At 44.0% G+C, this 144,179-nt stretch overlaps 1 pseudogene; it reads left to right on the top strand.

Moving 5' to 3' along the window:
• Positions 1-30,778: 30,778 nt before the first annotated feature.
• On the top strand, positions 30,779-33,111 carry LOC142785724 (uncharacterized; annotated as a pseudogene).
• The last annotated feature ends 111,068 nt before the right edge of the window (positions 33,112-144,179 follow it).

Raw genomic sequence — 144,179 nt, 5'->3', positions numbered from 1 at the left:
ACTAGCCCAAGCACTTCGGACATGCCTTGGCGTCCCAAGATGCTCATCGACAGTGTCAACTATTGTTATTGCACAAGAACAACCGGTCACAGCGCATATCATTTTCGAGACGCTGAGAGCGCACATTGGGCATTTATCACGGCTACCATCACATCATTTAGCGTGTTTGACAGCTCGGAGGCCCCATTCTTCGTACTGCGGTATTGTGACAAAACATCAAGACACACTACCGCCTGGCTTCAAACTTGCGATGCATCCAGCAGCTGGGCTATGGAGTCTTCGTCAACCTGACGTGAGCTTATCAGTTCCTAGAATCTTTAATAAGGCACGCATGTCAACGCTAGCCCTGAAGCAATTGACTTTCCGTCTGTTGGACGAAAGGTACTTCGACCGCATACATATTTACACCGATGGCTCCACTATTTCCAACAGCTCTACAGGAGCAGTGGTTGTTCCATCTGAAAATGTGTTGCTTCAGTATAAGTATCCTCACATCACGACGTCAACAGCAGCAGTGCTCGCAGCACTTCAAGGTGCAGTAAAGTACATTCTTTGGCAGCAACCTAACCAATGGGCCATCTTTTGTGACTCCAGGTCAGCCTTACAGTCACTACGGTTTGTTATGCAGCACGGGTTACACGAACAATCAGTATATCAGATAAGGACCGACTACCACGAAGAACTCAAGGAAGGTCACAATATTGTATTTCAGTGGTTGGAGAGTCATTGCGGACTCGTCGGCAATGACCGCGCGGATGATGCTGCTCGATCGGCTAATGATCAAGACCAGCGCACGCCCATACCACTCTTGAGAACGGACGCTGAAAGGCTACTACAATCACTTGCTTGCCGTATATATCTCCTACAATGGAATACGCAAGGTTTCTCTAACACGCACTTGTATTCGATCGACCCAAACTTGCAACTTCGTTTGCCATCTGGGCTCTCACGATGCGCTGAAACTTTACTGTGTCGCATGAGGTTGGGCATGGCATTTACGAATTCGTACTCTCGTTTCCTTGGAATGGCGAGCACTTCGGCATGCAACATCTGCGCCTGCGAGGAAACGCTGGAGCACATTCTATGTCATTGCCCAGCATACCAGACCGAACGACGTATTATGGAAGCCAAGCTCTGTCAGCTGGATTCACGGCCGCTTACAGAAGAGTAGATCCTGGGACCTTGGCTGACGGCTTCCCATACGCGCAAAGCCACGAAAGCCCTCTTGTACTTTTTAAGGACCACCAGACTTCACGACCGCTTGTGAAAGAACTGTGCGAGACCGTGCTGTGTAGTCTCGAGCTAACTATTCACCTTGTCTTTCTTACTCCTCTTCTTTTCTCTCTCTTTCCGTTCTACTATTCTTCTTTTCCCCCACCCCAAGTGTAGGGTAGCCAACTGAGCCAAGCTTGGTTAACCTCCCTGCCTTTCCTCCCTCTCTCTCTCTCTCTCTCTCTCACTTTATATATATGTATATATATATTTAATATATATAAATGATTTACCAAATAAAATTTCTTCAAGCATGCGAATCTTCGTGGATCATTGTATTATATACCGCTCTACTGACCACTCGTCTACTGACCATCGTCTACTGACCACTCGGTACTCCAGTGTAACCTGAATCTTATTAACGAGTGGCGCAACATATGGCTAATGACCCTTAACCCATCAAAATTTTAAAGTAGTCTGATTCAGCCATAAACGTTACAATTCTAAATATACATACAGCACTGAAGACGACTTACTGTGACAAGTGTCACATTACAAGTATCTTGGTGTCAACCTTTCTTCAGATCTGTTATGGTGCTTCGATATTTCATCGATGTGCTTTAATGCTTCAAAGTTGATCGTCAACTTATTTACAGCGCAACACCAGAAAACACAGACACGTTCTCTTTTTCTCTTTGTCTTTTCATTTTCTCTCTTTTGCTCCTTCCCTGTATGTGTTTTCTGGTGTTGCGCTGTAAATAGGTTCCCGTTGAATCCTAACCAACTGGCCCAACTTACCGTCCAACTACTTCAAAGTCATTGGGGGACGAGCAGCGCAACCTCAAAAGTTCACCCGTTAATCATAAACAAGCCTACCTCACATTTGTTCACCCACAACTTGAGTTCGCATCTTTCATTTCATCTCCATTATATAATAAAATATTCAACACACTAGCACCCATTTGAAATAGGGCAGCACGGTTGATATCACGAATACATAGTTACGACAGCAGTGTCAGCCGAATTAAAACCAATCTTGACCTCACGTCCTAAGCAATGCGCCGTGGCATAGCCGTACTAACATTATTTCACAAATATGCCCACTCTGACAGGTCATGTTCACTTCATCTCGATGTCTCATCCCGAACATCCAGAAGGCTACATAATAACTCGAGTTTTACACGCATATATGATCATACAACAACATTAAACTCATCAGCACTTCCACGAGCCATTACATTATGAAATAACTTGCCAAACATCATAGCTTCATTGTCCAACCCTGATACAATCCACCACCAACTATTTCCTCATTTTCACTGAAGCATTTCATTGTTTATTATTAAAAGCAAAAGTTTTTGTACAGATGTGTATGTATACGTAAATATGTACGTATGTGTATTTTGCCAATAATATGTATACATCATACATTTATCCGCTATCAAATATGCTTGTGTACATCTTATTATGAAGTGTTAAATGTTTTTGTGTTGTTTCCTAGTGATGTTTGATTTCTTTACATTTTTCGTCGCCTATTTAGGTTATTTTTGAGCCACCTTACACAATGCACCGAATTGAGCATAAATGCAGCAAAATTGAACGAGGTGATTCCGCGTTCCGCATCTGAAGCAGCCGTGAGCATTGCGCAACCTGGATCTTTTCTCCTCTATGGAAATGTCAGTGGTACCTTCAGCGAAGCTGTGGGTTCTGATGCTACACAGCACGCCAGAAGAAGTGCGCTGATGTGGAGATTCTGTCATCGCTAGTGCAGCTGCCGACGGAAAGTCTCGTGCAGATCTGGGCCCGAATTCACAAAGCTTTCTCTTTGGCTACGCATTTTCTTAGCCAAAAATTCTCTTATCTGGAGGGATTACTATAGCGCGGGTATGAATTTAACTTATTCGGCACTTAAGAGGGCAAGGAGGACCGACGATAGCCGATGAAACGACAAGGAAAAAAAGAAGTGTGTGCCGATGATATCAAGGTAGCAGGCAAAGCATATAGCATCGAGAGTATACGATGATAGCCAATGATTTGCTGCATCTAAGTTTCAGTTCCGCGAGCGTCTGCTACAGCGCTTACGGGATGCCGCGTACGTTGCAATAGACGTTTTGGTGGGTGGTGCAAAGCCAAGCACTCGCCTTTAATCAACGACTGTAGCTAAAAAAAATAATTGCTTGATGGCCTTAAGCCACCGAGCAATCCATGCACTATCTCGCCTAGTACAAGCAAACAACACTCGAGGTGCACCACATAATGAAACCACACATAAATCGATGCATGCAATGTTTGAAAATGTGCCTTGAATGTCTTCCCTTATTTAAAGCGACCACTTACCTTACATTTCATTGAAGCTGCGCTGCTACTTAACTAATTCCGTGCAATCTAGCACGGTATAGTGGTGAACGTAAGGGTGTTTTGTACCTATAGTCAAAGGTAGCCTTTGTTACAATATTCTTATTACAAGACACATGAGCGACTTTGGTGCCTGCAGACGAATTGTGCGGAAATAGATAACAGCAGTAATCAAATGAAATTGTGAGCGGAATTTTGCTGGTTCCATGCACCGTGGCATTTTTATAAAGCCGGAATGCGAGAACGTGCATACGCTTACGCTTAGGTATATGTCTACGTAAAATGAGGGAGACTCGTCGGGAGGTGTCTCAGTGCTAATGCTTTTCACAAAACACGGTGAAAATATTTCGTCCAGCGTTGTTTGAGTGCGCAAACAAAGCAAGGGACGTGTATACGAGTCTTGAGGTCGAGAGACGTTGTCACACGTGCGAAAAGGATGAAGAGAGAGAGAGAGAGACTCTCGTTTTGGCTTCGCGAAAGCTTGAAATTGATAGATAATAAAGACAACTTTCTGGCCCAGCAGACGACAGGGAAAGTCTCCGCAAAGCAGGGTCAGATGCTCGGAGAGCATAAAAAGGTGGAGTACGCGTTATATGGGAGTGACAGCCACTCAGAAAGCGAGATGAAGTGTGACTGTCCTTAGATGTGAGAATCATTGCTAATTAGGAGACTTGAGTTAATGAGCCAAAACTTTCCTAAATAACGATAATCGAAGCAAACTGAGCATTCATCTAGTGAAAGTGACACTAGTGACAGTGAACTCATAATAGTTGATTAGCGTTGTCACAGGTTGTTATATATTTTTTTTTCCTATTTATATTTGGCAAACTATGAGAAGGTAGCCTACGTTAGAGCCGGCTATCCCAACGTCATGACAGTAATGTACAAGAATAAATAGCGCACGGTTATACAGTCACACGTGGCGGTTTCTATCTTCTAGTAACCTTGGGCAAACGCATTCTAACTATGTTTTATATTTTCGACAAAGTTTCACCGGACATTTTTGCATTTGGCTTCATTCGAAGGAATGACGATATATCAGCAATAGGGCGAATGCAAGCACTGCTGCAGTGGACGAGCGGTTACAGCGCTCAACTACAATCTACGAGGTACTTGGTTCGATTCGCAGAATCACTAAGAACTTTTTTTTTTTCAAGAGGTTGCCCGGCCTGACATTATGCGTGGTGGCGGGTACTAATTTTTTGAGAAGTAGGCTTTCGCACCTGCTTCTTTCCCTCCCCTTTTGACCCAAAAGCGCTGTATTGTTGTCCTTCAAAAATTAAACAATTCAGGGTTCATAATTTTTTCCTTCATTCTCTGTTATCGCAAAAGTGTCCAGTGCTGAAATACCGAATTATACCTGGTATATTACTTTTCACGTGTTTGGATATTCGACCAGCAATCAGTCTTCACGGTATTTTGAAGAAAATCTACACATGCATTGAGCTAACTGCTTGCAGCCAAGTTGACTGCCTTTGTAGGGACACGCTTTCGTGCTAATTTGGTGGGCATCATCACATGCAGCAAGACCAAAGAGCACGGACAGTTAGCGCTGACGCGAGCAGAGTGATTAGTTTCTGTCTTCTCTCCCGCTATTTGTCATGCTGCACGCTTCAGTGTAATGTCGCTGTCAATGGTTAAAATGAACTATAGCAGTTAATCGAGTTCTGCTGAGAGGGTCCCCTATTGTCCCGAATGGAACAGAACAATAGCAATTTGATATGTGTGATAAAGAGATACCCTGCTTTTGGTTACTAGAATAAATTTCTAAACTGAAGTTTATTTTTATTAACAACAGTTCCAGTGCAGATGAAAGGTGCATGGACAAAATTCGTGTATTCAGCTTGACTAGGTTTGTGACCTTAATTGTAATTGCGAACCGGTATCACAGTATGCATAAATATCACACACATATACAACCACGGGTGATAGCTTGCTTATTCTGATTAAAATTGAAAGGTTGAAATCGAGATATTCAACCAACGCAATGTGTACGAGATATGCCATGTAGAGTAGCTATGCTGTAAACTAATCTTCGCAGGTCCGATCCATTTTGCCCAATTTTTTGCCCATGACTGTAGGTTGGTAAATAAAACAACTTCTTCGAACACACATATTCTGTGTAAGGTTACATTTATTTTTATGCAGTACAAAATAAATTGAAATATGTAATGGCTCAAAAGAGAAATAACAAGAAACAAATTCAGCCATATCATTACCAAACTTACTCACCAATGATAAACGGATTCTCATTTAAAAGATACATACATACATACATACATACATACATACATATACGCACACACACATATACATATGTACACCCGTACATACATACATACACACACTCAGGTGTAAATAATAAAATGAATGGCTATAAAACAACAATTCTAATAAACTCATTTTGAATATACTACAGAAAGTAACTTACGAGAGAAATCCACCGGCACTGTTATGTCTGAACACGGTGTTTCTCGAACCATCTCGCAAAAGCTTGATGCATAGTTTTCCGCTGATGCCCAGTGACAAGCACTCTTTATAAAACACAAGAATAAAGCCTTTGACAATGTCATGCTAAAGAAAAGGGCTGTGCATCAATATTTTGTACATGTCTGCAATATCACTCTATTTATATAGCTTGGCTCATTCACAAGCCACTAACAAAGCATGTTAGGACACTTGGGCTGAAAGTTGGCACAGTAATAATACAAATATAAGCTACTAAGCTCCTTGGTGGAAACAGTGTTTATATTGACAGCTATATGTGCCATTTCGTTTCCCCAAAACACTTCTCAAAAGTAGAATCAACTTTATTTAGCTAAAAGTTTCTATTCTGGCGCGTCGTGGTGGCTCAACGGTGGAAGTGACTCTTTCGGTCAAGAAAACAAAGACCAATTATTTTTCCAGTTTGTGAATTCACCCCATGCTAACATTGAGGAAGCTGGTAGGAGTGCTTTAGGAGAGAGGAAACCACCACATTCCCACCAGTTGTGGCCTTGGGTAGCTACTTCACTTGGACAAAAATGATGAAAAACACTCCTCAAGAAGACTTCAAAGCTTGCACACCAACACAGTTCCCATACAGCTGTCTATTAGTCTGCTTGAAAAATATTGAGTTTACTGGTGGGCAAAGACTATACACCATGTGAGGTGATGCTCCAGTGCACTGCATGTATGACTTGCTGCTGGCCTCAACTGCGATGTTGCTCAGTACATATGTGTAAAATAACAACTAATACTGTGCCACTGCCAAGTAATTATGAGTCATTTGCATGAAACAGGGACCACAATAAAAGAACATAAGATTTGCCTTCACAACGTTCAAAAACTGTAAACAAATTTCCACAGAGTTTTCACAGTTCATCTGAGGATAGTAATATTGCTTGTAAACACATTCTTACTTCCACTAACAAACTATTTTAAGATGCCAGATTCAATATTAGAGTATACCAGCACTTTTGTAGGGCTAAACAATTGATATGTGGGGTTTTAACGTCCCAAAACCACCATATGATTATGAGAGACGCCGTAGTGGAGGGCTCCGGAAATTTCGACCACCTGGGGTTCTTTATCGTGCACCCAAATCTGAGTACACGGGCCTACAACATTTCCGCCTCCATCGGAAATGCAGCCGCCGCAGCCAGGATTTGAACCCGCGACCTGCGGGTCAGCAACCGAGTAGGGCTAAACAATTGTACAGGCACCAAGAAAAAAAAACACAAGTGAATGCATGCTATAGCTACATATAAAAAAATAAATACTTTTATTTCTAGTCTGAGTAGAGCTGCATAGATGATAAGTCACTTGCATTACATTATGAACAAACCTATCCGAGCAAAGTATACATTTAAAAAGTTACACTTACACAGTAGATAAGTAGACTGTTGAAGGACAGACAGGCAGTGGGATAATACCCAAGCACTAAAATCTACTGTTAAGATATACTAGGAGTAGTGATGATCCTCTTCCTTCCAAATAAAATAATCCACATAGATTCACTTCCCAGAGCTTATACACTCATGGCATCATTGGTGCTATACAAATGAGTGTACAATGAAGGATTACATCGACTAAGTACATCATTACTGCATCCATGGCTTTACTTCTTGTACTACAAAGAATGCAAACACAGTTACCATTGGCGACCATGGATGCTGAGATTTCTGGCATGTAACTGTAGAGGCACGCAGACACTTAACACACATGTTAAAAACTTCAGCTCAAAAATATTTGCCCACTAACACTACAGCAGCCTTTAAATTAGTGTCACAGTTTGGTATCTTCCATGCAAAATTTAAATACTTTTGAATTCAAGCAACTGAACTGCTGAATAATGCACTCCTAAGAAGTTAAGCAGCAGCTGCTCCTGACATCACAATGTGCTCTTTCTGCTGTTTAAACTTAGAGCAGGAGAACAGTCACTGGCAGTCCCTTTATACTTGTTGATCTTCTGTGCTCTGTTCTTGATACACTGTACACGACCGTGAAGCACCGAACCCCTTGTTACTCCTGGAACTTGGAAAAATACAGATCATTGTTACAACCATGCTACATGCAAGAGTGTATAGTTGTCAATTATGTGCTCATATTTACAGATATTGTATTTTCAGAAGCCAATGACAAGCCTCAACACGCACACACACACAAACAGTGAAGGCTGAAAATATATTTATTATAATACAAGAGCAAAACCACAATGGTATAGATGAAGGCATGAAACTTCTGACAGGCATAAAAAGCCAATAGAGTTTATTTTATTTCGACTTTACACTAGGTGCGAGAAGTGCACCACAAATAAGTTTACTAAGAAACACAAGTTAGACTGCATTACAACACAACAGCCAATGTTGATAACTTTAAGGCTATCTAACATAGCGAGCTCACCATACCGCATATAGGAGCAAATGGGCAGTCTAGAAGACACAAAGAACTTGTGGATTATGAGTGGGCTTGTTTCTGACATCTATTATTCTAAATGAAGAAAACCTTTCAAAAATGCACTTTATCAGGGGAAATAATCATACACAACAAACACAACAGGCTCCTACAGGTGCCACCAACACTCACCATTATTGTTCAAACCAGTGTCTTGCCGGATGGATATGCTGTGTCCTGCACAGAACACCAAAGGAGCGCTCCATGACTTGGATTGCATGTGTGCTAGCTGCATCGCTCTGCTGCTGAAATAGGCTAGCCACAGTCAGAGAAATGAGAAGCCATGGCTTTGAAACACACTGAAGATCACCTTTAGAGATCAACAACGCATGCTTAGGTCAGGTACAATTTGTAGAAAAATATATATCACTATGCAATCGTGGTGAACATGTTCGGCTGAAACACAAGCAACAGCACTGAGAGAGAAAAAGCTACATTAGGTAAAAGATGCAGTTACTGGCCTTATGTCATCTGAGGCTTCTTCAATAGGTCTTTCTCCTTGCAAGTTGTGAATAGCCAGGCAATTTTCACCCACTTGCTATTTCTTTCCAGAGCACTTGATCCACAGAGGGAGTCACAAGCTGGAGAGCTCAATAAGGAATCAAAGTATTTGTGCTCGTTGCAAAGCACAAGCTTTTGAGTCTCAGATTATTGGAGTTTCATTCATAAGCTGCAGGCTTTCAGCTTTCAACATTCTCAATTATCTTGCAATTTAGTTCTATAAATGTTGAATAAGAATTATGTGTAAGAATATTACAGGTATCCACTGAAAGCAACCATGCTTGGGTTTTCAATTTGTGCACAGTAAGTGGTGTTCACGTAATCGTTTGGATTAAAGAAAAACTATCCTTGCAGCCAGCCGTAGGCAGTTTTGTGCCCTCGAAGCTCCCAAGCAGATTGCAGTCCTTCAAGATGAGGCTGCCATGCATGCTTCCACGTCACATCCACTGAATGATAACAGTCCGAGCAGTGACATAGGCTTGCACAGTTAGGGAGAACGTGTCCTTCCTATTTTTGTACAGGTGCTCCAAGTAATGATGAGGATTGATGTGCCAGAATGTGCAACCGATGCATCACAGGACCTTAACAAACCAATCTCTGCAATCTGTGAAGAGCCAAAAACGAGATATTTAAAAACAATCATTAAAAGCACTCACTTCTAATACTTATTTGAGGAAGCTATCACTTCGTTAAAGTGACCAAAGTCTGCTATAATCACTTTGAACTAAACTGAAGCCTCATGTAAAATTTACGTACCGCAATATATATGTCCTACTGAAGTATAGTACTACCGCAGTGGTAATCGTCTATAGAACTAATTTTCCAAAATAACATAATTTTTTAAGTGCAACCTGGCTCCTGAAAAATAAATTCACATTAACTTTCCAACTATCAAACGTGGTCAATCGACAGGCCCAACCTCATAATCAAACAAGAGCTCACTTGTATCAAATCACAAAAAACTTTTTATGTATTTGCTCAATAATATATGTATGTATATAACAGTAGTAGTAAATTTTTCATGCTTCAACTTACCATAGAGAAACATTACATCTGATGGGCTTAAAAACTTGCACACGTTATAGAACTGCGTGAATTATAGTACCGGTGAAATTTAGTTCTACAAGGTGAACTCACCGATGGCAGCATTTAGTGGCCGTCGGTGTCATAAGGAACCAAGTGCGGCGAACAGGCAAAGGGCATCTGCAGACTGGAAGCTGCCAATGACAGCAATAAAGGGCTGGCCAGGCGTGCACGTCCATTGATAAAGTGTAAGAACTGGCCATGACCGGCTGTTGTCAAGGCTCTAGTGCCGTGCAAAACGATGGCCAGACGAACTCGGAAACCTGTAGTTAGGCGATATTGGCCTACAACTTCATCCAAAGCAAGGCACCGGTGAAATCTTTGCTTTTTTGGGGGGCTGGAGGGAAGCTTGACGTTCACGGGCTCTCGCTGCCACATAGAACTCTCAATTTGTTACCGAAGAACAGTCTAGGCGCGCTTCCAAAGTAACACGATCCACAACAGAATGTAGCATCTCGCAGTTTTGGTTGATCACATCACAGCGCTAGGACTATGGTTATCACAAAAAGGGGAAGTGACGACTTAACAAACAAAAGCGCCAAGCTGCCCACCACGACTTCGCAGGGCAAAACAGTTATCAACGCTGTCTTTCAAGTTTCGGTCACACGAGCACAGCTTGTTCACAAGTCTTGGAACGTCAACACAGCACCACTGTTCACAACGAACATCGTTTCACTCCCGAACAGTACATTGCTCTCAAGTAAATAGAAGCGTGCGGGCTATCTAGTGGCGACGCAAGAACCGAGCGCGTAGTTCATACGTTTCCGTACGTACTTGGGGTCACTCACGTAACGTGTAAAAACGCTGTCAATCCGAAATGTCGCACAGCACCAAACTGAGAGACTGGAAAGTCAAGCGAACGAACGGTTACCGGCACAGAAACACACATTGCAGGCTTCTCGAGTGCCATTTGTCGTCGATACATCGACGCCGATCCCCGCTTGATAACCACACCGACGCACAGGCTTCGCTGCGCTTCACCGTACACTATTGCACTGCCACAGCTTTCCGCACTGCTTACACGCACCGAAAGAGCTGGTGTAATCACAACACATGCGGTCAAACGCTGAAGTAACTCGTGCGAGAAGCGTTTGCTGAAAGTCGCACCGACCGATATGCTGTTTACGACGCCATGTTGTTTTCGACAACTGCGCAGCACATAAGACGATAAGAGAGCTCTTAGAAAGTACTTGCACTATTTTCACGGCGTGAAAAAATTTCTCTTATGTGCGAGGGGGGTGATATGACGAACAGGACAGGCGTGCCAGATGAAAGAAGTGTTTTGGCAACGTCACGGAGTTAGCTGATGTGGAGGGTATTGCTTCACAACCAATCACAAGCTGTGCCTGTCGGCCAAGCCGTCGTCTGCTCGCGTTTGTCGTCTGCTTCGATCAGAGCATGCGACAGGGGATTCGCCTTCGCAACGCTATTATTCTCAGCTCAAGTGGTCGCTACGTCGCACAAAATACTTGTCAGTGGCTCGCTCTACCTTTGAATGATGTTCGTGCGCCAAGTTAAATGACTGGCAATTGACGCAGGGATGAATTCAGCCAAGGTTTGCTCTAGAATCGTGAGGGTTTGCATATTTTTGGTGTCATACAAAGTTACTAGGGTCATTTCATTCCGATTGCTTGCCATAGTATCACGGTCCATATCGGTGTCTGAACAGTGAAGGTGAAGATGCATGATTTGTTTGTAGTTCCATGCGTAATCATGCGCACCCCTAATACGCTTTGGTTTACAAAGTACGCTTTGTTCCAGATCGTCCCAAAGTGTATCGACAGCTGTATTTCAGAGATCGCAACCATTGGACTGTTAGAGCCAATGAAAGTACACTAGAGCACAAACTTTAGGAACCACTCACTGAAAACTTCCTCTTATTTTTATTTCCAATAGCGTGCAAAGAATGTGCTCCCATTAACCTCTTTGGTGGTAATTTCCACCAATGAGGCAAGGATCTTGAGTCGCACTTTTAATTGGATGAGATGTGGTGCAACACAACAACATAACAAATAAGGTTGATCATATGCCATGTCGCGTTCGAATGCACCGACCATTCACGTATCACATTGGTTTTCATCCAACCACAAATCTTTACATGCGTAGTTTTATGCCATTGACGCCCAATAGAATTCTTCAATTACTGCGACTTCGAACCTATTGGACGATGGTGGTTGTCAACACCATCCACTGCATACAAGGGAAACAACACGCGAAGCTCAAAGCGCCGAAAGAAATAAAAACGCACCAGCAGTCATCAGGCAGCCCTTGATGGGCGTGAATTAACTCAAAACCAGCCAGGGCACCAAAGTATACCGCTGCGGCAGCAGGTTCTAAGTAGCCACATTGTTCCTAAGAGTGGTCCGGACCACTCTTGGGATTTTCTCTCAGCCATGCTGTTTTTACGCACAATTTCGCTTCGTGAATCCACTTACGAGCACTTTTCGGTGACGTAAGCAAATATAGCAACTGCATCACCATCGCTGACATGTTCCCGGGCAGTCACAGCGCGCTTTATTTGCAGCGGCCGATGTGACAACTATGGCCTCTTACGACGTTTTTTCGTTTCGTGAATCGACTTACGCAAGAAAATTTCTCTTGCGCAAAAATGTTTTCGTAAGTTAGTTTTGTGAATCCGGGCCCTGATCGATAGAATGTCCTGTGCAGACCTTGTGAATAAGTACATGTGATGAGCTACATTGGCCAAGTGGCAGAGATGTAACAACGATGATTTTTGCTATCCTTCCACACGCACCTCGACCTGGATTTTCAGAAAGGACAAGATGTCAATTGCCTTAGCCACTCTTACGTTCGGTAATGCGCGCTCACCTGATGCGTTACCATCTTGTGTGCCTTCTTCTATTTTGTTCTGTCTGTATATTACAGATAAATCTTCTCGCAAGTACTTCACCAGGACGCGATTAAGCACTTCACTGTACTCCTTATATGGTACACCTACACTTTCTAGCACCCTGACGCGGAAACAGTGTGGCGGAGAATTCGAAGCTTCTCCACTTCATTGGAATTCCATACCGGTGACCGTACCAGAAGGTGGTCGATGTGTTCGTTCAACAGAAGTTCGTGTCGACCGAAGCGTTTTTGCGATGTCTCGACGGTGACATCGAAGGTGTGGTCAACCATTCTGATTGCTCGCTGATTGCTCGCAGCCATCCCGATTTTGAGTGATCGCTTGGATGCTCCCGTGAGTTATGTGAACAAATATTTGATTTACTCGATCGGTGACAACTTGCAGTTGTTGCGGATTGTGCGCTATAGTGGTACCAGAATTTCGGCCGCTCACGTAGATTACCGTAATACGTCGTGACTTAAAGAGTAGGAAGTACGACATACCAGAAACATGGTGTACTAAGTTGTTCTTGCGCTGCGTGAGCAGATCGAATGATGCTCAGGGTGGCAGTTACCCGGTTGCCGTGCTGTCTACTCGTTGATGGGTCACTAAGACGGGTCGACTGTTCTCGTTCCGACAGGAAGAATTGTGCATCAGTGATCATGTACAGAATCTTATCATGGTAGTCTTCTCTTGTCTTGTCGCCTAGGACATCTTGGCTCACACCCACAAGGGGGATTGGCCACAATGTACCTTATAGTATATATATTTTTTGTACAACGCTTGCTAAAAAGGATAGAAATGAGTTAAGAACAATAATAATGTTCCTTTGAAAAAAACCATGAAAAGTGCAGAAGAATTCAATAAACCAAATAATATAAAACAAATTAACAAGAATGAGGAAGGGGGACAAAGAATTGGATATATCTGGCAGTACCGCTAGCAGCGTATCCTTCCGGTTGCCTGAACAAATTTATGTAGCGGTGACAGAATAGCATGGCGGTCCGCGCCCAACTGACTGGCTCCGAACAATAATAGGGTGGATGTTTCACCTGGCAATCCTAGCATAACAATCGGTCTCTCAAGAATTATCGCACAATGAGGCGAAGCAGCGGCATGTGAGAAGAATGTGATCTATTGTTTCTTGTTCATTGCAAACTGCACATAGGTTAGTTATTTGAAAATCCTGATTTGCGGAGATAAAAATTTAACCGAGGAACTCTACAGCGAAAGCTTGTGAGGGTCACCTCACATTGATGGGAAAGGCCTTTTGCGGTGTTCCGTGTGAATTGCAAGTGCCGGAATTCCTAAGGTTGTAGGAGCGATGTTTCGTTGATCTTTAAGATGAACAGGCGTATGAATCGTTCGGCAGTAATAAAAGGAAACTTTGGAGCTACTAGCACCACCAGGAAAGTTAAAGATGCCGTAGCGAGCGAATCAGCAATTTCATTTAGTACAATTCCGGCATGCCCGAAGACTCAAATAAACCAAAATTCTGATAGGCTATGCGGTACGAGAGACCAGAATATCCTGAAAAGAGTTGACTGCTTTGCGGACCTTAGATGTGTACATATATACAAAGCATCCGAAATAATAATAGCTTTTGATTGCTGATAATTTAGTTTTCGAAGAGACAATGTAATAGCTAGGAATTCGGCGAGATAAATTAGTGTGAAATCAGGCAATCGGAGCGCGAAAGACGAACTAAGCTGATGAGAAAAACTATCTACTCCAGCCTTCTGAAGATTTCGCGCTGCATCTGTCGAAATTACTACGTAATTGTGAAAATGAACTTGATGGTCTTGAAAGAGGCAATCCAGAATATGCTTTGGAAGTTACTTGGCTTATTTTGGAAAAATGTCATTGAAAATTAAGTCAACTGGCACTGAGCATAGGGTTTGGAGAGTTAAATGCTGGAGGGAAACATGAAGATTTCCTAGCACAGACTCGACGAAAATGACTTGGGGTCTTAAATAACGACACCACGGACGCCAAAAAAAATAAACTGGATATTTGATGAAAAATGTCTGTGAACAGAAGAGGGGCGCATCGTAGAATTTTAAAAATGTTTGCACAGTAAGCTGTCGAAATCTAGCATCAAGTGGAATGATTCGAGCTTCCAAGTAAAGCACGCTATTCGCGACACACCTAGGTAGCCCGAGACATAGCCGCACAGCTTGCCTTTCTAGTATATAAGAGGTCTTAATTTGTACGCGGCAATTTCGGAAAACAGAACGCTACCAAATTCAAGAATCGGGTGTACGTAAAGCTTGTATATTATAAGTAACGTATCCCTGCGCATCTCTGAATTTTTATTGCAAAACCAGCATAGCAATCCTAGGGTGCTTTTTGCTTTACGGGTGTTTGATTCTATTTGTTGCTGCCAATTTAAATTGTCTATGTAAACAATGCCAGGATATTTTAGTGCTGTTACTCGTGGAATCGGATCATTTCGATAATGCAGTAAAAGAAATACGGGAACGGATGAGGGACTACAAGCCGAGCACATTTGCTAACAATAAGGGAAAAGGACATGGTAGTCGATTACATCCTCGGCTTCTTCTTCGGCATCCTCGTCTTCGGTGATGTCGAGGATGTCCTTATCGAGTTGGTGGAGATGAGCTTCTTTTGCTTTCAAAACGGCAACTTGTCTGTTTACCTCGAACGCCTAAGTGGTAGGATCCTGCAGTAGTTCTGTCACTAGCGTAATATATAATAACCTTCCCATGGTGCTTGGCTGACGACATCATAGTCACGGAACTACCACTTCCCGGCTTTTACGGCACCAAATTATAAGAACAAATACCCGTGTTCGTAGGTCGAGAACATGACGTTTACGCAAGTCAAGTTCCTTGAAGATGTGGCATGTACCCAAACAGGGGGATTGGTCGAAACTTAGATACGTTTTTATGAAAGACTTCCTTAATAACAGGTTACGATTGATCTACTGGCGAGCAAGAAAAAAGAAAGATGAAACAAGATGAATTCGATAGTGCATTAGTAAATAATCTGTAGTGTAATGCTATGAAGAGGTGCAATGGAATTTAAAAATAAATTTGGAAAAGTAATAAGATACATCAGACAATCATTTCAAAATTTTAATCTCTTTGAACATGTGACGAACTCCTGCAGTGTATCCGCAATCTTCCCGTCGCAGTGGCCAAAAGACAAAGTCCCGAAAGAACGCAAATATTGTGCAATAATTCTATTCCGAGGAGGCGGCAAACGGCACCTAAAGTGGTTTTGCTTAAGACAAGGTTTCTATTACAGAAAATGAGGTAATGTTCGGTTGGCTCATTCACTCCGCATAAAAGAAATGAAGGGAGGGTGCCAGGCCAGCTCCGTGTAAATATAAATTTAGCAGCAGAACTTCAGTTCATATCTTCCATTTCATCTCCAAATCAGAACAAAATGGTCAACGCACTAGAATCCACCCAAAATAGGCCAGCACGGCTCATATCACAATTATGTAATTACCACAGCAGTGTCACACAAATTAAAAGTGATCTGAGCCTACAGTCCTTAGCAATGCGCCGTGGCTTGGCCCTATTAACATTATTCCACAAACGTGTCCGCTCTGACAGGTCATGTTCACTTCATCTCGATGTCCCATCCCGAAATCCCGAAGGTTACTTAATAACTTGAGTTTCACGCATACATGGTCATACAATAACATCAAACTCATCAGCACTACCACGAACCATTACATTATGGAATAACCTGCCAGACAACATAGCTTCATTGTCCTACCCTGACACATTCCTCCACCAACTAATTGTTCATTTGCCCTGAAGTAGTCCATTGTCCATTAATAAACAGCAATATTTTGTATACATGTGTGTGTATACGTAAATATGTACGTATGTGTATAGTACCCCTATTATGTACACATCATGCATTCATTCGCTATGTATTATGCTTATGTACATCTCAATATGAAGCGTCAAGTTTTTTGTGTTGTTTTCCTAGTGCTGTCTGATTCCTTTTTATCTTTTGCTCATGAAGTTTATTTTTGAGCCCCCCCTTACACGATGCTCCGAATGGACCATAAATGCAGCAAAATTGACCTAGGTCATTCTGAGTTCCGCATCTGAAGAAGCAGCGAGCATTGCGCAACCTAGATTTGTTCTGCTCGACAGAAATGTCGGCGGTACATTCCGCGAGGCTGTGAGTTCTATGCTGCACAGCACGCAAGAAGAAGTGCGGTGCTGTGGAGATTCTTTCACCGCTAGTGCAGCTGCCAACAAAATTTTATGTGCAGATCTCGTTGATAGAATGTCCTGTGCATATTTGTCAGTGAGTAGATGTGATGAGCTATATTGGTCGAGTGGCAGAGATACGACAACAATGTTTTCATTTTCGTTCCTCACGCACATCGACAAGACGTCAATCGCCTTAGCCACTCTTGAGTTCGAAAATGCGGGCTCAACTGATGCGTCACAATCCTGGGTGCTCTCTTTTTTTTCTTCTGTCTGTATATTACAGAAAGGTCTTCTGGCAAGTACTTTACGAGGAGGTGATTGAGCACTACAGTGTACTCCTCAGGTGGTACGCTCTCGCCTTCGAGCGCCCTGACGCGCGAACAGACAGTGTCGTGCAGCATCCGAAGCTTCTCCACTTCTTTGGAACTCCATCCCAGTGACCGTGCCATAAGGTGGTCGATGTGTTCGTTCAACAGAAGGTTGTGTCGACCGAAGCGTTTTTGCGATGTCTTACGGCGACATCGTTGGTGTGGTCAGCCATCCTAGTGGCTTCAATTGCTCGCTTGGCTGCTCCCGTGAGGTACGTGAAAAAATAGTTCAATTACATCGATCGTTGGAAACTCGCAGTTGTTGGTGATTGTGAGCTGTAGTGATTCAAGAGTTTTGCCACTCACGTAGGTCGCCGTAATATAACGTGACTCGAAGAGTGGTAAGTGCGACAGACTGAAAACGTGGTACTAACTTGTTCTTGCGCCGCATGAGCAGATCTAAAGTTGCTCAGGGTGCCGGTTACCCCGGTACCGTGCTGTCTATTTGCTGATGGGTCACTGACACAGGTCGACTGTTCTCGTTCCGACAGGAAGAATTGCGCGTGAGGGATCGCGTACAGAATCTTATCATGGTTGTCAGTTGCAACCTCGGCTTCTTCTTCGACACCCTTCATTTTCAGTAATGTCGAGGATGTACCTATCTAGCTGGTGGAGATGAGCTTGTTTCGCTTTCAAAATGGTGTCTTGTCTGTTTACGTCGAACGCCTAGGTGGTAGAATATTGCAGCAGTCCTTTCAGTAGCGTAAAATTTCGTGAGACGCTGGCTCTGAGAATGCCATGAACATTCCGATGGTGCTCGGCTGACGACATCGTAGATCTGAAACGACCACTTCCCGGGTTTTAAGGCACCAAATGATAAAAACAATGACCCATGGTCATACGTCAAGAACACGACGTTTACGCAATCAATACAAGTCAAGTTCCTTCAACATGTGGCGTGTACCCACACTGGGGGATGGCCGAAAACTAGATAGTTTTCATGAAAGACTTCGTTAATATCCAGTTACGATTGATCTGCTTGCGAGCAAGAAAAAAAGATGAAACTGAACAAATATTTAGTGCATTAGTTAATAAACTGTAGTGTAATGCATTGAAGCGGTGCGATCGAATTAAAAAATAAATTTGCAAAAGTATAAGATGTACCGAAAAATTATTTCAGCACTTGAATCTCTTTGAACTTTGGCAAACTTCTACAATGTGTCAGCAATATTCCCGTCGCTGTGACCAAAAGACAAAGTCCCGAAAGAAAGCAAGTTTTGCAGAACAATTCTGACCTGAGGTGGCGGCAAACGGCAGCTAAAGCGTTTTTGCATAAGGCAGAGTATCTATTACACATGTTCGGTTGACTCATTTACTCTGCAAAAAGAAAAATAAAGGAAAGCTCCAGACCAGCTCCGTGTAATGATAAAATTAGCTGCGGAATTTAACAACGCAGTCTAGTGATTGCGACTTTTATTTATCTTGTTTGACATATTTTACTTATCCAATGATACGCGAAGTGCTTGAATTCTGATGTGGCTGTCAGTGAACGTACAGAAAGTTTCTCTAACAGCAGTTTTCTTCTTTATCTAGCGCCCATTAAAAATTTGGATTCCGGTTATAGCTCAAAATCAGGCTGAAATAAAAATGAATTAGCCAGCGCATTTGCCATTTCATTCATAAATAAGCCCTGGAACGCAGACATAGTTGATCAAATTCAGATGCGGGGCTAGTAATGCTTTCAAAGCACTCTGAGCATTCGAGTTTTTATTTGCAGTAATGGCGGCATATGCTGATAGTTAATCCGTCAAAATTAGTGGTAGCTGCTTATCCTCACTTCCTTGTTCTCTTTCTCTACCTTTCTCTCGCCTCCCCCAAAGCCCATGCCCCACTTTCATTATTTTCTACACTGCCTTTCATTTGCACTTTCAGTGTTTCTTTTTATTCCACGAGGTAAATTTTTCTCTGATACACCGGATATTTCTTGAGTGCATCACGAAAGATGGCCGTGAGTACGCCTTTTGATTTCTAGCTCATCGCACTCTAGCTGACGTTCAAAAATAGTGTCATTGGGCTAATGCTTAAATGTACCCCTTTGCATGCGGCCTTTCAATCAAGACTATGTTACAAGTTTCTCCGAGCATAGAGGGAACCTGAATTTCAAACTGATTTTCTTGAGTTACTATTGCTATCTTCTATTGATCATCATATCCGGCGAATTTACCATTCACTCCTATATACCTTGATTAGTACAGGGTGGATATTGTGAAAACAGTAAACCACCGGGTTTACCATCAATCCTGCAGATCAATTCGTTGTATTGATTTCCGTTACAGTTTATGCTAGCGATGGAGCAAACTTTTTTACATGTGCAACGCAGAATCTTGAGCCGAGTCATCCACTAAAGATACCCATCATACCTTACTTTCGAAAGTTCCATGCAAAACTATGCGGGGATTTGGCGAAGTGGTACATCTCCTATATTATGTTTTATGCTTTTCTCTATTTAGGCATAGCATGTATGACTGTGTGCAATGATCCTCCCCCTTTTAACAGAGCAGCGAACTGTGTGCCACCAGGCATAAAATCAACATCATCATCATCCTCACTAGATCTACTGAAGGACAAAGGCCTGTCTCATGCTCCGCCAGTCAACTCGGCCCTGTGCTTCCTGCTGCCGTTTTAAAACTGAGAATTTCTTAGTCTAATCTACCCGCCTAAATTTCTTTCTCCCCGTCACCTGCTTACCTTCTCTGGGAATTCAGTTATTCACCCTTATACAAGCGGTTATCCTGTCAGCGCACTACATGCCCGGCCCATTTCCCTTTCCTCTTCTTGATTACAACTATGATATCCTTGGCCCCATTTGTTCCCTGATCCACTCTGCTCTCTTCTTGTCTCTACCATTTTCTTTGCCACTGCTTGCTGCGTTGTCCACAATTTAAGCTGAACCCTTTTTGTAAGTCTCCAGGTCTCTGCTCCATAGGTAAGTACCGAAGAGATGCAGCTAATATATGGCTTCCTAATGATCGATATTGGCAATCTACCTGTCTTGCCTTAAGAGTGCTTGCCAAATGTGCTACTCCCCATTCTAATTTTTCTAGTTACTTCAATCTCGTGATCTGGATCCGCGGTTATTACCTGTCCTAAGTATACATAGCATTCCCAAATTTCTGGTGCACATAATGGAGCTTTATTACAATAATATTCTTATTAGTAATAATTTTCAATCAACCGACTTCAATCAACCACTTGTCCAGCTTTTTTGAATATAATATACCATAGTGAAGTAATACATTCGGAGGTCCCATAGTTTCTTACACTGACGAGGGAACGTATATTATTACCTAGATTATTATTATTATTATTATTATTATTATTATTATTATTATTATTAATATTATTATTATTATTATTATTATTATTATTATATTATTATTATTATTATTATTATCATTTTATTCTGCTTCACTGAACACAGCAGCTTGATATCATTTGGAATCAACACCGAGTGTCTAAGCTCACATACTTTTGCTTTTATCGAAAATGCATAAGAATTCCCCATTTTTATAGGCATTTGTGTGTCTTCAACAGCTTTCTGAATAATATTTCATATCAAGAATTATGCAAGAAACGAAGATCACCTTCAATAAATTCGATAGATAGATATGTGGGGTTTAACGTCACAAAACCACCATATGATTATGAGAGACGCCATAGTGGAGGACTCCGGAAATTTCGACCACCTAGGGTTATTTAACGTGCACCCAAATCTGAGCACACGGGCCTACAACATTTCCGCCTCCATCAGAAATGCAGCCGCCACAGCCGGAATTCGAACCCGCGACCTGCGAGTCGGCAGCCGAGTACCCTCAATAAATTCGGCTGATGAGAATGCGTGTACTGACAAATTATGAGGTGCATAAGGCTGGCAATACAAATGTCAACACTTGAAACTTAGCGTAGACGCAAATTTAGTGCTGTGTTTTGTATTTGATATCCTCATTTTTTTACGCTCATTGGCATTTTTTCAAAAAAAGGGGTATTAGTGCAAAATTTCACCCACAAAACAAACAAGAATAACATGCAACAAATACCTGCCGCGTGAGCTCTTAACTCCGCCTGCTTTTTGCCCTTTCTCAAGAGGGTAAATCAATGCTACGCTAATTCTCATGCATTGTACATTCGTCCACAACACGTGCTGCGCACTTGAGTTACATACTGAACGGTACGGATAGAACAGCTTTATAGGAACGAGTTAGGGAGACTCAGAAGAAGCTGGCTGACCTAGTGGCTAACATAACCTTTGTAAGTAAGTGTAGAAAAAAGAGGGAAAACGGACAGCAGTAAGACAGGACCAGGGACATAAACAAAATTCTCGCTGAAAGGGGGTGTGTTAAAAGGGGACTTTCTTTTGAGACGGCCAATCGTTGTTCTGTTTGTTATGCAAAAATATAAAGAAGGGATGTGGCACGGGCCCGGTGCGCTACTCTCTCACTACGTCACTCGACAGGACAACGCTGTGATAAACACAGACAGCTCTATCAAGCGCGCAGACTGAGTAAGCTACTTGTGATAGATAGTGCTCTTGCTGTGCTATACACGTGCGCCTTCCATTCTATTCTCTTCTGAGAGCCCCATTAGAACTGAATGGCTGGGAACTGCCTGAATAATTTTTCTACTGCCTAGATAATTATTCTTAAAACCTTTCATTGAGATTGCGTGCACGGCGCGTAAGCTAGGTTTGGTTTTGCAACTTATGCGGTTGCTACTGAAAACGCTCGAATCTTGAGTGATGCTTGTATCAAAAGCGAAGTGCTTAACCGCCTTTGAGTTGCATCGACTGCCGACGCTGTGTTCTTGGATATCAGTGTACTGAACGCATTTCTTGCTGTTTTTTGAGTTTTCATTTTCTTGGTCGCAAGTTCGATCAAATAACGACCATGACACATCTTACGAAGGTGCTATTTCTTTTGTGTGTGCGTCACGGCCCGGTCAATCTCTGAGCCCAGGCCAAGCCAGACAGAACACATCAACGCCCGCCCCGAGCAGCGAGAAAGCCATCATCAACAGGGTCTACTGTCAGAGTACAGGCCTCTATTTCAAAAGACTCGCAAACCAAGACACTTACCACTTACCTTGACCGTAACAACAATTGACGTCGTTGTGCCGCCTTCACCTGATATTCTCCAGCCACACAGAGAGCTGTTGGCAATTTATTGATCCATAGATGAAGACCTTGAAACCTGGTTTGAGATATTCGAAAACATTTCAACATTCAACATTTGCAACCCCGATGGCAAGCTGTAACATATTTACATTTACGTGCTAGCCATTGCAACAACCTGGTGCGAGAATTGGGAATGCTCCTTTCAAATTTAGAACACTTTTCGCAGCACTTTCGCAAACTTTCAGACTTGTCATTCGAAAGAAAAAGGGTGCTCACGTAGCAGGGGACACGGGAGCAACTTGCGAACAAAAGCGTCTCCATTTTCATGGTGTAACTAAGCCCACTGTTACGTCTCACCATTCTGCCATGCCTGAAAGTAAGAAAGTATGTTTTTTTTTCTGCTAGGAGCAACGCATGAGCTCTTTACTGGGCTGATAGGGAACACGCTCTTCATATTTCAGGAATTAGTATGTGAACCAACCATTTCGATTAACGAGCGCTCCAAAACATATCTGAAATTCATGCTCTCGCCACCGACTACCTGCGAGAAACAATCCGAGTTATCGTCAGGGAAAATCCGCGCAAGTTACTACCCTCACTGCAGTCAGAGGTGGCTTAAGTCAGCGATGTTGGTCGCTACGAAACTCAACGATTTCAGAGAGAACCTTAACCAACAAAGCCTGAGCCTTCAGCTAGCTATGAGCTACACAGCAGCGGCTCGCCATCCCATTGTCGCTAATATATAACCACAGTAGCGTCATTCGTATCAGTGCGTAGGCTCTTCCTCTCCTACGTGCTTGGTGTGTAAGCACCATCTTGTCCGTCATTTGTCGCATGTGTTCTTTTAGTAGTCGCATGACCACATGTTTGTGTACCGCTGCATGTTAAGCATTAAAGCTATAAAAAAGAATAAATAATGATATCTGCGTAGCCGTCCCGACGGCTATGTGCCACTCGGCGTCAACGGATGTGCATCCATGTGAAGTGGTGCTATAGCTTCCGAACACGGTAAACATTGCGCAACCTTTCAAGCATAAATGTGCAACAAAGAATCAACAATGTTCTTATCAAGGCACGGTGCAATGTTGACGTACACTGATTCCTCTGACCTAAAGATTGGCCCTGTTTCTTGTCTGTCATAGTGAAACAGTCATTACAGTGCTCGGCTGTTGACCCGAAGGTAACGGGTTCGACTCCTGCAATAGCCATCACATTTTGATGGAGGCAAAAAAAGCAGAGCCCCGTGTACTTTGCGTTGCTGGTGCACGTGAAAGAACATCAGATGGTCGAAACTTTAGAAGCCCGCCACCACGCCGTCCCTCAGATTATATTCCTGGCTTTAGGACATGAAACCATAGGTACTATATTAAACATTGTTTGTTTATACTTTCAATAATAACAACGTGACGCAACATTTTGCTTTCTGATGCACACAGGCTGCCACTTGCATCCGTTATTTTAGTCTCCACGAACAGATTCAACTCGAAAGATTTGAGGTTGTAAAACTATTGCATTCGTGAAAAGCCGCTTTGTTTTAAGATGCCAACTTTATGTGTTTAGAAAAACTGGATAACAATTTAAAGTACCGAATGCTTTATCATGGGACAGCTGAAAGCAGTTCCATGGGCCTTAGACTTCCTGAGGCCATATTGAGAAAAATTAGGTCTAAAAAACTATTGACTGTATTAAGCCACTGACTTTCGATGTAAAAAATTCAGCGGATGATTTATTTTATAAAATCTGGAAATAAAGTGCTCCAAGGTCATTACAGGAAGTATTCAAGGTAGGCCGCTATTAGGTCATTTAGATATTCAAGCAAAACCTGGCCCATAATCAGGATATGTTCGCGACGTTTGGAAGAGCATAAAGTTGATAAACAACGTAAAAACTGTATCTAAGACATGGCAATACAAAAGCTGCAACAAAGCTTTCAACAAATATTCAAATTTCAACAAACAACAATTTCGAAGAGCAATGGAATGCACGAGATATAACAGCTTGGACGGAAGTGGAGCTCTCGGAAGTGTGGGTCGTTTAGCAGGCCAAAGCTCGCGAAATAAACAATTCAGGAGCGCACAAAATAAGAACAACATGTTCGTGGACGAGTCCATCGTAAACATTGGTGCTTTTGCGTCGTTTGCTTCATTCATTTTTACTTCTTTCTGTGCTCTCGTTGTTTTACGACCGCCATGATCGATCCGGTGTTGTCGCGGCAGTGCTTCCGTAAAGCTTCATTACATAGACGCAGGGAGACGCGTAAAATTGCGGAATCGAAACAGGGAAGCGTAAAGCGCCAATTGCAACGGTGTCTCCTTTTCACTCGCTAGTATTTTTTTCGCTTAAGTGCTACACATATGGCGGCTGTAAGTACTGCTTTCTTATATACCTTTTGGGTGAAATATTGCTTTCTGAAAGTGCGAGTAGTGTTCAGCGTCATGCAACTTTTACCTTCTTGCTGCAATAGGGACAGGATGAAGCGCAAAATAAAAGGTTGGAGAAAAACAACAGGTATGTGACAAGCAGAGAGGTTTCCCAAAAACTTTTTGGTTCGCTATCCAGCGCAGGAGGAACTGTCTTGGGGGCCAGCAAGTTAAGAATGCAAAGCAGAGGAGAAAAAATGAAACAAAAACCTACGACCGTGATGGGTACACGACGCTTCATGTACTGGAACCTAATTAGCGATTTGCTCTTTTGGACACTACAGACAATGTCTTACTAACAGTACGCTACGTTACTCAACTTCATCAGGCCATGTACACCAACAATGATCATGCAAGTTGCAGGAATGTAGGGTATATACCATCATGCGTTACCAGGTAATTTAAGATAAGGACCCTGTTGTAACACGGCAAGAAATTTCATGTCTTACCTTGTATCGGCCTCACCCACGCAATTTTCATCTTTCCGCTATTTCGTTTGCGCGCTGTGACGTTGCTGTGACTGAGCCAACTCGCAGAATATGAGACTCTGGAGGCCAACGGGAATGGTTTACGTGATTAGACTAATGTGCTGAGAAAGCGATGAACTGAATTTGTGCCAATGAAAATGCTACTACATACATACGCACTTTTGGTCGTGTACAGGCGTTGATGCATGCTGAGACACAGAGTTACTATTGAGGCACTTCATTTCAACTAAGTCAAGCTAAGCAAATTAATAACGTGGTGTTTCAACGTGCACCCACAATAAAATTTGTTTCATCATACTTGAAGCATTAATGAGTGCAGGTTGGCACTACAGAGTGGTAAAAATGGCTGAATGTATGATGCAGTCCATATGAAACAATCCGACGAATATTTCTAGACAAAGATTTAATGTTATCGTAACTAACCGACAGTGCAAGCTCACGTGAAACAAAATAAAGACAGAACACGCACAGACTAAAGCTCGAATTAATTCCCATTTTAATAAAAAACTGAGACAGTCAGAATTGTTATTGGAGATATGGCAGGAGCGTAGGCCTAGCCAGCGAAAACAGTGACAACGTCAGGGCCGAGCGTCTCGTGCTTAGCACTGACTATGTGTTTACCGAGCTATGCATGACCCACTACATTCATCATTACATATTTGCCCCTCACTTAAGACGGAGCCAAGTACTTGGTGTTCTAAGTTGTCGTGAGGACAAGTGGTTCATGATAGGGTTTGAGACGATCCACGTGTAAGATTTTGCGGCCTCGGCGACGCAGGCCCGGAGTGGGCGTGAGGGGATCGATGAGGTAGTTGGCAGCGGAAGTTTGCTCTATGACGCGATAAGGTCCATGGTACCTGCTGACGAACTTTGTAGAGGTACCAGGAGCAGCATTTGGAGACACCCACAGCCAAACGAGAGAGTTGGGCGCACATACCACTGCATATTCTTTGATGATACTAGTAAGATCATTGCTCGTTGCGTCAACGCCGACGTCGGTTACCTTATTTAAAGCCTTCAATTTACTCCAAGTTTAACTCTAAATTCCTGTACTTTACTTTTCACCACTAGCTTTATAACTGACTTCTTGCATATCGGTTTATGCCTTTGCTTTTTATGTCTAGGCAAAGTGGCCTTTCGCAATATTATGAATACTCTACTGGATCTTGGTAAATTCTTTTACATCCTGTAAAATACCTGAGTGTGCACCCAGAATGAAGTCCATTTCATTTTTAGTTTCGCCTTCAGGACATTGTTTCGTCATCTTACGCTTAGCCTGTTTTTATTGAAAATATTGAAGATTCCTAAATAATTGCGTTCTGCAAACTCTAATAACTCTCCTATGGCATTTATGGAACTAATCTAATGTTACCCACTGCATGGCTTCCGGCCTGTTTATTTGCCTACTTTGGCATTGAAGTCGCCCATAAGAATAAAATACCGTGTATTTACCTTATTATTGGCTGACCCGACGTCTTCATAGAAATGTTCAATCAAATGATCATCATGGCTTGATGTAGGCGCGTAGGTCTGTACCATTTTCATCTTCTATCTTTCGTCTAACCTAATTATGATACTTGTCACCTTCTCACCAATACTATAGTATTCTTCTATGTTGCCAGCGATGCTGTTGTGCTTAAGAAATCACACGCCTAGCTCGTATTCGTCAGGAGGAGGAGGAGGAGGAAGGGAAAAAATAAAAGGCAGGGAGGTCAACCAGACGCACGTCCGGTTTGCTACCCTACAGGGAAAGAGGTGAGGTGATTAAAGAAGAAGAGAGAGAGAAGTGAAGGGCATCGTGTGTGTAGATGTGACTTTGTCTATTGCACGCTTATAAGCGGCCGTGTAGTCCAGTCGTCTTTAGAAAACTTAGCAATGCCCACGTGGTTTTGCTGGCCAGCGACACCTAGAGCCATGAACCAAGGATCTTCTCTACGGAAAAAGGTCTACTGTCTTGTGTCTCTAACGTTTCGCGTAGCAAGTTGCGTTCGCTCGCAAAGCGTGCACATGAACACAGTATATGTTCTATTGTCTCGTCAGTGTCACACGATTCACATAGGGAGCTATCCGCCATTCCCTTGCGAAAGGAGTACGCCTTTTAAAAGCTACTCCTAACCACAGGCGGCACAGTAAAGTTGCATCCTGGCAAGAGAGGTCCAATAGTACTTGAAGCTTTCTCGATGGGTCCAATTTGTGCAGGCGGCGGTTCCTGAGAACGGGGTCACTCAGCCAAGTTTTCGACATGGTGTCAGCGAACAAGTGAAGGCCCCTTGCAGTGTCGGTTCTCTGCAATGGAATTGGGGTTGTCTGGGCGTCCGCGTTGGCGGATTGGGCAGCATTATCAGCAAGGTGGTTACCGACAATACCACATTGTCCCGGTAACTACTGGAACACCACGTCATGTCCTTTTGATAAAACTTCGCGAATCACTTCTCTTATTTCATTCACTAGTTGTTGATGCTCCCTTTCTCGTAAAGCTGATTGCAAGCTCTGAAGAGATGCCTTTGAGTCGCAGAACACAGCCCAATTTTGAGGTCGGGATTCCGCGATATAAAGTATAGCAGCACGTAAGGCGGCAAGTTCCGCTGCTGTGGATGTTGTTCCATGCGACAGTTTGAGCTTCATAGTGACCTGGTACGTCGGGATGACAACAGCACCTGTGAAGCTGTCAGCCGAGACCGATCCATCGGTGTAAATGTGGGTCCTCTGGCCGTATTTTTCGTTCAGTAGCGACAATGTCACCTGTCGTAGGAACACTGTTGAATGACGGCTCTTGTTCGATAATCCCGGAATAGGGAGGTACACATGTGGTTGTTGTAGGCACCATGGATGTGACGCTGGTCTTGTTGCTGAAGTGAAGCCAAAAGAAGGCATTCTCTATGGGCATAAATATTCTTTGAAAGCATCCCTTATGGTCCTTGAAGTGGCAACACTGCAACATGGTGACCAGAAACTTGGCAGAGGTGTCTTATGTGGGCTCTCAAATTGTCAGTGGTGATGTATGTTTGAATTGGATGCTCTCTTGCAATCATAATTGCCCCGTAGGTTGAGGTGCATCCCGGCAATCCTAAGCCCAGGCGTGGTACTTGTCCTTACAGACTTTCGAGGATACGGATGTTTGTCTTGCACGTACTTGCCAGTAACGGGAAGCTGTAGCGCGAAAATCCCAGAAACAGTGCCCTGTATAGCTGCATTATTGACTTTATCGTTGTGCTCCAAGGTTTTCCGCAGAGGAACCACATTATATGGGCGATGGAAGTAAGCCTTCTCTTCAGGTAATTGCAGTGGGCACTCCACGAAACGTCCCTGTCAATAATCAAACCCAGGAAGCGATGGTTCTTCTGGTATGGAATATTTTGTCCATTGATGGTAACATGGTATTGTGTCATGACTCTGCGAGTAAACGCAACCAATGCACAATTCTCCGTTGAGACGGAAAGACCTTCCTGTAGCAAGGCTCAATAAGCGCCACGTCACTGTTTGTATCTTTAGTGCGCATGCCTGGCGGCGGCACTAGTTGTGTATATATACTCGTTTTTGTTTCGGCAATAAAGTTGTTCATTGCCTGAAGCCGACTCGCACACATGGTGGCAGCGGTGTCCCGTCACTATGTCGGGTCCATCAACCCTGCTTCCCCCACCCAAGCCACTGTACCCGTCGACAGACGCATGGCTTGCATGGAAGACATGGAAAAGTGAGTTCACTTTGTTCTCCACCGCTACCCAGTTGAGAAAGCAGCCTAAAGGAGTACAAGCAGCAACGTTACTCGTAACAATCGGCGAAGAAGGTAGGAAGGCTTACAACACCTTCAAATTCAAAGATGATGCAGACAAAAACAACGTCGAGACGTTGCTCGAAAAGTTTGAGGAATTCTACAAGCCAGTGACTAACCTGACGTTTAATGAATTCCGCTTCGGATCAAGGAACCAAAGGCCAGGGGAGTGTTTCAATGACTGGCTAACCGATCTCCGGCTTTTAGCGAAGAACTGCGAGTTCGGGGACCTAGAAGACAGTTTGCTTCGCAGCCGGATTATTCTGGGATTGAGAGATAAACGCTTGCAAGAAAAGCTTATCGCCGAGAATCCGTCGTACAGCAGGACCGTCGAAATGTGTCGCGCCCAAGAAATTGGGAAGGAGCAGTTTAAAGAAATTAATGAAGGCACAGAAGCAGCAAGCGCCGCAGTTATTCAGGTCGTCAGCACCCAAAAGCATCACTGTAGTCGGTGCGGTTATAGCGCGCACGGTAACGCAAGGTGCCCGGCTACAGGAAAAACCTGCAAAAATTGCGGGGGGCGTAATCATTTCGCTCAAGCATGTAGATCGTCGGTGCGGCGACAAAACAGAGGCGTGAAAAAAGAGCTGCACGAACTACAAATGGATGAAGAAAATTTTTTCTTGGAAGCTTTGACCGTATGCGCAGTCGCAGCGGGAGACAACTGGACTGCAGCAGTTGACATCGAAGGCTGTCAATTCACGTGCAAGCTAGACACGGGTGCTAACTGCTGCGTATTTCAAGCAAAGACTCAAAAAGCTTAGCAAGGGGCCCCTGCAAACCTGCCACGCAACCCTGACCGCCTTCTTCAGCCATAAGACCCCAGGGACAGGAAAAATTCGGCTGCGCCTACGTGCTAACAGCAAAGAGCACGAAGAAACTTTTTTTGTGGTCGAACGAAATGTGCCTGTGACTCTAAGTGGATTAGTGGCGGAACGCCTAGGATTTATTTGCCGCGTGCAAAATGTTCACGTCCAACAGTTGTACCCAGCGGCTCAACCTTTCGCAGAAGTCTTCAGTGGACTGGGACAGGCGAAGAGTACGCAATGAAGTTAAAGCCCGGAGCCATTGGAATCGTCGTGCCAGCCAGGCGAGTTCCCGTGGCCCTTCAGGAAAGAGTCAAGGAAGAGCTCAAGCGTATGGAAGAACAAGGCGTGATAACTAAGGTAAGGGGTCCAACGGAATGGTCAAGTCACATGGTCACCGTCGTTAAGAAAGATAAAGTACGCATCTGCCTAGATCCCATCGAGCTCAACAAAGCACTTTTGCGGGAGAACTATCCTATGCCTACACTGGAAGACGTTGTGCCAAAGCTTGCTGGAGCCAAATTTTTTTCGACATTAGACGCAGCTTCAGGGTTTTGGCCGATAAAGCTGAATGACTATAGCTCTAAATTTTGCACAATGAGTACACCGTACGGACGCTACCACTTTCTCCGCATGTCCTTCGGTATTGCCTCAGCACCAGAAATATTCCAAGCAGCGATGCATGGTGTCCTAGAAGGTCTCGCAAATGTAGCGGTAGTAATGGATGACATTCTAGTCTGGGGCAAAACAAAGCAAGAACATGACTACAATTTGCAGCTCCTTCTAGCACGCTGCCGCGAACAGAATCTTCAACTAAACCTAAAGAAGTGTTTCTTTTTGCAGACGGAGGTTCGCTACCTTGGGCACGTGCTCACTGCCGAAGGCTTGCGTGTGGACCCACAACATGTACAGGACATTTTGGAAATGCCGACACCAAAGAACTGTAAGGAGCTACAAGTCTTTTTGGGCACAATGAACTTTGTACAGCGTTTTATTCCAAACATGTCTGAGGTCACAGCACCACTTCGTACTTTGCTGCGGAAAGACACTGCATGGGTCTGGACGGAGGTGCATAAAGAAAGTTTTCTTAGACTACGTGAGGCTCTGATACAAGCGCCAGTACTCCGGTATTTTGATTCCAGTAAACCGGTGACCTTATCAGTGGATGCGAGCCAGCTGGGGGTGGGCGCTGTCCTAATGCAGGATGCGCAGCCCGTCGCATTTTCGTCACGGACACTTACGGAAGCGCAGACAAGATACGCACAGATAGAGAAGGAAACACTTGCTATTGTACATGGGTGCACTAAATTTCATGACTACATATTCGGACAGCATGCAGTGACTGTGGAAAGTGACCACCGTCCCTTAGTAGCGATATTCAGTAAGCCGTTGTATCAGTGCCCACTACGGTTACAACGCATGCGCCTTACTCTACAACGTTACCCCATCCATGTGACTTACAAACCGGGCAAAGAACTATTCCTAGCTGATGCTTTGTCAAGGTTTCCGAGCAAAGCATGCATGCCAGAAGACGAGCAGTTTCAGGTCAATGTTCTTCAATGTATTTCAGCCTCTGCACGCGCGCTGCAAGACTTGCTTCAAGCCACCAACGAGGACTCAACCCTGGGCAAGCTCCGCGAATACGCAAGTACAGCATGGCCGCTTCACAAGCAGGACGTCCCCGAGCCACTTCGGACGTACTGGGAGTACCGGGACGAGATACACGAACAGGACGGCCTCGTATTCCGGAGTAACAAGGTAATTGTGCCACAATCGAAGACATCGGAAATGATGAGTACTCTTCACTCAGCGCATGTGGGAGTCGAAAAATTGAAGGCTAGGGCAAGGAACGTGATGTTTTGGCCGAATATGGCGGGCAACATCGAGCAGTTCTGCAAAGCTTGCAAAGTATGTCAAAAGCATAAACCTCGGAACCCTAAGATGCCACTTTTGAGTCACGAGGTACCCTCGCTACCATGGCAAGTTGTCGGCATAGATTTGTTCTGTTTCGAAGGCCGAGAGTTCGCCGTCATTGTCGACTTCTACTCGTTCTTCTTTGAACTACGAGAGTTTCGGACGACAACGGCGAGCTCACCTAAAATATGGTGTTCAGAAATTTTTTCCGTCCATGGCTTGCCACTAGAGTTGTGCAGTGATAATGGCCCGCCTTTTAGCAGTCATGAGTTCAAGGAGTTTCTGGACACTTTGGGCATTGCTCACGTAACCTCAGGCCCCTACCACCCGCGGTCAAACGGCATGACGGAAAGAGCGGTCCAGGAGCCAAAAAAGCTTTTAAAAAGTGCTCATTGAAAATACCCGTGTTTCAAATGGCTTTTAATGAGTGGCGCAATACTCCACGTGATGATTTGCTCCAGTCTCCTGTGCAGAGGCTGATGGGACGCCAGACTAGAACTCTGCTACCGGTGCCTACCGGCCATTTGGAACCGAGGACCATCCCACCGAAAGTGGTACAGGGCCGCCTTCAAGAAATACGGCAACGACAGAGGACCTACTACAACCGCGGTAGCAGAACACTACCGCCTGTGAAGCCAGGCCAGCAGGTCAGCGTATATGATACAAACCAGCGGACCTGGGCGCCTGCAGTCTTCATCAGACCGTTCGGGGAAACCCGCTCGGCCATCGTTAAAACAGAAGACGGCCGGGAACTTCGGCGCACAAGAGAGCATCTCCGCTTGCTAGAACCGCAACCAGAATCAAACCAGCCAGAAGCGGGCCTTGTCCCTCCAAACGGGGCGTCCTCAACGGCCCTTACAGAACTACGGCAAAGCACAAGACAACGATGCGAGCCCTGTCGGTACCCTCTACCTGAGAGGCGCTAACCAGGTGTTAACTGCCCCGTAAAAAGGGAAGATGTAGCAAGGCTCAATAAGCGCCACGTCACTGTTTGTACCTTTAGTGCGCATGCCTGGCGGCGGCACTAGTTGTGTATATATACTCGTTCTTGTTCCGGCAATAAAGTTGTTCATTGCCTGAAGCCGACTCGCACACACTTCCTTGCGGAGATATGAGCATATCGGGTGGCAGCCTGCTGGACTCTTCCACGTACTTGTAGACGAGTGACAGCCGAAGTCCATAGACAAATATTGTCAGCATATATGAATATGAGGATAGTACTTGGCAAAATTTCACGATGTCCTACCATCACGAGGTTAAATAAAGTGGGACTTAATACAGCGCCCTGAGGGACGCCACGGGAGGCATAGTAATCGGTGGTAGGTTCATCTTAGGTTTGTACAAAAAAGGACCTTCTCGTCAAATAATCCTAGATTCATTGGAACATCCGACCAACTCACTGATGTCAATCGAAAAGTGCTAACAATTTTCAGCACTCGGAGGCATAACCTATTGCCGAAGCACCAAGAATAAACAACTATTGTCCGGGTAACTTTGCTGAAGCGGAAGGTCTTTATTCATGCCATTCTTCGCTCTTCCATCTAACCATAGAAACTTGTAGAAATATACTAATTATCCTGTTATTGGCAGCACGGGTCTAGTGAAAGAGAGAAAAATTGTGTTGGAATGCGTTCTTTTTTGTCTTCTTTTTTATTGCTTTTCTAACATATAATCGATTCGCCAGGACTCCTGCCAAACGTTCGAAAGCGAATGTCGTGTGATAAAGAAACCTCGACAGCCTGCTTCGCTCTCTCAACTAGATGGCGCATAGGCTCAAATCGTTTGCCAGTAGGCTGTATAACTTTCACTTCCATCTGCACTAATTCAAAAAAGGTATAAGAACCAATTTTGTGGATCAAAACTTTCCTGTTAACAATGATTCACCTATAGTGTTCGCAAACTGAGGTAGTATAATGAAATAAAAAAACATAATTATCTTTCTTTTGGTTAGGTAGATAGCACTACACTGAATGCCACAATATTATGATATTCACTCGATGCACTTCTCGGTTGTAGAACATTCAGGTGTTATTGGCTGGTTTATTTTCTTATGACAGGCAAACAATAATTCACTGGTGTCCTGAGAAGTAGCGATAATTGAGCAGCACTCTAAGTTGTTTACACGCAGGGAGAGAGAAACAACAAGCAGACTGCAAGAAAATGAAGTATGAGCATGTGTTAATTTACATTTGCTAATGTTCAAAGCCTTCTTGGCAATACTCAGCCAGGTGCAGAAGAAAAAAAAAGATTGAGTGAAAGTATAGAAGCCGTTAAAGAGCGCGGGAGGCCTCGTTGTGTTCTAAATTACCTGCCAAAATGCGTTCTGCTCAAGGCGCGTGAAAGGATTATTGGCAGCGCATGGAAAACTACTGATATGTTGTCCCTCTTCGTTCATACCACTTTTCATTTTCATTCGCCAAAGATGGAACATGCATGCTAAAAGAATCTCTCATGCTCGGTGCATAGTTAATACCATACACGCCCACCGCTTACTAAGCCTAGCCCTTCTTTTGTCCCTTCTCCGGCGTCTAGACGAGGGAACTTCCTTTTGAAGTGACGTGTTTATTGTCTCGTTCCGAACACTTCTTCCACCGCACGTCCGCCATACTCGCAACCCTGTCGGCGCAGTAAAAAGTCTAGACTCATGGCCTTTCAAGTTTCATGGCCGGGAGAGGATAAAGTCAAATAAAAGAAAGACCATCGTAACTTAAATTAAGATATCGTCACGCTTGTCGCACCCGGTTGCTCTTAAAGCATGTGTTAGGAGGAGCGAACTACTCACGGGCAATAAAACGGGCTCTCGCTCTGTGTGTCTGCACGCGTATGCGTGCGTGAGTGAGCCGTCTGTGTGTAGTTCGTGTGTTTCACGAGATATTCATGAAAATATTCTGCTGAATTTCATCTCCAAACAGAAAGTATTTGCTCGGTGAAGTTGCAAAACTTTTGATTCAAATATCACTGCAGTATTTCTCTTCCAGCGAAGAATGGACGTTGTTTCAGCGTAGATGTCTTTTCTTTACTCATGAAAAAAAATATCCGCAAATGACATTTTGTATTTGTAAGCTTCGTTTGAAACACCCTAAAAGTCAGTTATACTAAATATTTGTCCAGAATCTTTGCGAAAATGAAGTGGTTGCGTACATACTGGTGTAAAAAACAAGCATATGTGATTTACGAAGTGAAGCTGGCACAACCAGCACACCGGGTGGTACGACTTTGTCGTATTCATCGTCTGTTAACGCCTCTTCCTTTAGCCTAGTTTCGATCACCCAGATTTTTCTCCCGCGGTACTATCTATCTATCTATCTATCTATCTATCTATCTATCTATCTATCTATCTATCTATCTATCTATCTATCTATCTATCTATCTATCTGTCTGTCTGTCTGTCTGTCTGTCTGTCTGTCTGTCTGTCTGTCTGTCTGTCTGTCTGTCTGTCTGTCTATCTATCTATCTATCCATCTATCTATCTATCTATCTATCTATCTATCTAACAATCTATCTATCTATCTATCTATCTATCTATCTATCTATCTATCTATCTATCTATCTATCTATCTATCTATCTATCTGTCTGTCTGTCTGTCTGTCTGTCTGTCTGTCTGTCTGTCTGTCTGTCTGTATACGTATGCCACAATTTTACTGAAGCACTGTTCTTTGATGAGAACTGTGAGCTTGATACAATTTCCAAGATACGGCAAGACTCTGCAATCCCGCGGGAAAATCTCGGACCATTCGCAAACACTGTATAAGATATAAATGTTTATTCTGAACTAGCCCTATCATAATACAAGTACATTGCGATAGATGTGTTTATGTGAAGTTAATCTAGCAATGTGATGTTTCTGTATGTGATTTTATGACGCACTTGTTCCAATATCAGCGGTTTCTCTGCCATGCAGCTAGATGCCGCCACTAAAGATGATGAAGAATTGGAATAATTCTTTGAAAAAATGTTCTTGATCACTGATGGAGTAAGCCGGACCATGATCTCGGCAGCGGCAGCCTTCATTTCAAACAGTGCTGGATGTTCATTGAATGCTTTTGTACAAGTCGCCAGAATAAGAAAGTCTGAAGTCCCATGGGACAGTCTCACATTTTAGCGTAGCAAGTTGCAATGGTCACTCTGTCTATCGCAACCCGAAACACCAGGAGCCAGCTTCCCGATTTAGGAGCAAGCTAGCCTCACAAATCGTACTGATTCACACAAGTACAATTTGCCTTCCAGAAAGCGGATTCTGGTGTGGGTTCTTCTGGTCGAGTGCCTCCCCTCTCTATAAGGGCATACACCCGGAAACGAGTCAGCTTACGACTTCGAAAGCAGGGCTTATAATCCCTCTATCCCGTACATGCCCAGTGTCATATCTTTCCATCCGGGAGAACCATTTTTACAGAGAGCAGTTCTGCAGCTGCGCTCGAAAGTAGGATCATCGCTGGTAGTTTATAGCACCGTATGTCCAGCTTTAGCTGTGCTCTCGAAACTTCCTTCGCCTTGTATGTACGAAGTGCATTTGAATGGTAAGAGGAGGAGAAAACCTCGTTCAAAAGTTTTAGCAAATTACGCATGTTATGGGGGATTATGACATCATTAGCGCATTTAGGTAGTGTAAATTGTGACCTGCACGAAAGCTGTTGCATTCGTCTATTCTTTTGATCGTTTGTTACGGCTTTCAGTGTTGGGCGTCGCACAATTTTGTGGATCTGCAACTCTAGCTAATTTTTTATTATGTTTCTTCAATGCATAAATGTTTTGAGCAAATTCAGCAGAGCTCGCGATAATGCATTTTGTATGGGGCTATAAAATTTTTTGTGTGCGTGCATGGCTGTGCTTGCGGCGAATATACGTGCGTCTGTGAAATACGTTCATCAACTAAACAATATGCTTTTCTTGCTTCGCCGATTTGTTTTATTTGGTGTAACGCAGTTGGAATGACCTTCGTACAAGATTATGACCACATCCATTTAACATAGCTTCACTCTTGAAACACGAAGTATTTGATATTCACACAGTTTCCCCATTTACTATGTATGCAAGCTCTTGAAAGCAGCTAGTTTCAAGAGATCAAACATCTGGGAGTGTTAGCAGCTACGCTTCCCGTGTTGTAGAAACCTGAAACTTCCTATCTGGTGTCTTCATTGAAGTTGCGACCCATAAATGAAGCCATTCTCTGGAACGTGTATATATTATTGAAGTACAAATCTTTGTATAAATACTTCACAGCTAATATTTTGCTAGGCACTGTGATGTGTGTGACATAACCTGTGTGTGCATACGCACAGACAGGTGATGTGTGTGCGTGTGCGAGTACCAGAAAATTGGATACACTTATTCTCTATTCTCTATTGACAGTAGTGCAGCTAATTTAAGCTAAACACGCGACTATGTAGTCGTGGTAACATAGTTTGATCAAGTTGGAAAAAACTGACGTACTTCAGAGCACGCATTATGCATAGCTAATTGAAGAACAAATACAGTTAAAAAATAGGATATGAGTTAAACACATTTAAAAGGAATCTCTCCCCAAGAAAATCTAGTGGTTCAGTTTTGAATTTGTTCAAGTGCACCTATTCTTACGACAATTCAAAAAGCCCTCCGTGAATGTAGGCGTGCGGGAAGCTGCAGCCGCACCATGCCTCAACAGCTTGTACCACATGGTGGTTGAATTGTGGCGGGCCCGCGACATTTACTTCAACTGCTGATGCGATAGTTACAGGGCGACCACTGGCCAAGGCTTCTTAGGTTTTCACTTTTTCATTTCCGCCCTTTTCAGATTGTGCGTCTTTGTGCATCTCTTAACAGCAGTGCAGTAGTGTGCCGGCAGCAGTTAGTTTGCCGGTAATTATTGTGTTATGTGCCCGTTTTTAGTAACCACGAGACCTGTGTAAGGGTCCTTGCTAGGCAGTCGTTAAATCCTTAAGAAACAAGAGCGACAAGGGCCCATGCTGTACTACTAGTGTCTCAAAACGTATTGCGACCAAGAAAGTTAAAAAATTTTTCAACTTTCTTGATTGCGACAAGCAGCAGACACGAAGTACAGCGCGAAGTTGGAGGTGAAATTTGGAATGACGGAGCTTAATTGTTGAAGATTTACGAATTTCCAAACCTTCAAGGCAAATATTTGGTACACACGTACTGGTATCTTGTTCATGACGACATCGCCATATTGTAGTGAGGTCGCTCTATAGCCCAGTTATTAGTTTTAGTCAAGTTAAAACTTATGTACTTTATCACTCGTATGGCGAAGCGCCATCTTGTTTCAAGAATGAAGCGCACACGTTTTTAAAAGCCAAACTGCCGCCCAAGCCTCACCACGACCATACTAGAGGGCAGAAGCGGTGCGTGTTCATGAGAGCACACATTCGTTCGGCAGTGTAAACTATCTAATGCCAAGCACATGAACTTCACTGTGCTACAACAATTGTAGGGAGAACGCAGCACACTATAGAGTCGTATCTCACTACTATTTATACTATTTACTGTGAATGTTTCTTCCTGATGCTTAATGTGAAAATACAGGGTCGCTAGTGATGCGTACGGATGTTGCAAAAGTGTCGCGATACATTCATTATAGAATCGACCGTAGTATGAACGCGGCTGAAGAGCTGGGGTATATCCTAAAGGTCATATAGCAGTCTCTTGTAATTAACATGTCTTTTTAGGTTACAAAGATATTTTTTCACGATAGTTAAGTCATACATTCACGCCTAAATGAGCATCTTGTCATGTGACGACGTCAGATATTTTGATTAGGAGAGATGCTCGCGTTTAGCTTTTCGCACACATCAAATAACTATGTTAACAGGTAGACAGGTGAATGCCGTTCTTCATGATTTTTTTAATTTTTTTTTCTAGCTGACAACAATGAATGTTTGGCAATTTCACGGTAATTTTCTGGAAGGATGCTCATACATAGCTTTTGTTAGAGAGAAGGAGGGTGCTGGCAGACTGCGCAGAAGGTGCAGCGTGAGCTGACATCTTCTTACCACAGAGCTATTCATTCTATCATAATTAATTTTGTATCAATAAATAATAATTCGTTATAATATATATGTAATGCAATGACATTGAATGAAAAGTCTTGCCGAAGTAGGTAAGCGTGAAAAACACAAAGTTGGTAAGCGTGAAACGAGTATACAGAAGCTGTGATATATTTTAAGATAGCAATGTTAAATGTTTGCTGCATCAGCCACCATCTTTGTCTCTGAGGTTACTCGTCCATCCAATGTACAGAAAACACAATACCGAGTTTGTTACAATAGCGCATACGCCAGTACGTCAAACGCTTCAGCACACGGTGTTTTCAGGTATGTCATGACATTTCGGTTACCTTAGAGTCATCATCACCCACTGCAGTGCCAACGCCTTTCCGATGCTACGCCAATTAGCCCCGTCTTGTGCTTGCTGCGGCTGGGTTAGTGGGCCAGAGGTCCACTGCTGGAGGAGCTGGCACTGCAATCGCGATGACGTGTAAAGTTGTATCATGTGATCTCACCTTGCTCTGGCGAAGGAAAGCATGCGGTGGGTTGCGTTATTTTTAACAGCGCATTCGCGGTGTTTTCACTTTTTAACAGCGTCGCTCTTTACCCACTTCTTTTGCGCAGGCTTCTACAGACGATACCAATCATAAAGTTGCAGTGAAAGTCATCGGCGGCAAGCCACAGCTCGCTGCGTTTACGATTCCACTGTCACGGCCGCTGACAGTGTCACTATGATTGATTGATTTGTGGGGTTTAACGTCCCAAAACCAGCATATGATTATGAGAGACGCCGTAGTGGAGGGCTCCGGTAATTTTGACAGTGTCACTATCACCTCTCTCTTCTTATGTTGTAGTGCATGGTGGTTAATTCAAGCCCATGGGGCACCGATCATAACGTCGGTAAGGCTCACCATAAACATGTTTTGAAGTGTCAAAAATAGCTACTCTTGTTCAAGTTTTTCTTCTCAAAAATAGCCTTTAAATCGACACAGCGTTGCCTTACCCACATCTGAAGATGTGACGGGACGAGAAATGTGTAAATTCACACTGCTTTGGTTCATCGTTAGCATAATTCAATTGGGTTCAGTATTTTTTTTTCTGTTTATTTAAAGAGCCGGTATCCTAGTTGATACCAAGTCGAGTTCAAAATGTTATGCGATAACTCTGCATGAAAATGGCTTTGTTAGCGTTGTATTCACACGCACAAACATTGCACTCGAATACCACATCTTCCGCACAACGTGAACTGAACAGGAAGACACATTTTGATTGGCTTGAACATTTTAAATCACACTGTTTGAGAATCAATGAACACGAACATGAACAACACCACCGCCTTTCAGATTAATCGTGTAACTTTTACGAACCCCAAATAACGTGCGTTCACTGTACTTTTTATGCATGTGATTTGTTTTGATCAGCGGCTGCAAAATCACTCGGAAGATGCGTAATGGTACATTGTCGAGATAAATGTACGACTACAAACGCTATGGGTGCGCGCCTTAATGAAGCCACGAGTGAAACGTGGCGAAAACTGGATGCCAAGTGAGTGCATTGAATTCACCTGTCAGGCAGCCTGGAAGCAGAAAATTTACTAGTGAACCGAGGTGCGCTCGATCTATGTGTTTACTGCAGCAAGCATATCATTTTAAACGCCTGGTGGCACTGACATCAATTCAAATGAGCCGAAGCAACGCGTCGGAGCATTCTAGGTAAAAGTGCTGAGGGCTGTACATAAAAAAATTGTTTACGCTAGCAGATAAGAAGAACAAGAAAAGTAAAAGCAGCCCCTTGCGTTCTATTTGGGACTGCTCATATACGCAATGCTTCACAAAAACGTCGCTACCGGCTTCTTTGCTGCGGTACACAAGTGATTATTTATTCTAAAACAGCCTTTTATGGAAAAACTGATCCACGGGTTCTGCCCTGCTGTGGTGGCCTGGTGGCTAAGGTACTCGGCTGCTGACGCGCAGGTCGCGGGTTGCGGCAGCTGCATTTGCGATGGAGGCGGAAATGTTGTAGGCCCGTGTGCCCAGATTTGGGTGCACGTTAAAGAACCCCAGGTATTCGAAATTTCCGGAGCCCTCCACTGCGGCGTCTCTCATAATCATAAGGTTGTTTTGTAAATTTAAACCCCATATATCAATCAATCAATGATCCGGGAGTTCTGCGCGTGATGGACTCACCTTCTCGGTAAACGAGTTTGCTCCGATCTCGCACTATGTTGGCCACGGCATGAAGACAGTGCGCAGCGGCTGATAGCAGCTCTGATAAAAATGGCTACACGAATGTGCGTGGCTTCAGAAGCGCTTATAGCCATTTAAAGCGGTTTTCAAAGAAACGCCCCTTGCGTAAACCATTGTGCAGGCCCTCAATCAAAACTCGAACAGTGCAGCGACGTCAGCGTGACTGTCCCGTTGTCTTTTAGGGGCGAAGCTTCTTAAAGCAGCACCCGTTCATCCCTCGTGGTCGTAGTCGTAGTGTGTAACAAGTGTTAAATTTTGACCTGCAAGGTGGTCCTGGTGGGATATTTCTGCTGTGCTTTGCTTAACAATAAAATGTTCGCGGCGTGTGCGTTCACTAAAAGCCGAATCCTCCTGTCTCTCATTCCCCATTAGCAGCCCTTGGCATGCACATTGAGCACTATCTGACAAGAAAGGATTGCTATGTTATACTCGCTGGGTGTAACCTCTTTAGTTTTAGAAAGGTTTAGCGAGTGTTGAGCCGCAGTGCCATGAATACAATGAGCTAGTATATACCATAAAGTCGAAGTGCTTAAAGGTGGGAGGTAGATACGATGCGCAAGCCGTAAGAAAGTAAAAGCTAAATTTTCCTGTCTCTTATTTCCCATTCGCAGCCATTAGCATGTACATTGAACACTATCTGACAGGAAAAAGTTGCTACGGTATACTCGCTGGGCGTAACCTCCTTGGTTTTAGAAATGTTTAGCAAGGTTGGGCTACAGTGCAATGTATAAAATGAACTAGTATATACCATGAACTCGAGGTGGTTAAAGGTGGGAAGTAGACCCGAAGCACAAGCCGTAAGAAAGTGTGCTGCGTGTGCCACCTCTCGTTTAGTCCTTGGAATGTCCGCTGGATGGCGTGCCTTCTATATGGGTAATATATGATGAAAAGATGCGAGATGATGGTACGTGGAATGTTGAATAGATGGACAAACAGACACGCAGACAGACACATGGATGGACGCATGAACGGACGAAGAAGCGGATGCATGGACGAATGCTGGGACGGACGCTCGTACAGACGCACGCACGGACTGGCCGATGGACGGATGGATGGTTACACAGACGGACGCATGAACGCACGGAAGCAAGAACGATTGGACGGACGAATACTTCGCCCCACTCCTCATGATTAACTCCGTTAAAATTCTCCCAATTTTTTTTTGCCAACCAGAGATGAGCCTCCCACGGGCGTGTTCGTGTAGGTTTGTCCTAGTTCGGGCAGATTATTTCATTCCGCCAGCAGAATGGAAACTTTAATTCTCGAAGGCAGCAAGATGCCAACGCCTAACTCTAGAGCTGCTCGTTTCAATTCTACATAACACAGATAATTAGAAAGAAAGACTGTCAACAAGGAAGGCTTGACCCAGAAATTCACTTATTCTTTGTGTTTTTCGGCAGAACGCTGCCAACTCACGCCTTAAAATTACCCAAGTCTTTTCCCACCGTTCCTGGGTAGATATGAACTGTCAATCACCCGTGGCACATAACCGCTCAGAGGTATGTTTGGCGGAACAAGTCGAGACCACTCAGATATATTTATTGGACGATCTTACCCACCATACTATTTTTGATTTCTTCCATGTTAAGGAGGTTATCATGAGAGCACCCACATGTAGGCGGCTAGATAGGTGGATAGATGTTCGAAGTGCCTGCAGTACGCAAAGAAATGTTTCACATTTAAATATATCGAATAACAATGCGAAGCTGCTGCGCTGTCCACTTCATAAAGTGAAGGCGTTAAAGAGATCGTTTCGCAGAAAGTTCGGTGTGGGCGTCAGCGTCCATGGTTGTGAGCGAAAAATCATCATCTAGTGCGTCACAACAAAACCAATAAATATGCAAATTATATAACCCATAAAAGATTCTAATTCTTATTGGGATTCGAACCCGAGACAACATTTGTGGGACAAGCGGGTTTTCTACAAGACAGCCACGCGTATGCTTGTGGATCTGAAGCCAAAGTAACTTCCTTTGCTTGAGAACACACTAAAAGTAAGTTTTATTGTATACAAACACTTGAGTGCTGTGTACATATTTCACAACTTACTGCATGAAACATTGCAGTAAAATTGCCTGGTACAACTCACATTGAGTTGGGGCGTCAGAACATGCCATTTTGATAATGATTTTATGATTTGAATACAGTCACTCTCTACAAAAAGCACATACCCTACAGTGCCTATTTCATTAAAGACACGTAGTGGGTGCGTAGCATGTTCGAAAAAAGATTTTATGGTCTAAGAAATCGAAATACGCACTAGGGACGGAATACTGCTATCGCAGAAACGTTTAAAAGCGAAGCTTTAGGATTCGGGAATGGTTATTTCAATGAAAAGCACTTCATTGCGTACTGCAAGGTCTTCTCGCATCTACGTATGTATTTATCTGTATTTCTTGCCGCCTACGTCTGCGTTCTCTCGTAATCACGCTGTAACTTTGAATCGATGGGTGAAAAAATTTGATTGGGGTCCTGTACGATTCCACCCCCGTTTATAGGGGTAGGATTGCGGGCCGCTTCCACGTTGGGACGGGGAGGCCCAACCTCACCGCCGCATTGTGGGCCTTCTGGACAGCCTTGAGTTGTTGTATGAGAACCAGACTCGTGAGCATTAAATGAATGGAGTTTCAAAAAATTCTTCATTTTTTCTTTATAAAGAGGAGCACTTCCAGAGCATGTGGTTAAAATCACTGTGATTCTGGCAGACCGGACAAAGTTCTGAAATAGCTAAGTATTGGCATTAGGCTACGAGGCTAGGGTATGTTCCCAGCTGAAGTATGCGAAGAGAGATTGTCTGTGGTCTAGACAACTTTTCGTGTGGCAATGGAAAGAGCCTACGGCCTAATCGATAACATTCGTGATCTCGTTGAAGGTAGTCAAAATGTCCCTGAAATGAAGGCTTGGGGCTGACTCCTCTGTCTGAGAAGCACAAGTCCCGGCGCGGTAAGTGAAGCCTCATGCCTTGGAGTGTGCTAGCTCGTTGACATTGGGAAGGCCTCCGACCCTCAAGCCAGGGTGAGCAGGGAACTAAATAATAGTGCGATGGGTGAGTTCCTTGTGAGCGAGAGTTCTCAAAACTTCCTTGCACACAGAACTAGAAGCGAAAGCCCTAGCAGCGGATTTTAGACTCCGTGTAAATATAAGTCCTTTGTGGATCAAGGAGTGATAGTGCAATGGCCATCTGTTCTGCTTTGTAAAAAGAAGTGGTTCGAACCGACGCCGAGGATAAATACTGACCATTAGTATATACGGATACTACTGCAAAGCGAGCGGAAACACCATACTGGGCGGCACCAACAAACCGTGAAACAGACAAGTGTTTGTGAGCTTGAGCTAAAACAGAGGAGAGTCGAGCGACACGCCTGCCCGCGTTGTACTGTGGATGCATATTTTGACGAAGGGGGCATACTTTGATGCGAGAGCGTATATAATCATCGAGTGGCGTATTTTGCGCTTCGAGCGTCAGAGGGTTAACTCCAGTGTCAACCAGAATCTTTCTCCCCGCTGGTGTGATCAAAAGCTTGGCAACCTGCGCCGTTTGTTGATCCTCAATAACTTCTTCAAGCGTGTCGTGGACTCCAAGTTTCATAAGGTTCTCGGTGCTCGTTCACATAGGAATGCCAAGAACTTTCTTGATGCTTTTCCTTATGAGGATGTTCAATTTATTTTTTTCATAGAGTTTCAACCTGTGCATAGATGCGACATAGCTTATGTGGCTCATCAAGAATGCATGGAGCAGTGTGAGGAGGTTGTGCTCTAGAAGACCACCCCAAGAGGGGCACCTTCAAAGAAGGTCTGTACAAAGCCTAAACTTCTTTACTAATGTTCAGCATGTTGTATCCTGGTTCAATGCCTTGTTCTATTATTTTTGCTACATGTGCTATTGTTGCCTTGTGCTATCGTTTGGATACTGTGCCATCTTGTATCGCATCATTGGACCCTATTCTAGCCTTTGGCTATGGGTCCAAACAGTTTTTTGATCTATCATGTTGGAATTGAAATTAAACTGAAATGAAATGAAATGACTGTTGGAAATGCATGAGATTAGTCGGATGACCCCTTCCGCCTTGTATGTCAGACGGTAGGTCGTGCGGCCGTTCTGTCCATTAGCCTCAATAATCATGCCCAGAACGCGTATGAAGTCCACCCCCATAGAATATGCTGCCTCGATGCCGTGTGCCGCCTAATAAGGATGTCGGCCAGGGGTGCCAGTTTTTGGGTTTGGGTCCCCGTCTCGTGGGCCGATATAAGAGAAGTTCGAACTTTGCTGGTGAGAGCTTGAGGCCCATTTCATTTATGTATACTTCAACACAGTCTACGGCCTCTTGAAGAGAGCTCTCCACAGAGCCTTCCGAGCCACCGACACTCCATATGGTGATGTCGTCCACGTAGATGGCGAACTTGATGCCTTGTTGGTTTGAGAGCTTGGCAGCAAGGCCGCACATTGTAATGTTAAACAGCAGTGGGGAGACGACTGAGCCTTGCGGGGTGCCGAAGGAACCGAGATCGTAGGGCTCAGACTTGAGATCCCCAAGCTGTATAGTGGCTTTTCTATTCCTGAGGAATGAGCTGGTGAACTTGTGAAAGTTGGCTCCTAAGTTGAGAGAAGACATGGAGGCAAGTATGTGGGAGTGCGAGACATCGTCAAATGCCATTTCACGATCCATACCAAGAATAGCTCTATCGTCTTTCGTCTCCTGATCTATGATGTGATGCTTCAGCATTTTCATGACGTCCTGAGTAGATAGGTGTGGTTTAAAACCTACCATTTTGTATGGGAACAGGCTAGTCTTCTCTATGTACTTTGATATTCGATCGCTGATGACATGCTCGGCGACCTTGCCAATACAGGACGTCGTAAGTTGCTAAAAGAGGGACTCCGGCCAGGTTTTGGTATCAGAACAACCGACGCACTTTTCCAATGCTCAGGGAAAGTCTCCGTCTCCCAAATACGATAGATTTCTTTGGTGAAGTAGGTGACAGTCATTGTCTAAATTGCGTAGTGTCTTGTTTGCAATGCCATCCGGGCCCGGGCTGGAGTTTCCATTAAGTATAATTAGAATGGTCCACACCTTTGATTCCTGAAAGGGCTTGTCCAATTTGATGGCTGGTAATCCCGTGTATTGCGCGTAGCCAGAAGGAGGCCGGGTTGTGTCCAAAGGGAGACATCTCTCTGCCAGACACCCCGTTATTTCCGTATCCGATTTCACCTTCCTTTCTGAGTGCAGTATTTGGTCTACCAAGCGCGTCTGGTTGGATTTAGATTTGGTCTCCTGCAGCAGGTGTTTGAGGAGGTTACATTTTCCCGTAACTTTCATCTGACCATCCATCGTGTTGCAAATCTCCTTCCAATGCTGTTTTTCCAGCGTCTGACAGTAAGTCGTTATTTCCTGGTTAAGACTTGCGATGCGTTTTCGCACTCTTCGATTCATATGCTGCGCTTTCCACCTGGCTATGAAGATGCCTTTAGCCTCAAGAAGATGAGCAAGCCTCCTATCTATTTTATTGACCGGAAGTTCAGTCTCTGTCGTTTTGGTTGCCAACTTGACGTCTTCGACTAGCTGAGACAGCCACTTGTCGATATTCGGTAAGTCATTAATCTACTCTGCGCTCTCTGCTCTGATCTTACGGGAGAGGTCCCAATCTGTGAATTTGAAAGCTTTAGGAGGTTTTGCTTGAGTTCGAAATGTCGTACTCAGAATACAAGGTCGCTCCCAAAGTTTTCTCTCAAGTTTAATCATGATACCTCCGATACCGCTGATCCGATACCGCTTGCCAGAGCTCGGCTCCCTGGGCAGTGGTGCGAGAGTAGCCCCAAGCTTGATTAGGTGCGTTGAAATATCTCGCTATAACTATGAGTGTGTCCACTTTCTTAGCGATCGTAACGGCTTTTGATAACATTGAGGTGAAGCGATGGTGCCTGCTTTTTGGAGAGATATATATGTGGAGTATGAAAATGCTATTTTTAAGGTTGCCGCCAGGTACATTTTTCTAAAAGAGAGTGTTCAATCTTGCTATTTGCCATGTGCAGATTGTGCTCAATGTGAGTGTACTTCTTGGAGACAAATGTGCAGATACCGCGGCCATCTGGAAGTTTCGTGATGGGATGAGTGTAGCCTGGCAGGCTTATTGTTTCCGTAAGCGTCTCCTGTAGCATAATAACATGCTGTCGACTTGGCTGAGATTTATTATACTGCTTGAGAGCTGCCTTCTTTGATTGAAAGCCCAAGCAGTTCCACTGCAAAACTACGAAATTGTTAAGGTGTCCCGCCATTGTTGGGACCCTAAAAAGCTCTCTCCCGAGAGACGCTACGGGTTGCCACTTTCTGCAGGATCCTGACCTTAGGTTTTATTTGGGGTGAAGTAGTCTCGGAAGATTGTAAAGCTTTAAGGTTGGCAGCATTGATCTTTGTGACTCTGCTGTCCAATACCACAATTGACTCGACCACCGCCATGAGAGCATTTTTGATATCATTCAAGGTATCCTTGACCTGTTTTTTGAAATCACTGTCTTCGTTATTGGCCGGTTGTTCTAGCACTGTCCTTTTTGTTGATTTCGCCCCTGGCTGGATGTCCATGGGTACCTCATCGTGACTCGCATCCAATGTGGCCTCTGTACAGGGAACTGTGTTTGGAGGAGACGGAGACGAAACCTGCTGTGATTTCCTTAATTCGGCTGTTTCAGCCATGAGTTGCTCGACAATGGCCCTGAGATTGGAATTTTCCCTTTGCGTCGGCGCGTATACATCTGAGTGTTGCTCTGGATTGGTACCCCCCTTCACCTGTGGTTGGGAGCCCTTGATCTCGGATGCCCAGGTCTGGTGCAGATTTCCTGGCTGCACACTATTGCGGACGGTAGGCACCCGTGAGTTAGAACGGCCCTTAGATCTAGAATGTCCTCTGGATCTCGAACGGCCCCTTGCTCTGCCTCTGGAATGGGATCGCCCTCGCGGTGGTTGTAGCTGTTGGCTTACGTCAGAGGGGTGCCAGCTGCTGCTCGGGCGTTCAGTCGTAGCGCTGCCGCCTGCAGCGGCTGGTAGCGAAGGGAAGTCTCCTCCACCATATGCGAAGTTCATGTCGTCGGCGTCTTGTTCTGCTAATTCCAATGTATATTGCATCCGTGGCTCTCGTCTTCGTCGACGGACTATGTAGGGCACTTGAAAACGATGCTTACACGTCTTGTCTGCCGTGAGATGTGAACCCCCACGCAACTTGCATTCTGGGCTGCAGACGTGATCCTCCGAAGGAGATGACATACCACACCCTCTACAGACCGCCTCTTCTGAATAGGGACAAACATCGGCTCGATGACTTAGCTTTCCACAGGCATAACAGACATCCGTCTGTCGACGATACAGGGTGCAGCAAACCAAACTATTTCCACATATTACGTAATTTGGGACTTTTAGTGCGTCAAAGAGGATGATCACCGTGGTGGAATTCTTGATTCTTTTCACTTGGAGTGCAGTCGGGTTCCTTGGGTGTACAATAAGTGAATAAAGTTGTTCTTGACCGATGTCCACGTGAACACCCCTGATGAGACCTTTGGAGATGTCACCGGGGGCAGCTCGGTAAGCACTAACATCAAAACTGGTGGTACTGAGAGTAATGGCGATGATCTTGGAATACGCTCGGGCGTTCCTCTCCACTGTAGTGCTTATAACTGCAGTGTTCTGCATCATATTCTGGCATACCACGTCTTCCGTGACTTCTTCCTCACTGAGTGCTGCAGCCACTGCGAGGGCCTTCGCGAACTTAATTTGACTCACAGTTCTCATGTCCAGGCCAATTCTAGGTCTCACGATGACTCGATAGTGATCTCTTAAAAGATGAGTAAGTCTAGAAGCAGCGATAAGACGCTTCTTCACCGCAGCCCGGGAGCGCTAAGGCGACTACGTGTCGCCGTGCATGGAGACGCTTCCTTATGTCTCGGTCCTGGGGGTATGCGTCCCACGACGTTTACGTTTAGTAGTAGCCACAGAACATCCAGAATCTTGAAGATAATCGGGAGTAATATCCTTCCCATTGACATAGACTTGCACAGACATTCCGTGCGTAGAGCGCTGAAACAACCTTCCGAAAAGAGCCGGCGGCCGCTCCACCGTAGCCTCAGCCTAGCCCGCTCAGCTGAGCAGATGGGCAACCAGAAGAGTCTCAAAAAAGGGTCAAAAAGCTCACCCACAGTGAAATACTTGGTATCGATTTAGTCCAGGCGCTTTTATGCGTCGACTGGCACCAAAAGACGCTTTCAAATGCACAAAAAACTGTCCAAAATCATTCTCGAACGCGGAGCCGCTGTTTTCACATCCACACCTGTAACTTTGGGTAAACAAAAATTACTGTGGAGGACTAAGATAGTTTGAAAAATACGGCTGACTGCTCATGACACGATTATTGTCAGTGGCACATACCTGCGGGTAGGTATGTGCTACTGTTTTGCGTGTACTTGCCTCTAGTGATCGATACTTCGTGTCACCTCGGGAGCTGCGAGAACACTCATGGGAAGTTTTGATGCAGGAGCGTTCAAAAATGCTGACATCGGCTGCATCAACCGACATATAAAAAGAAAAAAAATGTCAGGGTCTGAGCAGGAATCGAACTCCAGACTTCAGCATTCTGCGTGGCAACCAAGTATTCTACCCCAGAGCTACGCCAAGTCTGAAAGCTGTCCTAGGGACCAAGCTCCTTAAGGCGTGGGTCTGTTCATCCTCCGTTGTCGTATGTGCCACCAGTGGCGCATACCAGCTTTAGAGCGGGTATGAGCCACAGAAGATACGAGATGGGGGATGGCGGTACTTGGAGTGTTCACTAGATGAACGTACGGACGCATACATGGACGGAGGGAGAGACAGACTAGCAAACGGACGAACAGATGAACGGATGCTAGGAGCGGGTATGTGCCGCTGGGGATGCGAGATGTGAGATGGTGGTACTTGGAGTGCTCACTGGATGGACGCATGGACGGACGGACAGACTGACTAGAAGACGGGCGGACAGATGGACGGGCGCGTGGATGTACGGACGGGTGGAAGTACGAACGGATGGAGAGACAGATGGAGGGGCTCACGGACGGACGCATGGACAGACGGCCGGGCGCGTGGATGGACGCACGAGTGGTCGCGCGGACGGACAGAAGCAAGAACGAACGAACAAAAGCACGGACGGGCTGACGGATGCTTCGCCGCACTCATCATCATTCACTCCGTGGATATGCTGTGATTTTTTTTCAAATAGACCGTTTTGTACGTTAGGCGTACAAAAAGGCATATTTGAAACGCAATGGTGGCTGTACAATTTCGTAAACACTACATATATACTCCTACGACACAGCCATCACGTCGTATTATGATCAACTGCAGTTAGGTACAATGTACTAACCATGGTTAACATTTTATATGAACGAAGGAGTAGCGAGAACAGATATTGGTAATTTCCTTTCGAGAGAGTCAAGAAAAATCACTGCGTCCCCACGAAGTGAATGACAAGTGGGCAAATCTATAGATCCCAAAGTTCATAACGCCTACGTTGAAGTCACTGAATGATATAAAGGACAAACACATGGACGAACAGACGCATCAACGGATCAACAGGTGGACGCATGCACGTATTCGCGGACAGACGGATGGACAGATGAACCAAATGGGCGATCTTCTATTGTGCTCTTATATAGTTCACAAAATATAAAGCTGGTTGCTTACATATACGTTTCCGTTGTTCTGAATGAAGCTTCTAAACGCGTGGGTTGTGTGTCTTCTGTATGTAGTAGTCACCTCTCGTTTTAGTCTTTGGAATCTACGCTGGATTGCAGTACTTGTATATGCTTAAGAGATGCGAGACAGCGGTACTTGTAGTGTTCACTAGATAGGTGGACAGATAGACAAGCATACAGACATGTTGACGAACGGATGCATGTACCGAAGGACAGGCGGACGCACGGCCGGACGGACGGACAGACAGACAGACAGACAGACAGACAGACAAATGGATGCTCGGATGAACGGACGCGGCCAGTGGACGATTCATAGTTTGCGGATAAAACTATTCGAAGCTTCACCCCACTTATCATGATTGACTCTGTGGTCTGCTGTGATTTTTTTTTGTTGTGCGGATGTTCAGTTTCAGTTTGTGTTTTGTGGAACGCGATGAACGCCAGCAACATCTGCCCTGAAGAACGACAACTTAAGCACTGGCATCAGCAGTATTGACCATGTGAGTGCATAGAATAAATATTTCCAGCAGGAATCTCACCCCAGCATTCTTCGTTGCAATTAGGTACTCTACCACAGAGGTATGTCAAAAGTTTTTTTTTTGACATTTCGGAAGCTTTATTCAGTACAATACAGTGCAAGTAAAAAGTTGATAAAATACAGAAGGAGGTCCCAAAGTAAAAACTGTCAGGGGGACTGCCTGTGAATTCATGTATAAGAATATAGAACAAAGACTGGCAACTAAGGAAAAAACTGCAAGCGAATAAAACAAAATGAACGTAATGAAAATTATTATTGAAACCAATGGTAGTTCAAGATATTTACATGTAAGTGATAAAACACGAGATGACTAATTTGAATAAATGACTATAACATGACACATACATATCACTAAATATTACAGAACCTATTCACGTACACATAAATGCATATAACAGTATTTAAACACATATGTATATACACATAGATATATATCCAGGTGTCGCATGTTGTTAGTAAGAACTGTTTTAGATGCCGCCGGAAACAATGTAATGATGGGCTTGATTTAATGATTGATGGTAGAGAGTTCCAGAAAGAAATAGCCGAAAACAAGGCTGTCATTTTGCCGTAGTTAGTGGTTACCTTTGGAAGCAGAAAATTACTATTTTCAGAAAACCGTGTGTTATTAGTATTGTGGAGATGTGTAAGGGGAAGTATGTCAGTGGGAATGTCACCGACTCTACTTCTGAATAATAAAGTTCCAAGTTTGAGTTGACAGGTGGAAATGAACGGTAGAATTTCGAGAGTGCCAAAGAGGGGTGCTGCTGATGCTGTATAGGAACTATGTGAGATAATTCGGACTGCTCTTTTCTGAAGGTGAATGAGAGATGTTAGGTGTGTGGCGTAGGTATTGGCCCAAGATGAAATGCAGTAGGTTAGGTGACTGTTAATTAAAGCATGGTAAAGTGATTTTAAATTGTGTTGCTGAAAACAATGCCTTGTGCGAATGAGTATGCGGATGCCAAAAGCAGTCTTTTGATAACAGAATTCACGTGAATGTTATATTTGAGTGGAGGGTCTAATGTGACACCTAAAAAAGTAGTGAACTTTGATGGGGTGATGACGCAGTTATCAATGTATATTCCGGGTGAAATCGTAACGCTTTTTTGGGACGAGTGAAATAACATAAAAGTTGTTTTAACAAGGTTGATTTTTAATAAGGTTTTTTGCACCATGAAACAAGTTTCGTGACATCAGTGTTTAATTTTGCTAGTAGAATGTTAAGATCTGTGTCACTAGAAAATATCGTAGTATTGTCAGCATAAAGTATGCAGTCAGATGAGTTGGGTGATGATGGTAAGTCGTTAATGTAGATAAAAAACATGAGAGGTGTCAGAATTGAGCCTTGTGGAACTCCCTGGTTAGTTATTATTGGTGAGTATAAAACACCGCCATAATTGACAACATGGGTTCTGTTAGCGAGGTAGCTTTGTAAAAGGGCTAAAATAGGCCCACAAATTCCCAAGGAATTAAGTTTAGCATACAAAATAGAGTGGTTTAGATTGTCGAAGGCTTTAGTTAAATCTATAAATAATGGCCCTGCCCAGAGCCCCTTATCGATGGACTGTTTTGTGCTATCTGTTAGTTAAATCAGTGCTAATTCGGTAGAAAACTTAGCACGAAAACCAAACTGCTTATGTGACAAAAGGTTAAATGTTGTTAGGTAGCCGATTAGGTGATTCACAATGAGCTTCTCAATTACCTTACTAAAGAATGGGAGGATTGTTATTGGGCGATAATTAGAAAAAACTTTTCGGTCTCTGTTTTTGAATACAGGTATTACTTTTCCTTGTTTGAGGATTGTAGGAAAAATGCCTGAGATAAATGCGGTGTTAATAGCTCTGAGAGCACAGAAGATAACTCACGAGCAACAAGTTAGATTTTAGCTGGCTAAATTGAATGGAGGCCACATCCTGTCGTCTTCAAACTTGTTATAGTGCAAAAAACATCAGCAGGTGACGTCGGTTTTAAGAAAAAAAAAAGTGAGGCAAGCGAGATAACGAAGGCAAGTTAGTGACAGTCGATACAGAGTAGCTGAAAAATGATTCATTAAAAAAATTGGCGATAAAGACAGGGCAAGTTAGAACGCTGGTGCCATCCGAAAATTCGGTCTCAGGTGCATCTGGCTGATCAAGATCTAAGAATTCCTTAATTACGTTCCAATTTTTTTAACTGTCATTCCCATTTTCGAGAACTTCATTTTGATAGTAGGTTCATTTGGCTTTTTTGAGTCGGACAGTAAGAGTTTGTGAATAGAGTTTAAAGCGGGTCCTGAGGGACAGGTTGAACGGCTGATTTTTTTTTGTAAAGGTTATCTTTTTTATTTATGCTACGCAGCAGTCCTCTGGTAATCCACGTGTTTCTAGGGGACGAGTACCACCTCGATATGGTGGCTACAGATGTACACGAATTTATGATACCTGTTAGTTTCTCAGTCAAGGTACTAAACGCTTTATTAACACAACGTTCTTGCGATGGTTTACCCCAGTCAAAGCCGGATACGCAATCAATGAATTTCGCAGAATCGAAACGACACCCCTTGACCATTTTATTTTTACAATTAGTTTGGGTTTTTATTAACAGAAAAGTTGGGTAATAATCTGTTAGATCAAAATTGACCACACCGGCCTCCTGAACTGACATAACGTTACTGAGTATATGGTCAATAAGCTCGTTCCGGCCAGAAGGAGCACATCGTGTCGGAGAATCCAGCATAGATGTCAACCCATGACCCATGAAGCAGTTAGAGTATTGAGCATAAGAACCGTCGTTAATATTTGTAATGTAAAAGTTAATGTCGCGTAAAATGATCAGTGTTGGAACTGCTTTTCAAATAGAGCGTAAAATTGTTCCGTAAACGTCAATTGTAGTTGCCGGGTTGGCTACGCAATGTTATAAATAGCACATACATATCTCTATCATACAGCCCTCTCTAACTGCGTGTTAACAACAACTGTAGTGAAACGTCATTTGCTGAAGCCTATATATATAGCGGTTTGTGCTAGACCAGCATCCTCGCTGGCAAAAGCGCCACACATCAGCTAACCACTTTTCGTGTTGCTTTTGCACATGTTGTTGTTGCCATCGTTAAGCAACCGTGAACAAGTGACTGCCTAACATATATCTGTCCTTAAAACATTTGAGCAAATCTTTAGCGTTGTTTCGTAATGTTTCGCTCATTAAAAAATTACAACACATTAACCTTCCCTCCGCATGCTTTGCATAACATCGATTCTCAAGGTACGTGGTATTTGCCAAATTTTTCTTTTCGGTCTGTCATGATAAAGTAACCCGCTTACAGCCATGCAATGTTTGTATGACGTAATATTTTGTATAACTATGAATTATTGCTGTGAGGTGTCTCTGCCGAAAGGTAATAAAATGCACAATTCTTGAAAAGAATAAAAACGAGAAATCGCACATCCAACCTTGCCTACAACCATCACGTGCACCATCATTACTTTGGATTCATGGTAAGGTTAATCGCAGAGCAATAACGCTGACATTTTAAACGAGCTTCGGTGTGATAGTGGCGATGTCTTTTGTTACATGGAATGTGAGTACGAATTTCCAACTTCCAAGAAATGAGACTACAGACGTTGTCAACATTGGCTTAATGAAGGTTGCGTCGGTCCCACTGACAGCAAAGCACCCGAAAAATTGGTAACTTTGTTGCCCTTCTCACTGATCGTGTGGCAATAACCAATCCGATATTGTAGCTTTGCCAGAAGAGGCTACCGTGCTCCTATTTTGCTTTATTTTTCTTGTTAAAATCCGCCTATAGCAATTATCGGTAATAACAAGTACATATTTGTGGTACTTGAGAAATTTTATTGGCCAGTTTGACAGCACTTTGCAAAATGTTCTAGTTCATTATGAACAATCTTGTGTTTATTCAAAGGAAATGCAAATGATAGCCTCCACCACCCCTTGCAATTTGTAAGTGCCGTATACGAGTGGTCTTTTGGAAACTATTTGCAGGTAAATTTTCAAGTCGTTTACAACACAGTGTTAAGGTTGGACCAATTAACAGCCTATAGGAGCTTTGCCAACCTCACTACAAAGGAAGTTATCTTGTTGACTACGTTTTTAAAAAAGATGCCTGAGATAGTAGAATACTTACATTATCAGTCTTAAGAATAGCTCCTACCGTCCACACTGGAGCAATGGGTGCGCACTGTGTGCATATTTTAGAGAGTAATCATGTAGTCTCTTGTGGGAAGTACCTCAAAGGCTTTGTTACCATGTACTTGCTTTTCCATTCTCCCCCACGATGCTATAGTCTAAACGTGAATATATTCATTTTAGAGGCAAGGTGTCAGAAGTTGTAAATATACGTTGGTAGTTGTATATACTGCTTGGTTATTTGAATTATTGTGGGAGTGCCATAGTTTTTCAGTCTTTGTGGCACCCTATGTTAGAATGAAAAATTTTTCAATGCACTACAGTCTCAGCCATTGCGTCGATAAGATTTTGGAACAGCCTTTACTAATATCAGAAGCAATAAACAGACGCGTAAACTTGCCAAATTCCTGAAGCGACCGCATGAATGGTAATCGTTACTCAAACAGTTGCTTCTCGAAAGGTTTAACTATATATCTCATTTCGCACGGTTATTTTGGGAGGGAGCACATGCGCTAAAATAAAAAGCAGCAAGATACTTGTCGAAATCTTTGTTTGGTGCTATCCAGCCGTAAACTTTTGTTTATGAAGGTGACAAGAACACCACATATTAGAAAATCACTCTAAGACTTTTTGATCACCAATGAAGATATATATATATATATATATATATATATATACATATATATATATATATATATATATTCTAAATATCGAGCCTTCTGAACATTTTATATTCATACATACTCTTAAAATCCCCTATGATTAGTTTGAGAGAGGAGGTTTAGACAGCTGACAATTTCATCACAATTTTATTTATTCAAAAATTGCAAGTGGTAGATACTAAGCTGTAAGGGCTTTACCCAATAGTTGCACAACGTTAAACACATACTGCTTATATGATCTTTAATTTCATATGAATTTCTGTGATGAATTTTGTATTGCCATATGTACCGCTGATGCTGAGTGCCAACAGGAGTGGGAGCCCTTTGTCAGGCCTTTGTAGCCTTTTGCTCCTGCTCCTTGTTTCTGTAATGGAAGCAAAATAAACTTCAAACTTCCAACTTCAAACTTCAAACTTTGAACAGGACCCATTTCTGACTTAAAGTAGCCTGATTTCATTACGAATGTTCTTTTTTGAAGTCAGTGCAAATCACTTAATCACTTATTCACTTAATCAGGCCTGGTATTGAAATACTTTTTGGTAGTTGAACATTGTTGCCAGATTGCACTGGGCGAAGAAAGTTTCCTATATATAGAAGCCACAAAATAAATTTCTACTAGAAAGTGAGCCAGTAACACCAAATGACAGAGCTGGAAACGAAGGATGTATCATGTGCAAACACACTTTAAGGGTACCCTTGAATATCTGACTTCGTGAACACTGAAACAAATCACAAATTTCAATTTTTGTTTCTGTTTTTATAGTAAATTTGTGCTTGGAATGAAAAGATATTTTGGGACACTGTGTGTGCTGCTAGCATACCGGGAGGCTTTAAGCAAAGCTTAGAAACAAACACGACTTGCATGAACGTAACAAAGTTAGCAAGTGTTGGGGGTCTCGGCAGGAAATGACACTTTCACCGAAGTCATCGTCTACAGGAAGTTCCTTCTCAAGGAAGTACCCGTCACCCAACTTTGGCGGAACTTGCTGCGGAAAGCAAGCAAACGCTATTGATGTAGCCCTAATCCGCCTTTTGGGCGATTTTGTTTTTCTTACGGGAGAGCTCCTGTTTATGTTTTAGTATATTCTTATAGTAGCCTCTTTTCACCATTTCATTCATTTTGGCTTGGCTTCAGGAATGATGTGGCAGTGGTCCCCATCTTCAGCTTGGGCTTAGCATGAGGTGTGATGCTTGCTTTGGAAAAAAGAAAGAATGAAGGGCAAACAAAGTCGTTTCCACGGACACCATCGAGATTTCTGCCACGCATGCTTCCGTTTGTGTACATCTGCTTGTTTTTCATCTGGAAGCATTGGGTGGCATTCGCAGCTCTTAAGAATGGCGTGCTTTTTAAAATTTAACTTAGTCTGCCTGTCTTCGCTAAACTTTGTCGATTGATGGCGTCGATTGATTATAGCATACCCTCGAACAGAAGGCGAGGGTCGTAACTCTACGGCTTTCAAAACGAGCGTTTATGGGTAGCATGATTTCATTGCTATGGACAAAATAATGAAAAGAAAGAAAGAATGAAAGAAAAAAAGCAAAAGAGGAACACAGACAGACAGAAAGCAAGTTTCGTACGAATTACCAGACCAGTTTTATTAACAAAAACACGTTTTTGAGCTGGTTAATGCATGGTCTAGTATATATATATATATATATATATATATATATATATATATATATATATATATATATATATATATATATATATATATATACAGAGAGAGAGAGTAGACATGAAGGCACGAGGATAAGAACCAGTGCTGTTGACAGCAATCTTGTTGTTTCCTGCCCGCCTTCCTTCATGCCTTCTATCTAAATTAGACACTTTCGCTGTTCAGAATAAATATAGTGACTCTAATTCATACGGCTTCACTGTGTACGAAATATTATGCAAATGAGGCAAGACCTCCCGCAGCATATAGGTAGTCTTCACTCACCCTACAATGCTAACTTCATTAGGTAGCTGCTGTATATATAAGATTCAATGAGAAACGCCAGCCAGAATAAATATATTTTCTCCTATATCAATGGCCATGTTTTTTTTACAAACCAATTTGTCCTACGACGTTCTACCGACGAGGTCCGTGTTCCAACGAGCAGAGGAGGGACCGTGCATTGTGGCCTGAAATATGCAAGAACACGCGCCTGCATTGAAGCTTGCCGGCTATCAGTGTGTGAGCCGCAGCAAGAAGATGAAGCAACGTTATACGCTTGAGAGAAGGCGGGGAAGAAAAAAACATCAGTTTATTATAGTTTGGAAACTCACGATGGAGAAATAGTACCACCCAGTGGCCTACTACATAGGCTAAATGGGAGATTTCTGTCTATTTTAACAACGGGCATCATTTATCTGACATGTGCGTTAAAAAAATAAAGCTGTTAGTTTTATTTTCAGTATCGAAGGATGAGAAATCAGTAGGGTCTTCTGGGGCTGCAGAAATTATGTTGGTGCGTCCCTCACTCCCAACCACCACCAATAGAACGTAAAGAGGTGGCGTTATGGAAATCATGCGAAGGGAAGATGAGAGTGTTGTATTTTTTTTCTATTTGGAGACAGGTCATGATATTGCGCAAAATATTGTAACGGTAGGATGAGAACGACGAAGAAGACAAAGAGGAGGACGATGTTGTCAGATCTGTGAGCCAACTGGGCGCCATCTTGTCCACCACCGAGTTTATTCCTCGTTTTATAAAGTAAAGTTATTCTCCCGTAACATCATTGGTGGAGGTGCGGGGTACTCACTTCACGCAAAACGGAGCTTCGTAGCGGGCGCCTAGTGGTCTCCCCCATGGCGACTGCAGTCAACAATGCCGACCCTTCCCCGTCTACCGTGCCTTCTCCAACTACGTCCGTGCTTTCTCCAACTGGACCGTCAACCCTCATCTTGGAGCCCCCGAGAGATCCAGGTACCTTTTCTGGCACTGATGGCATTGACGTAGAAGTCTGGCTGAAGTCATACGAACGAGTGGGTGTACGTATGCGATGGGATCCAACGCTCATGCTGGCCAACGTGATTTTTTATCTCAGAGGTACCGCAAAGGTCTGGTACGAGACGCACGAGGAAGAACTGACTAGCTGGGAGTTATGCAAGCAAAAGCTCCGGGAGCTATTTGGCAGGCCTGTGGGAAGTCAACGCGCCGCCCAAAACGAGCTCGCACGTCGAGTTCAGACGTGCACCGAATCATACCTCACGTACATTCAGGACGTGCTCGCTTTGTGCCGCAAGGTAGACTCGCAGATGTCCGAAGCCGATAAGGTTGGCCATATTATTAAGGGCATAGCAGATGACGCCTTTCACCTTCTTGTGTTCAAGAATTCATCTACGGTCCACGACATTATTTCTGAATGCCGGCGCTTTGAAGAAGCGAAGAGCCGCCGTGTTCTCCACCAGTTTGCCCGGCTTCCAAACACGGCTGCAACGTCCACATGCGAAGACCCTCGCCTGCCTTCTACGGAAAGTCCCGGTGACGTTGTCCGTATTGTCCGTCGGGAAATAGAAGCCGCAGCTCCACTCGTGTCAGCCTCCCCCAACTCCGAAAGCTATCACGCCACCGTCTCTCTCATACAGACCGTCGTGAGGCAAGAACTGGCCAACGCCGGCTTAAACGTCTGCTCCATTCATCGTCCAGACTACGCCACACCAAATCCACCCGTGACTGTCCCGCCCAACCGACGTTTTTCTGCCAGCCCACATTATCGCGACCCGGCGGTATGGCGCACCCCAGACGACCGGCCGATATGCTTCAATTGCGGTCGTATAGGCCACATTTCGCGTCACTGCCGTGCTTGGTCCAGCTCTGCTCCGTGGCCTCACCCTCCGCCCCATCGCCCACCTGTCTGGAATTCACGCTCATCACCGAAAACAGAGCCGCTAACGCCTGAGAATTCCTCGCGCCCCCGATCCAGCCGCTCCCCTTCGCCACAACGCCGTTTCTCCCGCTCGCCCCCATCTCGCCGATCGCCGTCCCCAAGCTCGTTCCGGCGTTCACCTCCGGAAAACTGACGGGAGCAGCTCTTGGAGGTGATGCTGCAATACCGACCCGATCCCAAAATCCTCTACTGACCTTGCCCGCACATCAGAACCTTATCAATGTTGACGTCGACGGTGTACCTACTACAGCCCTCATTGACACTGGCGCACACGTGTCTATCATGAACGCTGACCTTAGAGCACGGCTGAAGAAAGTCCTTACTCCTGGCCCAACTCCTGTGGTCCGAACGGCCGATGGTGGAAAAGTCGCCGTAATTGGTGTGTGCTCAGCTCGCGTCAGCGTCGCCGGACACCACACATCAGTTCTGTTTTATGTTTTAGAACACTGCCCTAATGACATAATTTTGGGCCAAGACTTTTTGTCTGAACATTCGGCCTTGATAGACTGCTCTGCCGGTATAGTGCAACTCGCTCTACCTAATGTTGTTGATCCTCCAAGTTGCCCTCCAAGTCGGCTTTGTTCTACAGAACACCTGCGTCTCCCTCAACGAACAGTAGCTTACATAGGCGTCTCCCCTGTTCCACCTGTCCCAGACGGTGTTTATATTGTGTCCCCCAATGTTGACGTCCTGCTTTCGCACAACGTTGCGTTTCCTCACACCGTCATCACTATTACGGCCAATGCATCCTGCCTACCCTTAGTGAATTTTTCACTATGTACACAAGTCCTCCCTCGTGGTATATCTCTAGCCGAGATCGTGCCGGCGGCAGAGTGCCATATTTGCACTCTAAGTTATGACAGCATCCCGAGTGCCGAAAAAACTTCGTCTACTCCTCCATCAGACCAAAGTGTGTTAACCAAGATGATTGCCCCCGACTTGCCGAAAGAACAAGCTAACGACCTGCGTTCCCTGCTTGCATCTTTTTGGGACATCTTCGACCTTGGCGACCGCCCACTCGGCCAGACGTCCGTTGTTAAGCACCGGATTGATACAGGCGATACGAGTCCAATCCATCGGAGACCCTACCGTGTTTCCCATGCAGAGCGGCGCATCATCCAACAGGAGGTCGACAAAATGCTTTCTCGGAATATCATCGAGCCTTCATGCAGTCCCTGGGCGTCCCCTGTTGTACTTGTAAAGAAGAAGGACAACAGCTGGAGATTTTGCGTCGATTATCGCCATTTAAACAAAATAACGAAGAAGGACGTCTACCCTTTACCACGCATAGACGATGCCCTGGATTGCCTTCACGGCGCAAAATATTTTTCCTCCATTGACCTCCGCTCTGGGTACTGGCAGATTGCCGTTGATGACATGGACCGTGAGAAGACGGCGTTTATCACTCCCGACGGCCTTTACGAGTTTAAAGTGATGCCATTCGGTTTATGTAATGCGCCCGCCACATTCGAACGTATGATGGACGCTCTGTTGCACGGCTTCAAGTGGTCCATCTGCCTGTGCTACCTGGACGACGTTATCGTTTTTTCGCCTTCTTTTGCGACGCACCTTGAAAGGCTATCGAAAATCTTATCTGTCTTTCGTAAGGCGGGCCTGCAACTCAATTCGGCAAAGTGCCACTTCGGCCGTCGTGAAATTTCTGTCCTCGGACACCTCGTTGATTCCGTGGGGGTTCGCCCTGATCAAGATAAAATACGCGCAGTAAGAGATTTCCCTGTACCAACCTGTACCAAAGACGTTCGCAGTTTCGTTGGCCTCTGTTCTTACTTCCGCCGCTTTGTTAAAAACTTCGCCGACGTAGCACGCCCTCTCACTCAACTTCTCAAAAAAGACGCTGGCTTCATCTGGGGCCCTGAGCAAGCAGATGCGTTTCAAAATCTAGTGTGTCTGCTTACGTCTCCGCCTATCCTCGCCCACTTTGATATTTCATCTCCAACAGAAGTTCGTACAGACGCAAGTGGCTATGGCATCGGTGCAGTCCTCGCCCAGAAACAACAAGGACGAGACCGTGTTGTTGCTTATGCCAGCCGCCTTCTTTCGCCTGCTGAAAGAAAATATTCAATAACCGAACGGGAATGTTTGGCACTTGTTTGGGCAGTCGGTAAATTTCGTCCCTATTTGTACGGCCGGCCATTCACAGTAATCACAGATCACCACGCCTTGTGCTGGCTTTCGTCCCTTAAAGACCCTTCAGGCCGTCTTGGCCGTTGGGCGCTGCGCCTTCAAGAATTTGATTACTCAGTCCTGTATAAAACCGGCCGCCTGCATCAAGATGCGGACTGCTTGTCCCGGTATCCTGTCGACCCTCCAGACGGCGACTCCTCTAAAACAACCCTTCCTATCGACGTTTTCTCTCTATCCGCGTTTCATGACATTGGAATCGAGCAGCGACGAGATACTTTCTTGGACGGTATTATCCGAAGGCTCACATCGGCGAGGCCCGACCCTTCCCTTCGAATGTTTGAAATACATGATGGTGTATTGTACCGTTGCAATATGCGTCCTGACGGCCCCGAAAGACTACTCGTCGTTCCCATTCAATTGCGTCACACTGTTCTCGCCCAGCTTCATGATGCACCTACAGCGGGTCACCTCGGCGTGTCACGGACCTACGACAGAGTTCGCCGGCGCTTCTTCTGGCCTGGCATGTACCGCGACGTCTGCCGTTATATTGCAGCCTGCGACCCTTGTCAACGACGGAAAAAACCAAATGCCCCTCCGGCCGGACGTCTTCAGCCACTGCACATCCCACAAGACCCATTCTACCGTGTTGGCGTGGACCTGCTTGGCCCTTTTCCTACGTCAGCTGCGGGTAATCGGTGGATTGCAGTAGCAACCGATTATGCTACCCGATACGCGATCACACGGGCCCTTCCAACCAGCTGTGCAACTGACGTGGCCGATTTCCTTCTGGAGGACGTCATCTTACATCATGGCGCCCCTCGACAACTCCTTACCGACCGAGGCAGCTACTTCCTTTCCAAAGTGGTTGATGACCTCCTCCGCTCCTGCGCCACTAAACACAAGCTCTCGACTGCTTACCATCCACAAACAAATGGTCTAACGGAGCGCCTCAATCGCACTCTCACGGACATGCTCTCCATGTATGTCTCCGCCGATCACCGCGACTGGGACACTACGTTACCGTTTGTAACATTCGCGTACAATTCTTCCAGACACGACACCGCTGGGTTCTCTCCTTTTTTTTCTGTTGTTCGGCCGTGACCCTGCGCTACCTTTCGACACCCTCCTGCCGGCCGGACTAAATGACAAGTCTCAGTACGCTCGTGATGCAATAATGAAGGCCCAAGCGGCACGCCAAGTTGCTCGACGACGCTTACTGGACTCCCAGGACAATCAGAAGAGCGTATACGACGCCCGCCATCGTGACGTCCACTTCACACCCGGAGATCTCGTTCTGTTATGGTTCCCCTCGCGCCGCGTTGGACTTTCGGAGAAGTTACTCCCACGCTATTCAGGTCCCTACCGTATCTTACGCCAAGTAACTGACGTCACATACGAAATCACCCCTACGGACCCCGCCATCCTTCACCCTCACACTGACGTAGTGCATGTTACGCGACTCAAACCGTATTACTCCAGTGCCTCCTGATTAGCACCGGGTCGGTGCTCCAGCCGCCGGGGAAATCATGTAACGGTAGGATGAGAACGACGAAGAAGACAAAGAGGAGGACGATGTTGTCAGATCTGTGAGCCAACTGGGCGCCATCTTGTCCACCACCGAGTTTATTCCTCGTTTTATAAAGTAAAGTTATTCTCCCGTAACAATATATGTACAAAGGCCGAAAGCACATACATATATTGAACTTCTGAGGCGTATATAACCAGTTTTCACTTGCGTAACAATACCATCAGGAACATGAGTACCCACAACGCGATAAGCGATAAGCTGATATGAAGTGCTGGTGCTCGCCAATGTGGTATACCTGGTTCACTGCTCCATAAAACAACTGCAGCGCATGGCAACCAAGTTGACTCGACGTTAACCAGACCTGACGGTGATAATAAACGCGTATATAATAAAGCTTTATGAAATCAGATATTGATTTGATAAGTGGGGTTTAACGTCCCAAAACCACCATATGATTATGAGAGACGCCGTAGTGGAGGGCTCCGGAAATTTCGACCACCTGGGGTTCTTTAACGTGCACCGAAATCTGAGCACACGGGCCTACAACATTTCTGCCTCCATCGGAAATGCAGCCGCCGCAGCCAGGATTCGAACCCGCGACCTGCGGGTCAGCAGCCGAGTACCTTAGCCACTAGACCACCGCGGCGGGGCGTGAAATCAGATAGCCACTACTGCAACCACAACTGACGTTTCACGAACAATACAGTGAATTTGAAAAGCAGTTCCGAAGATTGGAGAGGGTTTGCGGTAGCATTTTTTATTGCCACGCAGAATTGTTGGGTTCAATTCTGCTGGGACCCTGATATTAATACTTCGCATGTATGTCCACGTTGTTTTCTGGCAGATGCGAAGTTTCAATCACCTGCGGCATACACCCGAATACCTCTGGCACATACCTGCCCGTGGGTATGTGCCACAGGTATTCGGCCACAGGGTATGTGCCATATAAAGATGGCACATACCCGCCCGCGGGTATGTGCCATCCCTATATAGAAAGCGTTTGACAATATACGCGACAGGATTGTGACATTATTCTTGTATTGACCAGCACATCAAAATTGTCATACCATGTTTACAGGCTTCACTCTTAGCGTGTTTTTCGCCTTCCGATCCAACTGAGGAGAGACCAAGGAACGCTACTATATAGACTGCTTCTGGGTGTTGCATACACGCGACGATACTTATGCGTGATTTGAGAAAAATAAAATCCTAACTGAAGCTTGTGCAACACGTCAGAAACTATTAATCACATCCCGTGTTTGTGCCCTTTATACGCAGGTCAAGGACAATCTCGTAAGTGCGTCAGAGATGACCTAGACTGGCGACCTGTTTCCGGAAGAGAAACTTTTGGGTGCTTGGGAATGTGTAGATCATACCCAACGCAGTTTAAAGGGCCTGCTCAAATTTTTCAGCAAGACAGGTTTAGATTCCCTTCTTTAGAAAATCTGGTAATGTAGAGATTTTTGTGCGCGCACTACACCAAACGAGACATTGCGTGCAGCGACTCATTGTGCTATACCGCATTCAGCCCTAATCATATCCTCCTCTTTGTTTCCCTTTTCCTCTTTCTGACGTAAGGAGTATCAGGCCAAAATCCCGCTCTCAAGGCCGACCTCTCCTCTTTCTTTTCATTAAACACGTTCTTCTTCTTCCTTGTCATACCATATTATTTCCAATACTAATTTGGGTTCACGCCAAGTTAACGGGACGACCACGAGAGCACCCAGACGTAACTTCTAGCCGTGCGAGTGAAGAGAAATGACGTTCACACAATGAGCGAAGCTTCAAGTGTGCACCTAATCCCTATTTCAAGAAAGCGTCCCTCGATAAGTTGCAAGTGTTAGGTATGTACTCTTTGAATTCAATTCATGATCACTCCCTATTCCTGCAGTAAAGGAACATTGATTAGTCAACAAACGCTCAGTTTGCTAATATTCTGATTTCTCTTTTTTATATTTTCATATTTCCCAGTGGTGACACTATACAGCTTTATACTTTTTTCGCAACGTGCACTGTATTGCTTTATATACTTTACTGTGCGACACTGTTCCTCTTGTGGTGTGGGATACCAACACCATGCTTGTAGAGCTCCAGGGGCATTCTTGTCAGGCAAAAAAGATCCAGGAAACCAATGACATGCTTTAAACAATCGGTTTCTGTGCTGCGTAGCGGCCTGCAAGATAGACCACTGTCTGAAAAAGCGACCTCATAACTACTAGGGTGATTACCTGTCGACTAAACAAGTGAAAAAATGTGAATGTACTAGTTTGGAGGGTATGTGTCGTCGATCTTTGTGAAGAATGTGACCTTGAAATAATGACTCAAGCTGTAAATATTACGCGTGAGCACTATTTATTCGTGAGTAGCTCAGGTTCCTGAAAGGCCCCACATTCTGCAGTCTTTACAAAGAACCTCGTTATACTGCGTGAGACGGGCTTAGGCAGGTTATTAGCATTTTTATCTTGATTTCATTTTGCGAATTGTAGTGCACACACACACACACACACACACATATATATATATATATATATATATATATATATATATATATATGTATATATATATTATAAAGGAGATTTATCGAGCAGAAAGGTTAATGCTTGGGAGGCGATGCACCAGCCGCAATTGACGAGCTCGAGCCGCTGCTGCACGCTTGATGCTACTTCCTCTGCGCCGGAGTACTTCCTCTTCTTTACAATGGCCCCACGGGAAAAAAAATTCAGCCACCCTGGCGCGACTCAGTCTTGAGCAGCGGCGTAAAACCATGGTACTTCTTGTGCCTCTGGACGTGTAAAACTTCGCGGTTGCGACGTCACAAGTCTGACGGTGACGTAAGAGGCTCAATGAGGTAATTTACTGTAGAAGTTTGTTCGAGAATACGTTATGGTCCATCGTACTTTGGCAGGAGTTTGAAAGAGTGCCCAGGTGTGCAATGCGGCACTTACAGCCACACAAGAGCACCCTGAAGAAAAACGGGAGTTGAGGTCTAGGCATCATGAATTGCTTTTTGCTGTTTTTGGTCATCGGAGGTAAAGCGACGAGCTAACTGGCGACATTCTTCTGCGTGTCTGGCGGCGTCCAAGATCGGTAGGCACTAGGACGCGTCCGGTTGATAGGGCATAATGGTGTCAATGGTGTGGGAGGGGTGACGGCCGTCGAGGAGGTAAAAAGGGCAGAAACCTGTTGTCGCTTGCATTGCCGTATTATAGGCGTATGTAATGAACTGGAGAACTAAGTTGCAATTAGAGTGATGAGGCGTCACATACATAGATAGCACGTCGCCGGGAGTACGATTAAAGCGCTCGGTAGCCCCATTGATTTGAGGGTGGTAAGTGGTACATGCGCGATGTACAATAGCACACTCAGCGAGCAATTGTTCAATCACCTCGGACAAGATGGCGTGGCCACGATCACTTAGGAGTTCTTGAGGGCCTTCATGACGAAACACAAAATGACGCAGTAGGAAAGTGGCAGCCTCCTGTGCTGTAGCCGTTTGAAAAGCAGCGGTCTCAGCATAGCACGTTAGGTGGTCGATAGCAACTATTATCCACCTGTTGTCAGTCGGAGTCAATGGAAGTGGCCCATAAATATCTAGTCTGACCCGTTTGAAGGGTCGGAAAGGGCATGGTAGAGGCTGCAGTTCACCGCCGGAGGCATGTGGTGGAGATCTTCGGCAGTGACATTCGGCACAAGAGTCGACGAAGTTGTGGATGAAGGTGTACATACCACTCCAGTAGTAACGATGTCGAAGCCTTTCGTAGGTCTTGAAGACTCCTGCGTGGCCACATTGTTGGTCAGCGTGGAAAGAGAAACAAATCTGCGACCTCAGGGTTCGCGGAACGACGAGCAGCCACTTGCGTCCCTCTGGTGCGTAGTTACGTCGACAGAGAAGCGTGTCACGTATCTAGAAGTGTGGAACTTGGTGCCGGAGCGTTCGCGTATTTTGAAGTTCAGAATTGTCGGAGAGATGATTGAGAAGATACGCAGTCCACGGGTCATTGCGTTGTCCAACAGCAATGGTGTCAAAGTCAAGAGATGTCAATGTGGATTCACAAGCGGAGTCAGCTGTAGCATTCTGGGAAAGGGAGGAACGGGAAAGGGCGTCGGCGTCGGCATGCTTCCGTCCTGACCGATAAACCACGCGTATGTCATAATCTTGAATTTTCAACGCCCAGTGAGCGAGGTGGCCAGATGAGTCTTTTAACGTCGAAAGCCAGCACAGCGCGTGGTGGTCGGTCACGGCGTCAAAAGAACGACCATAGAGATAAGGGTGAAATTTTCCAAGGGCCAACACAATGGTCAAGCACTCCTTTTCTTTGACGCTGTAGTTGCTCTCAGCCTTGGTAAGTGTGCGACTAGCTATGCCACGACGTATTCCTGATGCTCCGGTTTACGTTGTGCGGGGACAGCACCCAGGCCTACACCAATGGCGTCGGTGTGGATTACAGTTGGAGCTTCAGAATCGAAATGGCGTAGAATGGTTGGTGTCATGAGAAGCCGTCGCAAGGTGCTGAAAGCCTCGTCACAGGCACGGAACAACAATAAGAGGTTTTTACAATTGCTGAGGAGTTGCGTGAGAGGTAATATAACAGACGCGAAGCCTCGGATGAATCGGCGGAGATACGAATACAAGCCGATTAAACTTCGAAGTTTTTCGATGGTGGAAGGCTTAAGAAACGCCGTAACAGCTCGCATTTTTTCGGGATCCGGGAGGATGCCTTCTTTGGATACAACGTGGCCCAAAATATTCAGTTGACGCATGGAAAATCGACATTCTTTAAGGTTTAATTGCAAACTGACGTTAGTCAAGTAAGTAAGGACGTGCTGAAAGCGACGTAAGTGTGTGTCGAAGTTAGGGGCGAAGACCACGATATCATCGAGGAAACACACGCATATCTTCCATTTTAGTCCATGAAGAATGTTGTCCATCATTCGTTCGAACGTTGCAGGTGCATTGCAAAGTCCGAAGGGCATGACAGTGAATTCATATAAGCCGTCTGGCGTGACAAAAGCATTTTTGGGGTGATTGGCCTCCCCCATCGGCACCTGCCAGTATCCTGACCGCATATCAAACGAGGAAAAGAACGCGGCACCCTGTAAACTGTCCAAAGCATCGTCGATGCACGGTAGTGGATAGACATCCTTCAGCGCGATCTTGTTCAATCGCCGGAAATTGACACAGAAACGAATAGAAACGTCTTTATTTTTGACGAGGACCACCGGAGACGCCCATAGGCTCTGTGAATGTCGAATAACGCCTCTGCGAAGCATGTCTTCTACTTGGTCAGCAATGACGCGGCGTTCTGTAGCGGACACGCGATTTGCTCGTTGTCGCAGTGGTGAGTGGGACCCAGTGTCCATGTGGTGTTCTACTGCTAAGGCACGGCCGAGAGATGTTTGTGCAACTTCAAAAGAATGGCGGTAGCACTCAAGGATGGTGAGGACTTGTGAACGCTGCGAAGATGTCAAATCTTCAGGCATGAATGGTTGAAATATGTTTGCCGAAGTTGAGTCAGCCGCTGAGACAACAGCCAGTTCACAGACGGAAGTAGAAGGCACCTCATCGGAAACGGATATAATTCTGGTAGAACTGATTGTCTCGACGTGGCCAAGACACTCGTGACAAAGTAGGGATAAAAGGGACGACTCATGATTATAAATTGGCGTTGTGGTTGAGCCTTCTACAAGGTCGACGGCAGCAAAAGGCAGGGGGAGAGCTCTTCGGGCGACGAATATTGAAGATGCTGTGAAGAATACCGTGCCGTTGGATATTGCGCTGCATGAAACTGGTGCGAACGCAAAAGAGCATGGAGGGATGTAGGTGTCGTTAACGACAAGTTTAGCGGCAGACGGTGTCGACGGCCGCTCGGTCATCCAGTGAGCAAAATTCAACCTCAGCCCTAGCACAGTCGACTATGGCGTTATGACGCAGCAAAAAATGCCATCCCAAGATAATAGTATGGGAGCACGATGAAAGAACCATGAACTCTATCGTATACAGAACGTCCTGAATTGTCACGTGGGCTGTACATACTGCGATTGGTCGAACAGATTGAGGACTGGCTGTGCGAAGCGATAATCCGGTGAAAGGCGTCGTAACCTTACGAATTAAGCAGCAAAATCCAGCATCGATAACAGAAACAGCTGCACCGGTATCTACAAGAGGGACAGTAGAGACATTTTCGACGAACAAATCAATAACATTGGTAGGTGACAAATGAGGACTTGGGCCAACCGAAACTTGCACAGTTCTTGCCTCAGGAACTGCGTCGTTTAGTTTTCCTCCTCGTGATGCACGGGTCGTCGACGCATAGGAAAAGGCGAGTGGCGGCGCGGAGAGGGCAAGCGAAGACGTACCGACCGAGTGCGGTGGTCGTCCTGGTAGCGGGCTGACATTGGAATGGAGGAACCGTACTGCACGTTGGAGTCAAGCGGGAAGAAAGGCTCACGGCAGTTTTCATCGGTGATATGCGTCCGGCGGCGGCAATACCTTGCGACGTGTCCGAGGTATCGACATGCGTAACATATCAGGCGATTGTCGAGGGTGCGCCACGGGTTGGCGGTGTTAGTGCTGGTCCAGTGAACTGGAGGTGGGGGATAGCTCGCGCGAGGCTGGAACGGAGGCGCAGGCGCCTTGCGAGGTGGCATAGCTGCAGCCGTGGCGTAGGTGAGGAAGCAGCCACAATATTATGCTCGTGAGCAGCTGGTAAGACCTCGGCGACCTCTCCTTGATTGATGCCACGAAGAGACTACTGTAAAGTTGTGGTAGGTTCTGGTGTGAAGGGTATCAAGGAAAGCTGTCGTGCGACTTCTTCGTGGTCAAATGCTTTTATTTCGGCTATTAGTGACGCTTGGTCATGACCATTGATCACACTAGACAGTGATGCAAAATCGTGCGCTGGGGGACGTCTTGTCTGAGCTCGCTGCTTCGGCAATTCATCGTAGCTTTGGCACAGGCTAATTACGTTGTTAACCGTGGTCGGGATTTTTGCCAAGAGCATTTGAAAAGCGTCTTCGTCAAACCCTTTGAGGATTTGCTTACATTTTTCAGCTTCCGTCATTGCGGCGTTCACGCGTCTGCAAGAATCGACGACGTCTTCTATGTAGCTAGTGAAGCTTTCCCCCGTTTCTTGTGCGCGTGTGCGCAAACGCTGCTCGGCACGAAGTTTTCGGACGGCAGGTCAATCGAAAACTGCTACAATCGACGTTTTAAATTGCGGCCACGTTCGGGCGTCTGTCTCATGGTTTCTAAGCCAAAGGCTGGCTACACCCGCGGGGTAGAACGACACGCGTGTCAACTTTTTTGCGTCCGTCTATCTGTTTAAACGCTCACCCATTCAAAAGTCGAGAGCCAATCTTCAACGTCATTGTCATCTGTTCCGCTGAAGATTGGAGGCTCCCGCTGAGGAACACTGCCTGGACAGGCGGCCGGGAGAGATGGAAGCGTTTTCTGATCGGAGTCCGGCATAGCAGAAGGTAGTCGTCGAGAACGGAGTTCCAGGGTGGTGACGGGAAGGTATAGGGGACGGTACCCAGCACAGCTCCAGCAATTATAAAGGAGATTTATTGAGCAGAAAAGTTGAAGCCTGGAAAGCGATGCACCAGCTGCAATTCACGAGCTCGAGTCACTGCTGCACGCTCGATGTTGCTGCCTATGCGCCGGAGCACTTCTTCTTGTTTACAATATATATATATATATAAATATATATATATAGTGTGGGCATTTAGTATACCAATCCTCTTCATCTGTACATTATCATCGTTATCATGTGTTGCTCATACATCCTCATCGTTGTCACATAGCATCATCATCTTGGTCCGTTCATCTCAGCTGTCAGCTGCCGGTTCTTCGGGCCTAATAAAGGTCTTCCAAACCAAGACTTCATACGTGGTGGAGGTGCTGTTGGATCCCCCGTCATCCTCTCGACCACTGTACCCTCTGGAGCTACGTTCAGGTCGCCGCTTGGGCCAGGTGTCCGGAAATATGTCGCACCAAGAAGAGGTCGGTGCTGCAGCCGTTCCCACTCCGCCACCGCGTGCCGCGCCTTTTCACGTCATTAACAGCCTCCAGCGTGAGCCCCATCCCTTCGCTGGTATGCGCGGGGAAGATGTGGAGGAATGGCTGGACGATTTCGAACGTGTCGGCGCTGCTAACTGGTGGGATAACACCTACAAACTCGCTTACGTGTCATTCTACCTCACGGGTGTCGCGAAGACGTGGTTCCTCAACCACTACATCGACATCCCCGACTGGTCAGCCTTCAAAGATCAGCTTCGCCATGTCTTTGGCACACCGGCTGTTCGTTCAGCTCTCGCAAAGAAAGCTCTTGCGACTCGGAAACAGCACATCGGGGAGTCGTATACATCCTACATCGAGGATGTCCTTTCACTTTGCCGCCGGGTTGACACCCCAATGACAGAGTCGGACAAGGTACGCCAGCTTCTTAAGGGGATTAGACCCATCGCATTCAATGCACTTGCAATCCAGAATCCGGCTACCGTTGCTGACGTTGCGACAACCTGCCAGCGCCTCGAAGAACTTGAGTCGATGCGCCTACAACCGGACAGTGACGCGGCCCGTATTACGACTGATCCAAACCTACGAGAAACGATAAGGGTGATGATACGCGAAGAATTAGAATCAATGGGATTCACACTACCTTCAGTATGTACCATTCAGCCTTCTTCAACGTCATTGCGGGATGTCATCAGGGAGGAGCTTACGTCCATGACCCATATGGCCCACCTGCAGCCCACTGTCGCTCGTACTCTCCCATCGTTCTCGCATGCCGTCGCCGCACCATAAGGCACCGTCAGCTCGACGTCGCCACCACGAACTTACGCGTCGGTTGCTGCCGCACCTCCCAGAAGCTTTCCCACGAGCTTTGCATCACCACCGCCTGAGCCATCAGCTGTCCCTCTCACTGCTCTCTCTCCCGGTGCATCTAACACAAGCTACCAACCTCCTTATCGATCGACTAGCCCTACGTGCTATTATTGCGGCTATCGTGGTCACATTTCACGCTTTTGCCGCAAGCGCCAGCAAGATGAGCGCCGAGGGTACGACATACGCGAACGAGACTATATCGCAGTAGCCTTGTACCAGGGCCGTCGTTATTCGTCACCGCCGCGTCGGTCTCCATCTCCGCCAGCATCCGGTGAACTGCGCAGTAGTCTTCGATCAACCAGACGCCGTTCACCATCGCCCTACCGTCGCTCCTCTTCTCCTCTTCAGCCTGCTTCCCTCGCTTCTGATTGGCGTCCGGAAAACTGAGCAATGCAGTTTTTGGAGGACAAACTGCATTCCTACACAGTACTCCAATTCCTCCAGCACGCCCTTACAATATGATTGCAGTCTCAGTTGAGGGCATGGACGTTGATGCTTTGGTGGACACTGGGGCTGGGTTTTCTATTTTCGTGCTGATTTGTGTACCCGTCTTCGAAAAGTGACGACGCCTTATGATGGACCAACACTGGTTACAGCCCAGGGAACAATGATTCGCCCTTCCGCTCTCTGTACTGCCCGTGTGCTAATCGACGACATTCTTCATCACATACAATTCGCTGTGCTATTCCCGTGCTCCCACGAACTCATTTTAGGCTGGGACTTTCTTTCGTCTGCTTCCGCGGCTATTTGTTGTGCACAACGTGTCGTCCATCTTACTGACACAGACCACTTGCTCAGTGACGAAACCTACAGGCCACTTCGACTCATCGCTGCTGTAGACATCGAGTTACCCCCGAACGAACATCAATTAGTCACAGTTTTGTCCAACGACATCGACTCTGGTGACATTTTGGTCACTCCATCGCCCCGTTGCCTTAATAAAGACATAGCTCTCGCATCAGGTGTGGCTCGCTTCAACAATGGATCAGCTGTCCTCGCTGCTACGAACACCACACCAGATAAAATTTTACTGCCGCGGGGCACTACTGTCGCCTGCGTTGCCGATCTGGAGCCTGTGTGCGTCGTGCCTCTTACCCCTGCCTCCTCTAAAGGCCATCCTGGAGATCATGCTGCTTCCTCGGCCTTTACAGCAGCCATCAACAAGGACTTGACAGACTCGCAGAAGCAGCAGCTGCTTGATTTTTTGCAAAAGTATGCAAACTGTTTTGACGTTCATTCATCCAGCCTGGGTCGGACAACTGCTACAGCACATCGTATTCAGACCGACGGAGCATCCATTGTGCATCGTCGTCCGTACCGCGTCTCCCTAGCCGAACGAAAAATCATTGAGGAAAACGTAGACGATATGCTGCAACGGGAGATAATCCGACCCTCAACCAGTCCTTGGTCGTCTCCAGTGGTTCTGGTGCGTAAAAAAGACGGTTCCGTACGATTTTGCGTCGATTACCGAGCACTCAATAAGATCACTAGGAAGGACGTATACCCCATGCCACGTATCGACGACGCCCTCGATTCTTCACAAGGTGCTGAATTCTTTTCAAGCCTCGACTTGCGTTCCGGCTATTGGCAAATCCCCATGCACGAAGAGGACAAAGAAAAAACTGCGTTTGCAACCCCGGACGGCCTATACGAATTCAATGTTATGGCGTTTGGTCCATGCAATGCGCCCGCAACTTTTGAGCGCTTGATTGACACCGTACTGCGTGGCCTAAAATGGAAGACTTGCCTATGTTACCTCGATGACATTGTTGTATTTTCATCGACGTTTCCTCAACATCTGCAACGCTTGGACGAGGTCCTGACTTGCCTTGCGGGCGCTGGTCTTCAAATTAACACCAAGAAGTGCCATTTCGCCAGCAGATCTATCAAGGTCCTCGGTCATGTTGTGAGCAAGGACGGAATTCGTCCAGACCCTGAGAAAACTGCTGCGGTGCTTCGCTTCCCTCGCCCTGACAAGCCGAAAGATTTGCGAAGTTTCCTTGGTCTCGCCTCATACTTTCGGCGATTCATACAGAACTTTGCCTCCATAGCCGCACCGCTACATAAGCTACTTGCTTCTGGTACGCCCTTTCAGTGGTCTCAGGAATGTGAATCGGCTTTCGACAAATTGAAGAGTGCCCTCACGACCGATCCTGTACTTTCTCACTTTCACGATGGTGCACCGACCTTCCTCCATACAGACGCTAGCGGCCACGGTTTAGGAGCCGTGCTCCTCCAGCGCGACAACTCTTCGCGAGAGCGAGTCGTTGCGTACGCCAGCCGCGTCCTCTCCGCAGCCCAGAGGAACTACACGATCACCGAGAAGGAGTGCCTCGCCATCGTTTGGTCAGTGCAGAAATTTCGTCCCTATCTTCATGGCCACCATTTCACCATCGTGACCGACCACCATGCTTTATGTTGGCTTTCGACACTCAAGAACTTGTCGGGACGCCTCGGCCGCTGGATTCTACGCTTACAAGAGTATGATTTTGACATCGTATACAAGTGTGGCAGAAAGCATAGCGACGCTGATGCTATCTCTCGTTGCCCACTACCAGCGGCTCCCCTCAGCGTTTCCGCAATCACTTTGCACAACACGCCCTCGGAGACCACGTCTACGGCGGTTTCCTCTCTCGCCTCTATGGACCAGCTGCCTTCGGACGACCCGCACGATTTTTCTTCTCGACAGCTGGCTGACCCCTACTGTCGACGTATTATAGGCTACCTCACTGGCAGTTCCCGTCCACCTAATGCGAGGCTCCGTCGCCAACTCTCGCAGTTTAAGCTGGACAACTCGGTGCTGTACCGCAAAATTTACCATCCTGACGGTCAGCGCTGGGTTCCCGTTCTACCCCGATCGCTTCGGTCCGAAGTCCTCAGAGAACTTCATGACCATCCGACGGCAGGTCACCTTGGTTATCACAAAACCTACGATCGCCTTCGAAGTCGGTTTTATTGGCCAGGTATTACCACTAGTGTAGCTCGGTACGTTGGGTCCTGCACTACCTGTCAATCTAGAAAACTACCCACATCTGCTCCAGCCGGTACACTACAGCCTCTTCCGTGCCCAGCCACTCCATTCGAAGTTGTAGGCATCGATCTTTATGGCCCCCTTCCAGTCAGTGCTGCTGGAAACCGATGGATAGTAACAGCCGTTGACCATTTGACGCGCTACGCCGAGACGGCATCCGTCACTACCGGTTCAGCTTCTGAAATTGCCGATTTCATCCTCCGAGCCATTATACTGCGTCATGGTGCTCCACGTGTATTGCTCAGTGACCGTGGAAGGGCCTTCCTTTCACAACTAGTGAACGAACTTTTTCGCGCTTCTGGCACAACTCACAAGACTGCCTCTAGTTATCATCCCCAAACTAACGGCCTCACTGAGTGATTCCACCGCACTCTTTGTGACATGATCGCCGCCTACATTCAACCGGACCACAAGAACTGGGATGTAGTCCTACCATTCGTCACTTTCGCCTACAATACGGCTATTCAGCGGACAACCGGCTACTCACCATTTTACCTAGTTTATGGACGCTCCCCTACTTCTCTCCTGGACGTCTCTTTCTTTACTTGCCATGTGGATTCATCTCCATCCTCTTCAGAGGAATACGTTTTACGGCTCGCAGAGAGCCGCCAACGTGCTCGTATAAACACTGAAGCCCGACAGCAAGACAGAAAGCTGGTTTATGATGAATCCCATCGTGCTGTATCCTTTCAACCTGGAGACTAAGTGCTTCTTTTGACGCCTATTCGCACACCTGGTTTGTGCGACAAATTCCAGCCATGGTTTATTGGGCCGTACACAGTTCTTGAAGAAACTTCACCAGTGAGTTATCGTGTGACGCCACTTGTAGCCCCAGCTGATCGCCCTTATCGAACTACTGAGGTCGTCCATGTCTCCCGTATGAAGCCCTTCATGCGACGTTCTTTGTCCCCTTGACTTGCCGCTGCCAGGCTGGCCGCTTTCACGTGGGGGGAATTAGTGTGGGCATTTAGTATACCAATCCTCTTCATCTGTACATTATCATCATTATCATGTGTTGCTCATGCATCCTCATCGTTGTCACGTAGCATCATCATCTTGGTCCGTTCATCTCAGCTGTCAGCTGCCGGTTCTTCGGGCCTAATAAAGGTCTTCCAAACCAAGACTTCATGATATATATATATATATATATATATATATATATATATATATATATATATAATGAGATATAACAGACAGTAATGCCAAGGAATGTACAGGGGAAGTTATTAACATTAATGGAATGTAAATAAGAAGAAAGAAAAGTGGATGAAAAAATTACCAACCGTAAGCAGGAATCGAACCTACGACCTTCGAATTACGCGTTCGATGCTCTAACCACTGAGCTATTACAGCGGCACTCCCTCCATCCACTTTTTTGGGTTTATCTGTGAATTTAGAAGTAGGAGCGACAGTCAGCGCCATCTATAAGCCAAACAACGAGTGTGAAAACACTCTTATGCGCATGTTTGGCGTCACGTAGCAAGTGAACTTATTATGAGCGGGCAGCTGATTAATTGTCCCTCTTATGCAACCTAAACACACCAAGTCTGCCAGTACGAGACCCTCGTTCAATGAAATAAGGGAAAGAAGTGTATACCTAAGGGCTCGTTTTTCCGTGTTTTTAACACAATAATAATGAGATATAACAGACAGTAATGCCAAGGAATGTACAGGGGAAGTTATTAACATTAATGGAATGTAAATAAGAAGAAAGAAAAGTGGATGAAAAAATTACCAACTGTAAGCAGGAATCGAACCTACGACCTTCGAATTACGCGTTCGATGCTCTAACCACAAAGCTATTACAGCGGCACTCCCTCCATCCACTTTTTTGGGTTTATCTGTGTTTAGGTTGTATAAGAGGGACAATTAATCAGCTGCCCGCTCATAATAGGTTCACGTGCTACGTGACGCCAAACATGCGCATAAGAGTGTTTTCACACTCGTTGTTTGGCTTATAGATGGCGCTGACTGTCGCTCCTACTTCTAAATTCACAGATAAACCCAAAAAAGTGGATGGAGGGAGTGCCGCTGTAATAGCTCAGTGGTTAGAGCATCGAACGCGTAATTTGAAGGTCGTAGGTTCGATTCCTGCTTACAGTTGGTAATTTTTTCATCCACTTTTCTTTCTTCTTATTTACATTCCATTAATGTTAATAACTTCCCCTGTACATTCCTTGGCATTACTGTCTGTTATATCTCATTATTATTGTGTTAAAAACACGGAAAAACGAGCCCTTAGGTATACACTTCTTTCCCTTATATATATATATATATATATATATATATATATATATATATATATATATATATATCAGCCGTTGGTAAATAGCTGTGTTAGTATATCCTGTACTGCAGAAGTCAGTGACTTCTATTGGTCTGCCTTGTCTCGCGCCTGAAATTATCAGTAATATTGTGTTACTTTACGCAACAGCGCTTGTAATACGATGCTGTGAGTGTATAGTGTTTGAGTAGTTTGTATAAGGAGAAAGACAGGACTGCCAGATCTCGCACCTCATGGTGCCGGCTCGCGCTCTACTTAGACCTACTTTCATGACATCTTGAAAAATACTCAAGCCTGGCAAAGCGCTAGAGGTTCCTGCTTATACAATAATACGTTTCTCACCTCTTCTGTCAATATTCAACTTACAAAATGGCTTCATTGCAAATTGATAGATTCGTGCTATGCGTAGTCCAAAATAGTCGGGTACCACTACTTTGAATATGTGGCCATGATGCCAGTTGTTTTGAGTCTGTCTCGTGAATGCTACCACCTTTTTTAGGCAAGGCAGACACTAGAGAGCTTGCTTTGCAGTAAACAACATCTTCTCGTGGGGCTTTCATAAATCATATTGTCATGCTTTAGCAGGAAATCATTCCGGTGTTACGTAGGCGACCTAGAAGTGCTGTGCAAAACCGTTAGGATGCATAATACGCCTCCAAATAAAAATGAAGGACATGTCTTCCTTAAATATCTGCTCGCTTTTTCATGAATAATGCGTCCAGACTCTTTTACTTGAGAACTCAGACTTTGTGTCGGCATTTGACAAGAGAGAATTAACACTTGTGATGTGCTATCATTCCATGTAAAGTTGTTTGCACATTGTGGTACAAACCTGTTTCGCGGATAAGCCACATTTAAGTTTAAAAACCACTGATTGTCAGTTGGCTCAGTGCTCACGCGTGTTCACCACCACCATCTTCATGATGTGTAGCACAGTAGCACTAACACTGCCGTGGCGGTATAGTTTTCTGGGCACACGGGGAAAGTAATCCAGCATTTTCGGCCTGCGGCGGCTAGTGGGCGAGGCAACAGGAGTGTGGGCACCATGCTAATCCGCTGTCTGTTCATTACGCATTTTGCTGGCTACCTTGCTTCCCAAATTTTCCGAAATGCTACCATACATGCCTCGGACGTGATGCATTGTGTGGCCTGGTCATCATTCTCTCACCGCGTCATAGATGTGACCGACAGTGCACGTGTGGGCTGCCCAATCGGCCTTGCGCGTAACAGAGATGGCTTCACCTTAAATTCTTCGGTTCTCATCCTGGATCCTAAAGTAGAGAAGACTAACGTCACACTTCATGATCTAATCATCGACCGACACAGTTCGATGACCACATGATCTATGGCTTCAAAAGTGTCTCCAGTGGATTTCTTTAACGGTGGGTGAGGCAAAAGCGGTGTGGGCACCATGCTAATCTGCTGTCTGTTCATCATGCATGTATTTTATCTTGCCGATATTTGGTGTAGTCTTTCTAATGAGCATTGCATGCTGCTGTTTTCTCGCCCACACGATCGCTATCATGGTTTTGTTTACATTTCCTTGTACTCTCTACTTCCAAATGCCAACCATAAACTTTTACTAAGCGGTGATGCGCTCATAACACCCGTTCTCAGCGCGATGACACTGCAGAATCGCAACTGACAGATTACAATATTCAACCCACGGTTGGGAAAATACTCGCTGAGCTCCTGAACCGTGAAAACAAACTGTGTCAGGATATTGCTCAAATCAAAACCTTTCAGTCATATGTCAACGTGAGGTTTGAAGCTTTGGAAGCTCATGTATGCGCACTGGAATCCCCGTCGGTGTCGATTGATGCACTGATTTTCAATAATGACTGACATACTCAAATTCAGCAATTAAAGACCACCATATCAACTCCTTCTGCCAAAAATGAGAGTTTAGAAAGCAGGTCACGTGCAAACAACATTATCTTTAAAGGTCTGAACAAAGCCGGCCTAGGCGAAAATCATGAGGATCTTTCCGTCAATGTTTGCAAGTGGTTCCACCATATTCTTTAGGTTGCATGTCCATGCATAGAATGGCGCCCTAGACTTGGTAGTGATGCTAGAGCCCATCCCCGTCCCGTCATCATGAATCTCTTGAATTCCGAGGATCAGACTACTATGCTGAAAACTTGTCATACACTTGAAAACACTGGCTTTCGGGTTTCAGAAGACTTTACTCCCCAGGTTTGCAATATTCTCAGGAAGCTATGGGAGGCATTCTTCTATCATGTGAATAACGGCTCGTCTGTCTATTTTTGCTCTTACTATGTAGTGATTGACAAGGTGCGATATGACTGGGACAGTTCATTGAATACTCTTGTCAGAGTATCCACTGGTCTAACTGAAATCGTTGAATCCACTTCTGGGCCAACATCTTCTTGACCAAGTGACGCTCACAATAAACTTTTCATAATAAATATGAATACCATAATTGTTGTCAGTATTTATTCCAAGTTTCTTTCTTTGATCGCGTTTTGCCCAACACAATATTGGTGCTACTGAGACATGGCTGTACGATGGAGTACCTCGTTCTGAAATACCTCTCTCTAGCTACCAGGTTGTTCGGAGAGACAGAGAGGTGGGGAGAGGGGTAGGTGTTGCTCTATTCTATTGGTGTCACCGAAACTTCTGTGTGCTTTTTGCACCACCAAATACTGACTCTCTGTGGTGCAATGTTCACTTAGAAATGATGTCCTTGATTATCGGGATCGTTTACCGCCTGCATGGTTTTGATATAGAACACATAACATCAACCAATTTCTTCAAAGCTACATTACTTGAGCATCTAACATTATTTGCATATGTTAATTTAACGCTCCTGATAAATACTGGCCATCTATGACAGTCATTGGACACGAAGTATTCATTGGAACAGAGCTGCTCAACATTGCGTTTTCATGTGGCTTTACACAAATTGTTAAGTTATCAACTCGTAGTCGTGCTGTTGTTGATCTAGTTTTCGTCAGTAGAGGCTTAGCTATGTCCGGTTTTGAATGTAATATTATTGATACATATTGATAACGCTGAACTGTTATCAGTTCCTGGTATCGTTCCAAAATGCCGTTACAATTACTGCAGGTTTCGTGTTTTTAACTGCACTGATGATCAAGCAAATACCGACGCCCCCTTTAATTTTTTTTAGCAATACTACAGAACACCGCAAGGTTCATGCAGGAGGGGCTGTAAATTGTTCACAGACTAAAAAAAAACTTCATATTGCAATCACAGCAAAACACAAAAAAGTAATGAGAAAATTGGGGACGCAAAATTGTCACGTACAATCAAGAAAGATGATATACGTTTCAAGTTCCCAAACAAAATCAATGGAATAAAAAACAGTAGATGGTAGAGTATTCCATTCGAACGCAGTTCTTAGAAAAAACTTGTATTTATGCGAATATGTTTTAGCGAAAATTGGGGCAAGTGCCATTTTGTAGGCGTGTACATTCTTCCTAGCGGAGTGGGAAGTACACAATTCGGCATGGTTATGTTTGTATTTGCGGTAAGACGATAAATAAAAAGCAAGCTGCTGACCTTTCTGCTCAATTTTAATGTGTTTCCTCAATATTGTGTTTCCTCAATATTGAGGAAGACGAGTCAGACATTCTATACTTAATAAATATATAGCGCACTGCTCTTCTTTGAACCCATTCCAGTTCTGCAACATTATTTTTGTTGTTTGGTTCCAGTTTCCGTTTCAGAAACCACAACTTCTGCAGCGTGGAGATACAAGTAACCAATATATGTGACGACCATGTTAGTGTGTTGTCGATATTGACACCCAGATACCTACATTTTTCTACCTCCTATATATATAGTACTTGTTATTATAGTAAGTGAACGTACTAGGCATTTTCTTTTTTGTAATACGCAGATGTATTTCAGCTGAAAAAGTACGAGTTATGTCAATACCATAACCACTTTTTTCGAAGGTTTTGTCAGTTAAAACAAAGAAAACTAACACTGATGTACCCTTGATGACTAGGAATATCTTATATTTGTCACGTCGTGTGACCAGACTACGTTGCTCACAGCACCCTGGCAACTCGACAAAACTTGAACAGTCGGTTAGCGGCGCTAAAACAGAAGCATGTGCTAAAACGAAAGCTGCTAAAGAACATTATCACAAAGTTACCTCGCTGAAGCTAATGAAAGAGAACTTTCGTGAATTCTGTAAGGCCATCCTATCATCTGGTTGTTCATCACACATTATTACAATTAACAATGTTGCAGTTTCTGATGCAGGGATAACAGCTTCAGTCTTCACCTACTTCTACTCAGTATTTATGACTGACAACTGGAGCATTCCTGCTTTTCATTAACAATCTCATGCTGGAATCTTCGATGTGTCAGTTTCACTTGAGGGCCTTCTCAATCTCATTTTGCACTTAGACACAAAAAACCAAAAAATCACATCGCCCCGATAGCATCCTGAAAGCTTTCCTAGTTAGGTATGCTCTTTGGTGTAACGGATACTTTTCCCTTATTTTCAAGAAATCTCTCTCGTAAGGAACAATTCTATCCTCGCAGAAACGTGCTTCTATTCTTGCCCTATCAAAATCAGGTAAGGCTCAATTATTCGGCAATTAGAGACCCCTGTATTTAACAGAAGATTCTTGTAAAATGCTAGAGCATACTATTCTCAAACACAACATAGAATTTCTTGAAACCAACAATATTTTGAGCACTTCTCACCATGGTTTAAGACGTGGTTTTAGCGCCACTACTAAACACACAGAAATATTTCATGACATAAGCAAGTCTTTAGTCGTATGTGACCAGGTTGATACGATATGCATTAATTTTGCCAAGGCCTTCGACACTGTACCTCAGCCTAAACAATTGCAGAAATCGTTTGCCATACCGAATCATTGGCGGGCTTGGTATCCGACTTTCTTTTCAGCGTTCACAATATGTGTACTTTGATCTTGATCAAAGTACACACTAACGCCTTCGATGCCTCTTTCATGAGGAGTTCCACAGAGCTGTTTGTTATGAGCCATCTTATTTTACTTTATATTATTGACATCCCCTTACATTGTTTTGTGAAAATACGCCTTTTCGCAGAGGACTTCGTCTTCTATCACACTGTTAACTGTCAACTGGCTCATGCTATTCTCAACAATTCATTTTCTCCAATTCGTAGCTGCTCCAAATCTTGGCAAATGAATAATCACTTCTCCAACACAGTCATTGTGTCATTTACCAGATATTCATGCTCTGTGACTTTTGACAACTGGTTTTACGAAGTTAGTCGCTATAGGTTTTCTGAATAAAAAATTTGGGAATTCTTATGGCAGTTAATTCATCATGGTCTAAAAAATATTGATCGCGCATGTAACAGAGACTCTAAAAGTATCACTTATTTATATCGTGTCTTGCTCCTCAGGAAACCAGGCTGCTTACCTACAAAACTCTTATCGCCCCATTCTTGATACGGTAGTGTGGTTTGGAGCTCCCGTAAGAATTGTGTTATCAACAAACTTGAATCTGTTCAAAAAAGAGCCGTGCGCTTTATATGCAAGATTCCCTTACCTAGGTAGGTCTCACTACACTTGCGAAGCGTCACCATGTTGAATGCCTATTTTTTTTACAACTTAATCAATTCGTGTCGCTTCAGCATTGTAGAAATATATCTAAAATTTTCGAGATCTTTTTCTATTAGGAGTGACCACGCCTTAACAATGCCACTTTTTTTCATCGATACCGACATGTTCAAATACAGCTTTTTCCTTTCAACCGTAGAAGCCTGAAATATGCTGCCCCGAAATGTTTGTCCTCTATTATTTCAAGAATTTTCGGAAGCCTGTTCATGATTGTTGAGTTGTTCCTGTTGTTTTTGCTTTTTTCCCACTCCTGAAAAAAGCCCTTTGAAGCTGCATTATGTAAAATTAATGAATGTTTATAAATAAATAAATAATAAAGACGTCTCTGGCAGTGGGTTCATGATGATGGCACCAGAGGTCGTCTCCCGTGGACCCTTCATCTTGAGTCGAACAACGGCGAAGCCGCCTTAGCGTTACCTTGTGTTGAATATGTTGCTAGATTTGGTTGGAAAATTGTGTAATGGTGTTTTTGCATGTCTTTATTTACGTGTTTATTCGGCTGGTGATTTTGTCATTTGTAAATATAGTTGGATAAATCTGCACGAGTGTTTGTTTTGCCCGACCGTGTCTGCTGTGTCCGTGTGTTCTGAGAGAGGTTTTCTCCTTCTGATACCCTGCATATTATACCCGAAGGGTACTTCGTGGTCAAAAAAAGTTGGTGTTGCTGCATTTACGCTTTTCCCATCATCACCTCTGCACACGGAAATTCTCACATTGAGGTATCTACTCCTCACATGTTAGATAAGCTGCAAATACAGGCAGCGGAAAAGTACAATACAACCATCATTACATCAGTTATTACTGTATAAGTGTGAGTAGATGCGTTTACGCTTTTGAACACGGTGTTAAGTATACTAGACAAAATTGTTATATAACTTTGGACCTGATCCGGAAAAGAAACACTTAGGTATCCTGAAAACACCTTCAGTTTTCCAGCAGGTCTTAGGCGCACTTGTGTGTTATTCTTAGGATGCTGTTGCATTATATTATTCTTACCGCACTACTTGATCAGCGTTGTTCAGAATAGTGTACACAAAGATAGTCTTCCTTGCAGTCGTTCGCTGTTTTCGTCATTTAACGCGGTTGGCCAAACCGTAGCGTGTGGCGCTTGCGCGATGTTGACAAGTGATAATGCACCGTTTTGCGTACATTTCTCCATAATAGCCCATAATACACCGCCATATTAGCCCACCGGAAACCAGTTAGTCCTGCTTCAAATAAAAACCTAATGAACTCTCAGGTCGAATATATTTATTTTATTTCAGTAATAATAATGACAACAATAATATTTACCATTAGCTGATAACATAATGTGGGGTTTAACGTTCAAAACCACCATATTATTAGAACAAACGCTGTTCTGGAGGGCTCCGGAAATTTCGACCACCGGGGTTTTTTTAGCCTTCATGCGAATTTAATTACACGGGCCTACAGCATTTTCACCTCCATGGAAAAAGCAGCCTCTGCACCCGAGTTTCCATCCAGTGACCTGCAGCCAAGTGCCTTAGCCACAAGACCGCCACGGCAGGGCAATATTTGCTATTAGCACCAGTAACGTTACCACTAGCAATTTGGTTTATTTTGTAGAGTTATGATAAACATGTAATAGGGACCAACGTCAGAAACCGGTCTCGGCTCTGCAGATGCACGGGCTGCACCAGGAACGAGAAATGTTCAGCGTTTTTCCTCACATAAGCAAACGCTTGGAAATGGCACTAGAAAGGCGAAAAAATAACAAGAAACGCCGGAACATGGTTCCGCTGCCGACAGGCGTTAAACTCAGTTGAGGCATAACAAGTCAAGATAGTTGATCGGCTTCGCCTGTCTCACCGGTAGCCACACGGCAAGGTGTCTTTGCGTCAGAACGGTTGTCTTCGTGACTTGAGAGAGACAGCGCTGGGTGACGGCAGCCAGCCATCGATCGCTTCCGGTGTATTCAGCGTCGCTTCGCAATACTGTATAATACTTCGCTATGTTTATATTATAGCACTCTTTTATATCACTGCATGACGCTACAAACATCGTAAAGGAAGCGTCATTTTGGACGAATTTAAACCACAAAAGAGGCGCATCCCTTCCATGAGTTGTATTAAACAAGGCCTTCGGTATGAAACAAGCCCTTGCGATGGACATTTCTTCTGATGTTGTAGAAGACTCCATGTCTTCCAGTGGAATTGTTTATTAAATAGTTCACTATTAATGTATACGTCTTAACTTGCAGCACAAATAACAAAACATTTAAATTATGGTGAACTGTTCCCGGAAATGTTTTACGCGCAATATTTTCATCACAGCCCTTACCTGAATACCGAAAGGTGTGGCTTCAGTGTGGCGTCTGGCGCATGAAAATAACGAAGGAACGTTTTCTAGATATAAGACAATAATTCACCAATGCTTTTCGCCGAAGAAAATCACGAGCAATATGTTATTTTCTAAATGTCGATGTGACTCCTCATCAATTAGCGCAAAGGTGCAAATCTCACACAGCAGCACACAGATGGTGCTATGCCTGCAGGCCCTTGAATGAAGTATATTCTGTATTTCTTTCTTTGAATGCTAGTTAGCGCAAATTCAGTTTCGTAGAAATTAATTATATGTATATAAGAAACTGTTTCATTGACTTGGAAGCGATTTACAAATAATTGAATAAAACCACATATTTCATAAAGCAGGGAAATGAGGGACTATATAACTGAGAAAGCTATTATCATAATTAAAGGGCCTCGACGTTCAAGCTACTTATCGTGAACACAAAACTCCGCTAGGCGACTTAGGGGGAAAGAGAGGGAAGAAAAAGAACCAAATAAAGTGAGACAAAAAAAAACGAAGATGGAGACAAAAAGAGGCATAGAACTAAGTAGGAAGGACAAAAATAAGTTATAAAAAATTACACCACATCTACGAAGCAAATGATGATGAGTGGGGCGAAGCGTCCGTCCGCCCGTCCGTGCTTCGGCCATCCACTCACCCTTGCTTCCGTTCGTCCGAGCGACCATCCATGCATCAATCCATGCGTGCGTCCGTCTGTCCATGCGTCCGTCCGTGAGTCAGTCGATTCATCTATCTCTTAGTGTGTAGGATCGTGCGTCCATCCGTCCGTACGTCCGCGCGTTTATCGATCCGTCCATCCATCTGCTAGTGTATCTGTGCGTCCGTCCTTGTGTCCATCTAGTGAACACTCCAAGTACTGCCATCTCTTTTATCACATTACCTGTGGCACATACCCGCACTAGAGCGGGTATGTGCCACCGGTGGTTACGTACTACTACGTACATACATACAAGGGATTGACAGACCGACGCATTAAGAAGCTTCGCCCCTAAAAAACAACCAGGCGTGCGCAGAACGCACAGTACAGTCACAGCGCAAGGTGTAAGCGCAGCCTTTCAGAGCAGTTGTTAAGCACTCTTTTAGTAACTGCTACAAGCACATTTGTAGGTTAACTGCAACGCCAGAAATCATCGTATTTTTTGCGTAGTATGCATACACACACTATGTCATTTTCCTTCTTTTTTTGGGGGAGAAGCGTGCTGCCCGCAGTTGACTTGAAAGGAGTTTTCTGCAGTTTTTGATGCTGCGGCTAACGACGATGAAGAATTATACCTGATTTTTTGTGTTTTGGTTTTTCCAATACATTGATATTTTACACCAAGACTGAAGTAACTGAATAAGAAAGGGGGAAGAAAAATCGGCAAATGCTCTTAAATCATGGCTAGTGTATTGCCATTATCCCTCAAGAAAAAGGTATAAAAAAGCGGCATCTTGCTGGTACGTACCTACGGAGCAGACACCTGGAGGCTTAAAAAGATTGTTCAGCTTCAATTGCGTATGACACAGCGAGTGGCGGAAAGGAAAATAGTAGGTGTTACATCAAAATACCAGAAGATCACTGAGGGTATTAGGGCCAAACAAACCTGGGTTAAGATTATCATAGTGAAAATCAAGAAGAAAGAAATGGTTATGGGCTGAGCATGGAGCGCGTAGGCAGGATAACAACTGGCGCTTAAGGATAACTGAATGGACTCTCAGAGAAGGCAAGCGAATCAGCTGAAGGCTGAAAAATTTGTGCACAGAGAAGAATCATTGCCACAGCCCGTAGTAGAAAAAAATGAATTTATTTGGTCGAGAAGGCTAACCTACGCAAAGAGCTCAATGAGAGTAAGACTCTAATACAAGTAGCCCAACCAATTGAGCCACGTGAAAACGTGAAAAATTCTGCTACTCCAGCTACTGTACTACAAGCAAAATGTCGCGCAGTTCCCGAGCAGGCCGCCCAAGAGCCTCTAACGATGGCGATCATAATGGTTCACTTGACAGCCCTCTTAGAGCAGTTTCGCTTCAATTTATTATTTAAGTTGAACCCTATAAAAATTCAGAGCAATGAATTCTCCGCACGTCTCGAAATTCTAGAAGCCGACCGACATCACATGATGCAGGGACGGCAAATAAACCATTAGTAAAAATGGCTACCTCAAGCAATAAAACATCTGGAATTGGGATTGTCTTATCTTCCCCAAAAGGCAGGACGCCTTGGAACAGTTACTGTGCTCTACAGCTGAAAGGCATTCTGTCCTCCTGCTTCAGGAAATGCTCACTGATAATCTGGAACTTCCGAGTCACCGGGTTGAGCAGGCATTTCAGAAGAGTAAACGGGGGATCACTGTATTTATATCAAAAAGCTTGGCTTACCTCAAACTTGATGTTCACCCTGATTTCAAGGTAGAACACATCTTGATCGAACTCGTACTAAATTCGCATCTTAAGCACTCGGTATTCATCCTAAACGTTTATAGCTCACCAGCTCACCAAAAGGAAACTTTCAAAGCACTTTTTCATAAAACGAATAAGATAGTTGGAGATCACACCTTCCTGATTGCTGAAGACCTAAATACTCCTAATCTAGACTGGCAATATGATTACGTCCATGCTAAAGTAAAAGTACTGGCTGCGCAGAGAGCGCACTACTGCCTTACGCTCATCACCAACACCACATTCCCTACACCCACAGGGACGTCGTCTACAAGAGACACAACGCCTGACTTGGCCCTCATGAGAAATGCTCGTAACGCCACAATGCTTAACACCCAAATGAACCTATATAGTGATCACTACCTTTGTAGCATCAACCTTAGCGTTTCTACTCCCACGCCTCGTAAATTCAAAGTCGTAGACTGGGATCAGTTCCGCGATATCAGAAAGAAAGATTAAAAAAGTTACACTGCTACTAGCGATCCCTTCGCACGTCTCTAAGAAGGCGTATTCAAAGCAACTAAAGAAATCTAAATCACACGCGAAATCGGATGCATCGACAGTCGCCTTGCTCACCTATTCGAGGCTCAGCAAGCACTTCGAGCGAAATGGAAAACACAGAAGCTCAATAGACGCCTTCGTGAAAAGATTGCAGAATTAAACAAACAGCTTGAAGAACATAGCTGCACGCTAGGTAAACAGCAATGGGATGAGGTATGCAACTCCGTAGATGCAAAAATGCCCAGAGGCTCCAAATTAAACACACTCAAACATCTCCTAGGTGACAAACCCATAAATTCAGACCAACAGTTTTCTATATACAGACTAATACACAAGCTTTGCCCAGCTGATTTGACCAACAACCAAATCACCAATGAACTCGTAGCCTTTTGCGTCTGCACTGAACAGAGCTCTGACACAGACTATCCACCCCCACCCCCACAGAAAGGCGACGACCCGTTGGGCTCCCCCTTCACGTGCACGGAAATAAGAGCAGTACTTACCAACCTAAACTGCAACTCGGCAGCAGGGCCAGAAGACATAACTAACAAACTGCTTAACAATCTAGTTGAAGAGGACATACAAGTTCTCACAAAGCACATCAACGAGGTGTGGATGACCGGAGAAGTACCGCTACATTGACGAGAAGCCGCTGTAGTTCTCATACCAAAGGCGGGTAAATCCCTTGAGGTAGGCGCGCTCCGACCCATCTCCTTCACTTCGTGTGTAGGCAAAGTGGCCGAGCACGCCATATTCAAACGAGGAACCAAATACGGAGAAGAACATAGTCTCATACCATTCAATCAAATTGGCTTTCGCTCTTCTATGTTAACACAATACGTAATGGTAATGCTAAAGCCCCGGGTATTTTCTGTTATCAGCTGTATCTCAGCTGTATCTTGCCGGTACTTAGCTACGGAGCAGAAACCTGGAGACTTACAAAGAGGGTTCAGCTTAAATTGAGGACGACGCAGCGAGCAATGAAAAGAAAAATGGTAGGTGTAACCTTAAGAGACAAGAAGAGAGCAGAGTGGATTAGGGGACAAACGGGAGTTAATGATATCATAGTTGAAATAAAGAAGAGGAAATGGACATGGGCCGGGCATGTAGCGCGTATACAGGATAACCACTGGTCATTAAGGGTAACTTACTGGATTCCCTGAGAAGGGAAGCGGGTTAGGGGGAGACAGAAGGTTAGGTGGGCAGATGAGATTAAGAAGTTTGCGGGTATAAATTGGCAGCAGCAAGCACAGGACCGGGTTAACTGGCGGAACTTGGGAGTGGCCTTTGTCCTGCAGTGGACGTAGTGAGGCTGATGATGATGATGACCCTCTGTTAAGACGTGAGACACCAAGGCAGTCTTAGCACTAGACCTCGAAACGGCATTTGACAAGGTTAAACACACACATCCTACGGTCTATAACCGAAGCAGGACTCGGCATCCGCTTTTACAAATACATACACTCCTTTTTGAGAGACCGGAAAGCAACCATCCGACTTGGATCATTATACTCCAAGACGTATGAACTAGTTCCAAGACGCACCCCACAAGGGGCTGTCCTGTCCCTTTTTTATTCATTCTTGCCTTGAGTGCACTCTCGCGTGAACTCGGCGCTATTGACGGCCTCGGCCTTGCCTTTTACGCAGATGACATAACCATATGGAGTGAGGGCGGCGTTGAAGGTGTGGCCGAACGCAGGTTACAGAAAGCAATTAACATAATTCAGAACTATCTCGGCCAAACGGGCTTCCGATTGTCGACCGCTAAATTCTAATTCCTTTTTTCTAAGCCCAAATGGGGTCCTGACTAGCTCTTTTCCATACCTACTAACGAACACACTGTGGATAGTACGCACATACCGCAAGTCACCTCAGTAAGAATTCTTGGCACAATACTGCAGGAGGGGGGCAGAAGTAATCTCAGCATAGAGCACATAGTGGCCAGGGCATAATGCATGTCACACTTAATCAGACGCGTTGCTAATAAAAGAGGCAGACTCGCTTAGGAAAACTCACTCCGTCTATGGCATCCGGCATCTGTGGGCGATTTCGCGTTAGATGGCGCTCAGCCCAAAGTTGACGGCGACCTGTATAGCCCACTTCATGACCCTTTCTGGACGACTCGATCTGAGCTGGTCAGACTGCCTCCCTGGGCCCCAGAGAGGAATCCCGCATAACCCTTCAAGATAACCACAGTATATGGTGATATGTTGACCCTGCCTGGGACCGTTTGCATTGTGGCTTGATCTCCTCCGCGAGTATATTAGTCAATGCACCCGGGTTTGGAGAAGATTGCTCAGGGTCGATAAGTCATCCCACTAGTTTTTACATATTTTTATTAATGGGTGATGTCGCTGAAAGCCAACAGCCGATCACTCGCGGACATTCGCTGAACTAGCGACTCACCTACCTGGTTGACAAAATCTCCAGTACCCATATGGGCCGCCTTGTTCCCAGGGATTCCAGAGTGTGTGGGTACACAGATAATTCCGATTTCTCAAACTGCTCTTCCCATCGGTCTATGGTGCAATCGCGCGCAATTCACTCTGCCACTCTCCATATTAGCACTGCCTCTTCAAATCCTTAAGTGTCGGGTCATCATGATAACTGGTTATATCTAGCACTATTCCTGCTTCCTCAGCAATTGATAAAAATTGAGTTTTAACTAATCCAGAGGTTAGCAAGTCTGTCCACCACCGCAATCACAAACGCGTCTTTTTCTTTATATTCCTCTACGTCTGTATACACTGTCATTTTCTACTTACCGCACTCAACATGTAGAGCTCTGGTTCTTGCCTGCCTTCAATCCTTTCTTTACAGGGCCTTGTGTAACTCTACCACAGCTGAGCTTTATTGTCGACAGAGGGATCCTCAGCCCCAACATCAATATTTTCTATATTATCCCTGCACGTTGTGTTCATGCAAAGCCTAGCGTGCTACACCACCAGGTGCGCCTCCCGTAGTTCCGTAATCCTAACAGCTTTTCTGTGGACGCATTGCTAGGCCACCTCAGTGGTGTCTTGTAAATCGCCTGATCATGCACTCTTAACCTAGTGCTTCATTAAGTGCTCAATTCAGCCTGGAAACTGGACAATTTTCGTCTGTTTTTCTGAATCGAACTCACATTTATCCAGGGCTGAAATTTGAGTGGAGCCTCGGCCTTGTCTTTCACAGCGAAGGCTGTTATAAGATCACAACCCGGGTCATGCGCGGCGCCATGGTTGTCCACTGCTGGTGTCCGTATTCACTTCGCACGAAACAAGAACACAGTGGGGCTTGAACCCGGGTCTGCCGCCAGGCAGCCCAGTATTGTAACACTGAGCCACGCCGTTGTTGGGACTTGTACACAGCCTTGCCTTAGGCAAGCTTTAGGTCGGGAAAAAACCGCGTAAGTAACAGGTCGGGAAAAACCGCGTAAGTAACAAAGCTGTTGGAAACAAGAAATGGCGTTTGGTCTGGTTTTTTTGCCAAGCGGCAGTTTTCTTTTACATCGTGGTGCCGAAACCCCTCGTGTGGACTCGTCTCCTTCATCGCACGCATCGAGGGGACCTTCTAATCGACCGTTTCGTTTTGCGGGTGGCGAGGACTGCAACGTATCGTTCCTAATCGGCGTAGACCAGAATCGACTTCAACACCGGATCCGATGGATCGCGTCAAGACCAAGCACTCTGCTCGACGAGCTCAGAACACCAAGCTCCTGCAAGAAGCAAGGTCACTGCTAAGTGACCCTACCGCGGACAAGCCAAAACTCACAGGTATTTATGACCGTTTGTCAGCGAGCAACAACGAGCTCTCGAAGATCAATGATGCGCTCGAGGAGCACGTAGCGGACGAGGAGTTCGAAGCTGAGTATGTCGCGGCAGCAGAGTATAACGACAAAGCTATAAGCATGCTCGCTGAGATTCTCTGCAAGATAGACGGTTTGCGACATGGAGACAGTACAGCAGCGGCTGCTCCTCAGAACGCCAACCCATCACCTGACGTGCCGACCGCCATTGGCCCAAGGCTGCCGAACCTTGGCATGCCAACATTTAGAGGTGATATAGACAAATGTTAGGCTTTCTGGGAGCAGTTTGAGCAAACTGTCCACCTGAACAACGCTTTGTCAACAAGGACGAAGTTCTATCTACGTCATTATCTTGCGGGTGAAGCGGAAGCTGCGATATGTGGTTTTTAACTTCCGAAGCTTGTTATACAGGCGCCATCGAGTTATTGAAGGAACGCTTCGTAGATCAAAAACAGATCGAGCAACACCACCTATCAGCGCTTCGCAATTTACCTCATAACAAGTCGGGAAGCGACGTCCGCAGCCTTAGGCGTCTTTACGATGCTGTGCAGCTGAATATCCGTTGTCTAACTGCACTAAATCTTCCTACGCTTAGCTTTTCCGCTATGCTGATTGACATTTTACAGGAAGCCCTACCGTACGACATAATTTTGGCCTACACACGTGCAAAGCGCAGTCAGGTACTAAGAGAAAACGGGTCTGCTGCCAATGTCTTTGAGCCAAGCGTGACAGCTGCTACATCTGATGCGGAGTTAAAGGAGCTGCTCACCTATACACGTATAGAGCTAGAAAGTCGGGAGCAGTGCAAGCCCTTTACTAGCCGACTGCTGGATGACCGTACACAGAACACTCGAAGCGGCAGCACCAGCACAGCTTCCGTACTACACAGCACATCGAGCAGCTTGGTTTAGTGGTTTTTTTTGCCAGTCGAAGAAACATGGCACCCGCGCTTGTGACGCGAACCTTGCCATCGATTCAAAAAAAGGAATGCTTGAGAAAGACAACCGCTGCTATGGATGCACGTCCCTAGGACATCAGGCACGTCCTTGTCGCGTCAAACTCACCTGCTCAAGTTGCCACAGGAGGCACGCATCAAGTATGTGCGACCCGCACTATACATCGAACCAAACAGTGACACCTTCTCGTCCAGTTGACTCCTCCGGCAGCACAGTAGGAATGGTGTCGCCACAATCAGTTATGCTGTGTGACAAAGATTCACTGAGAGGGGGCACAACAAATCACTCTGAAGTGTATCTACAAACGTTTCGCGCCTTTGTCATCAAAATTGGCAAAACAAGGTAAGTCCGAGGGATTCTCAACGGAGGGAGCCAGGGATCCTTCGTCACGGAAGATCTCGCCAAGACATTACACCGACAGGTGCTGGGAGAAATACAAATTGCGCTCAATACGTTTGGCTATTCATCACCAAGTACTGTGGAAAGACGGCAAGAGGTAGAAGTTCCTCTGCGTAGCCAATACGGTTCTGAAACCTGCACGTTGCGCGCAATCGTTGTTCCAGTTATCTGCCACGATATTGCTTCCCCGAAAGCTGACAGCCATTTCGTTCAGAACCTGCGTCTTGAAGGCAAGATCATTGTGAACGAAAATAAGTTTGATGTGGAAACGGAAAAAAGCCTCAGCTTGTTGAACGGCGCTAACCACCTCTGGCAATCATGTCGGGACGTATCGTCAAAAGTGCAGAAGTTCCAGGACTAGTAGCAATGGATACAGCTTTTGGATGGACGCTACAAGGACACAGTCACCAAAAAGCCTTTCTTGACTGCAGCTCTAGCCTAATGGTCTGCATTCTGAAAGTGCAAGCAATTGTTGATGACGAATCAACCTCGCAGATCTTGCAATGTTTTTGGCAACTAGAAGCAATGGGCATCGCAGATTCAACTGAACCTTACTCCCATGAGTCTGTTGCACGATTACATGAAACCATTAGCAAGAAAAGCGACAGATACGCTGTGGCGTTGCTTTGGAAGAAAGATAAAAAACCGCCTCTAGGGAACAACCGGGAAATCGTGCTATCACGTCTACAAACATTAACACGGAGGCTACCAACGATGGAAGGAATGTTGCAGCGATATGACACATTAATCCGGCAATATCTGGAGTTGGATCACGCGAAGTGGTGCCTAGGGATACTCCTCGGGATTGAGATCACACCATATAATATATGCCATATCGGGAAGTAATAAGAGAGGAATCGTTAACTACGAAACTGCATGTAGTGTTCGACACATCGTCACACACTTAAGATGTACCATCCCTTAACGACTGCTTGGATAAAGGAGTGAACCTCAATCCAGAATTGCTGCAAGTCTTTCTTCACTTTCGGTGGTACCCTGTCGCCATTGATTCCGACATCGAAAAGGCATTTTTACAAATTGAGATACATGAGACTGACCGAGATGCATTCCAGTTTTTCTGGTTTGACTCTATTTCGATAAGCCAACACCGTAAGCTCGTCGAATGGCGCATGACACGGGTACCGTTTGGATCAACGTCAAGCCCTTTCTTGCTCATGGCAACTATTCACTGCCATTCAGATAACGCATGTAAAGATAAAGAACTTGCTTCAACATAAAAGAAGGCATTTTATGTCGACGATTTATTGGCGGGTGCGGAGACATTATATGAAGGTCAGCGCATCTATGAGCAGTCGAAAGTAATTATGAAAGATGCTGGCATGAAGCTAAAAAGTGGAAGACCAATGACCATCAGCTGCAGAACATTTTTGACAACCAGGAGGAGCAAGTAGAAGGAGCATCCAGAGAAGCAGCTGCGGTCTTGGGAAAGCAATGAGATATAGAAAATGATTACTTCAAATTTTCTTCCAAGTCGGTGGCCCAGTATTTAGTGGCTGGCGAGCTCGAGACGAAACGTACCTTACTGAAGGTTGCTTCTCCAATTTATGACCCACTTGGCATTCTATCGCCATTCACCATCACTGCGAAGCTTTTGTTTCAACGCCTTTGGGCTTTAGGCTTGTCCTGGAATAGAGAACTGCCCGCGGAGATCAAGACGCAGTGGGCAGCCTGGTGTGCAGATCTAATGCAGCTCGGCCACATAACGATTCCGCGTTGCGTGAGAGATGGACTGCATGGAGCACCTAAAGAGGCTGAACTGCATATATTCGTCGATGCCAGCCTGAAGGCTTATGGATCATGTGCCTAGTTGAGAGCATTTGATGAAGGTGGAAACTCCGCTACCTCTCTGATAGTAGCGAAGTCAAGAGTGGCACCTATTCAGACATTAACGCTTTCAAAGCTCGAGCTTATTGCCACGGTAGTGGGAGCCAGATAGCTAAAATACATTTCCTACTCGTGGGATTTCAAGCATTTTCATTGCGTGATGTGGCCTGACTCCATAATCACACTGAGCTGGATCCGCGGAAACCATAGCTAGTGGAGTCAATTTGTAAAGCACAGAATGACTGAATTAACGCAAGTTAAGGAAACAGCGTTGTGGTGCTACTGCCCTGGTGAAGACAACCAGGTGGATGTACTGACTACAGGTATACCGATAAAAACTCTACGTGCATGTCGCTATTGGTGGTATGGACCTGAATGGTTGTCCCAGCAAATATCAGGCTGGCCTCCAGAACCTAACAAGTACAAACCGATAAATGAAGACACAGAGATTGAGACGCAACATGTATTTCTTCAAGTGTCGTCCAGAAACATTTACCCGGTGATCAATATAAGGTAGCATAAAGACCTGCAGAAGCTCCTGCGTGTCACCGCCTGGGTTTTTCGCTTTGTGAATCGATGCCTGAAGTGCGTATACGGCGCAGTTAATAGGTGTGGAAGAACAAACCTTTTTAATGGGTTGGAGTATTGGACGATCCATTCACTATGCTATTCGCAGTGTGACGCCTGGTTGTTCTTTTGCTGTTTCAAAACAGCAAAAAGTAAAGAAAAACTACCGATCGGTGAAGAAACCCGACCGAACGCCGTTTCTTGTTTCCAACATGCTCCCGCCCCCCAATAGCATCGCTTAATTCTAGTCTGTACAATCTCTGCACTGGTTTTCTGAAAACTTCCCGTCTTCAGCTTTCAGTCCACAAGAATACACTGTTTGGGGAGAGTGTGTGAAAGCTGCAGTTGTTCGACGTCCTTCGCAAATACTTCCAGCTGAACATATCGGACCCAAAACATTTCAGACTTGCTAAGCTCCCGTGCCAAAGTTGTGTCGCTGAGCAAAGTTTGAAGTCCATGAATGAAAAAGGATAGTATAGGAAACGGCGACCTACTACCCCGGAATTATTATAATAATATAACGGTAGTATGTACCCAACGAGTGTGGTAGCAGTAGTTACCCAATGAGGGTTTAGAAACAGGCTCTTAAAGGCCACTTTTCTAGCTTTCGCTGTGACTATGCTGCATCTTCTGCAGTGTGCCTGGAGCTTTTTTCTGTAGTATACACGTTTATACAAAGTATCGCATAAGTAATTCAGCTAAGCACAAATGACTTTACTAACTTGTGGTAAATCACGAAACAAAGAGATAAAATGGCTGCAGATCTATAAAGGAAAGTTAAATATTGTCAGTCGTTTATAAAGAATGCCTATAGAAGCACATATAAACGGAAGATTCCTGCGCAGCTTTAAGCGACATAAAGAATGGTTCTCAGGTTCAAAACCTATTTTGTTGCTTTCTGTGCTCGCGGGAATACTTCCGAAAATGCAGCCGCAATTTTGTAACCCTAAGTCTCGATGGCCCCGTAAGTCCATGTTTGTGGATATGATTACCCAATTCTCTTCCGATGACACATCATTCGCGCTTACTGCTTTTTGCTCGTTACCAAGAATGAGAGGTATTTCATGCATGCCTTTCAAGCATACGTATTTCATGCACTGGTAGGCCTTTCATACGAAGACGCATTGAACCAGTACTAAAAAGCTGGTGCAGGCATTTAATCTTTCGTACACAGCAGTAAAGAATCGGCTCCAGAAAAGCTGTAGCCTTTTCATAACAGGCAATAAGGAATGGCGGCACAATTGCACGATTGAAATCTTTGTTCACATCTTGCTCATCTGAATACAATACAAGAAAAAAAAAGATATCTCTCATGTCGGTGCGACGCGTACGGTGCCGCTGTGCACACCGAATACGCATGCACAGTTTTCACATCGTTATATTCCTCATAAAATTTGCGACGGTCGATAGGACTCACTAGGAACGCTTCGTGACTAAGGAAATTTCGGTATGTATTGACGTTTACCACGTACGCGCATATTCGTGCATCGGTAACACTATCAAAAGCTCATAGCAGTTCTTCGCAACGCTTTAATCAAAGGATTACGTGCATATGAGACTGATAAAACAATGGTCGGCTCATTTCAAGGGACGAACTTGATTTGTTTTCTACTTTTTCAATCAAAAATTGACCGCTGTCTTCCGTCAGTAAATAAAGAGGCCACACAAACGCTCAGGACAATGTACAAATAAGGTGACATTTTCAGTGAAATCAATTGACAGTAATGTAACTCACGACATCTTAATTATATTGTACGCCTGGGTTCTTTAAAGCATCTTTAAATCTACGCACACTGGTGTTGTCAGTGTAAATTTCGCTGCGAAATTTTCGCCCTAAGTTAAAAAATTGCACTCGACAACTCTGTTTTATATGAGTGTAAGCACCAAAGTGTTCCACTTTACTTGATAGTATTACATCTGTATAGTAGTACCATGGAAGATGAACTTATCTTAAGCTCATCGCAGAGTCAATGAAATATACAGTGCCTTAGTTATACACTTAACAAGGTGCAAGTGCGTGGCCTAGAGCCTCGTTGTTCTTCCAGTTCACACATTGGCGCAACTGTGATCTTTGTTCGCATAAACTTTCGTTAATCTCTTTTCATTTCTTTTTGTTAATCTACTTGATTGCTCAAGTTCGTTTTGGTACATGCAGTTGCTACCCTGTTTTTTAATTGTGAAGCATTTCTTAGCGAACTTCGGGGACTTTGAGCGTATCTATTTATCTATCTATCTACACTCTAAAAACTTTACACCCATAAGGATGTATTTGTTTTGTCCCATGGGCAACACCCTTTTAGGGTGTCTAGGAACATTCCGAACAATTGAGTGTTTAAAAACACCCTGAAAATATAGGGTGTAAAGAAACGTTACACCCTACTTTAATAGGTGTTTATGAACACCCCTAAACTATGGGTGTTGGATGAAGCTACACTCATGCGAGTGGGGTGTACACTGAAAACCCCCTTGAAACGATGACAGTTATATGGATGAGCATACTTCATCAAATGAAGCGCAATTAACGGGCAACAAAAGCAGAGACACAGGAGGTGACGCTTAGCCTTGTGTGTTGAGGAGAGTCGTTCACAGCACTTCATTACATCAAATATGCATCACCAACTGGCCCAAGCCACAATTGTTCTCAGGGAGAAGCATATATGAACTTTCTCTGCCGCTGACAGGGAAGAAGGAAGATACTTGTGCCACCTACTGCACTTATACCTGCATGCATGCAGCTGATAAAATAGGGTTCAATGGTCTTGAATGAAATGCATGAGACCAGTGTATATATGTGTACGTAGACTGGGCCGTAAACGACCAAGGCGCGGAAGGCACTCACTCACTCACTCACACACACACACACACACACACACACACACACACACACACACACACACACACACACACACACACACACACACCACACCACACCACACCACACCACACCACAGTAGTGCAAGCAGTAAACTGTAGCGTAAGGTCCAACCGAACGTAATGTCGAAGCAAAAAACAATTAAGCCCATACGTTAACGTCTGCCTTTATTATAGAAAAATTGCAAATCTGACAAACAGGACTTTGATGGAATTCTGCAAAATTTTGATATATGTCACCAGCCAAGTTTCTTTCTCTCTATACAAAAAATTCATTGTTTTCAATACAATAAATCTTCACAACTTTCAGAAACATTTGCGCTAGTCGGGAATACGACTGAGACGTATGGCGATTGATTGACACCTATACAATAGAAAAAAACACGTAGAAAAAGTAAGCGAGTTTATGGGGTCACATTTACAACCTATTACATCTCGCAGTATAAATGTCGACATTAAAAATGAGAACATTCGACAAGGTGATGTAGTTGGGGTTGTATTAATGTAATGTCAGTGTTCGTATACTTCTAACTGCAAAACCACTTGTCATTTCTGCTTGCACAATCATCTTCAGCTCCTGAGATGACTGGTGCCTTCGAGAGAAGTGGGTCGAAGCTGTTCTTTTCTGTACAGGAAATTCAGTCCCGGAAACCTAAAATAAATACACAAGGAACAATCACTGAAATTTCACAAAGAATGCAACATACAGTGTGCACCATGCATAACTAACTGCTTTCTTATGTGTAAATATAAATTGAGTGCATAGCAAGCATATGCAGAGGGATCTGGCTACACTGCAGTGAAAAATGGTAAAAAAGGTATGCTGAGCAATGAACACCATAAAAAGTGCGCTGTGGCAGAATCATTATACCTTTGGGGCTGCAGATATGAACCTTACTTTACCCTTTCAGCTTGCTCGTGCAGGCAAATAAAAAGGTGCTGCTTCAAGTTGATAATGTTCCATTAGCTGCAAGCAACGACCAATCCAAGTGAATGTCAAGTTCTATGCTTAAGTGCGCACCAACACAGCTGCATGTTTATGTCTGCAGATCTATCATGGTACTCATTCGATTAGTTTATTAAAAGGAATACAGTACGACGCCCAACAACATGTAGATGTTTTATCTGTATCGCACAAAAGCACAATGCCACTAAGCATACATGACGGTATGCGCATTGAGAAGGTATTCAGTGCAGGTAACTTGTAAAATTAAGTACTGTACAGTTACTTATTAAAATGCGAATGATGGTAGTGTTCTTGAACTGGCTCACATTGACACGATTATATAATGGAAAAATTGGCTATTGGGTCATTCCACATTAGACGTCCCTGCCATTTTGGTGACCACCGCAAATGTATTCGAAAAAAAAAGAATCGCGCCGATTTTACTGCTATAAAAAAGGTAACTGCTAGAATATTTCGCAGACGAATAATTTATTGGTCACGTGGCTGCCTCCTGAACTTCCCGGAATCTCATCTGGATGTTTGTGAATAAAAACTTTCATATGTATCTCTTCTTCTGTGCCAAATTTGGTCTACAAGTTAAGTTAAGGGCTTGCGTAAAGTGTTTGAAGCTCAGTAATATTATTACTAATTTGCGACCACATACGCCTCAAATAATTTAGTCGAAATGTGTTATATCTGCATTTTTCTATATCATTACTGCACTTTGAATGAAGATCTGAGGAGTGATACCTAATTCACATAAGGTATATTTAGAGAAAAAATATTTTAGACCTCTCAAGCTCTCAAACTTTACGAGAAAAAATTGCAAATTTCACAAAATATTTGTTTTGTCTATAATGAGACGCAACTTGTCCCATGTGGTGGTTGAATTAAAATAGACTTTGTACCCAATTGGAAGCAAATAAACAGTTCTTATCATGTGCTAAATTTTGTCATAGCAATTTATATCTTGAGAAAAAGATTACACCATATCCACGCAGTGAATGATGATGAGTGGGGCGTAGCGTTAGTCCGTCCGGACGCACAAACGAATGGACACACAGTCTGACGCCAGTATGAATGAACAGAAAGACTGACGGACTCTCGGACAGACCGACACACTGAAGCCCAGACGGATGGATGCACAGACGAATGGACGAAAACACAAACGTACGGACGTACGATTCGCCCCACGAATCATCATTTTGTCCGTGTATATGCTGTGAAAACCCACTAACGCTATCAATTGTGCAACTCATCAAGTGGCTACATAATACTAGTATGACTATGGAGGAGGGAACGACTCACGGCCTCAAGAGCTTCACCCCTAAATGATTTTTGAAGTTCCAAGTTTCCCATTCGCCATTTAGTCATACAGCAGCCGACGCCTCGAAGTTCGCCATTGCCGTTGATGGGAAAATTTTAAAAAATCATTCCTGGAAATGAAATTGTAATAATGAAACTTGTCACACACAAACAAATGTTCATTTGCTTTCAGTTTATGTAAAAGGTGATTTTTATTTGGACCTTCACATGGTGCAAACTGCGTCTCAATATTGACAAGAAATACCATTTTGTGAAATGAGTAATCTCTTCTCGTAGAGGTCAACAGCTTAAGAAGTCTAAACATAATTTTTCATCAAAATATCTTTTCTGTGAAGTAAGTGTTCACAGCTCAGATATTCATAAAAAGTGCAGTATAGCAATGAGAACATGCAACATAACACACTTTGGCTAAATTCTTGCCAACGTATGTGGCCGAAAATTTGTATTATTATTGCTGAGTTTCACACACCTTACATAAGCCCCTTTACTTAAGATGTACGAAAATTCCGAAATTGGTATTGAAAAAATGCGGTACTTGTATTTTTTTCACTAACAACACTCAAACAACAGCCTGGAAAGTTTGAAAGGCAACCACGTGACAAAAACTTTTTTCTCTCCGAAATATTCAAGCAGTTCACTGTTGTCAGTGCTTTAAATTAGCACAATTTTTCTTCACACACATTTTCCATAGCCGCAAAATTGGCTGCGAAATGTCGAATAAAGTGGCCATGTTACCTTCACTCAATGACTATTGCATACGGCTAAATTAGGGCCATTTGTTTCAATCATGCTGTCAGGGTGAGAAAGCATAACTCCTTCTCGATGCAGGGTAGGCTGTTCAGTGGCTGTGCGTGTTGTGTTCTCAGATAGACATCTTGCCCAGTAGTACATTTTGTCTGCAGCACACGCTTAGATTCCGTGTAGTATGTATAACAGTAAAGTGTTTTTGTGCAACAAAAAAACTAATAATACGCTTCACATTGCGAAAATACCTCTAGCATCTGAAGTACTTAGCGAAGTTAAACGCCAAAGCGAGGCGATGGCAACAAAACTCTGAATAACAAGAATATTTTGAAAGTTACACATGATGGAAACAATCTGAATAAAATGTGCTCGAACGTTAGCAGTTACGGTCAAACAAGCGTTTGCGCTGTTCAAGTAGGCAATTCGACCACACACACACACTAAAGGTCTGTTCAAACAAAAGTCCAGCTTCAGTGCTCGATCCGCTACAAAGGCACAGCAGTCGCCAGAGTCACGCTACGTTGTGGGTGAACCAAAATACCGGGGAAGACAAATTTAACGAAATTGATTGTATTAGCAAGTAGGCAAACCTCACGTGGCGCACATCACGCGAAACAATATGCTGTGTTGTCTCTCGATGCATCAACCCGAGTTATGACGGTAGTGTTACCGCACAAAACAAAAAAGAAGCGAAAAGAACGACATGGACACAACGCCCTTGTTTTCCGTTCACGGTCTTTATGTGCAATAAGAAAAAAAAGAAAGTAAGTGAACTACCTACATGCCCAAGCATATGCGTCTTACATACGGTTGATGCTTAGAGCTAACAGGCGCCGTCCCCACACATGTATTATTAGTAAACTAAAATTGATGTGCAGCACGAGCGGGCCCCGTTAAAAACGGCTGCCAACAAAGGGCACCGCAAAAATCTGTTCAATTTCTTCGCTTAACTTCAGCGGCGTGCTCACTCTGCTTTGTACTCCAAACAATCTAAACAAACAAACAAAAAAGCTTGCCGACAAGCACACTTCGCCATCATCCCCGTGAAACAGTTCGGACAATTATTCTCGCTAAGTAAACAAATGCTGACTTGTTATGAACTAGTTGAAAACAAAATTGTTTGAAGGCGTTATTTTCGTGCTCACGCAGTTAAGAAAGCGCTGAACGGAACAACGTGAGAGCGGTACTCACTATTTCACTTCGAGTGCTCTACAATATAAATCCACAGGTTCAGTCTTCAGGATGATGCACCTTCACAATAATCAGCACTGACAGAACACACAGGTCGAGCCCAGAGCGCAAGCTCATTTCAAACTAAACTCTGACTAATAAACTCTATCGGTCGAGAAGCCATGCGCACCACACGCACACACACGGGTGACATGTAAGACGATGTCGACGCTTTTCCCGCGCTGTGCGCCCGGCGCACAGCAATACCGGGCAGCCAAGGTTGTCTAGGCGACGAGACCTCATGGCGTAGGTGCAGTCTCAGACCAGCTAGATGCGGTTTAACGCTAGCTCCGGCCCTCTACTGATAGCGCGGGCGCTGCTTTTTTTCTCTTTTTTTGCGGCAGTCATCTGTTGCGTTATACTCGTTCTTTAACAGTGCATCTGAATCGCAGTGAACTTTGTGACGGTGCAGTGCGGCCAGCACGAGCTGGCTGCACTGTCACTTCTAGCCAGAACGCGCATTTGTAATATTCAGGAGCAATGTTTAGTGCACCTTCACCAACCTAATGTAGTGAATTTTGGCAAAAAAAGCTAAACTGATGATTTTTGCTTACCGCAATTAGTCTTTAGGGACTGCACATTCAAGGTCACGCAGGCGATATTTTGTCAGCACTTTCATTTCGGTAGAGACATTGCAACATTGCATGCATCGGCCGTCACACTATTCGATGACAACATATGGCCACGTGCGTACTGCTAGGAAGGCGAAGACGACAGCGCATACGCGCATCTGCACGCTTTTATGAAACAAGCAATAACGAGAAAGAATAGGAACGCTCTGGCACGCAGTAAATAAAAGTACTGACCTGCTGCTACTTTCTCAACCTGTTAATTACTACTTCTGTCTTCACGTTGTGGCAATACATTTGTACTTAGCTTTCAGTTCTTGGAACAAGACCATGGCTGCAAATATTTCATCAATGTTGTTTTCTCACTGCCTACAAAGTCAAGGCTTGGACCAAATCACGTCTGCTGGGGAAGGTGCATAAATGAAAAGAAGGGGATCCCAAAAAAAAGAAACCGAAAGAGAAAGAGAGAGAGAGAACTAGAGAATGCGTTTCGGCTCCCCTGAGGAGAGCTTTGTTCGCAATTTAGTCCACAATGCTCCCGTCATTGTGAGCAAGGCTGCATCAAGGTCACCGAAATGTCGTTATTCTGCATTTTTTTATGGTTGGTCTCCTCATCCTAATTTCCATGACGCACTCCTAAGGACACAAGGAGAGGAACATTCAGTACAGTAATTAAATAAAACGTGCCTGCTAAAAATACATGACGTCAATGTTCGTTTTAAAGGAACCTGATGGCCTGCTGACGTGATGGTTATGATTAAACAACTGTGCTATTGTTGTTTTTTTTGCAGGTGGTGGACGTTTTATCTCCAGCTTTAAAAGCTTCGTTCTTATGGGGGAGGGGGGAGTGTTCTATGCATGGCAACACTAATGTGCGCAACATTACCTTGTTCATGCAAGTCAGTGTACTATGTGAGTGTTGACTAATCCCGCAAATGACACAGATGAAAGAAACAGGTACAGGAGAATTGGCCCTTACTCTATTGAACAAGCGTCGCTCCTATTGTATCTTCCATCTATAGTAGTTGGCGTGCTTTATCGATGAAAACTGCGTTTCGGTTACATTACTTTCTGCTTCGATTCATTACTATACACGTAAGCAGCTATTAGTGGGAGCCTTGTTGGTATCAAGATGGTTAACGTATACTAACACTATAAGCAAAACTGCCCGAAATTGTCGTGCATTTGTTGCCTTGTAGGCACGTGTGCTGAGATTTGGGTGCACGTTAAAGAACCCCAGGTTGTTGAAATTTCCGGCACCCTCCACTACAGCGTCTCTCATAATCGTATAGTGGTTTTAGGTCGTTAAACCCCACATATCAATCACTTATTTGTAGCCTTGTTCATTACACCCCAAATGTAAGGGTGTAAATGGGGTGTTTTGAGGGTGTTTTAACTACGAACACCTAAAAATTTTAAAAAGGGGCGTAAAAAGGGTGTTCATATGGGTGATTTTTATGCGTACACCCGTTTTATACCTTTTGGGGTGTAAAAGTTTTTAGAGCTATCTATCTATCTATCTACCTATCTATCTATCTAGCCGCTTACGTTTCAGTGCTCTCGTGGTCACCCCTCTTATTTCGCGTGAACCAAAATAATCATGAGAGGGTAAGATGGTTTGAAGAATACGACGCGCTTGTCAAGACATGAATAATGTCACAATGCCGTCGCGCATGTCATCAAACACTTCCCGCCAGACAGTGGCACATATCCACGGACGGGTATCTGCCGCTGGTGTGCGGGTATGTGCCACACATGATTGACACTTGCTATCTGCTCAGGAATGACGAGAACACACATGGGCAATTTTAACGCGTGTGTTTCAAGAAATACCTGACGTTGGTAGCGACGACGCAACGAGTCCCAGTTGCAATCAAACCCAAGCATTCTGAGTGCCAATGAAGCATTTTACTACAGAGCTACGACAGGTCTCGGAACAACTTTTAAAATAGACACTAATCTTCGTGAAAGGTTAGTAGTTTTTTAAGTGCTGCCTACCCAATTTTTATAAAAAATAAATATGTACTATTTTTATACAGCCATCACGCCGGGTTAACGTCAGTTGTGGTTAGTATACATGCGCTGAAGTTGATTTAGGTAGCAGTGTCCAGGGCCAGCATCCTCGTGAGCATCAGCGCTTCATATCAGCTTCTGGTGTTGCTGATACGCATGTCCCAGTTGGCATCGTCGCGCAAGTGCAAACATCTGATCTGAAACTCTTCAGCATATTTCTGTGTGTGCCATATTTGTACATTAAATTAGCGTCATTTCATGACTCGTCGCTCAATAAAAATTGCGACATGGTCACCTCTCTTCCGCACGCTTCGCATAACTTGGTTTCCCAGGTACGTGGGATCTGCCGAGGTTTCTAATTTGAATCAAGTAGAGATTTTCTCCGCAACAAACATCCATACTTTTGTTGTAAATTAAAATATATTATGATTATTCAAATATCTAACTTTGTTCGGGAATGTGTATCCTCAGCTTACAAGGTAGCCCTGTGTTATTCGAAATTTAGGGCTTCACGAAACCACTAACATGATGAATATATAAATCAGTGAAACAAGGAACGTTAAAGAATAAATGCATAGAGAAATTGTGCTGAACGCCAGAATGAACATGTGCTATGACTAACAGTGACTAAAAAAAAATTGGCAGATCTCACGTACCTTGGGAACCATGTTACACGAAGCATGCGGTGAAGATGAATGTATTATGTGTTTTTATTGGATGAGACTTTATGGCGTGGCGCTAAATACATGTACGTTAAATAGCTACATACGCTTCCTGTAACCAGTCTCTCGCAGCTACGTAACGGTGCCAACAGCAACATAAATATTAGCAACACCAGTAGCGGTAAGCTGAAATAAAGCGCCGGTGTTACAGCTGGCGATATCAACACTGCTACACTTGTTAATTTCAGTGGATGGCACCTAACTACAATTTGCGTTAACCCGTCATGACAGCTGTTGTTGACAGCGCCAAGATGACAGCGCCATCTATAAGTCAAGCGATGAATGTGAAAACACTTTTTTATGCGCATGTTTGGCGTCACTTAGCACGTGAACCTATTATGAGCGGGCAGCTGATTAATATTCCCTCGTATACAACCTAATGACTGGGGCTGACTGTCACTCCTACTTCTAAATTCACACATAAACCCAAAAAAGTGGATGGAAAAAAGGCCGCTGTGGTAGCTCAGTTGTTAGAGCATCGAACGTGTTATCCGAAGGTCGTAGGTTCGATTCCTGCTCACGGCTGGTTATTTTTTCATCCACTTTTCTTTCTTCTTATTTACATTCTATTGGTTTCAATAAGTTCCCCTGTACATTCCTTGGCATTACTGTCTGTTAGATCTCATTATTATTGTGGTAAAACACGAAAAAATGAGCCCATAGGTATACACTTCTTTCCCTTGTTTCATTAAAAACGAGGGTCTCGTACTAGCAGACTTGTAATTATTAGTTTGTATACGAGGGACTTTCGATCAGCTGCCCGCTCATAATAAGTTCACATGCTATGTGACGCCAAACATGCGCATAAAAGTGTGTTTTCACACTCATCTCTTGGCGCATAGATAGCGCTGATTGTCACTCCTACTTCTAAATTCACAAATAAACCCAAAGAAGTGGATGGAGGCAAGGCCGCTGTGGTAGCTCAGTGGTTAGAACATCGAACGCGTTATTCGAAGGTCTTAGGTCCACTTTTATTTCTTAATATTTACATTCCATTGGTTCTAAGAACTTCTCCTGTACATTCCTTGGCATTACTGTCTGTTAGATCTCATTATATATATATATATATATATATATATATATATATATATATATATATATATATACAAACATTAAGAGAAGAATAATGGTTTTACGAAACATACTATTTTCAGTTATATAAGAGATATCATGGGGAAGATCATTCCAACTGACACAAGTTCTGAGTATGAAGGAGTCATGAAAACATTTGGTGTGACATGATGGAACTCCAACTTTATTGTGGTGATCATTGCGAGCTAATATGTATGATGGCCTCGTTAATAATTTCTGTTTCAGATAGCTGTTGTAAAAAATTCTGTGAAAAAGACAGAAAGAAGCTGCTGACTTGCGATGAGAAAGAGGAGGGAAGGACAAACTTAATTTCATAGTGGTTACGCTGCTTGTTAGGTGATAGTTGAAGAGTATGAAACGGCAGGCACGGTTCTGCACAGATTCCAAATCGGAAATGAGTGAATAAATGCCTGGGCTCCAGTTAGATGCAGAATACTCTAATTTTGAGTGAACCAGTGTTTTATAAAGTAATTGTTTTATTGAACTGGATGAATGAGAGAAGTTCCGGCGAATATACCCAAACATGCGGTCAGTGTTATTTAGGATATAATGAATATGAGTTTTCCAAGATAGGTTAGAAGAAATGTGAACACCTAGGTACTTATAAGAGAGCACAGTTTCAAGAAAATATTTGGTATTGTGGTAAGTGGAAGCTGGGCTAGAATTTCGAGAAATGTGCATGTGCTTACTTTTAATAATGTTTAGTTTCATGTTCCAAGTGTTGCACCAGTCCATGACCTTGTTAATGTCGGATTGAAGGCAACAGACATCGTTATTGTAGTTAATTTCGCAATAAATAACACAATCATCTGCAAAAAGAATAATTGTAGAAGAAATATTTGTCGGTAAGTCATTTATATAGATTAGAAAGAGGAGGGGCCCGAGAACAGACAACTGAGGTACACCAGATCGGACAGGTAAAGGATGTGAGTCAAAGTGGTTTGCTGTTTCGAATTGTGAGTGTTTTGAAAGAAAACAGATCAACCAAGCAAGTATATTTGGGTCAATGTTAAGATTACGTAGTTTGAGAAATGGAAGTTCATGCGACACTTTGTCAAAAGCTTTCGAAAAATCCAAATATATACAGTCTGCCTGAGATCCGTGGTCGAGGATGCAATGAAGTTCATGCGTGAAACATATGAGTTGGTTTTCGCATGAAAATGACTTACGGAATCCGTGCTGGACTATAGTGAAAACAGAATTCGATTCTAAGAAACAGACGAGATGAGAGTATATGAGGTGCTCCAGGATTTTACAAGGTATACTAGTGAGAGAAATGGGACGAATGTTGCCAGGGCAAAGTTTGTTTCCAGACTTGTGCAGAGGAATCACCCTCGCAACTTTCCAATCATTGGGAATACAACCTGTTTCAAGGCAATATTCAAACAGTTTATTAAGATTTATGGAACAATAGAACACTGTATTATTCAAGAATTTGCAAATAATGTTGCCAAAGCCACAAGAAGAAATTTTAAGATTTTCTATAATCTTCTGAATGCCGGATACGTCAAATATAACTGGGTCCATAGAAGGAACTTCAAAAACAGGGTAGTTAAAATTATCGCAATACACATCGTTAAAAAAAGCCGCCGCTAAAACATTGCTGAGAACAGAAGCACATTCATGTGATGGGACTGGAACAGCATCAGTAGATGTATGTAACAATGTGGTAGTCTACTTCTTGTTTATTACATTCCAAAGTTGTTTAGGATTGTTAATCAGCATAGCAGGCAAAGTGTGGTTGTTGAACGTGTCCTTGGCGCTCTTTAATGCGGCTTTGTACTCTGCAGCTACGAAAAAGTAGGATTTCCATCGCACCTCCAAATTGATCACCTTTTCACGGCGAAAAAACGTTTCGTTTTATTGGACAGTCTTTTCAAATGCCCATTAAGCCAAAGTGATTCCCTCTCACACCTCAAGAATTTTTGCGGCACAAAAGCGTAGATAAGACGCTCAACAATGCCCTTAAACGATTCCTAAATAATGTCCACAGAACGCATTAAAAACTCCTGCAATTAATCAACGAGAAAAAGCTAGCTCGCGATTTATGGCATTGCAGTCAGCACGTTTATAGTTTCTAATGCATTTTGTCAGATTGATGTGGTTACAGACAGGAGGCTCCAGATTAAAATGGAGAAACAAACGTTCACTGAGGCCAGGTAGATGCACGATTGAAGAGATAAGATGCGGTACGTTAGTTATTACGAGATCTCAATGCTGGATGTGGCTGAAGTAGTTCGAGTAGGTTCAGAGACAAGTTGCGACAGGTTGAAGTACAGACAAGTCATCAAAAACTTGTTACACTCAGTCGAGAAAGGGTTAAGCATAGGCGATGCATTATTTTACACGATCGAGGGGTAGTTGAAATCCCTAGTCAAGAGGATAGGAGTGTTGGGAAAACGTATAGTGATCATGTTAAGTGCGTCATGCAATTCATCAACGAAAGTGGGACACGAAGACAGGGGACGGTGACATATGTCCAAGATAAACTTCTTAAAACTTACGCGAAACTCAACCCAGACTAGTTCCAGGTAACTTGGGGAATTAATGGGCGACGCAACAAAATTATCTGCAACAGCTATGAAAACGCCACTGCCACATCTTTGGCCTCTGTCGAAGCGGAATACGTTGAACTTCTTTTTGTAATCAAACAATTCCATACTCGTTACCTTAGAAGAAAGCCATGTTTCAGTCAACAAGCCATCAGCATTACAGGAATCGATTATAGAGTCAAGTTCATCGCGCTTTGGTAATAAACTTCTAATATTTGTAAAAAAAAGAGACAGAATTAGCGGTAGTAGGCGCTGAACCACTGCCCTTCGCGCAACCGTATAGCACAGGGTGCGGTAGAACAGTGACATCACGCGTTAACTGCTGACTCTGTGCCAGCGGACGAGCTGAGCGATCAGTATGCTCAGTATGTGACAAGTCAGAGATACTAGAATCATCAATATCGTGACGCGATGTCTGTACCCGAAAATTATTTTCCATAAAAACATGATCACGAGCTGCGTTGTAGCTATAGCACTGACGGTTAATGTACAGTTTGTTGTACCTCAGTTTGTGACGCGAGCCCTGATTCTTTGCAAAGTGAAGCAGTTTTTTCCTGGCTTGGCGCGTTTGTGAAGAAAAATCTTCCCTTACGGCGATACCTTTATCCCTGAGCTTCACTAACTGGTATAGAATGAGCTGCTTCGTTTTAAAGGAACGAAACTTCACGATTACTGGACGGCATTTTCCCTCCGAGAATGCACCAATTTATGAGCACGTTCTAGCGCGTCCTTTGTAAGCACTGGAGTAAAGCAGCTAGAAATCATGTTTAACAGCTTTTCTTCTGTGGCCTCCCATGTTTACGATAAACTCTCATGTACACTGAAGAACAATAAATTGTCTCTTCGTCGCCTGTCCTCCAGCTGTGATTAACAAAGTCGCAATTCGCCAATTTCACGAGCTAGGTTATCCGCGAGTTCTCGTAAGGCCAGCAGGTCTTGTTGAGCGGTGTCAGTGGTAGGCGCCCCCGTTTCAACAGCCTTATATCAATATTGGCTATATTGCTTTTCATAGTTTCCCGAGGTTCTTTTAATTCAATAATAGACGTAATTAAACATGACTGTCCCGTTTCCGTTTTAGCTGTGCGCGAGTTAACGCTCTGTAGTAAGGTTAACACATCATTCAGTTTCTTCTGTATATCCTCCTCGCTAGCTTTGTCTTTAGACCACGTAACAATGTCACAAGCACCAGTAGAAGGGCCAGGGCGTACCTCAACTTTTCTGACTGCAAAAGCAGCTGACCACAAACACCAAATGACTGCACAAGTAAAACAAGTAGCACTCGTGGGCGTGGGAAAAGCAAAAGACGGGCATTGCTAGCTTTCTTAGCAAATAACGAAGTGTTAATACTGACCTGCATGAACAAACGCATATTGTAAAGCAAGCGTCCAACGATGCTGTTCGCACGCCCACTGGAAGGCGCGGGCCGTTGGCGTCTGTTAATATCCAGAGGAAATGATGTTGTCGTAGGTGATGAGCTGAACTTGTGCAATAGAGCCATGGTCCAGAATGGTTGCCAAGGCAAGTCATGTCCAGCGTAGTCTTCATGACGGTGGCTTTAGTCAGTAGGCACGCACGGAGCGATAACGGCTGGAGCGTTCAATGCCGCGCAAACTTGAAGGCATCCCGCTATCTGCATGAACAAACGCATAATGAAAAGCAAATGTCCAACGATACTGTTCGCACGCCCACTGGAAGACGCAGGCCGGTGGCGTCCGTTTATATCCAGAGGAAATGGTGATATTGTAGGCGATGAGCTGAACTTGTGCAATGAAGCCATGGTCCAGGAGGGTTGCCAAGGCAAGTCATGTCCAGCGTAGTCTTCATGGCGGTGGCCGCAATCAATAGGCGCACACGGAGCAATAACGGCTGGAGCGTTCGATGCCGCGCAAACGTGAAGGCATCCCGCTATCTGCATGAACAAACGCATATTGTAAAGCAAACGCCCAACAATGCTGATCACACGCCCATTCTATTATTTAGCAAGTATTATTCCCCATAGAAATTTTTCATGAATATTAGTGTTCATGTAGCACAGGTAGCACTCCACTTACGATACCACTTTGTAAGCACAGGCGTGAGCCTGAACATCTCATTCACTTGTTCTTTTTTGTTTTTGTAGTTTTTTTGTACACACTGCCGGTCTTGAGCAGGAGTGATTTTAAAAAGAAAAAAAATAAATAAAACAACATGCGAGCACATCTCAGAAATTACTGCATATGGCACCTTAGTGCTGCATGTGACAGCACTCGGCACTGCACGCATCAAAGTAATTGTTGAATTACGTAGCTGGTTAATGAAAAGCAAGCAAAGAATACAATCACGCAGCTAGATGATCATAAACAAAGTAAAAAATATGAGCAAAGAAATCACAGCAAGCAGTGTCAGATTGCATGTCAAAAATTGACATAAACAGCATCCTAAAGTCCTGCCATATGTGAACTAACGATTAATAATCAAGGCTAGTTAAAGCAGACTGAAGATAATTACTGTATATCGAAGATGCATGAAAAGTGTAGGGAAAGCTCAAAACCCATTATATGAACAAACAAGCGCACTGAATAAAAATAAACTAGGCTGGGATTGACCCAGCTCAACAGGCGGATTCTTTCAAATATGGGCACTGCTGCAGATGAACATGTTTTGCGCTGATATTCGCTAACCTTCATTTGTCAAAAAGCCCTGATTTGCAGCTTCCATACTGGTGGAAAGCATAGTTTCTATTCTCCTCCTAGCTCTGTATCTTATCTAGTCGGACTATCTACGTCAACTATCGTAACTCTTAATACTGGTGTTTTGGTGTCTAAAATTTCAAAAAAGGTTAGGCAGAATGTGCAGTACATTATAATTCACTTTTGTTGGTTCTCTTTAAAAATGAAATTAGGGAGTCATTTTAAATGGTAAAGTTTATTAGTGATGCTTTCGATCCAAAGCGATTTGGTGCACAATATAAAGCAGCTAAAACTTCATATTTCAGCAGCAAATTAGCTTTTTTTAGCACTTGACAGTCACACATTTTCAAAGATACATTTTAAATCTCTTAGCGCAAGTAGTTTATATGCATGCACACTTGGATATGATGCCACAAAAAAGTAAAGTTATCCCACAGCTTCTCGGTTTCCTGCTAATAGCCTTAGATTTCTGTATAGCCTTGGCATCAGGATTTTTGCCATTTTCTTGTGATACACATTTCATTTGCTCTCAGTACAACTTTCCTTGATGCCTCCAGATGCATACATTTTCCACGGGTAGTACGTTTGCTATTAGAAAGAACGAGCCATATGAAGACGTCTGGGCTTTCAATGCAACCTAGGAATAAGAGCTACGTTGAGAAGTACGTGCTGTTGATCTTTATGAACAGATCTATCAAGCTTTCGGTTCTTTTGCACTTAATGAAGAAATGATATATTGTAAATTCTAACAATATGTAACATGAAATTCACTAAATTGAAATGCTTGGCTATGCATTTCAATTAGACTCATGCCAAAGAAGCAGCACAGGTGTACAAGGGTAGTATTTCACTGTGCTACAGCAGCAAAATCTGGTCACTGGAGTGGCTGGCATTTTTATATATGCGGTCCATATAGTATGATAAAAAACTCCAGTGACCTGTATAAATGCGATATAAATCAGAAGGCCGAAATCTAAAATTTTATAAAATTACTGAACTCATGCGACATGTTCCAATTACTTATGCGCACATCTTTCTGTAGGTAATGTAATCCCTCCTCGCATAACAGATTGGCGTCTCATAAAAACCTGTAATTCTGCACTTGTTTTTCTCACTTCTTTTTAGTGACCTGCCCCAACATGCAGCTTGACAAAGATGAACCCAAATCAACTAGCCAAAATTTCTATACCGCTCCAGCACGGTCAGTGGCATTTCGAGGAACAATATACTAAATTCCGTGCTCTTTTGTGCACAGGTTGGTGCAAAATATCAATAAGAAAAGAGTTTTAGGACAAGATATGCATGCTTTGGGGTTTTGACGAGCCCTGCCTGGTATATTGTATAATTCTCTTATTGTTAACTGTGAAGGGTGGTGAAGAAAGCCCAGGGACTAATACCAATTTTTCATGGAATATCTTTAATAGTGTCACATAAATTCAGGCATTACGTAAAATTTGAACTTCAAATTGGCATGCAAAGTGTCCAAACAAACCTGTCTCTCATCCAGAATACGCTTGCATCACTTCAAGACTGTAAGGGTGAGAAGTGTGCCGCAGTAATAAATACGGTTCAAGAACGATTTGTAAAGTTTATCAGTAGGATGGTGGGCACTCAAAGGAACATCCAAGTGATTTGTCAATATGGTTGGTTGGGTGAGTTGGTGATACATGATTTTTTTATGTATATCTATCCACGTCTAAGTAGGGCGCTCTCATTTTAAAACAACTCCAAGTGATACGCCACATCCAAGGTAATAAAGAAGTTTAACTTTATAATTTATATTTTTTTATAGTTTAAAGACTATTTAAAGGACTATATATTTCAAACGTACATAAGAATTGACGAGGGTATTCAGTTCAGATGAACTGAAATTGACATGCCCTCATTGTGGGCCATGGAAAAAGTGTTGAATGTGTGCATTGTGCGTGATTGCAGGGACAGCAGCCAGCTCTGATTCTTTCAAGTCTTATAAGATTATCCTTGTCATGCAGCAAGCTTCTGAAAACTTACTGCTGTGTTTTGGTCGTGAGCAAGTTGTCAATTTGAACTCGTGTATGAAGGTCATAAGATGCAATGTGAGGTTCATTGTTGCTCAAAAGTACAGAACTTTAGAATGGCCCTAAGGCCTAAGTTGGTTCCAGAAAATTGTTAATTTGGCCTCAAACTATGTGCTTTTACTATAAATTATGCTGTCATCACGGCCCAAGTATACAATTTCTTTCACGATAAGCGTACAACTTCATCACATAGCTGTTCTTCGTTTTTAGGGCCATATAATTTCTGTACACGCACAAAAAAACGTTCTGCAGTGAAAACTATTAGCTCACAATAGCCAGCTTTTGTGGCAATATTGTCTGCAGCTGTCATCCTTACTGCAATAGGAAGCTTAGCGTGTGAGCCATCTAAGCCGGAATCCAGATGGTGATCATTCATCATGCCATAAAATTGTGAAAGTGCTTGAATATTCTTCGCAACGACACCCTTTGCAGGCATTATGTTAGGGGACAAATCAGATTATTTGCTTGGAACAAGAGTTTATTTGCACAATACTTCACTTCATGTGAACTGCTTTATGAGTCGACGGCTGAAAGTTTCCCACTCGTTACGACGGGGCTGAACCATATTTCAACATCATCGTCATCGGCCGCAGCATTAACGAAGTATGCAACCTACGTAAACACCCTACTGATGCACACTGGGTGGTTTGTTAATCTGCAAAATGATGGCTCTTGGTGTAGTAAATACCTAGCTAGTGTACCTGCAATAGGCACCCCATGAGAGTTTTCTGAAGACTCAATGAAAGGCAGTCCTCCAGCCTATACTGTGATTGTGCTACGTCGTTCACACTGGCCTGACATGTTTAGCCCACTTATTTTTGTGCGAGGGACGTTTTTTATTGTGTTTCTTTTCAACCACATTTTTAAGTTTTGTCAGCTCAACAAAAAGTACCAATAGGAAGGGACCTCTCAAGCGCTTATATATTGTTGATGTTCTACAGCTCACTGCCTGCTGTTACCTCTAAGCTCATTACTCAGTTTGTTCGAACCTGCTGCTTTCTGTTCAGCCAACCTGGAGGTGCAATCAACCTAGTCCAATGCTGTGTGTGACTGTGGTGTGCTTGTTAACTACGAAAATATTGCACAGTCAAACTGAACGCGTGTTTATAAAATTAAGGTATACTTTTACAGCCTGCACTTAAAGTTTGATAAAGTGATGAATAGTCTGGTGTTGATTATTAACACTAGTATAACACCTGCTCTAAGTCTTGAATCACGAAGTTTTTGAAGCTGCAAGTTATGATGTGTGCCACTATGCGTGTAGAGGTTTACTTATCAATAAAATAGTTCAGTAGGAAACATGTTACCTTTGGCTCGGTAGGTGTGGAAGTAAAAGCCAGCAATGATGTGAAAAAAAAATTGCTCTTGGTTTAAATATGCTCAAAAAGGAATATTTCACAAATTTATTGGTGTCGTGAAAGCTGAGAAAGACCCCGCAGTATGCTATTTTCTTTTAACTACCTTTGCCTAGCTTCTATTTACATTTTCAGAAGAGAGCCAGGACACTCCACTGGAAATGCCATTTAACATTAGACTGGAGAAGATACTGTGATGTAACACGAACCCCCACTTCCCTTGAGTGTCTTTTGAAAATTTTCCCCCTATTGCAATAAGTAATGAACTCACACTTACCAGTTTTCGTTGTAATGAATTAAACACATTTTTCATTTACTTGCAGCAAATACACTTGTTCAAAATCTAGTTTGTTTCGGGACTCATTTGTAGCGCTTTGCCCAACACCCATCATTATTCACAACAAGGATATTACCAGATGAACTGGTCCTACCATAAAAATGTCTCAGTTATTTAGCAACCACACCAGTGACACTTTTGTAATAAGAACATGTGCTTTACAAAAAGACAAAAGAACACGATTCTGCACGTGAAGATACGCTAGCTGACCTTAGAGTCACTGAAAAGTAAGTTTTGTTGTTTGAGACATTAGGAAAACTTTGAAACACAACTTCTTCAGTAAATTTATGTACATATCTAAATCTAGAAGTATAAACGACTTATCAAAGCTTTGTTTCTTTTTATCAAATCGCTGTTAGTTTAATGCTTAACATTTTACCTGATAAGGGCTCCCAAAAAAGGTAAGAAGTCACGTATTACTTGCCGCATTTATTCGTTTCATAAGAAATGCTTTCATATTCCATAGTTCTTAGAAACAAAAATACTTGAGCAGCATTTTAGCACTGTAGCAATAGAGATATGACTAAGTGATTGAACTGAAATGAAAATGCGTAGGTTAAAATCTTTACCTCTGGTTTATATTTGTCACTAACGCAAAGTTAAAATATGTGATATGTAAACACGAACACATAAGATATTTGGAGGGAAGTTTTAATGTCTTCTTTCTTTTCTGCTGCTGTCCATCTTTTGAGTTGTTAGTGGGCATCTGTGCACCTTTATTTCTCTCTGGGGTCCACGTTTGCATCCCTGTACCTTAACAGGAAGACACACCATCTAGCTTAGCTCTGTTATTGTAGTGCTCATGCCGACTTGTCGTTCCTAAAAAAATATTGTCCAATTCAATACGGGTAACTCAAATACATTAAAGCTGGAAGCATTCTTAATGCATACTGATTGTTCATCATGCCATGACAAATATAGAACACCTTGTTATCTGTATTAGATGCAAATGCCTTTTAAAAACCCTTCGTATACGTATGTCTCTTAGGACACTGGTTAGTGCGAAGTAATGTCAAATGTATCATACTTTATTCAATGGAGAGCTTACCTGACCTGTTAATCTCCTTGGTTTATTTCATTCAAGAACTGTCAACATTTGTTTGATAGTTATATTTGTTTGACATTGTTTGACATTGTTGTCAAACATTTGTTTGACATTGCTATAGCATGTGTGTAACTTATTACCTACTTTAAAAACATGTGCTTATTTTGTAATAACAGAGGGTAATAGCTTAGTAAAGCAACTTCAATGATCTTTTGGGCTCAATCAAGAAGCTCCTGTAGGTTAGCAGCACATCTTTAATGAAGTATTGAGCCTTTAGTGAACAATATTGTACTAGAAATCTACTTAGTGGTGTAATAAGCTAGCCTGATCAAAGACGAGAAGCAGTACGTAGTTTAACAGGGACTCTAATATGAAGAAATATAGCAGAAAGTTTACATGTCTAAGAGGCTCTACGTTTTGCGCTAAAAAATATATGCGCTGTCATTTGTTTGTAGTCAAAACTTTGTCCTGTTGTGCAAGTAATAATTACATCTGATTAAACACTGTACTTCTCTGTTACACGAGTTAAAAGGAAGAACAAAAGCTTTTTGGGGTGGGATGGGGATTTCACACTGTTATAATATGTCATTAGAGAACCTTACATATCACATTGAGATGAGTGCATGCTCAAATACCATGACATAAGTAATGGTATTTGAGCACGTATTTTTTCAGTATTTTTTTCGGCTCTGTGAGTCCACGTGGTATGTGCATCATTCATCTGTGTGATTCCTGGAGGTTCGGGGGGAGGGTAGTAGTAAGAGAGGTGCATATTCAGATATTTCTTACAGCAAACACGTTCTCACCCCCGTGTATCACAATCGTCATGCAAGGCTTTACAAAATTTGAGAACATTTTTCAGGCACGTTTCGTGAATCAACGTCTGCCAATAGTTGCCCAGGCACTCATGTTTTTTTTTGTTTTTTTCCTGCCCACGTTGTTAAGCTTGTTATATGTCCTTCGCTTTGCAACATGCCCTATTTTGGTTTTGTAACGTAAATGTGAAGAAAGAAAATTGGACGAAAAGATAACTTGCTTTGGACAGGGACGAAATTTGCACCCTCCGAATAAAGCGTCCCAGACTCTACCAACTGAGCTACCACGGTGGCCACCTCCCCGTCCACCTAATGGGGTATATATAACTTAAATGTGGGAGCGTGACCAGTAGGCATGACGGTGACTGTGGAACACTTTTTGTGTCTGTTTGGCGTCGCGTAATTTGTGTGTTTTTTATCAGTTGGCAGCTGACCAATAATTTCTTGTATACTACCTGAAGGCACCAAGTCTGTCAGGGCGAGTCCCTCACTATGAATGAAGGAAGGAAGTACATTTGAGGGCTTGTTTTGTTTGTTAGACACAATAATATTGACATCTAACAGACCATCAAGCCATTTAGCATGATTGTATTTCTAAATGTAACAAGGTTGTAACAAGCTTCTAAATGTACTTTTTTGTTTGGCTTGATTACCTGTTTGATCTCATTATTATTGTGTCTAACAAAGAAAGCAAGCCTTTCAGTGTACTTATCCTTTTTGGTTTCGACACCACAGTCCTTATGGGCAATCTATTGATGTTACTATTTGGTTATACATGCCTCATTTACTGTGACGGATGCATTGCACGAGGACATGTAAGGTACTTTATAGCATGCTTAAGTCATAGCACCGATTAACCTTAGATTAGTTGTCATGAAAGTCTGGGAGATGAGAACTTTCTGCCTTTTGGAAAATAATATACACTTACCAAAAGCAGCTTAGAAGTTTTAATGACGCTATTCCTGAAACACATTTATTTCTTTACATTTCTACAGCATCAAGTTTGATTGCAAAGGCATCGAGTCGAGATGTGACAAATGAACAAATATTCACAAATTGTCTCACGTCCTATTTTTTCACCGTAGATGAATAAGCTTGTACTCATACGCGAGTAAAATCAAGTCCTAGGGTTTCTCACATCAGGAAAACACACGTTCTCATGTGAAATATCGTGCCGAAGGGGCATGCACACGCTCCCAGATTTACGTTGTGCACCACTTCGCCCATCACGACACAATCCGCGCATACACCAAGTCATCCATCGTAAAACGATCTGCGTTTACATTGCCAAGAGCCGCGAAAACATTTGGCAACAAAAAGCCCGAACATTTCGGCGACCGTCATGCCTGCGGCGCACAGACGGCTCAATCTGTACGGAGCGGGGCTTCAGCGCGGCAGCGCAAACGAAGGTTTCTTGCCTCTTGTCAAACACATAAATTCATGCCAAAGGGGCCTGCAATACACACTCCCGAGTTAATGTTAAACCCCACTGCGTCTAGCGTAAAATGATTTGTACAGCCGCGCGTAACACATGTTAGCGAAAAACCAAAATTTCTTCGGCGTACGGCTTCGACCAAATTCACAAAAACCACTCTGAAGGCGTCGCCATCTTTGATAAAAAATAAAAAAAATTAACACAAGAAACCAGAAGCGCGTTTAGATCCCTTGACCTCCTTCAGGCAATAGCGGCGCCGCATTTTCCCTATACGCATCTTGGGATGTGAGGCGGAAACACGCGTTCAGGGTAACAACGCATGACAGCGCTACGCAACGGACGCCAAGTCGCTGCTTTGAACATATCTACCGGCAGCAATGCTTCGTTAACCGCCGTGCCCGAAGCATGAACAGCGCTGACCTCCCCTGTTTTTCTCGTAGCCACGCACTCTGTGATCCCGGCGTATTTTCAGGAACGGACGGTTATGACGCGGATGAGTAGCTTATGCTCTACGAGATCGTCAGTGACAATCACAGATGGGATCCAACCTTGATGCTGTAAAATATGTGTTCTCTTCTGTATCCCTGTGGGCTTGCTCGAAAATTTGCAAGATAGCAAACACCATCTTTTATTTACAAACACGGCGAAGGCATGGTTTAACAACAATGTGGACGCAATCACGAGCTGGGACGTATGCAAGACCGAGTTGCATGAATTGTTTGGTCAATCTGTCGGCTACAAGCGGGTTGCCAGTACATAACTTGGCACATGTGTTCAGACATCCACAGTTTTGTACCTGGCGTATATACAAGATGTTCTGAACCTTTGTCGTAGAGTGGACTGAGCTATGGCTGAAGCCAACAAGGTAGCGCACGTGCTTAACAGCATAGCAGACGATACATTTAACCTCTTTGAGTGCTAAGACTGTTGCACCATTCAAGATGTTATCTTGGAGTATGAACGCTTTCAAGAAGTTAAAAACCGTCGAATTGCCCACTACTTTACGCGCCTTCCCAACACTGCTGCGGCGTCAACTTGTTAGGTGGTGGTGGTGGTGGTAAAAACTTTATTTGACCAAGGAATTCGGGCACGTACGATTCAGGGTCTCCGCATGCTTCACTGCGTTATGCGTTCATGAGTACATGTAGGGGCATCACGTTGGCGGCCCGGTCAGTGGAGGTCCTCTGCTTGGCTGGGTCCGTCGAGCGCAGCAGGTTCTCCCATTCCTTCTATGTGGTCACTGGCTGAGGATCTTCATAGAGCGACCCAGCCCAATTCACACTATGGGGACTTGACGAGAATCCTACGCCACGAAATCTAAGCCGAATCACCCGCAAACTTGAGAGGACCGGCACCGGTGATCCACAGTCAACCATATTGCTAATACAGACCATTGCTCGTCAAAAACTAGCCAACGCGGGTATTCACGCAGTCTGTTTTGTGCACCATCCCGAAGCTGACAGTTCGTCTACCTCGAACCACTCACAGCATTATTGCCGCCCTGCCCCACGTAATCGGGACACAAATGCCTGGAGCATGCCTGACGACAAGCCGATGCGCTTTCGATGCGAACGAGTGGGAAATATTTCGCGTCATTGCCAAAGCATGTGGAAACCACCATATCAAGCAAACCCGAGCTTCCCAAACCTCCAATCAACAGCCTATCTCTCTGGCGACGGTCCACCCCGCCGTGGTGGCTCAGCTAATTACGACTCGACAACAAGAGCCATTGCCCAGTAAAGTCCATCGCCTTTACCTCGACGTAGATTTTCCTGGTATCCACAACCACCTAGTTTTTGTCCCTGTCCTGTGCCTGGAAGTTTCCTTCACGAAAATAACTACTGCAACTTCTTGAAGGGACGCTGCTGGTACGACTTGCTCTTCAAATCCTCTGTTCACACTCCCGACCAAACAGTACCTGGTTAATGTGCAAGTAAATGCTTTATCTATTACAGCCTTGGTAGACATTGGCGCCCATGTTTCTGCGATGAGCTTGTACATTCGTGACCACTTAAAGAAAGTGTTTACTCCAGCCCCTTCACGCAGTGTTCGTGGTACTGACGGTGGTACGGCTATTGTGATTGGCGTCTGCACTGCATGTGTTACTATTGCCAGCCATCAAACTTAAGTTCACTTCACCATTATCACTCAATGCATCATTGATGTGATCCTCTGTCTGCACTGCTTGTCTCTTCATTCCGCCGTCATCGACTGTTCAGCTGGTATTGTGCAACTTTACCTAACGCTTCTGATTGATCCGCCAAGTCCACCCTAAGCTCGTCTGTGTACCGATGAACATGTCCGTTTGTCACCAGAAACTGTGACATGCATCACCGTAACGCCCTCACAACGTGTATTCGATGGCGACTATGTGCTTACGCCCATCACATCCACTTTTTTGACTCACAGTGTTACATTAACACACCGCTATTCAGTTGCGTGCAAACCGCGCCTGCATTCCCGAGCTCAACTTTGCTCTGTGTTCACAAGTCCTCCCACGCGGAATTCCCTTGCTGAACTCTGTCTTCGCACGATGTTGAACACTCGAGCTAACCACATGCTCAACCTTCCAAGCAAGCCTGTCTCCTGACGTGAAAAAAATGTTCGCACCATATCTTTTGCCGCATCAAACTGACGCACTCCTTTGCGTGCTTCAGTCGCACTGGAACGTATTTCCCTTTCGTAATTGTCCGCTACGTCAAACCAGTGCTATGAAACTCATCATTGTCAGCAGTGATGCCTCCCCTGTCCATCGATGGCCATCCCACGTATCTCCAACCGAGCGTCCCATATTTAAAGCGGAAGTTGACAAAATGCTTGCCAAAAGTATTATTGAGTCATCATGTAGTCCATGGGCATCCCATGAAGTTCATGCCAAAAAGAACAACGCTTCAGAATTTTGTGTTGAATACCGGAATCTGAACAAGGTCACTAAAAGAGGCGTCTACCCGCTGCCGTGCTTAGACGACGACCTAGATTGTCTTCCCGGCCCTAAGTATTTATTTTCAATTGATCTAAAATCAGGGTACTGCCAAATTGCTTTCGACGGCATGGGCCACAAATAGACTGATTTTGTCACCCCCGATGATCTTGACCAGTTTAGGGTCATACCCTTCGGGTTATAAAACGCTCCGGTCACTTTCGAGCGGATATGGGCTCTCTTTTGCTTGGGTTCAAATAGTCAATTTGTCAATGTTACCTTGAAGGCTTTATCGTCCTTTCTCCGACATTCTAGACCCACCTCAACCGCATTTTCTCAATCCTGGCTGTTTTTCGCCATGCCGGTCTCCAGTTGAACTCGTCAAAGTGTCACTGCGGACGCCAGCAATGATCATAGGCCAACTAGTGGTACCTTCCCACTTATGTGCGAGCATGATCATCCAACTCCATGACGCACCCACTACCGGTCACGTCAGAATGTCTCGATCGTATGAACGGGTACAGCACCAATTTTACTGGAAAAGCCTTTATCGCTCAGTCCGACACTACATCACCTCATGCAACCAGAAGCCCCACCGTGGTGGTCTAGTGGCTAAGGCACTCAGCTGCTGACCCGCAGGTCGCGGGATCGAGTGCTGGCTCGGCGGCTGCATTTCCGATGGAGGCGAAAATGCTCTAGGTCCATGTGCTCAGATTTCGGTGCAGGTTAAAGAAACCCAGGTGGCCGAAATTTTGCGGAGCCCTCCACTACGGCGTCTGTTATAATCATATCTTGGTTTTGGGACGTTAAATTCCACATATCAATCATGCGACCAGTGTAAACGCCAAAAAAACCTTTTTTCAGTAATGCAGGGATCCTGTAACAACGGGCCGTTCCCTCTGATTCCTTTTTTTGGCTTGTTCTTGACCTCTTATGATCTTTCCCTGCGTCTACTTCTGGGAATAGGTGAATAGCTGGTGCGTTACATCACACAACCCGGTACACCATTACGTGGGCTCTACTAACTAGCTGTGCCAGGGACGTTGTCGATTTTCTGACACATGACGTCATTCGTCATCATGGCGCCCCGTGCCAATTCCTCACAGATCGTGGGCGCTATTTCCTTTACCAAGTTTTGACTACCTTGGTCGCTCCTGTGGGACAAAACCTATATTTACAATTACATACTAACGGACTGGCTGAAAAATTTAACCGGACTCTAAATGATATGCTCCCTATGTACCTATCATTCGACGACCGGGATGTGGACGTTGAATTGCCTTTCATTACATTTGCCTATAATTCATCACGCCACAATGCAGCTAGTTTTGAACATTTATACCTCGGGTTTGGCCGTCAACCTACTTACCTCTTGACACCATCCTTTGGACAGCCGTCGACGACTTAATGCGCCCATGATGCTATCACCCCAGCTCGTAAACCACGAGAAGTTGCTTATCAGAGCCTCTTAGTATGCAAGATCCCCAGCGGCAGCTATATATTTCACATCATCAAGTTTCCCTTACTCCTGATTCCCTTGTACTATTGTGGATTCTTACCAGGTACGTTGCACTTTCTGAAAAAGTGTTTTCTCTGTATTCGAGATCTTACCGCTTATTGCGCCAAGTGATAGACATGACGTACAAGATAGCTTCGCTCGAGTCTTCCTCTTCCTCTGCTTCGCTGTCTACAAATATTGTTCACGCATCTCGACTTAAGATTTACCACTTGGCAACATCTATGACAGCACCGAAACGGTGCTTCAGCACGCGAGGGTTTTGTTATAGGACAATGTCACATAAAACAGAGAGAGAGGCACCGAGAAAGACGTGATTTTGTTGTGTTGCCATACTCTTCGCCATTTTGATTTGGACTTCGGCGCTGTGTATATATTTCTCAAAGCGCCTAGTTTCCTGTCTGCCTTCTCACAACAACAAAAATTGAGTGAAGCACGTGCCCTGCTCTCAATCGTGCGCTGGTTGAATAATGTGTCAATAATTGGTGGACAAAAATCTTCGTCTCATCATTTATTTATGCCTTTAAAAGTATGCATTCGCATTTCCTCATGATTCCTTTAGAGGAGGGGGGGGGCAATTTTTCAGCGTCCTCTGCATGCTTGTCGAGCACAATGTGGGTAGTGGCTCGCTCTCTTGGCTATACCTGAAATTTGATCTGTCTAAAAAAGGCCATGCACATTTCTTGGCAAGGTGCCAAGGTAAATATAATATAGCTTTTATGTGATCGCGGCCTTTTTAAAAAGCGCTTCTTCAGTGGTAAGGCTGTGCCAGTTTTCAACGTCCCTTTTTTTTTTGCGGTTCTCTTGATAAGTTCATTCACACTTGCACTGTCGCTGCACTCTACACGAAGCCCTACTATAACATTCAAATCTACCTGCTTTCCTAGCTCGGGAAAGCCACGCACATTCAGTGGATGGCTCACTCGCCACACAGCTTGAGAGCCAACGCAGCTTGAGAGCCATGTTTACTTAAGCTGTTTTGAATTGAAATGAATCGGCAATCCTGCAGGCAGATTGTGCAGCACGGATTAGAGAGCCCCGTCGCCAGAGTTAAACTAAGGAACGCTGGCACCGTGCCGTCCTACTGCTGAGTATTCACCTCTGAGACTACCAAAAGTCTTTCTCTTTACACTCGTTAGTGTCACTGTTCAGTGCTTCAGTTCATCTCTTCAAAACAGTCGTACTACCCCAAGTCAGCAAAGTCACTTTAAATTGTAGAAGACGATCAAGATACAGGACACGTTCATAGAAGTTCATGCGTGAACATTGCTGTAGCAATGGTAAAGCAACTGACTGCAATCTTCGTGCACTTAGACGCCTTTTGCTCATCTTGTAGTCATCCAAAATAATAAAAAATTGCTAATTTTTTCTTGTCTGCGGAAGTTAGTTATCTATTTTTGTGGCATAAGTACGTCAATGAATTTTTGTTGAATTCTAAAATAAAGCTCAATTGTGTTAACATATTTTTGTCGCTTTTTGACGTAATCTGCGAGTAGACTGCCCTTCTGTCTGAATATTATCACACTGCCGAAGATTGAGTGATTTAGATCACATGATATAATGCGGTGAAAACTAGTCAAACTGCATAGCACATACCTTCAATTTAAGGTGTATGCCCTGCAGGCGTCATTCTTCGCAAGAGGTAAGAGAAACAGCCGCCTCAAAACCTAGTCGGTTATTCTGACAAACCCCATCGGAAAAGTGTTGAGAAGTCATTACCGGTAAACTTGTCACTTGTTTCAATCTAACGAACAAGCCCTACCCGAGGGAGCAAAATAAGTAGACAAGCTGCCAATTAAAAGAAGACCCTCGTCTGAACTCGACAGCTAAATACTAGAGATGCCTTTCGGCTAAAGCTAGCGGTGGTGTTAAAATGAGTTCTGTTTGGTGTCGCGACAGTGGATGAATGCGTTACAAGGCACGGGCAGCTCTTCTAAGAAATGCCAGGGAGCATCGACTAATGAGGAAAAGACTACGGCTGCTCTTTCTTTAGAGAGACTTGTTTTGATTTCTTGGTTCTATTGCGATATTTTTTGTACTCTAGTATTCTTTGTTTGTAGTTTGTATGTATATTGTTGTATACTTAGGTTTATTGTCTTGCTGTTTTTACCGCGAGGCGCCTCACCGCGAGTGGGCTAATTCAGCAAACAGACACTCCTCTTTAGCGACTGCTTGGTTTTCAATCATGATAAATAGCGTTTTGAAACTCTTTGTTGGGGCATTTGGTCGTGTATATGTCGATGATATCTTAGTCTGCTCGAAAGAAGAAAGTTGCCGCACTGAAAACTTGACTGCTGCTTTGATTGCACTAAGCGAAACGAAACTGAAAGTGAATTTTAAGTAGAGTAAGTTTTTCAAGGCAATAATTACATTATTTGGTCGAGTCCTTTTGACCACACAAAGTGCGCCATGAGTTCCTGTAGCGTATGCCCCATATGAAGAAGCTAGCCAGATATTCACACGTGCTCAGAGGTTTCCTTGGGCTTGCAGAACAGTTTCAACACTTTATAAACTACATTCTTAGTGGAACCATTGACCAACTTTCTTATCAAGAACACATATTTTATTCGGGCTGATAAATTTGAAAAGACCTCCAGCCACTAATATAAATATACCATAAAGCGCCGTCCTTACGCTGCCTGATTTCAGTCTTCTTTCTGAATTCATTATAGATGCCTCCAACTTTGGTGCAGTTGCTGTTTTGTATCACACAAAACAGGAATATGTAGCCCAGGGTACAGGCTACTTTTCATACAGAATCATGATGTCAGAAAAGAACTACAACATAACAGTGGAGGAGACAATGAGTGTTCGTCATGTGGTGAGGTTGTTTTCAATTTCAAATGAAAGGTACATATTTCAAACTATTTGCCGATCATCGTGCCCTTAACCACTTGCTAAACGTTTCACAAATAAATTGAGGATCGGTCGCTGGATTACAAAAATTCAGTAGTTGCCCTTTTGGTCACACATAAAAGTTGGTAAGATACGTTGAAATTCAGCACGCTTTCTCCTTTTCCAGTAAACAGTCGCTGTTTAAAAAAAGAAAGTGTGAGGTTGTTCAAATATTGTGAAGTTACTGAATGGCTTATGCCCTTAGGAGCCAATTTCCCCGTTTTGTAGGTACGTTTGTAAGAAAGGTTCATCAACTGTACCACGACAGACCACATTCAGTAGGACACGGTGGGTTTTGTTGAGTGCGCTACAAATTGAGAACATTTACATAGCAAGGAATGAAAAATGCATGTTCGCAACTTCATCAGCTTCTGTCATGACTGTCAACTTAGAAATGTCAAATACAAGCAGAAAAAATATAGGAAAAAAGACTGCATTGAACTTACAGTACACTCAATAAACAAAACCTGAATGGAGTAATAAAATGTGTTACATTTAAAACAGGTTCGTTTACCAAGAGATGAACTGGGTAGCAGTGTTGAAGTATAAACAATTCATATCAGAGGCCGTTGATCCAATTATAGGGCAGTGAACAAACTACCAATTACTGAAAGTACACTACATCGCCTTATTTCATAGAGTGGATGATGTTTATTAAAAGTTGATTACACGACATTTTCGATGTTTTGGCGGCAAATCAATTCGCGCTTGTACTGTATATTGAAGCCAAATAAACATAACCACGTATATTTCTTACCGTTCCCCGATGACACTTTAGCATCATGCGGAAAAATGGCAAAACAAGAGACTCGCGCATTTGTCTTAATTGTTCCACAAAAAATAAGCACGAATTATGAGCTACGCCAGAATAATGAACACTTCATTAAGAAACATTACTAGAAATGTGTGGTTGTTCAGGCTTGCTTGAGACCTTTTCTTGCACCCCGGCAATGCCCATCACCACTTCGTTGATGTGGTCAATACAAAATTGGCAAGGTTAAAGTGAGAAGCGCTGCAAGTTCCACAGCCCTGACCTGCGACTTCTCAGCTTCCAAGTTTTTATGCAACCAATACAGAGGTCGTGTCTAACGATGGTGTAAGAAAAAAAATCGGCAGATTGCACGTACTGTGGTAATTGATGATATTCGAAACACGAGTGAGGAAGCTTGGTATGTCACTTTAAAATCAGCACAGTGTTTCGAGGCGGATGAACGTAGTACCCCGTTAACAGAAGGAGAAATGCTATGCGCACTCACGTATCTAGTTAAGATGCAACTATGCCGTTTATAGTCGCGTAACGATGGCACCACTAACGTTTGAAATACCTGCACCACCATGTAAGTTATGCCATCCATGACTTCCTTGTCATAAATATCATGTTTGTTCTTGGCATTTGTTTTCGTCTATCTACGTCCCCTAAACAAAATTTGATACATGTGAAGCTAGCAAAACGGCCGCGAGTGCGCTACAGGCGTTCTAAAGAGTCATGTACATGAGAAGCATGTCATGATTACCATGTTTGCACGTTTCATATACCTTCGTCGTCTGTTCAAGCCACGTAATACCGAGTTTGGTATTTGTTAAGCTAGCGAAACAGCCGTGAGTCCATCATGAGCGTGGTATGTAATCATGTTTACACATTTTCCACGTGCCTTATACCCTCGTCATCTATTCAAGCCATGTAACACTATAAGGGGCTAATGTGGAGCTAGCAAAAAGGTCGCCAGCGCAGTATGAGCGTAGCATGCAGCGACTTTTTACATTACACGCATGTCTTGATTATCAAGTTTGGACGTCTCCTTTCCTTTTGTCGTCCGTTCGCGCTACGTAATACCAAATTTCGTATTTTAAAGATAGCGAAACGGCCGCGAGGGCATCATGAGCGTGGTATGTAGCCATGTTTTATTTTACACGCATGTCATGATTATCATGTTTGTAGCATTCATATGCTTTCATCGTCCTTTCGCGTCACGTAACACCCAATTTGGTATACTTGAAGCTTGCTAAACGGCGGCGAGCGCATCATGAGTATGGCATGTATTCGTGTTCTTCCATGACACGCACGTTATGATTATCGTTTTTCATATACCTTCGTCATTCATTGACATCACGTAATACCAAATTTTCAATATTAGAAGCTAGCAAAACAACCGTGAGCGCACCTTGAATGTGGCGTGTAGTCAAAGTTACATGAAATGCATGTCATGATGTCTACGTTGAGGCATGTCACTAATGCTCGACATGCAGGCATGTCATACCATACCAGTTTGCAATATGTCATGGGAACGAAACCACTGCAAGAGCAGCAGTATCATGACATGAAAATCTTGACATTCATGACATACGTATCTTCATTCTCATGTAACAATACAGTTATCCTCAATATACAGCCATGTTATGCGATACCAATTTTGATATATATTTCCTATTAACGAAACTGCCAGAAAAGCTAAAAGTCATAGGTGGCTAGATAGATAGATAAATGCGGTCGAAGTCGTCAAAGTTTGCTAAAAGATGCTTCGAATTCAGACGCTACGATATTCCGACTTCATGCTAATGTAGCATTTCAGACTGTCCATGTTGATTTTGCCGAGCGGAATCAAAACAGCGAAAGTGTGAAGAAAACCCTATTTTCCTTAGTGTGCATTAAAAAGTACGCATAGGTTCTAACTGCGAAGCTAGGAAAAGAGCGTGCACAAACTCTCTTAGCGCTGCTGAATAACTACGTGTTTAAGAATGTGAATTGCATTCGGCCTGAAAGAGCCGGCGTTAAAAATTTGGGAAATTGACTGCCTGGGCAGAAGAAAAAAACACCACAAACTCGTAGCACTCGTCAGCCAATGGGCTCACACAATGCGTCATACGAGAAAAAAATCAGCATATGAGTATGTATTCGGGATTGCAAGAAGAGAGCAATATTGCCTACAAGCAGCAGTGTCCTATCACAATACACTCAATACAAGTGGCGGGATGCAATCCTAAGCCTGCCCCTATTAGTTATCCGGCGTATCTACCTGCAGACAACGGAATTGGTAGCGAGAGAAAACTTCATTTTCAGGAGACCAAAAAAGGGACATCAGATAACCAGAGAAAGCAAAGTGAGTAACATAAACAAGCATTTCACAAGCGCCGTAAAAGTAATATTCACATGCGTAAAAGTAATATTCACATGCATTCAAAAGCGCCGTAAAAGTAACCATATAAGCTTTGTTTATTCAGTTGTAAAACAAAAAAAATTATGGTGGTGAAAGTACGATACTGTTAGGACTAAAAAAAGCGACAAAACGATCACGCAACACCAAATACTTGAGGTCCTCGCCTAAAAGAAGGAAGACTGTGTCATATAAATAGCATCGATAAGCAATATGATTTCCTATAGAGACCAGAGGGACAAAGCAAAGCTATGGAGTGTGTAGTGAGCGAAATATTACGAAGAACAGCGTTCAGAGGAAAAGAAGGGAAGCAATAAAAACGATATATTCTCCTGTCACTGATAGTAGTCTAATGATGTCCTTACGCTGTATCCCTCCTCATTTTTAGCCTATGTACCTTTATAGCAGTTGCAGTCACCTTCACCTGCCACACCCTTATGTATTTTGTAGACAACCTCACTTCTCTTTCTCGCCTGCTTGATAATCTATGCTAAAGAAGGCAGTACCGTAGTAAACCTTCTGTCTCCTCTTATTCTTTCTTCTCGACCATACGTTGCTTGTCATCACCTTGTTATACTTCACCACACATGGTTATTTCATTCAAGAGGAGATTATGGTTGAATGAATAAGTTAGCTAAAGTATGGCTACTTTTGTGCAAATAAATAACAACTACGCTGTTTGCAATGTTTGCTCTAATGTCGGTACTTGGTTGGTTGTTATGCGAGCATTACAAAAATGGCACCTAGATTACACAGCGACGTTTAAAAAAAAAACCTATGCAATAAGCCAGTGGGAGACAGCCTTCAGTCCGCCTGTTCACTTACAATTTCTTGCTGGCCATCCTAATATTTAGGCAAGCGCAGTAGCATCTTTCCGAAATTTTAGGAATAAAAGTGTTTGTGCTGCGCACGCTTCAGTTAATATAGGAAGGAACATACTAAATTTGCAATTTACCTCTGAATTTTTTCGCTTCCTGAAATGCCGCTATAACGAATTCTGAAATACTTACTTTCCATAATATTATACTTATATATTGAAAGTTATTATTCTTGACATTACACATTTTATATCCTACTCGCTCTGTTGATCAAGATAGCCTATCAACACTCGAGTTGCGGTGACAAGTAATTCCTAACTTCTTTCTCGATCTGCGTGTACCTGGTTTCCGGCAGCATCCGCAACGTATATGCAAATGGCCGCCACTGTTTGCCTTGCAATTGTGAAAGCACCGCCCCTAGCGCAAAACTCAACGCCTCAGCTGTTATCTTTTATTGTTTTGATGCATCAAATATGGCAAGCACAGGTCTAATCAACAACGCTCAGATGTTTCCACTCGACACACATGTTCTCACTCTTTTTCATGGCCACCTGAGCAATAGCACATAAACTCATGGTTTATAGGGCTCGCAGATTTTTAGTCTTCTCAAAGAGGTTTTCAAAGAACTTTCCGAAGTAGTTCACTGGGTCCAGTAGTTCTTGAACAGCTATCTTTGACGTTGGGTGCGATTGTCCCACCGCGGTGGTCTATTTCGGCTGCTGACCCGCAGGTCGTGGGTCGAATTCCGGCTGCGGCGGCTGCATTCCCGATGGAGGCGGAAATTTTGTAGGTCCGTGTGAACAGATTTGGTTGTACGGTAAAGAACACCAGATGATCGAAATTTCCGGAGCCCTTGACTACGGCGTCTCCCATGAGCATATGGTGGATTTGAAATGTTAAACCCCATAATAATAAATCAATCAACGTTGCTGGCGACATTTCTACTACACAAATTATTCACTGCCCGTCTGCTTTAATTCTGTTTCCTGAAATGGCATTCCCCAAAAACTTAACGTTTTATGTGCCAAAAACGCACTTTCCATGGTTCAGTGTTAGTTCTGCAAATTTTGCTGCGAGTAGTGCTGCTCAAAGGCAATTTTCATGTTTCTGTGGCGCTGTCTTCCACACCAGTATATCGTCGATATAAACGGGGTGTCTTCTAGACCATTAAAAATGTTGCCCAGCGCTTTCTGGAACACTTCGCTTGTGGTGCGTGTTCAGAGACGAGGATTTAAAAAGTCGTAATTTCAAAACAACGTGGCAATAGTGGCGATTTTTGAGGTTTTTTATTTAAACTATTTTGATTAATTCCACAGCTCACATCTAGCTTTGCCACAGCTCATTTGCGCCTTTGCCAGCTCAGACTCGATTTCTGCTCTTGAAAACAGCTTATTGCGTTCGCGCTTTACGCATAAGTTTACGCGCCACGGATTCATGTATACAGGCAAGTTGCCGTTCTTCTTGTGAAAAATGTCAAGGTGACTCACTCATTCAGCAGCCTCTTGCATCTTTTGGATAATTCTTTGACGTTCCATGTGGGCCAGTTGCTGACGCAGTGGTTCACGAAGCGCATGTGCAATTTGGCATGAGGGCAGCGAAACTGGGTTTGCTCCTTCATTAACCTGCTGACTGTAGGTTTCTTTTACGCAACCGAGGCCTTCAAGAACGTGCGCAAATTTGCCGAGCACTTGTGTCTTCAAATCAGCAGGCATTTTGATAGAATGTACCCTTGATACAACTCCGAAGCGTTCACAAGCCTGAAGGCCAAGTAGCGCTAGCTTTCGATTCTTGACTACAAAGAGATCAGTCGGTTGTTCAGTTTCACCAACGCGCAGTGGGAGTGCCACAGTTCAAAACTGTTTTATGGCGCTACCATCGTAGCTCGTCAGGAGCATGCAAAATGCTACAAAGCGCCGTGCTTCGCTCACCTTAGAAAAAAAAAGGGGGGCATGGAGAAGCAAGCTGGCCTGTGCCCCCGTGTCAATTTTTGTCCGTATGGAACGATTAGACAGCGTTGTCGTGATTATCCAGTTTTGACCCGTCGATACTCCGCATGCTCACGGCCAAGATCTAGAATTCGTCATTAAATTCCGCTTCTGTCTCGGACGGACAGTTAACCTATTGATGGCTTTTTTTGTTCTGCAGCACGATGCGAAGTGGTTGCGTTTCTACCACATAGTGCATGTTCCATAATAATATACTTAACATGGGCCCCAGCATGGGGCCCATGTCACGAGCCTGCATGGGCCCCATGCTGGGCCCATGCAGGCTCGTGACTTTGGTTACAGTTGGGGCACTGTCAAATATACCTTCTCACGGTGACTTCTTGCTGGGGTTGGTTTTTTCGTACAGTATTCAACTTAGTTTCGTCCTTCTCCCATGCCTGATTTCAGCTAGAAGCTAACTCTTCAGCTTTCTATATTGTTCATTCGCTTTATCAAGTGTGAGGTCCTACTTCTTTAGCAGACGCATCCCGAATTTCTCGTCTGCCATTCCGAAAATAAGCTGGTCTTGAAGAAATGATTATATTAAGTCTCCAAAGCTATAGCTCTCATTTTTAGGCTGAACATCACGCAAAAACTGCTCAAACTGTTCACCTTGCCTCTAGTGCCGAGTTCTAAAGATGTAGCGCTCGTAGGTAATATTTCTTTGGGCGAGCAATATTCTTCAATTTTTTTCACAGTAGCGCTGTACTTATCACGCTAAGCTGGTGAAAGCTCAAACGTGTTGAATATATCAATTGCTTCCTGACCTGCTACATCTAGGAAGATTGCAGCGTTCTCAGCACTCGAGCACTCAGTCGCAGCGGAATTCGCCTTGAAGTATAGGTCAATTGTCTGGCTGAGTTTTGTCCAGTTTTCAGATGGCACCTCGGACAGCACGAGCACCTCAGGGGGTGGGCTTTATTCCGTGGCCCTTACTCAGTTGAAGCCGGTATGAGCGTGAAAATAAACTGCTGACACCAAAAATAGGCGCCGCTGGTGGTAGCAGAGGCAGAAATCAGGTACGCACAGATCGAGAAAGAAGCTTTGGCAGTTAATTGTCACCGAAACTCGAGTATTGTCTGAATCGACAAGATACTTTGATCGATACACATGCGGAAAAAACTTAACAGAATTACCGGCATGGAACTATCATTTCCTTCGGCTTGTTCAGTGTACTTATACACAAGACGTAATGTAGGGTGCTATACAAGAACTTCCTCTTTAACACATTTTGCTACGCCAAAGTCCACCATGGCTTCACTGACGTACTTCCGTCATGTAAGTGACATTGAAAATGATATACGAAGATATTGCATAGAAAAAAATTACAGCATTTTTACGGGGTGATTGAGGATGGCTGGGTCAAACGCGCTTTCCTATTTCTGCTTGACCGTCTGTCTGGCCGGTTACGCCTGACACAAGAGAAGTTAGGACTAAGCGGAGAAAATCAGAAGGCAAGCATTCTTCGCGAGAACTCAAACCATCCAGGTTTTGTTTTTATCGCAGAATATTTATGGCTGCCAAAACTTTCTGGTGAACTTCCATGTAACTGAAATGCTACAAATCACCTGTAAGTGCACTTGAGACATATGGGCTTCTGAAAAAGAAAACGCATATTTAGGAAAAATCCACTCACATCCACGAAGTCAATGCTGACGATGGGGCGAAGCAGTGTGCATTAAATCGTGAGCTGTGGTCTTCTATTTCGCTCTGGTTAAGAGTTTTTTATTTATGGTAACGTTTTCTTCTTTGATATCGTTTGATTGATGAGTGCATGGTTAAATGTCAGTCTTTATCCATTGTTGTGGCCTTACTTGTTCTGGTTAACAACCATTGGATATCCATTTTGTAGTGGATGTTCCATATTCTACATCTTCTGGGGACGCCGGGCGGCTTCAATAGAGTGAGCGTTAATGTGTGATCTTAACGTGCTTTGTCTCTTAAACACGCCCTCTACTTTCCCGACTGAACAAACAATCATATATTCAACAGTTAGCAGATGCTGAGTAAGCATGGTCAGAAAAAGAAATTCATCGCTATTAGGGTCCAGATCAAGCAACTTCAAAGCATAACATGAATATTTAGTTTATACAAAAGAGTTGAAAATTGGCAACGCAGCGTTTAACAGTAAAGCAACTAGCCGACGTTTAATGACAAGAACGTCCACTTGCGAAAAGTTTTTCACTGTGGGTTGCTAATGAGTTCATATAAACCGAAAGCACTTTGCTCCATCACCAGCCAATAGAAAAGAAAGAGGCCGATTCAGCAAAGGAATACACTTCTTCCGCTTCAATTTTTGCTGCCATTCACAAACTGTTAATGACATGGCTTGTTTGTTTGTGTCATTCTTTTCTATTAGCTTGACATTTAATGCAACAAGTGTGCCTAGATCATATCGGTAGGATGCTGAAGCGTGTGCTCTCACAGAAAATTAGTATGAAATCCTTTCATCCTAAAGCCTCTCATTCAACACATTGCTTTCAAAAATAGTTACATGATACAGCTGAAGCTTAGCTTGAGCAATAAGTGTCATACAATTTCTCATATATACAGAGAAAGACAAGGGATCCTGTATATAAGTACGGATTGCTGTAGCAAGACACATAACGAGCGAAAGCTGAAAAACTGTGCTAATATTAACTGTTCTTCAGATGTGGGAAGGTAGCGCCATGATAATTTTTCCATGAAATGGTCCTATCTCATGTTCAATGTCGCAAGTGCTTCATGTGAAGAAATAACTAGAAGAGCTGTATTTTTTCATCTGTAAACTTCGAGACTAGAACAATGCTGCAGTTTAAAGTCGGTTTATAGAATTGGCTTGATAGCAAACTGCCCTGCGTAGCGGCTCTTTATAATGACGCTTCCAAATTCGCTTACGATGTTTCCGCAAAAAAAGAAGGTCTACCATATTACAAAAAATTTTCCCACCTCCCCAAAGAGAACCACGAGGAAATGCGAATGAATTTTTTGGCCGAGAGGGTAACGTAGCCGTCAGACATTTGCCTTCACCGACGTCTGCCATCGCCTTGAGAGGCCCCCAGCCAGCGAACGATCGAGAGTGAGGAGAGAAGGGACAGGAGAGTGGGACACTAGCGTTTTCGGCTTGGCGTTGGCGTTTCACAGCGGCGTCTAGAGATAATTTTTCCGGGTGTTCTTGAGAAGTGCCCGGCGAGCAAACAGTCGAGAGTGAGGCGCGAGTGAGCGAGAGAGTCGGACAGAGGGAGGACAAAAAGCGAACGGTGTGAGAAAGAGGGGCGAAGCACTGCACCTACCCTCTTCTACACTTTCTCACACCACATTTTTTGGGGCGAAGCACTGCACCTATCCTCTCCTACACTTTCTCGCAGCACATTTTTCTGCTGCTAGAGGCGACGATAACCGTGCGCGCCCTTAGCTGATCTTATGGGAGAGGGAATGAAAGCGGCACTGCAGAAAACGCCGGATGCCTTAACTTGCCCGACTAAAAATGAATTTGCATTTAAAAAATTATTTCTGCTTCTCTGCTTGTCGCAGTTCTCAGCTATAGTTACCTTCAGAGAATACCACCACACGCGGACGAAACCAACTGCAGAGAGCGCTGGAGCCAACTGCAGAGAGTGCCGCCACACCCGAACGGAATCACCTGCAGAGAGCCCCGGAGCCAACTGCAGAGAATTCCGCTACACCCGGACGGAGCCAACTTGAGAGAGCGCTGCCACACCCGGACGAACCTACTGCAGAGAGCGCCGGAGCCAACTGCAGAAGAGCCGTCGCACCCGGACGGAGACAACTTCAGAGTACTACTTGTTCAACATTACAAGTACAACTTGGGCTAACTACCGTCGCCGGTCACCCAAGTGTACGATTCACTAACTAGATGTGAACATTCAGACTCGGTCATGTTGTACATGCCTTCTGGATGCATATTAGCCAATTTATTGTTGCACGATCTTTTCTTCTTGGAAGTGTCGTTCTCGTTACAGGTATCACCAGAGTGCATGGGAATCTTCACGGCTGTTTTTAATACTCTGGGAATTGTGCATACAAAGTAGCACTACAGTGACAGCCCTGCTCTCGTTCCGTCCGTGGGAGATGCACAATACTTCGAGAGACCGTAACGTAAGATGCTCGTAAGTTATAGCATGTCCGCGCAAGCCTCCTTCCCCAAAGCCAGCCTGCTGGCGTGAAGACTCCGCCAGAGATAACATCAGATGCGAAACATAGCCCAACTAAGAAATGCATTCGCATCAAAGCACGCCATAAATGGTGAAAGGTTGGGCTGGTTATCTTTATTGAATTCCAGCCAAGTGCAGAGGAATTACAGGTAGAATCTGCGACACGATTAGGAACCGAGAAGTGGCGCTTTGGCGTCAGAAGCAGCGACAGGCATTTGCCAGAGTCACCTACCGCAAACACACTTGAGGGAAGTTCTCGTTGTCTAAACTGATAACGTTGCAAGGTCCAGCAACACCAATGCTTTCTCAATTCACCCTTGCCGGCTCTGGCACCGCGTCATTCATTTCCCACTACCGATACAACGCCCGCATAAAAGAAAAAAGAAACAAAATGTGTCTACACATGCACTCACAGTAATTATCGAGGGCAAATATATTATATTGCAATGCTTGTTTTGCGCCCATCGCCAGGATTTGTTTGTTCTTAGCACCTCATAATTGATAAGTGGGGTTTAACATCCCAAAACCACCATATGATTATGAAAGACGCCATAGTAGAGGGCTCCGAAAATTTCCACCACTTGTGGTTCTTTAACGTACACCCAAATCTGAGCACACGGGCCTACAACGTTTCCACCAACAACAAGCGACCTGCGGGTCAGCAGCCGAGTACCTTAGCCACTAGACTACCGTGGCGGGACTCTTAGCACCTCATAAAAGTGAGGGGAAGTTATGATAGATACAGAGTCGATGCTTCAACCGCACACAATATTTTGGTGACAGAAAGAAAAATAAAAGTGAATAGGTAAAAAAAAAACTGCCTTTCCTGTTTGAATTGTCTGAGCAATGCTAAAGGGACCGTGAGATTATTATAATCAGCGCTGTGGTGCCAGAAAGCATATTTTCTACTCAATAAGCTAATAAAACTACACATAATTGTTTATACAAGACTGTAGTTCAATCGCCACGATGTTCACGGAACAGAACAGAATTCAAATCTCATAGAATATATAAAAAATTACAATTGAATCTTCTGCAAGCCACTCTAAATGTAATTGGTTACGAATGTGGTTCGTTGGTTAGTTCCCTGTAAACTGCCATGCTCAAAAAAAAAAACTCTGGAGCGTTGTTCACCCTATCTCAACGTCAGCTACCAGATTAATTACCGCCTATTTACCTTCCATTCACTTTCCTTTCATCTTCGTGAGCTTGGCATTTGTAATGCCTATAGTGGCTGGCGCAGATCCACTACAGAAAGACATATGCACAATCAACCGGAAAAAGTTATTTGGAAGGCAAAGTCATGCTTTTTCCTGTGTAAATGTGAAGACATTGAAGAGTTACGAACATCGCATGATTACCCTGCTATAGTTGTCTCGTGGTTGTCTCACTGTGTCACGCAATTCCGGCAGTTGCGTTGCTGGCTAAAGGCCAACAGCGGGAGTTATTGAGGTCAGTGTAAATACTTCTCGGCGTGCTTCCGTGACTTGTGCATAATTACAGCCTTGAGGTGTGCCCTAATTTTTCGAAATGAGTGTTATTGATTAGCTCTAGCAATCAATTTTGCGTCCCTGATTATTGGCAACATTAGGTGTGACGTCAGCGCGCGTTCAGCTATATAGAACAATGACGTGAGCGCTGGTGCATTTCGGCGACGCAGCGTAAACTCTGCGGCGTCGGGAAGGCGATGATCTAGTGAGTTTTGCGAGCCCCTTGCTGGTGTTGTTGAAATTAAAAATATTTAGAGCGACAAAGTCGAAAGCACGCCACTGCGTGATATATACCCGAAAAATAACGCCAAATGCATTTTTACGTTGTATGCTTGTTTGGCGATGTCTCCACACTCAGGTGGCATTGCCATTCAAATCCGCTGAAGGTTGTGGCTATAGCTATGTAAAGAAGTTAGTGGCTTAGGGTTTCTTCAAAGTAAAACATCTTACATTGTCGCGAAAAAAGTACAAATTTCTGTGGACTGAAGCCTTCAGGGTCGGGACGATGCGACCGATAAAATTAATTACGAGCGCATTACACGAGTGGCTGTTCACGCGAGGAGCAACCTTCATACAGGAATAGAGCCGGGATACGTTGCAAAAAAAGTTCTCGTGCGCAAAGTTTGTGCATGAACAGTCTTGGACTTGAACGATATGAAAGGAGTTTCCGTACTGTTAACAAGCAGAGCTTAAGCTAAACTACGTTTGCGAAGAGAGATATGACACAAATAATGCGGTGAGGCAATGTCTCCACTGAGTGTCAGTTGTTCATGCTAACGCCTCTCGCAGCTTTCGTCTTTCGCGCTGGCTCAAGTGAGAAGTTTTGCCCTATTTCCGCTTTGTACCCCACAATACATCACGAGGGGATGGTAATTCTCGGTTGGGTTACGGTTTTGATATCACGCCTTTTCATATTTTTAAGTTTATTTTCGTATATGCTGCGAATTTACACTATGCTGCGGGTGAAAGATACGTTTCAAAAACACACATTTGACATTATATTAACACTGGCATGGCAAACGCAGCATATTCACGGAGTGAATGATGATGAGTGGGGTAAAAAGACCGTCAGCCCGTCCGTACTTCCGTCCGTCCGTTCATTCTTGCTTCCGTCTACCCGCTTGACCATCCGTGTGTTCATTCATGCGTCCATCCGTCTGTTCATGGGTCCATCCGTAAGTCCGTCCATCCATCTGTTTGTCTGTCTGTCTGCCTGCCTGCCTGCCTGTCTATCTGTCTGTCTGTCTGTCTGTTTGTTTGTCTGTCTGTACGTGCGTCCATCCGTCCGAACGTTCTTTCGTCTATCCATCCGTCCGTCTGTCTTCTATTCTGTAAGTCCATTCATCCGTGTGTCCATCTAGTGAACGCTGCAAGCACCGCCATCTCCCATCTCGCATCTCCTGTGGCACATACCTGCTCTAGAGCGGGTATGTGCCACTGGTAGTTACGTACTACTACATACATACATACATACATACATACATACATACATACATACATACATACATACATACATACATACATACAAGGGATGGACAGACCCACGCCTTAAGGAGCTTTGTCCCTAAAATAGCAAAAAAATTGACGTTGGCTTTAGAGGTGTGAAGGAACACACATTTCAAAACAGTTTTTTACAACATTGGCTTCTACGGCATTCCATTCAAGTTTTGAAATATATGGAGAGTTGATCTCTTTATTAAGAAGCATGAGTACACTGATCGCTAACAGCAACAGTTTTTGAGTAATAATGACGTATATTCTGACACTTTTTGGCGTGTTTCTTCAAAAGCGCGGTTACTGATTGTGTACTGCATTGCAGTTCTGTTCATAAATACAAGTAGCTGCGCTAAAGCAATCGAACTACATAGTTTATACAGATCCTTGTGGCTCTCTTTCTTTCTTTAAAAATGCTCAGCCTATAAAAGTTTTCTAGCACTCAAGTTAAGGTTCTGGATCTATTTGTTCATTTTCTGCAGTATCGTCTTTGAAAATTCTATTATATAGGCAAGACGATTTTGTGTCCGAAATGTGTAGTTTCAATTTTTGTTAATTTTAAGCTTGTTTGGACGTTCTAGTTGTTATAGCGAGTTACTAAAATTCATTTCTATATTTTGTTCGCACCTTTAGTTGTACTGTTATAATTTCAGCTGTACATATTATTTTCTGTATCATATATTTGCTTTTTGTAGATTATCGGGCTTTTCACGACGGTATATTACTCTGGTTTCCAGCCGAAATATTTTTTTAGAGATGGCCACGTATTAAACAAATAAATAAATACATTTTCATGAAAACACAGAGGATACTATGGTAGAATGCGGATAGCGTTAGCATACATAATTACCATTCTTCGGTAGGAAAGCAAATCGGGTAGCCGTGAAGTGAATTTTCGCGACCTATAGTCGGAAATTTCAAGTAAAAAGCCATATTCTCTGCTTCAGAGCTGAAATCATAATAGTAACTTCGGCTTTTTAAAAACATCGATTTTTATGCGGTAACCCTACAAGAGCCACTTCTTGTTTTTTTTTGCGGTCTGCAAGACACAAAAGCAGACTTGTAGATGAAGTAAGGTCATCAGCGGCAGTCACATGAAAAAGAGCTTTAGTTACTTCATCCACGCCACATTGTTGTTCGGGAATTATGCCAAGCTCCAACAACTCCAACAACGTATGCACTTTTTAGGCACACAGCTGGCGGCAACGCTCATTTTCGTCGAGCAGTTCATGTAACGAGGTGCTTCTTTGCATACCAAGCGTGCTTTAGCAGCAAAGAAAGTAGCAGAGTGGGAAGTTCTGAACCCAGTTTGAAAGATCTTGTGCAAAGTACCATGTATGCAACCCTTGGTTTACTCCAAGTGGCGCCACAAAAATTTTACTTTCTTTCAAAATGAAGTGATTTCTAAGCAGAGCTGGTAATAGGACCTCGCACTCCGAAAGCAAGAACGACTGGGTTTTCACAGGGACAACCACACCACTTATATGAAAGCCTGGAGCATGCCAAGCACTATCGTTAAACCATCGGCATAACACACGGCTACAAACAAAAGAAAACGCTCTACTACATTAGCTGATACAAGCTTAAAGCCGTGTACACTTAAAGCAGCCGCAAATCTATGCTGCATGCAAAACATCAAAAATGATTCGCAGATTTGGTGTTTCATACTTAACGCCTTTTGTATTCTCTACACATTTAAAAAGGTATTTTGGAAAACATGAAAAAGAATGCAGCCTTAGTTCACATAATTATGTAGCGTAAGCCAGATTATTGCTTGTTTTCCTTGGGCAGGCATCATCGTCAACCTAATTTTTTATTAATGGTTGCTTTTTCAGGCACTCAACCAAATTAGGATTTCGCGTCGAAGGAAAATACTGCAGGACGGAGTTTTCTTTCCCTAGAAAACCCAATCTTTATGTGGCACACAGGCATCAACGCGCTAAGCAGAAAGAACATTCGCCTATTGAACACGAAGAAAGATAACTTTTCTGTGACACCTCAGGTGCAGTTTTCAAACCCAGTTCGATGTTTTGAATGACAAGAATTAGCGAGAACCGTCATTATGTAAAATAAGGAATTTCTCCTCTAATTATGCAATTCGCAAGCACAACTCCTCTTTCGCAATGTCATTTCGCTTCAAAGATTTAACAGACTCCCTTTAGAATAGAAGAACGCACCCGCTTGGTTTCAAAAGCGGACGAAAGGCGTGTTGTGACCTTTCATGGCACATTTTGGAAAATCTGCATCGATGCTACAGTAAATTGCTGCTCCAACAAAGGCTAACACCCGAACCAATTTTCTAAGTGCACTTCAGACATTCTGCGATGCGGATCTTTAGATTACCTACAAGTGTAAGTTTCTCGAAATAATGGTTCATTTCTGGGTGACGTGCTTGATGGCTTAAACAAGATGAAATTAAAAGTACTCGAACAAATCGCAAGACTTCTGAAGCTGTTAACACATGCTCTTTGCGGATAATTTAGGCTGTACGGAACATTTTCGTGAGTCGTGAGAAATTACGTGACGAAAATAAGATGCCTCACACTAGTGACCAAGAAGGATGTGCCCATGCAGTATACAGTGAAGAATGGCAGGGTTTATCACAGCTCTGTATGAATCAGTTCATCTGATCCAATTGGAGCACATCCAGGCTGCAAGTTGCCCTTTGAGCTCACGACCAAAGCTTGTTATTTCTATAAACGACAACGCTTGATTTCTTGACCGAGAGGAGCTTCCTGAATTTCTCCCGATCAAGGTCATCGCAAACTTTTTTAAGGACAGAAAGACCTCGTGCGCGTCTAAGACTGACTGTAACTTCGCACGTGGTCTTACGGCCACTGCTTCGTCAGAAAGAATGGTTACACTTCGCTGTATAACAAAATTAGCGTAATGCCTGCAAGTAGAGTCTCGCTCCGATAATCAAGTTTTCTAATACTAGACAATTTGGATTTATTGTTAGAGCGTTAGCGAGAATACAAGAAAAATTACGCCGTTTACCAAAAGGTGACCATGGGGTCATGCGGAGCATCATGGTTGTGCGAAGTGAAGAGTCCGTTTTTTGTGACGAAGCTCCATAGGCCATGGGTCGTACGTCCCCGATGTATGTAGTAGTAGTATTAGGTATACCCAACTCTTGTTTATTTCTTGGAATGTCCGCTGGGGGGCGGTACTTGTAGATAGAGGACGGGCTAGACAGATAGGGGACGGACTAGATAGAGGACGGGTGGGTGGACAGACAGACAGACGCATGGGCGGACGGACGGACTCACGGACAGACGCATGGGAAGGTGCACTGACGGACGGATGGAAGCAAGAACGAACGGACGGAAGGACGCAAGAGTGAACGAATGCACGGAAACACGGACGGACTGAGAGACGCTTCGCCCCACTCAACATTCACTCCATGGATATGCTGTGATTTTTTTCGATCAAGAAACTCGCTATCAGACACTACCTGCGTCAACTTCGCGAGACGCCGCGGGGTAGGAAGTGAGTGTAGGTTAGCTGTGTCGGTATTGCGTGGCAAAAAACAAG

Source organism: Rhipicephalus microplus, chromosome 2, assembly GCF_043290135.1.
Source record: "Rhipicephalus microplus isolate Deutch F79 chromosome 2, USDA_Rmic, whole genome shotgun sequence".
Lineage (NCBI taxonomy): Eukaryota > Metazoa > Arthropoda > Arachnida > Ixodida > Ixodidae > Rhipicephalus > Rhipicephalus microplus.
Note: the sequence above shows the minus strand (reverse complement) of the source record. Positions and strands in the feature narration are given on the sequence as shown.